This window comes from Mirounga angustirostris, unplaced genomic scaffold, assembly GCF_029215605.1.
Source record: "Mirounga angustirostris isolate CCGP_5_RB_7025 unplaced genomic scaffold, mMirAng1.0.hap1 SCAF_6, whole genome shotgun sequence".
Classification (NCBI taxonomy): Eukaryota; Metazoa; Chordata; class Mammalia; order Carnivora; family Phocidae; genus Mirounga; species Mirounga angustirostris.
Window position 1 is genome coordinate 56571140 of NW_026991714.1, and position 121896 is coordinate 56693035.

At 40.4% G+C, this 121896-nt stretch overlaps 2 protein-coding genes across 10 annotated transcripts; both read left to right on the top strand.

Moving 5' to 3' along the window:
- Nucleotides 1–8534: 8534 nt before the first annotated feature.
- On the top strand, nt 8535–45690 carry SELP (selectin P). Of its 8 annotated transcripts, none has more exons than XM_045877500.3 (17): nt 8535–8801; nt 16907–16997; nt 18642–19028; nt 22612–22719; nt 23392–23577; nt 24111–24296; nt 24899–25084; nt 26528–26713; nt 29268–29453; nt 31479–31664; nt 37312–37497; nt 38743–38955; nt 39983–40168; nt 41142–41258; nt 43322–43352; nt 44399–44454; nt 45040–45690. In XM_045877500.3, the coding sequence occupies exons 1-16, from the start codon at nt 8799–8801 to the stop codon at nt 44451–44453; spliced, it is 2493 nt and encodes an 830-aa protein (XP_045733456.1). In that variant the 5' UTR covers nt 8535–8798; the 3' UTR covers nt 44454; nt 45040–45690. The 8 variants fall into 8 exon arrangements, with proteins under 8 accessions (XP_045733456.1, XP_045733454.1, XP_045733455.1 ...); XM_045877498.3 differs by having other exon boundaries at nt 8536–8801; nt 41139–41258; XM_045877499.3 differs by having other exon boundaries at nt 8536–8801; nt 38746–38955; nt 41139–41258.
- A 2435-nt stretch (nt 45691–48125) lies between these two features.
- Nucleotides 48126–121411, top strand: F5 (coagulation factor V). Of its 2 annotated transcripts, XM_064594351.1 has the most exons (26): nt 48126–48409; nt 51080–51162; nt 58320–58442; nt 68239–68451; nt 70326–70469; nt 73427–73648; nt 75234–75399; nt 84088–84265; nt 85988–86087; nt 86452–86663; nt 87757–87907; nt 89786–89998; nt 91174–94816; nt 97495–97657; nt 98436–98672; nt 99512–99725; nt 101611–101790; nt 103690–103806; nt 104726–104797; nt 105756–105859; nt 106286–106441; nt 108628–108772; nt 110525–110676; nt 113425–113607; nt 117413–117463; nt 121176–121411. In XM_064594351.1, exons 1-25 carry the CDS (start codon nt 48252–48254, stop codon nt 117431–117433), a joined length of 7350 nt encoding a protein of 2449 aa, XP_064450421.1. In that variant the 5' UTR covers nt 48126–48251; the 3' UTR covers nt 117434–117463; nt 121176–121411. The 2 variants fall into 2 exon arrangements, with proteins under 2 accessions (XP_064450421.1, XP_064450420.1); XM_064594350.1 differs by lacking the exons at nt 117413–117463; nt 121176–121411 and adding an exon at nt 115296–115586.
- Nucleotides 121412–121896: the final 485 nt, after the last annotated feature.

A 121896-nucleotide genomic window follows, 5' to 3' on the forward strand; every position in this document is an offset into this window, starting at 1 on the left:
AAATACATCTATATTCTGTGAATTATCCTAAAAGTTTTAAAAAGAATGACCTCATAGTTCTTTTTTTTTTTTTTTTAGATTTTGTTTATTCATTTGACACATAGAGAGAGAGTGAGAGAGAGCACAGCAGGGGGAGTGGGAGAGGGAGAAGCAGACTCCCCACTGAGCAGGGAGCCCGATGTGGGGCTCAATCCCTGGACCCTGGGATTAGGACCTGAGCCGAAGGCAGACACTTAACTGACTGAGCCACCCAGGTGGCCCCACCCTGTAATTTTTTTAAATAAAAGGTCAATTATAGTAAACAAACAAACAAAAACAAATAACAAGATTTTCATTGGTATGGGATATTTTAAATAAGTTATGCTGCATTATAAAATAGAATATTATGCAACCCTTATAAAGGCTGCTGTAGAACTATGTTAATGTGAAAAGATGTCTTTAATATACAGTTTAGTTTTGAAAACTAATATACAAAAATAAAGCTTCAATCTATTTCTGCTGAAAATTTATTTGTGAATATATGAATTTAAAAGTGCTGAAAGCCTACCAACATGTTAACAGCAGTTGTCTTTGGTGGATATGATGGATGGCTTTTGCTTCTTCTTTTTGCCTTTCTGTATGGCATGGATCTCTTATAAGAGAATATATTACTTTTATGTTTTCATTTTAGCAAAAGACTATTTTCTTATGGAGATTTATTTTTATTAATTACATTGACAGACGAGCTACAAAATCTTAGTTTTATTGTCATAACAAAGAGTGAAACAACAAACTAGCCATCAAAAGAGATTATTAAGCATAGCTTAAGTACAAAAAATGGTCACCCAAATCACAATCTCAAATGATGCCTTTTCCTGTCTCTTAATTGTTAAAAGGAAAGCAAATCCCTAAGTGGCTATTATACCTTTTGTTAGACAATTCCCTTTTATCAGGAGCCAGAATCATAGAATTATTTGAGGATTAAAACTTTGGACTTGATTTGATTACTTCCAGCCAAGCCACTTTACACAGCTGGTATTTTTCCGATTCTTTACTTTATTCTAATTTAATTGTTTAATGTCATAGCTGGAGTTTACATGTGTTTCAATAAATTACCCATTTTGATAACCAAGATATTTACAAGAAAAGGAACTAATTTGTAGGTAAATACATCAATTTTGAAACAGTTCAAAATTACCTATCCACTTGCAGGACTCATGCCTGCGAGAGGTGCAATTAAAGTTGCCCTTGTGTTCAAGCCTGGAGAATCTGCATCCTCTGAGTAAGTATCCCCTTGGTCCAACTGCACAAACAAACTTCTCAGTCCCAACTTCAGGACAGAAATAATGCTCAGGAAGCCATTCCAAAAGTACACCTCCAGATCAATCTGAAAAAAAAAAATCTAGTATTTCTTCAGTTCTATTATGTTTTTGTTTAAACAGAAAGTTGTGTAATGGGTAAGGCAGTGGGGGTGGGAGAGGACCGGCTCAGATGCAGGGAATCTGATATGACTTGCATTAATTTTTAGTGAGTATACTGAGAGTCAGAGGACACAAAAACAACTAAAGCATGGTTCCTGCACTAGAGAAGCTTACGGGTCAAGGACTTCAAGGACTCGAAGAGCCCCCACCCTAAACCCTTTGCTAAATTTTCCTTTCAGAATGAAGTAGATGCAGGACGCCTGGGTGGCTCAGTCAGTTAAGCATCTGCCTTCAGTTCAAGTCATGATCCCGGGGTCCTGGGATCCAGCCCCGCATCTGGCCCCCTACTGGTCTGGAGTCTCCCTCTCCCCCTACTCCTCCCCCCGGCTTGTGCTCTCTCTCTCTCAAATAAATAAATAAAATCTAAAAAACAGAAAGAAAGAATGAAGTAGTTGGTGTTTTTCTTTTCTGATATTCATCCTGACCCTCCTATGTGGTAAGCCAGGCCGACCAAGAAAGAGTATAGGCTCTCCTCCGGTGTCCCAGCCTGTCCTCCCACTGTCCAGTGGCTTCCTCTCCCTTTCAAAGCCCATCCTCTCTTACTCTTTGCCTTGACCTTGGCTGTGGCTTCAGGGTTTTGGCTCTCAGATCTCCTTAAGGTCCAGACCTGCCCATCTGACTCCTCCCAGGGCCTCCCTCATTTAGTTCCTAGACTCCACCTTAAGCTTTAACTGGCCCAGACGCTGCCCCGTTATAGAGTTTGGACCCTTCCTGCCAGTATGTGGCAAGGATCTCAAAGGAGGTCATACATTTTTGACTCTGAATTTAGGAATTTAGGGGACAATATCAAAGAAGAGGGGGAAAAAGTTTTACATTCACCAGACTCATGAGAAATGTATTATAGTTGAAAATAATACTTAAAAAAAAAAGTATATGTGCAGTGTGTGTCTGTGTTGGGAGGAATGGTAGAATACTTAATCTGAAATCGCTCAACTTCTTTCTTTTTTTTTTTGAGACAGAGTGAGTGAGCACGAGCAGGGGGAAGGAGCTGAGGAAGAGGGGGATAGCCAAACCCAAGCAGGCTCCACACTAAGTGCTCTGTGCTCAGCCTGATGAGGGACTCAATCCCATGACCCCAAGATCATGACCTGAGCTGAAATCAAGAGTTGGATGCTTAACTGATTGAGCCACCCAGGGACCCCTGAAATTTCTCAATTTCTAAAACCTAATAAATATTAGCATTTTCAGAAATAATAGAATTGGCTATGTAGGAAGATTCATAGCTATACGGGATGCTGTGAGAAGCTGACGTCCTCTAGACTGGTGTGGTTGGGGCAGAAAGCACAAGATGCACCTCCTGTCTAGCCCGGGTTCTCAGCTAGCTCACTGCCTCACTGCACTCTGGCCACCTCCTTGCCTGTATGAACATGCATACTCTCATGTCATCATCTCTCCTTTCTTTGCATGTGGCTTACAACTCCAATTGGACTGACAACTCCTAGAGGCAGCATTCTGTGCAGACTCAGCAAACTGACTTTAATATCTGTGTCAAGTCCCAAGTCCTAGAACAATGTCCCACTCCTAAAAGCCAGTCAGTAAATTGTTGATGATAATGTTGTTACATAGATAAATGCCTGACTGAGAGGTCTTATTGTATAATTCTCTTAGTTCTCAATTGAAAAAAATTTAACTGGAGGAGCACTTTTCTGAACCACAGGAGGTGCCTCTGAATGCCAAATTAGTATTTTTAATTCTATATTTGGTTGTCCTGCCTCTAGAATGCTGGAGGTGTTGGTAACTGTGAGGTTTTTATTAGTCTCAATAGCAGTTCGGGTCATCAAACCAGCTTTACTGGATAAAATTTTGTAATGAAAATATATTATGTGTATTTCTCCCAGTTTGGTATCTATTTGCCATTTCAGAGATGTATCTCCCCAAAAATGAATGACTTCAGAGAGCAGGCATAATTGCCATTACAGGTAACACTCCCTGCATGTATCAAAAGAAAGCAAGTTATGTGATGCAAAGATCAGCAGCTCTTTAATCTTTTATTATACTTGATCTTAGGAAAAAGCAAAGCAGGTCAACTAGGAACACTGCAGGAAACTGTAGGAACTCTGAACTGCATAATCTTAGTCTAAATGATTGGATGGAGGCTCATCTGTTCTCCAATGTTTTTGACAGCAGTGCCCACAATAGCCAAACTATGGAAAGAGCCTAGATGTCCATCGACAGATGAATGGATAAAGAAGATGTGGTGTATATATACAATGGAATATTACTCAGCCATCAAAATGAAATCTTGCCATTTGCAATGATGTGTATGGAACTAGAGGGTATTATGCTAAGCAAAATAAGTCAGTCAGAGAAAAATAAATACCATATGATTTCACTCATATGTGGAATTTAGGAAACAAAACAAATGAACATAGGGGACGGGAAGAAAAATAAAATAAGATAAAAACAGAGAGGGAGGTAAACCATAAGAGACTCTTAACTATAGGAAACAAATAGGGTTGCTGGAGGGGTGGGGGTGGGGGGATTGGGTAACTGAGTGACGGACATTAAGGAGGGCACGTGATGTAATGAGCACTGGGTGTTATATGTGGCTGATGAACCACTAAGTTCTACCTCTGAAACTAATAATACACTATATGTTAATTAATTGAATTTAAATAAAAATTTAAAAAAAGAAATTAGCCTGTTCTACTTCCCACCCAATCTTGCCATTTTTCCTCTGAATTGAATTGGAGCATTTTTATGTTTGCCTCACATTTCCAGACAAAAAATACATTCCCCAGCAAATTGGCAACAACTTCCCTTTGTGATCAAGGCAATTTTAACCCAAGCAGGCTCAGTAACAGCAGACCCTGACCTGAGACGTGACCTCGTGTCCTGACACGGAAGTGAGAAGTAGTTTGATTCAGTTTCACTCTTGATCCATCTTTCAGTACCAGAGATTTTGAGCATAGAATACCCACCAGACTGCCAAGAGGAGAGGGTCAGAAGAACCTCTTCTTGCCTCCCCAGGAAGCACTTTATACTGAGTTTAATTTTTAAAAAAACAAAAACAAAAACAAAAAACCCCCACCACACTAGAGTTTAGTGTAGTATTATTTCACTACTGGACTTGAATTTGAATCTCATCCTTTTCTTTTGTCAGCTCTGTAATCTTGAGCAAGGCATTTAACCCTCCAAGTCTCAATTTCCTTTTCAATAAAATGCCAATCATAATAATCTCTGAGTAGATGGACCAACTATGTAGATGGAATCTGCCTCATAAAGCCGTTGTGAGGATTAAGTGAGATACAGAAATTTAAATGCTTCTCATAATGTCTGGACTAAGAATAAGTGTTCAGCAATCTTAGCTCATAAATCTAACAATATCTCTGCTTCATTTCCTCAGTGACTTTTAAATATTCTATTCATGGTGTTCACTTATAGACAGGTCACCGTTTGATTATGATTCTAGTGTTCTTATGTGGGTGATAACCTCTCTGTGGTTATCACAGCCTTCTGGTAATCAAAGGGCCCCAGAAACAATATGCTTTTGGGAGAATAAAAATGCTTTTAACGTGAGATACCACTTCATAATTCATCTGCTGAGTTTAGAGTATTTTCTGTGTGTACATGTCCAGCCGCTGAGCTTGCACAAAAGAATCTCACTTCTTCCACTCACCTGAAGAGACGTAGGCTCCAAGCACCTCTTCTAACCACTCTCCCTTGCCCCCAGCAGGTCCTTCGTTAGTTAGCTGTCCTCTCAGGTGGCTCCTGCAGGAATGGGTGCATATGCTGGCTCCCCCACTGTGTTTATAATGATCTGTTTCTGTGCCTGTCTGTCAGTTGGTCTTTGAGCTCCTTCAGGATGGGGACTGTGTCTTATTCACTTAGATGATAGTGCAGCGCACATCTTCATGAAAATATATAAGATGAATAAATGAACCCCCAGGGTGGGGCTGAGAGGGCATAAACATGGTAATGTGGAATTTGTCCTGAGAATCCAATTGCTATTTAAGGTTATGTGTGTGGACATGTTTACTGTCTGAAACCTTTGCCCAGATGACTGATTTCACTGCCTTTCCTTCCCTTTCAAAAACTGGAGAGCAAAGATAGAGAAAAGAAATGCTTAATCATAACACCACAGACCAATTTAAATAGAGTTTCAAGCAGAAGATTTAGAAGCTCGAGAGACTTGTGTGTGATATCTTCCGAAAGCTGTATGGGAAGGGTTGACATCTTTGTTCATGACTGTGTCAGCCAAGAGGGGAGGGTCAGACACTTCAGGAGAATAAGCCACAAGGGATCCCTTTATCTGGTAAGTTGTTTTTCTTCTCCCATTTCCCCCTTTCTGGGAAGTTTTGATAAAGTCCATTTAAGCCATCGGAAGAGTTAACTTTATCTTTCATTGTTCATCTTTATGTTGTATGTGTATCTCTACTTAGATGTACTTATATATTGCAGGGGTAATTGTAACTACAGCAGAAATATATTTTAAAGCATCACAAAGGTTTATGATATATCATCAAACAAAACAAAAAAAAGCATGGTACTGAGTGTATAATGGGATTCTAATTCCATTCCAATTCCACAGTATTAGGGGAGATCTTTTTCCCCTTCTCTGTGCCTTTCTGAATTTTCTTGTCTTTTTCTTTCTTTTCTAATTAACAATGAACATATTATATTAACAATAAGGGGGAGGAGCTATATGTTCTTTTTAAAGTTCTAGCCTTTCATTTTCCAGCCTGTTATGTAGAAAGTTCCCTAGTGTTCTCTGAGTAGATGTACCAGCTGTACAGGAGTAATTAACTGCCTTCTATTTCACAGGATGACAGGTGGTGCACGTGCTGACAGCCATAACGTGGCTTGAGCCTGGGCACGGTCCAGGTGCTCCCTATCTGTCCAGCCTCCTTTACCACCCTCCAGCCACTGTGACAGTCCAGAGGCTCCCAGGCTGCTCTAAGCTTTGACTGACCTAGAATGTTCTCCCTACCTGATGTAGTAATGCTTATTCGAAGTATGACCTCAGCTCTGAAGTCACTGTCCCTGGGAGCCTTCCTCAGGTCGATTTCCCATCATATCTTTTCACTGTAACACATTTTTTTCTTTCTGCATTTAGTCGTGTGATTTTTATTTAATATCTAATGACTCTTCCCTAAAATAAATAAATAAATAAGTGTGAGGTCCACTAGGGTTTTCCCAAATCTCCAGTGCTAGCATGCTGCCTGGAACATTGAAGGGATGCAAATAATTGTTGCATGTGTGAATGCATCTATGATGTAATAGGATAAGTAGAAATCCAAGTGGAGAAGGGAGGGAGCATTTTCATCGTGTTGCCCAGAGTCATCAATCTAACTAATGAATCACAGGTATTTGTTGAGTGTCTATTTGCCCTCTGCTAGACACAATAGGAGAGGAAGACTAACATAGCAGAGGGGCCCATAGACTATGAAGAGATGAGAAAACATATGGAACAGATAAATCACACTACCTATTAAACTACATTGGCATTATATTGTATTTTTAATGGCCACATAAATAGAAACAATCCAAATTTTCTACATAGACGATATCCATTCAAGCAAATGGTATTCAGGTTTTCAGCCTGAACAGCCTTTCGACAAAGTCAAGTGTTTTCCCACCATGTTTCTTCCCAGAAATCCTTCTCTACTTCCCTCAGACTCCCTAAAACTTAACATTATCCAACTTAAAACACGTTATCAATAAGGACCTACAGTCTACAGAGCACCTTCCCTCATACCCATCTGAGAAATGTTTTTAAAAGGAGGCAATGGCAAGAGGGTATGGAGAGTGAAAATAAGCACAGAGGAAAAGGAGGCAAGTCTCAGGAAAACAAAAGCCCCCATGCACATGCACTCTCTGTGTGCCAGGTACGCTCCAAGCCCCTCCCATATAAATCCATTAATAGTCCTAACACTTCCACGCAGTGACTGTTATCTTTGTTTATTATTGAGATAGCTGAAGGAACTGCATCCCAAGGAGGATAGTAAGTTGCCTAGCGCACACCGCCGGTGGCTGGCAGAGCCCAGCAGTCCAGCTCCAGGGCTGGGGCTCCCAACCACTGCATCACTCGAGCTGCCCCCCTCTTCTCCCCTCTCAGTATCTGTGTTCCCCTCCTGTTACTCCTTCATTGCCACCTCCCTGCTCAGGCTTTCTACCTCTACATAATTAATCCCTTCCTCTTGGGCCCAAATTCCTCAGTGCAAATGCAGCCCCAAACTCCTTAAATCATGGTTATCTTTGGACTTCTCTCCAGATCCTTCCATCTTATTCCATTTTTAATCTACCACAAGATGCCTATTTACAAGCTGTAACACTCATGGAGAGAATGAAGAATAACACCCAACACTGCACAACTAGCACCCCAAGAAGATAAACGGGAGGTAGCGTTTTCTGACTTGACGCTGAGTACGCGACACTTGATTTGAGGCTGGCTGATAACTCTGAGAAGTAAAAACAATGGCTTACTTCGGGTGAGTGCCCACTGTGGGCCAGATATGGTTTCAAGCACTCTCCACGTATTAACTCATTCAACCACACAACAACCTGTCAGGTGAGTTCTGTCACTGTCATTCTGTTTCACAGTTGGAAAAAAGAGGCATAGCGAGTTTAGGTCATTTGCCTAATGGTGAGACACACGTGCGGCCAACATGGGACTCAGGCGGCTCAGCCACAGAGCCCAGGCTGAAGAGCACTGAGCCAACACCTCCTACTCCCACACACGAAACTTCCAGTTTACTTTTTTTTTTTCTGATACAAGAAGCAGAAGCTCTTTTCTAATAATGACCCATGTCTGTTATATTTCATTTCAAAACTGTTTCCAGCAATCACACCTCCCCCCACCATCCCCCGGCCAGGATTTTCTCAGTGGCTTTTTCCTTTCCTACCTTATTATTTTGTATTATTATTTTTGCTCCCTTGCCTCAGAAGGCTGCTGGAATTGTTAACATTCACTGAGATTTCACAATAACTGGAAAATTTACACTGGGGCATTATGATTAAGACAGCATATTTTCCAAACGTACGACCTTAAATTGGGGCTCATATCATAATCAGAGGAAACTTGAACCCTGGGGGTGTGGGCACTATTCCTGCACTGCTCAGCCCAGGATGTCCAGGAGTGATTCACACTTGCCCCTGTCTCCAGACCATCCTCCATGGAAGTAGGTAACCTCCTACCCCCCGGTTACCACTGCTACTAAGTATTATCAACTGCTCCTGTATTATCAACATCCAAATTCATGGGAAGGGCTGTGGTGAATTTCTGGAACTTGAATAGGAAGTTGCTTTTCTAAACAGCTTGACACTGAGGGGAGGCAGCAAGACTATAAGAAGTCTGGGTTGGGCAGACGGCAGAGAGGAAGCCAAGGCGCAGAGGAGATGGTAAGTTCCTTTCTCTGTACTCTGGGAACTGGATGAGATGGTGGCGTAGAGGCTGAGTCCGGCAGGTAAAGTGAGGAAGAGCAGTAGTCCTGGCTCTTTATGTTGAATAGCCCTTTGAAGTGTGAGCATGTCCAAACCTGCGGTCCATTTTGACCCTCTAACATCCTTGGGGGTTGACGTTGCTATTTCCATGTGATGAATGAAGCCCCTGAGTCTTATGGAGACCAGGAGTTTCACCTACGGCCGCACTGCTAGGCTTGATGTTGTCTGGATCTGGACTTCTGTCCCTTGGCTCCCCTGCTGCTGTTTTTCCTTCTGGAGCTTACAGAAACTCTCATGGTGCAGATCTTGGTAAACCCTTGGCCACCTTCTCCAGGACTGCTCTTCTTTCTGGCTTGAAGGCGAGGCTGAGCAGGTGTCCTGGGACAACCTGTGATTGAATGTGGTCTCGTCCCAGCCCTCCTAGTTCCCTCTCTGAGCCCTAGGAGTCTGCTGGGACTTATGTGGAGTATCCCCATGGTTTCCATTTCTGCCTTAAGTCTCCATCCTGTTAGTGATTCGGTTTCTTCATCTGTAAAATAAGTAAGTTCTAGCACTTTACTTTATAGTGTCATTGTGAAGATTAAATAAGATTGCACTGAAAAACATTTAAATCAGAGGCTGGCACATGGTAGCTGATTAGTAAATGTCAGCTATTATTGTTGTGAAAAAGAAAAATTTGTGGAGTTTGGGATCCAGGAAAGATACAAGGAAAACTAGGCATTTTTGAACTCGTTAACAGATAAGACACACGGTTTTACTTCTGACTTACCAGGAGTATCTCCCACAGTCCCAGGGTCCAAAATCCTGCAATCTGTGGCTAGCAAGGAATCAGCTCTCTCTGTTTTTGAGCCATTTTCCATGGGATGCCAGAAGAAAGCAGCATTCATACATGATTCACCTCACCTCTTTACTTTACTATGGTACACTTCTCAAATATTTGCAATGGGGATTTTCTGTACTGGGGAGAATAGAGAAGAAGACTGAAGAGAACAGGAATGAGTTTGAGTCTGTCCTGAGTTTGAACTCCAATGACATGAGAATGTGGATTGATTTTGTCTCATCTTTTGCATATCATACATCCTCTGTGTTGGTCAACTTACATGGATAAGGAGTTAGTCATCTCTTCCTTTTATTCAGTTTGGGATCCTCCTCTATATCAGAAGTATGTTAACACATTGGATCGTGGGATTCCTTGAGGTTCTAGTGAAAATACAACTCTTCATCCCAGATGAAAATGCAAACATCCACATAAGCACCAAGCTTTCTGGACAAGTACAGTGGGTTCCCCAACCCGCACATGGGTCTTAGGTTAAGAACCCCACTCTATTGCCTCCTGTGCTTTATGCTTAGAAGCTCCTCCATTAGCCTCTTGAAACTGGGCTGGAACTCTGCAATCTAGTGCTGAGGACTCCAGCTCTAGAACGGTTTTTAGTATTCCAAAAGTAAGACCTTTTCCTTTGCCCCTGGGCACATTTGGCTCTTGGGATTCAGGAACCTCAACCCTCTGCGTGTAAATTTGGCTTCAAGTTCAGAGTAGCTTCAATTAACCTCTAGGACCTGAGGAAAGAGGCTAAGGTTTATCTGGTGGAGTGTTTTCAATGAGATGAATCTCGGAGAGGGGAGCTCTTGATTGGGAACTTGCAATTAAATTATGCTGATGCTAGTCAGAGTTCTAGTGGTTTAGGGAACAGGTCTGGATGTTCTTCCATTTATACCTTAACCTTCTTAGGTCTGAGGCTTTTAGTTCTTACTCTTTCATTACCTGTTTTTCAAAATGAAGCTACCTGGTTCACCTTCTCCGGGGCTGGCCACTGGCTCTTAGACTATGTAGCTTCAGAATCCTGTAAGTGGAAGCTTACTAATCAAATTTTCAAAAATCAGAATGACCTGCTGCATAATGGGCAATACTGAGAAAAAACCCTGGACCAATCCTAGAGAGTAGGCACATGGTGGTTTCATGAGTGACATTTATTCCATTATCTTTTAGGTGTCTCACTTCTTTGATTGAAAAGCAGACAGAAACTTCATAAAGTCAAATACAAAATGATTCCTTTATATTTGTAGGGATATAGCTCAGTCATGCTCCAATGGACTTTTTAAAAATTAGGTATGCTACTTTATTTTTAATGCTAGTATTTCAACCTAAATAATGGTGATTGGTAGTCTAATTTAAATATGCGCTTTGATTCTCAGTGTTAATGTCCTGGGTTCCTGCCTGTCTTTATTTCTAGTTTGCTATTGGCCTAGAGACCTCTTTTTTTTTTTTTTTCCACTGTGTTTCATTTTCTACCTTTAAGCTGCTGGGGCTACAAACATCAGTGCTCTGCCACCACCAGTACCGTCCAGAAACTTCAGGGAAGTATTGTGCAGTTGTGATGCCTTGTGAAACCTGGACTCTGCCACCAGCAATTTGTATAGTTCTGCCTCCTCCATGACTCTCACATCTACCTCCCTGCTTTGCATTCCCATTGCCCACAGCCCAAGCCAGACCCCCTTTTACTCCCACTGGGACTAGTACAGTAGCCTCCCCTTTGCACAGCACAACCTCTCTGCAGCTAATTCATCAAAACCGCCATAATCAGGTGCATCTGCTCAGGACGCTTCTCTGTTCAGAGCCCTGGCAATTAGATCCCTTCTGCGCACTATTACATCAGACTCACAAGATCTAGTCCCAACCTGATGTGATTTGGAGGGGGGGTGGTTCGGAGCCGGCAGCCACAAAAGAATTCTTGAGACTTTTTCAGTGCAAAAAGAGTGTTTTTATTATAGCATGAGGACAGGACCCATGGGCAGAAAGAGCTGCACTGGGATTGTGAGGAGTGACTGGTGATATAAGATTTTCTATCCTATGGAAGGGAGGGTGATGTTAGGGTTCCAGGAAATTGAGTCTATAGCTTTCTGGAGATTGCTCTTTTATTGTAAATCATTAAGACAGTTGCAAACTGATGGAGACTCCTGTCCTGCATGACTGTGAGCTCTATCAGTTAGCCCTTTGTTTTTCCCTTTCCTTTGTTCTTGGACAGCCAGCAGTGCCTGTGGAATTTCACACATATCCCACCTGGGAGGGGGGTGGGTTGCAGGGAGTTAGCTTGTGCTGTGCCCTCAGCTCCCTTTTTGCTCCCTCATCAAAACTACCTTTTCAATTAACCTCTAGGACCTCCCAGTTTTCGACATCAATCAGACCACATCATTGCCTCTATTAAAACACCCCAGCCTCTGATTCCTCTGCATTTAGAACAAAATCTCATCCCCTTGTTTAAGTTCCTAAAGCCCCGGAGTGATCTGTCACCGGCTTCATGTCATGCTCTTCCACTGCTCATTCCATTCCAGCCACACTGATGCTTCATGTTCTGTGAACACTCCACTTGCTGCCACTCAATACCTTCACATCAACTTTTCCTTCTGTCTTTAATTCTCTTCTTCCTGATTCTCCCTGGCTGGCTTCTTCTGGCCCTTCTGCTTTCAATTAAAAATGACCTTCTTAGAGAGATCTGCCCTGAGCTCCCTGCCTAAGGGAACCACCCAGCCCCTCTACCACATAACTCCACTTTAATTCCCTACCTAGCGCTTATCACTAGTTTCCAGGTTTCGTGTTTATTTGTTAGGAACTGCTGTGTATTTATTGGCATTTCATTGTCTGTCTTCCTCAATAGATTGTATATTCCACAGGACAGGAATGGTATCTGTTTTTACCATTTTAAGGCCAGTGCCTTGAAGGGTACCTGACACATTGTAGGCATTTGATAAATTAATAGCTACTGAAATAAACAATGGGAAAGAACAGGGAGTAACAGGGAGCGCCTATCTTGGTGGGGGCGGTGGGGGGGAGGGGAGGATTGGTGATAGAGAAGTCTCCTTCCAGGAGGAGATTTTTGGATTTAGAGCTAGGCACACAGAGAAGGAGAGGGTTCTCTGGGCAATAAGGAGAACATAGGGCACATACAGGGCATTCTAGAAACTACAAGATGGTTCGTTATAAATGCATTGTAGAATTGTGTGGGGTGAATAAACTGAAAGTTAATGGCAGGAGATGAGACTAGACAAAAAGAAGAGGCCACATTTCGAAGGGTCTTACATGTGTCATCCTGAAGAGTTTGTGTTTATTGCTCAAGGAGTAGGAACAGCTGATGGACTTTAAATAGTAAAGTGATATGATCAGGTTTTTGTGTTAGGAATATCTTCTGACTTCATTATAGAGAAATAATTGAACATGGGTAACTTGAAGATAGTAACTTGAGGAGAGACCAATTAGAAGATGTGCAGAAAGGAAAGAATTATATACCTTAATGGTAAGTGGAAATCTGGAGAATGACTAAGTATCTGGTCAGAAGGTAAAGTCAATAGGATTTGATGACAGGTTGATGTGAAGGGTTTGGACAAAGGAGAAAGATCCTTGGTCTTTGAACCTTCATGGTCCACCTGATGAAGGACTTCAGGGTCTCAGGCCTCAGGTCAGTGAGACTGTTTGCTAGTAGGAACCTATGCCTCTTATATGAGTCCCCTTTGGTGCTAGAGGCTTTCTGAGAGTCACACTCACTCCAGAGGGTTAGATTGAAATTTGCTTTCTCGTTCCCAACTTCTAAGAGCTGCTGCTACTTGATGCCCCTCCAGGCTTTCCTGAAACACACCACCCATTATAAAAATCCTCAATTTCCCCACTTCTCCACATATCCTTCTATCTTACCTGTACGGTGTTAAGAGAGTGAGTCCTACTCATTTGTTCCCTCACACAGGATGTGAGCCATCACGCCCCTTGCTTCTCTCATACGCAAATAGAATGAGACAAAGTACCAAGATCATTTTTTTGGTAAAACTTTCTTACACTCTTCTGCTTAATCATAACGGACTTTTAAATTTGATACAATTACTGCTGTAGCCCTTAAATACTGAGTTATAATCATCACATATTTTTTCAGTATTTTCCTACTCAGCACCCACTTCTTACTTTCAGTCATTCCTGTGCCATTGTTCTTATTTATTTGCTCATTCATTCATAAAATATTTATTAAACATGAAGCGTCTGCTCTCTACTATAGCCGAGATTCAGACCTAAGTCATCTTGGCCTTGAGAAGCCTCGGCCAGCAGCATTCTCCAACTGTACACTCATATGCTTGCTTTGCATTTGGGTTGCAGATGTCATGCTCAGGAGGGAAGTCAGGGTTGGAGATGCTGCCTGGGGGCCATTTGGCACACAGATGACCAGAAGAAGACCTCAGGAAAGCAGATGAGTGATAAGAGAATAGGGTCATGGAGGCAGGACCCCAGGGTACTCTCTATCTCTACAAGTGCAAGCAGAGGGTTGAGATAGACTCAGAGGAAGACTCATCAAAATTGCTCAAGATGTCAGATAAGAGTCAAAAGAAGAACCAACAGAAACATTTTAAATAAAAGGAAGTATTCAGTAGTATTTATTGCTGCAGAAAGGTCAAGGAAGATAAGAAGGGAGAGTGTTCACTGGGTTTGTTAATTAGTTTTGCAGTGGTAAAGTTAGCAAGAGCAGTTTCGTGGGCTGGTGGTTGGAGGAGGCTGGAGAATAAAGGGAAACAAGGAAGTTAAAGAACCTGAACCAAAGCGGAAGGAGAGAAATCAGTATTAGGGCAGAAGGCAAACAGTCCAGGGAGGGACATTGTCAATTCTTCCTCTGAAAGCACAAAGCTGTGGTCTACAACACAGGAGGAAATAATCGCTTTCCATGGTACCATTTCTGCCAACTTTGATACCGGCAGCCATCGGACTCCTGCTAGCATCGAGTACCTCCTCCTAAGCAAAGTGAGGGCAAGGGAAAAAACATTTGGTCTTGCACTTTCTCTCTGCCCCTCTCTTCACCCCATTTTTTCAGTTCTTAGGAAAAGTAAAATTAAAGAGAACCACAGTGTGAAGCAGCTTTAATGAAGGTTTACCCAGGCACAGGATGTGATTTTAATGACCCAGTCACAGACTGTTTCCCAGTGACTTCTAGTTTGAAGTTGACTGCCAGAGAACATTAAAGGAAAGATTAGCAGAGCACGTAGCCATTTCTCTTAGAGACATTTCCTCTTGTTTCAACACTTAAGTGGCTTGGTAACACAGGGAACAGTCCTTAAATCTCTAGGATCTTAGAGTTGAAGATGACACTGTGGAACAGGAACAGATGTGAGAAAGCCTGCCCACCCCAAGGAAATTTCAGAGGAAAATGGCCACTCAAAGGAAGATTCTTAGGCATCACCCATTCTCCAGGCTCACACACAAAACCCTTGTCCATTGCCAGTGACTTACTCTGTTGCCTTGAATTTCACAGAGATTTGAACTTGTGGTCCATTAAACACAGACAGACTTAGTGAGTCCATGAACCAACTGAAATTGTCTAAAAAAACCCTGCAACTGAGCATTTTTTTAAGAATCCTGACTGTAGCTCTTATCAGACTTTCAAAGGAATTCAAAAGTCCTGCAAGAATAAGAATCATTATGGTAACCCAACATCCACCTTGAAAACCTTAAAATTTTAAAAACTCTCTCTCTCTCTCAATTCTGTTTAAACCACATTTCAAAGTTTAAACAAACTAGTTAAAATGTGAAACAGCTCTTTTGGGATAGTGGCTGGAGTTGGGCACTGATAGGGAAGCAGGAGCCTCCCTTGACCAACCTCCCACACACTTCCTTGAACTTTCCCTAAAGCCAGAGAAACCCCTAGAAATGCTCTACGGAGAAATGTACAGGGAGACCAACACTTCCAAAGGGCACACGGAGAGCACCACTAGATTGCAAACACTATATTTCTCCTCTAGTCTACTGGAGAAGAAATCCAGCGCATGTTCAAAGGTAAATATTGGGGTCTCCTTCATGAGATCTACATTATTGTGTTCTTCAGCTGTAATACTTTTGCTGCTTGTGCCTCTGAAAGACTTTTGGAATATTGTACAAGCTCTCACACCTTTCTAAGGGGAAAGCTAACTTTTTTGTCAGAAGTTTTAAAACTAATAAAAGATGGGATGTCCAATACATTGTAAAGAATAGCCTTTTACAATAAATGTCACATCATTTCTTAATATTCATTCCAGTGGAATTAAATGCTATAGTGATCTAATAACCCTCATCACTTAAAAAAAAAAAAACATAACTAAGTTCCGGATAATAGGAAATTTTATATTATTTGTTTTCTCTCCTTTAATACCTATTTCTATTCCACTTCCTCTGCAGAATTGTAACCTAATATAATAAAATTTTAAGCTTAAAGTCTTTACTTGATCACTACATCTTACTTCTTTACAAAAAAGGTAATAAATCAAAATTTAAAAGATTGAATTTCCTGAAAGCACATGTGATTTTAGACTCCCCAACCTTCAGTTCTTTCATGTGTGACAGGAAGGAGTTGCACAAGATGAGTATTCCTGGAATTTATTTGCCTAAAACATTTTTAAAATGTTAACAGATTTGATGAAATCCCAACAGAAGGGAACTCATTAGAAATAATACTTGCTATTGATCCAAAGGGAATAAGTTTATTATATGTATTAAAATATATATGTACTTTGCATATATATTAAATATTGAATAATATTGTGGACATAGGCTGAAATTGTCAAGCAAGAAGATAAAACATAGATCAATAATACAGAGTAGATGGCATAGCACAGGACAATTCACTGATGCCCAGTGCATCAAAGTATAGGTCAGTCAGAGAGTTTGCATGCAACTTCCTAGTATTCGGGGGTATGGCATACTAGTTCTTAAAGGGAGATTATTGCATAATAATAATGACAATATTTTTCTTATGTGTTTATTACAAAGTGTTTCATAAACAAAAAATATTAGTTGCACAAAGTAGTTACTTGACAAATATTTGTCGAATGAAAGAAGAAACAAATTCTGTCCTCGGTAAGAAACAAATTCTGTCCTCGGTGTTGGTTCAGGGTACAACTCAGAACAGAGCAGTGAGAAATAAGAATGAAGCAGAGGGCTTGAACCTCCATACTGATGGAAACAGGGAGGATTATGACTCAATATAATGATGATTAACAAGAGTTTTTTTGGCCCCATTGATTTCACATCAATGCTAAAAAGAAGTTTTCTTTTCTTGTTTCAGGCCAGGTGCCTAAAAGCCATCTGGAACTGGAGATTTCAGAGAGTGATCTTCAGAACTGTCCAACTCCTTTGCTTCAGTGCCCTGATCTTTGGTAAAATTTATGTTAACCCTTCATCTGGGCCTGAGTAATGAGGGGACCTTCTCCAAGTAGGAGAATTTAAGGATGGTAGTCAGTTGTTATGAGGCATGGGAATACTCTCCCCACCCAAATGCCTGGAAAAAAAAAATGCACCCAACACCATCACATTGCTGGAAAACTCTGGACAAACTGAAACGGACATCTCCAGGACCAATTATCTATTAGACACAGCGGGCACTGGTCCACAGTACCGTTACGGACCCACAAAAATGTCTTAGCATACTATATATATATATAGTAAATTGTAAAATTTATTAGCAATTGTAAAATATAGTTTTGAATATTTTATTATGGAGGAAGAGGCAGATTAAGGCAAAACTGCCTCAACTCCATGGAGGTCAATAATGCAGCCCTGGTGACTCCAGAATAAAGTTTTAGGGCAAAGCAATTCAATAGAGGTGTCAGTGAGGGAGAGACAAACATAAATGACCCTCATGTGGGCAGTAGAGGTCAGGGTTGAATAGGAAAAAGACTCTATAAACAGGAAAGAGAGCCACTTCCAGGTCTGATTGCTTGCATTGTACACTTCTTCACATGGGATCTGGCCTCTTCTGGCCCGGGTGAGTTCCCACTGGCTACAAAAACAGTATCTTCCATCAGAGTGCGCCTTACACTTTTGAAGGGCACATACTTTATTTCATTTAATATCACAAACATGTCTTCAAAAGGCTTGTTTTAACAAGTGAGTGAGCGGAAATGGAGGACACAGCGTAATTTAACAAAGAGAAATAGTCAAGAGGTGGAATGAGTGTAAGATTGCAGATCAGGAGATTTGATTTGTAACCTGTCTCCGCCACAAACATGTTGTCTTTCGCTCAACAAGTATTTACTGAACACCTGTTAAGTGCCAAGCTCTGTGTTTGGTGTGAAGGACCCAGAGATAAAAACAGACCACTATCAGGATTCACAATCTAGCATCTTACCATGTCACAGGAAGAGACATTCCAATACCCAGTGATAAGGGAGGTGGAAGCAGAGATGAGGTGCAGTGGGAGCCTGGAGAAAGGAGCGGCAAGCCTACCTGGGCAAGTCATGAAAAGTAGGGTGAAGAAAATTTACAAGGCATATGTGGGGAGGGCAGCCAGAATAGCAGGAAGAGCATTGCAAAGATACAAAGTGGGAGTCTGTTTTGCTAAGAAGGTAAATATGGTGGGTGATGAGGCTGGGCCAGCAGCTAGACTCCAGATCATAGAGCATCTTATTTTCCATGTGAAGAGGCAGAACCTGTAGATTCAAAGCAGCCACCAAGACATTTTATGTGTCATTTAAATTGGGCGAATTAATTAATATGTCTCTTCCATTTATAAAAGGAGGAGAAGATTAGACGACCCAACTCTGTTACCATTATGATTTCAAATCTCTAATACTAAGGATCCTCAGAGTACAATTTCCTATTCTGACTTCACATATATATTTTTAGGTGAAAGATGGAAACTACTCTTCTTCCTTAAAACAACTAGATTAGACATAAAAGAGTCATGTTTTAAGTATTTGTTTTCCAGTCAGAAGCTCATCTGACTATATAGAAGTGTATTTATGCTCACAGAATCCTTCTGGTTAGGGATGCTAACCTGGCATTCACTCTCCTTTACTCAGAATTAATAAAGCAGAAAGAAGTGGCAGCATGGACCTATAATTACAGCACGAAAGCATATTCATGGAACCATTCCCGGGTATTCTGCCAGAAGCACTACACGGATTTAGTGGCCATCCAGAATAAAAAAGAAATTGCTTACCTTAATGATGTCATACCTTACTACAGCTCTTACTACTGGATTGGGATCCGGAAGATCAATGATAAATGGACCTGGGTGGGAACCAAAAAGCCTCTCACCGAAGAGGCTGAGAACTGGGCTGACAATGAGCCCAACAACAAGAAGAACAACCAGGACTGTGTGGAGATCTACATCAAGAGTGTGTTGGCCCCTGGCAAGTGGAATGATGAGCCCTGCGGGAAAAGGAAGCGGGCACTATGCTATACAGGTAGGATCTTCTCTACTCTGAAGATTGTCTGTTTAAAACAAATAACTTCCCTGGTTCATTAATATAGCCACTGTGTCGGTAACGTTGAGTCACAAAGTCAGGGATGTGAGAACAAAGAATAAACTACAATCAAGCAGTGTTACTGAGCACCTTGAAGAATATAAGATCAGGATTAGAGAAAACTGGATTTTTGAAACCAGAATTTTACAATAATTTTACGATCATCTGACCCATCTTCTTCATTTCATAACTGATGATGTAGATGCTCAGAAAGTTTTGGTTTCCTAAAATTTATGTCCAGAGCTTTTTTGCACCACTCTGCCCTAGTAGAAGTTGAAAGGTAGCTTGACCCTGCCCCCAGGAGACACAGCTGTAACTAATACTTACTGCTCGTCAGTATGGTGCAGGCATTGCTGTTAGTTCGTGGGTCAGGAGTCTATTTCGTATCAGTTTCGTCTAGTCCTTGGGAGAACCTCATCAACTGGGTCCTCTAGTACTCTCATCTCACTGATGAGACAAAGGCTCAGGCTAGTAAGGGATCTGCTCAAGATTCTAAGCTACTTGATGGTGGAGTTGGTTTCAAACTCATGATCCAAAGTTGGTGTTTTTTAGCCACAAATGCTACTGTACTCTCTGCTCTACATTCTCATGAGACACCATGAGAACATGACCAAGAATCACAAATGCTTTAGATTCCCTTCAACAACAACCTGTGTTGAGGTGTGATGGACTTTGGGAGAGGTTCGGGGTGTGAGGAAAGGGAAGAGGTAACTGGGAGGGTATTTGCTTCTCAATGAAGCAAGCAGTTCCCAAGTAAGCAGACATGCATGGAAGCTTGGTCTTCCTGTACTCATGTGCTTGTTCCATCTTTCTGATGCCGCTTCTCACATAGAGGAGCCCCTCCTGCCCCATGTAGTGCACAAACACTGTGGCTAGAGAGAGACTTGACGGCCCTGGGCAAGACAGTCCTGAGTACTCTGAAGCTTCTTCTTTCATAAATCATCTTACAGATGCCACACTCTGCTATGTATGTTCTAAAATCAACATGGATGGAACTGGAGGGGATTATGCTAAGTGAAATAAGTCAAACAGAGAAAGACAATTATCATATGGTTTCACTCCTTATGTGGAGCATAAGGAATAGCACAGAGGACCACAGGGGAAGGGAGGGAAAACTGAATGGGAAGAAATCAGAGGGGGAGACAAACCATGAGAGACTCTGGACTCTGGGAACCAAACTGAGGGTTACAGAAGGGAGAGGGTGGGGGGATGGGCTAACTAGGTGATGGCTATTAAGGAGGGCATGTGTGGTGATGAACACTGTGTGTTTTACCCAACTAATGAATCGTTAAACACTACATCAAAAACTAACGATGTACTATATGCTGGCTATTTGAACATAAAAAACAAAATAAAGTAAAAAATAAATAAATAAATTCTTTAAATTATATAAACACCTCCCCTCAGAGCTCTTCCTCCACTTTCCTCTACTTTCTCTCTCTCTCCTCACTCAAGCCTCCTATCTGAGAGAAAACATATCCATAAATGCATTGTCATGTATTCGGGTCTCATTTTATAAATAATTTATAAATAAACAAACAAATTCATTAATTTAAAAAATCAGGACCTGTTCTTTGTAGGCCAGGATGGACATTACCAGAATATTAGTGCATCCTGCTGCCCTCCCCGTCAAATCCCGACACTCCCTGGGTTATGCCTCCCTGGAACGGTCCCTGGAAGATTATCTTGGTTGCCAGTCGATGTTTCCAGTATGCCACTGCTTCCCCTCCCTGCCCAACCTTCAACATCCATATCTGCAAGACCGTTTTCCCCAATAAAACTTGCAAAACGTCACAAGGAAGAAAAGGGATTACTCCTGGCATGCACGACGCTGATGCCACTCCTCTAACCTGCAACAATAGTGGACATCGTTAATTGTTGCAATTTCACTGGAGCACAGTCAGTTCTCATGTCCACCAACGCAACACCCTTGGCAGCCACTATCACTGAGTGGCATTTTGCCACCCAAGATGTAAAGGGTGTAGGGAACCATCAACTCTCTGTGGGAGATGGATGAGAAATAGATATGTGGACTACAACAAGAAATTAAGTGGGACCAATTCTCTAAATGTCAGGATTTGTTAGACCTCGGAACAGTCTAGCCAAAAAAAAAAAAAAAAAAGATTCATTCAGTGAATCAACATTATGTCCTTTCCTGGGGATTCAAAGGTATAGACAAGTTACTAACCTGCTTGAAACCCTAAAGTGGAGACTGTAGACTTTGACTGTTTTTTCATGTCTAACATTCTGAGATCCTGAGGAAGCTACAATCAGAACAAAATGCATATGCTCTGAAAGCATAGGGCAGACAGGTATCGCTGGTGGAAGACACTGGTGGGGTCAAGGTGATAGGATGGAAGACGTGGACCAAAGTCTATCTCTAGGCTACTGCTCCTTCTGCATCTTCCCATTACTTGAAACCCTTCCCAGTAGCCCCATGCAGCTTCACCAAACTTGCTGGCTGCCTCAAGAACGTCCTCCTGCAGAATCTGCATGACTTTTAGATTGTAGCATCTCAGAGTTGAGAGGGAATGTAGAGGTCATCTAATATAACCCTCTATGTAACATATGAATTTCCTCTTATAATGGACCCCAAAGTGGACCATGTGTGGCCAGGGCTTAGTGCAGAGGAAACACTACCAGAAAATAGTCTAGCCTCAGACCTTACCCCCAGCTATGACCTCATCAGTAAAAATGTTCTCAGTGCTTTCAATATTATCAATTCTAATGCTAACCCTCCATCAGGTGCATAGTGCACAGATCCATCTCCAAAAAGTCTCTTGCAGGAAAGAAACCCCAGCCCCTCTCCATTCAGACTTACTGAGAAGGGCCTGGCTGGCCATCATGCTCTCCACAACTAAGCCTGGCATATTTGGACCTGCGAAACACCTCTTCATGAGACTGTCCTGTACCATGGGGAAGTCTTAAGCATCTCATTTGGTTCCTCTGCTCCTCCACCATGTGGTGTTGGGTACAGATTTGAAATGAACAAAAGGTGGAAGGGCTTTGGCCCTGATCTTGGGCAGGTTGGCCTCAGAGAAGTAACTTGTCTGAGGTCCCATAATAGTAGGCAGGAGAGCCATGATTCTGATCACATATGTGTGACCGCCCACATCTGATTCCTAATCTTTATGCTCTACTCTCTGTCATAGGGGCTTCTGTAATAATAGAACTCTAGAACATTCTGGGTTAAAAGTCACAACCTATTTTGTGCCACATAGAGGAGTTTCTCTGTCTCACATCCATTGGTGACTCTTTGTCTCTCTGTGCCACACATAGCAATCCCTCCTTAGGCAACACTCAACTCAGCCTAAGGTGGAAGCCATGCAACACTCTGGTGGGGCTCCTACAATGTCCTTCATGGGGACCAGGCTGGCACCCCAAGAGGACATGGTCATTTTCTGTTGTTTGGCTGGCTCAATCTTATCTGAGTGGGGCTGAGTCTGTGGCTTGGGGAAGAATCCAGCTTTTCTTCCCACCTCCCGGGAATGCCCATGATTCTGATCCTTCTGTATGCATGCAGCCTCCTGCCAGGACACATCCTGTAGCACGCAAGGAGAGTGCATTGAGACCATCGGGAACTACACCTGCTCCTGCTTCCCTGGATTCTATGGACCAGAATGTGAATATGGTGAGGCCATTATTTTGTGGTTATTGTTGTGGCCATTGGTCTTGTGCTGGAGGTGGTGTCAGGAAGCAAATCATGTTGAAGACTCTCCAGTGAGTAAAGGCTAGCCCTGGCCCTCTCCATGGTCTGTCAGTCTGCCCCACTCCAACTGTCCCAAGACACACGCTCTGGGTAAAACATTTCATTCTTGGAACATTTGTTCATAAAATCCAAAGAACATAAACGAAGCAAAACAAAAGCTGATTTTGCTCATTTGAAATAAAAACCAGTGAAAGATTGATCATTTCCCAAGATGTAGCTAATACAAAGGCAGCAAGTAAAGATGACCAGGTTGGGTTAGCAGCCCAGAAAGACAGGGTTAGGGCGCCTGGGTGGCTCAGATGGTTAAGCGTCTGCCTTCGGCTCAGGTCATGATCCCAGGGTCCTGGGATCGAGTCCCACATCGGGCTCCCGGCTCAGCGGGGAGCCTGCTTCTCCCTCTGACCCTCGCCCCTCTCATGCTGTTTCTCTCTCGCTCGCTCTCTAAAAAATAAATAAAATCTTAAAAAAAAAAATAAAAAAAGAAAAAGAAAGACAGGGTTAAGAGGGTTATACAAATAGCTTCCAACTTCTAGCAAAACTGACATGGTCTTTAAATCTGCAATGAAAAGAAAAATCAATATTTTGTCCCCACAGTCAGAGAGTGTGGGGGTTTTGATCTCCCTCAGCATATATTCATGAACTGCAGCCACCCTCTGGGAAGCTTCTCTTTCAATTCAGAGTGCAGTTTCCACTGCTCTGAAGGGTACGAATTGAATGGACCCAGCAAGCTGGAATGCTTGGCTTCTGGAACCTGGACGAATGAGCCACCACAATGTATAGGTATGAAACCCTATTCTTTCTATCCTCACTGACAACTACGGTTTCAGAGGGGGAAAACAACCTTTCTCCATTAAAACACATGAGAAAGCATGAGGATCCACATTAGATGGGGAATTCTGATTTTTACTATTACCCATCAATGAGAGTAACGCTAATTTTGCTTTTCATGATGTTTTCTATCTATAGAGTGAGGTAATCAGCGTAGTTCTTGATTCTCAGGCAAAAGCATCACAAAGGGAGACAGGTCCTTTCTCCCTTTATTAATTGCAAAGCAAGCAGAGTATAATAATAAGGACTTAGGGCTGAGTATTGTTAATTTGATCATTTTACCTTGCTTCTTTAAAAAGTAAATGAACAATGAGGATGTTTGGATCTTTTGAACCCGCTACTGAAAAGTGCCATCTAACCAACCAGGTGTATCACCTTGCCCATCACTTAGGGAAGGTTATCGATAGCTGCTATAGCATCCTGAGGTTTCCCAGGTGCTGGGCATAACCCACGGGCTCACACCATTGCTCTGTGGTTGTTTGTAGCTGTCCAGTGCCCACCCCTGAGGACTCCTGAGCGAGGAAGCGTGACCTGCCCACACTCTGCTGAAGCATTCCAGTATGGGTCCAGCTGCCGCTTTAGCTGTGAAGAGGGGTTTGCATTAGTTGGGTCAGAGGTGGTGCAGTGCACGGCCTCGGGGCTGTGGACAGCCGCAGCCCCAGTGTGTGAAGGTGAGTTTCCGGGGGGTTGGAGATGCATAATGTCCACTGTGCCCAGTTCTTGCTGTGAGTACAGATGACTGGCCAGCTATGGAGAAGTTGGCCTGAACCACCACAACGTGACCCCCCTTCCACCTGACACCCAGTACATTGGGTACATCTGGGATAGGAAAAGAATGTCAGGCGCCAGGAAAACAAGAGGCTGATTTCACTACAGACTAAATTTAGAAGTCCTCCCTTCTCCCAAACTCACATCCTTGAACAGTTTGAGAATGGGCCCCATTCATAAATTTCACACAAGAAGGAAACAATGGCATCTATGTCTGTAAGTAGAAGACCTACCAGGACAGGTTTATGGAGGTAAAGGGAAGAGAGGATATTACAAAAACCTTGGAAGACTCCTTTTTTTTTTTTTTTTTTTTTTTTTAAGATTAAGGTCACCCTGTGGACTGGTCCTCCAAGTCTGGACAAACATCATGAGGGTCTCTGACCCTTACAGATTCCTAGCTCCACCTGGATTTCCTGAGGTGGTTTTATCAGTGCCTTCTGGCCATGGGCCTGGTTTTCTCCTTCGTCAGTATCTTTCTCTCTCTCTCCTTGGTTGTTCTCTCCAGCTGTGCAGTGTCCGCTCCTGGAAGCCCCTGGCAAGGGATCCATGGACTGTGTTCATCCCCTCGCTGTGTTTGCTTATGGCTCCAGCTGCAAATTTGAATGCGAACCTGGCTATCAAGTGAGGGGCTGGGCCTCACTCCGCTGCACTGGCTCTGGCCAATGGACCGCACCCTCACCAGCCTGTGAGGGTAGGAGTTTCCTTTAGTTGCTCCCTTCCACCCAGGAAGGGTCATGGCACCGTGGAAAGATCAGGGGCTCTTCACCTCAGGATGGCCTCCTCCAGACTCTGACACTGGAACAGGTTATCCAACCTCCAGGAGGCACGGTTTCCTCACCCATGAAATGAGCTAAGAATTCCCAGGTCCTTTTGTGAGAATGAAGGATATAAAAAGTACACAATGAAATTGCATGTGTAAAGTAGCTAGCATTGGACTGGGCATTCAGTTTCTATCTCTTTTTTTCCCTTCCTGCCTCACTGGCAATAAAAGCTGTGGGACAAGTCCTCTACTTGAGAGGAAGTCAGAACGGTGGCGATTAGGACAAGGAGGGGGATTCCCCATTGTAGTCTTTGGAGGTGACTCTGACGGTTGCACAAGAGCACAAAGCTGAATTCTGTGCAGTTGCCTCATACCCTCAGCTTATTAGGCAGAAAGGGGGATCGGGGAGCCAGGAAATTGAAGATTGGATCAGCGAGTGCCCAGGAGATTTGATCACAAGCCTAGCTCTGCTACTGTCCAGATATAAGACCTTGGGGAAGTAACAACATTTCTGAACCTCACTTTTCTCATCTGTAAAGGAAGAGAGAACAAGCACTAGAGGATCTTTGGTTCTTAGAGGTCCCGATTCTGTAAAAACCAGAGGTCTAAGCCCAGGGTATAACGGGAGGTCTTTATACTCTGAAAAAAAAAAAAAAAAAAACCACCAGGAATAGTCTGGAGACGAAATGCTTTATCAAGGAAGTGCATGAGGAAACCAGACTTCATCAGAACTGAGGTCACTCAGGGATTAATTTTGTGCAGGAATTCTCCTTGGGCTGCACTCACTTGGCAAGTGAAGTCTGATGACAATGACATCCTGTGTTTCAGAGATATGGCCCATTCAGGATCATTTTATAAGCCTAGGTAACAGTGTGTCAATGATAAGCTGTATTAGTCCAGCCTTTTCCTTAAAAGTCCAGCCTATTCTATATCAATTCTTTCCAGATCCAATTCCACAAATATTACCAGTAAATATTTAATACCAATCACTGCCAGGCCCTGGGATACAACTAGGAATGACTGAGCCCAACCTCAAGGAGACTGTGGTCCAAGGGGCAGTGCTACAATAGTGTCTGCAGGTGCCGGGGGGATGGGGAGCACACTAAAGGAGTCCCTACGCCTGAGCTGCGGTGGGCAGGGAAGGCTTCCTAAGGACAGTGACGTCTAAGCTGAAGTCCAAGGGCAGGTGAATGATCCAGGCAAAAAGGGCATAGGAAGATGTTCTGGGCAGATTCCATTTTGGAAAAGGGAGGATTCAGTGTTCTGAACATGCTGATAATATGGCTAGGAAAGATGCATCTCTTGAGAGGCTCTTCTGAGAAGGAACTGAGCCCTTCCATTACCCAGTTTCAGATGACAATTGTCTCCATTTAGCCATTGCCTGTGGGCCGCTGGAGAGTCCTGTTCATGGAAGCATGGATTGTTCCCCATCCTCGAGAGCATTTCAGGACAACACCAGCTGTAGCTTCCGTTGTGCTGAGGGTTTCAGGCTGGAAGGAGCTGACCTAGTCCAGTGTACTGACCTGGGACGGTGGACAGCGCCAGCCCCAGTGTGTCAAGGTACTGTGACATTGGAACGTTCCTTCTGTGTCTCTCAGTTTATTAAAGGCATCACACCTGCATTTAGAAGTAAGTCATTTATTCATCAGACATTCACTAAGAACCACTAGTGCCAGGCCCTTTGTGCTGGCCCTAGGGATGAAATGGTGAGCAGAGCACACATCCATTACAGCATATTAGAACTCAAGATGAAGATCGCCCTGATTGATGGAGTGGGTTGGCGTGAAGGAGACAGGGGTTGGGAGGAAGGAATGATGCATGAGGAACAATGTGGGATGGTAGAAGAGTAATGGGCAAGGCATTTAGTCTATTTCTGTCATTTCCTGGCAACAAGCTTTTGGTCTCTCTGAAGTTCAGTGTCTCCTGTAAAATGGAAGTATTATTATCTGCCTTGCCTACGGGCCTCATTCGTGGTTGTGAATTAATGTGTGTAAAAGCGAGCTTAAAACTGCTACGAGTTTTACAAACATATGTAAAACATGGGGCGCCTGAGTGGCTCAGTCGTTAAGCATCTGCCTTCAGGTCAGATCATGATCCCAGAGTCCTGGGATTGAGGCCCACATTGGGCTCCCTGCTCAGTGGGAAGCCTGCTTCTCCCTCTCCCACTCCCCCTGCTGTGTTCCCTCTCTTACTGTGTCTCTCTCTGTCAAATAAATAAAATCTTTAAAAAAAAAAACAAATGTATGTAAAAATGTATTATAACATTACCTTATAAATCCTATGTCTGTGATCTGATTTTACAAAGTAATCTTCTTTTAATAGTTCATGTTTTCCATATTTTGCTCTTACAGAAGAACAAAGGCATAGGGAAGTCACTAGGATTATTATTTTTACAAGGGGTACCCCACACAGAAGTCATGTCCCAGAGATGGAACATTGACATTTCATGTTGCTATTTACTGGGATCCCCGGGCAAGTTATGAGAATCCCCTGGATCTAAGTATACCCCGATTTAAAAATGAGGCAGTAATTTGAAAGCAGGGTTGCAAGGAGGGAAAAAGATTTGTACACCCATGTCCATAGCAGCATTATTTATAATAGTTAAAATGTGGAAGCAACCCAAGTGTCCCTCAGTGGATGAACGGATAAGCCAAATGTGGTTGATATATACAATGGAATATTATTTCACCTTAAAAAAAGAAGGAGATTCTAACATGTTACAACATGGATGAACCTCAGGGACATTATGCTAAGTGAAACAAGCCAGTCGTAAAAGACGGATAAGGATAAGGGATGAGTGCACTCATATGAGGTCCCTAGCGTAGTCAAAATCATAGAGACAGAAAGTAGAATGGAGGTTGCAAAGGGCTGGGAGGAGGAGGATGTGGAGTTCCTGTTTAAGGAGTATAGAGTTTCAGTGTGAGACGATGACAGATGTTCTACCGCTGGTTGGTGGTGATGGCTGCACAGCAAGATGAGTGTACTTTATGTCGGTGAACTGTGCACTTAAAAATAGTCAAGTGGTAAATGGTAAATTTTATACTGTGTGTACTCTACCACAGTTAAAAAAATGGAAAAATCAACCCAAAAATGAGGCAGTGAGGGAGTAGATGACCATGCACCATGATGGTGAGGGTAATGGGATGTGTTGTGAATTTATGGTCTGAGAGGAGACAGACACAAAAGAGCCCTTTGCTGTGCTCAAAGGGAGGGAGGGATCTTAAGAGACCACTGGGGCCATTCTTGTCTTCAGGCACGTAAATGTCTTATCACACCCCAGAGATAATTGGGTACTCTCTTAAGCTTCCCCGGATATGGCCTCAGTAAGTCCCTTGCCAGGCTTCCCAGGTGTTTTCTGCTGTGACGGTGAGATCAGGGTCTGCAACTCATGCGTACTTTTAATAGTATTACCACTATCTGCCACCACTAGAACTGCTGCTGCTTTCACCAGCAGATACTATTTATTGAACACTTTATAGTCTAACTCCATAAGGTAATCACAATTACTGTTCACATTTTTAAGATGAGAAAAGACTTAACATATCAGAATGCACCTGTCCTCTCTCTATGACCATCTATTTTATATGATTGAGATCATAGCATATATATAATTTTTAGTCTGCTTTTTCACCGAACATTGTACATTGAGACACCTCCCATATCTTTTCAAGGTGAAATATATCATTTTTAGTGACCTTTAGTGTTCCTTTCATTGATCCACCATAATTTATTTTCAGCCTCTGATTAGTGGCATTTGTATTTATTTTCAATATTTTGCTCTTACAAATAATGTCTTCATAAAAAAAAATCTCTGAATTGATTTTTTGATAAGCATCGTGATTACATTCTTAGCATACATTCTTGGGTCTAACAATATGATCTTGAAAAATTATTCATGCATATTGTCAAAATGTTTAACAATGGCTTAGAATTTTCCTTATAAAATTCTTCATGTGCTATTGTGATGGATGCTTTTCTCATCCCCCAGTTTAAACATGCCCCATTCAGAAATGCCTGTTCTTGGCACTAGAAAGGGTTGAGGGGTCAAAATTAATGAGTACTTGTGTGTTACTCTGTCCTCACTCCCTTACTTCTTTACTTCCTCACCTCTTAGCTCTGCAGTGCCATGATCTTCCAGCTCCAAACAAGGCCCAGGTGAACTGCTCCCACCCATTTGGTGCCTTTAGGTACCAATCAACCTGCAGCTTCACCTGCAATGAAGGCTTACACCTGGTGGGAGCAAGCGTGCTGCAGTGCTTGGGTTCCGGCAACTGGAGCGCTCCTCCTCCAGAATGCCAAGGTAAAGTGAATTCTTTCCAGTCATCTTTGAAATCCATTGTAGGCTCTATTTTAAAAGGCTATATGCTAGTGGTGGTGACTGTCTAGGGGCCAGAAGCTTGAAATGGACTGGAAATTAATAAACACTTTCATCCTGTAACCCATTGATTCCCAATGCAGGTGCTGGGGTTGAATATACCTTCCAGGCAAGGTCTGGAAAGACCAGAGTGAGGCTTGCAACCTTGCCTTCTCAGCTTTAATCCTGGCTACACAGGAGCCTGGAGATATTACAAAGTTCATGCAGTTTTGGGGAAAAACTCAGAATCCTTGAGGAGGCTTATCACAGTGACTAGAATTCTTCCACAGAATTCTATCACAGTAATCAGTTATAGTTCACTGCCCTATACTGTCCTGCCTGTGGGTGTCTCACTACAAGGAGGTCAGTACTCACCACGACTTCCTGTGACCTTCCAGTTCCCTTCTGCTTTTAGCTCTTTGTTTACTCTGACTGAACTTTCTCCTCTTGTTGCTGGGTGAGCATCAAGTGAAATACCCAAATGTGGGCTGAGCAGGAAGGTGCCGAGAGGCTTGCAACCCGCTCGCTGTTGTAAGACTTCTGAGAGGGTGTTATCAGACAATTTCCCTCTTCAATGTCCTCTTTGCCTTGTTGCCTTCTGATATGCAGCTATCATAACCCCAGCTATCAGAAGGCAAGACCACAAAAGAGCTGGAAACGCATTCCATGGCACCAAGACCCTCCCAATTTGTCCTTACAGGTTACAGGCTTCTTGACTTGTCTCCTCTCCTCTTTCCCACCACACACACATACACACTACAGAAAGATGTTTCAGGTGGGAGAAAATGACTAGGTCTTTGGAGAAGTTGATCAGGTTGAGGGGAACATAGATGGAGAGGGGAGGGGGTAAAGGGAATAGAAAGGTATAAGAAATACTCTTGGAACCTCAAGCAGTTGAGGTCAGTGGCTAAAGAATGGCCCTGGGTTCAGCCCTACTGTCACTGACTCTGGTCTGAAGCCATACACTAGTCAGTCAAACCAAACAGTGAAGAAGAAACCCCTAAACCATGCATTCTCATAGTCTTCACTTTTTAATGTCAACATGTTGAATCTGGGCATTATAGTTTCATTAAATGGCAGAGGGACATCTCAACAGCTATTAACACTTACATACAGAGTGTTTTTGCTTTTGACTCTTGTAAAAATTTTGGGAGCTATGCAATGCCATTCTCCACATTTTAAAAGTGAAGATATTGAGGCTCCGAGAAGTTAAGTGACTTGTCCCACGTCTCAGAGCATGATCTCCAACCCAAGTAAGTCCCCTAGCATCTCAAACTCTGTATGTATAAACTGTGGTAAAGAACCATGAGATCTAATTTACCTTTTCTATAAGTGAAGAAGTAGAGTCGTTGGGGCTGGTCACCATAGGATGACATTGATGGGAAGAGCATTTGCAGATGGCCAGTTACGTTACGTGCCTACCACATGTCCATGATTTTTTAAATATTTTTAAATTTAATTTTTACATATTATTTAACTTATTATTTTATATAACTGAGGATCCCTGCTAAGCAAGGAGTGTTATCTTTCCCATTTCATACATGAAGCAACTGAAGTTCAGAAAGGTCTAGAGACACATTGCTGGTAAGGAACACATTTGTCACTGTTTTCTGGCAAGGTCATTAAGTCTGTTTCTGAAGGTGTCAAGGAAGCAGCCACTTCCATGCCTGTCCAGGGACACCTGAAATGCTATCTTTCCAAAGCACCAGCTCCCTTTTAAAATGACCTTTAAAGCTCTTTGTGGGTGAAGGTTTCAGGATGCCAATCAACTGTTAGTTGCTGCTATTGTATATATCCGTGACCTCTAACTGGTGAGAAAGCAGCATGAAATTCAAAGGACCACTTCTAACCAAATGCTGCCCTTATGGATTAAGCATGTGTGTGCACGCATGCATGCACACACACACTGATTTCAGGTTGCTGTGTTCTAGAATGACCCCATCTCTCCTCTCTCTACCATGCCCATTGTAGCCATTCCCTGCACACCTCTGCTAAGCCCTTGGAATGGAACAATGACTTGTGTCCAGCCTCTTGGGAATTCCGGTTATAAGTCCACATGCCAATTCGCCTGTGATGAAGGATTCTCTTTATCTGGACCACAAATATTGGATTGTACTCCATCTGGACATTGGACAGGTTCCCCACCAATATGTGAAGGTAGGATTGTGGGTCTGTCCTTTCTTACGGCTTCTCAGATAATATGAAAGAAGGAAGGATCACCAGGGATTCATGTAAAACTGTTCCTAAGCTAAAGGAAACACACTCTCCACAAAGCATGGTAATTTCTGTCTTGCTTTCTGCATATTCCTATAACTTTAAACATTTCACAATTTCATAAAGTGCTTTAATATCACTGTGACATTTGATGTTTGCCACCATTCTGAAATAATGGGGAAAGGCAATGTCATGTCCATTTCCCAGATGAGAAAGCAGAGGCTCAGGGAGGTTAAGTAACCTGTTGCAATTCACACCCTTAGTAAGTGATGAAGCTCAGCTATGTCACTGGGACTTTAACTTCTTTAAAGTGTTTTTCCACTGGCTCTTTATTCCTTCCTACATTTACCTTCACTGAGCACTGCTAAACCCCAGGCTCTGAGCTAATGCGGGGATGGATGTGATATCACCTCCACCCCTCGAGGACCTCGTAAGCTACTCGGGCATGTCTCTCCTGGCTCTGCTTCCCATGTGGACTAGGAGGTCTTCCAGGGCAGGAGCCATGCCTTCTTCATCTTTGTATCCCCTGCAGCAACTAGATGGAAGTGGCTGTGTGACAAATACTTGCTCAGCTGCAGCGTACCATTTACTGGTTAAATTTACTCAAGCACAAACCCTGGTGACCATGAATTGCAGGACCCTCAAAGGCAGGAGCCGGATCCTATCTATCTTTGTCTCCCCCAAACATCTGGCTAACATAACACAGTCCCTCCTGTTTAGTGTGCTCTAAAATAGTTTACTGAAGTAATTAATTCATAGCTCACATTTACTTTCAAAAGGCACCATCGGTCCAATTTATTGTTCAGTGTACTCAGTAATAAGAAGACCAGCACTAACAACGAATGTTTATGGCTTGTGTGATAAGTACCAGCTATTTCGTAGACAGAATCTCATCCTATCCACACGACAACCATGAACATGGTTATGATCCCCTTTATTTTTTTTATTTCCCCCATTTTATTTTTTATTTTATTTTATTTTTTATATTTATTTCAATAAAATTTATTTTTTAATTTTATTTTATTATGTTATGTTATGATCCCATTTTAAAGACGAGGAAATGGAGGCTTTGAGAGGATCCATAGCAGGCAAAGGCCAAATAGCTGGGAAGTGTGGAGCTGGACTCCAACCCGGGTCTTGGGTCTCACCTGATTCTAGGCTAGTGTTGTCACCATGACACTGCATTGCCACCCAGCGGCGGTGTCCCTAAATCCCCAGTCTGTAATTGTGCTCTCTTCCACTGGCCAGGGGGCCAGGCTGCCGTTCTAAGGGCTGAAATGAACTTCAGAAATGGCAATGCCTGATGGTCAGACGAGAGAATGTGTTGATAGAAATCTATTAGTGTTGTATGAAAAAAAAGCTGAAATATTGTTTGTTCCTTCTTGGGGAGTGAGTGCTAGATTACTACTGAGAGACCTGTATTGCTCTTCCCCAAAGTCCTGGGCCATCTAAGTCACATCACACCGTGTGGGCTTCAGTTTTCTAGATTTCAAAAGGAGAGGAGTGGACGTGCTCATGTCTGAGCTCTCTCTTCTGGTCAAGAATTCTGAGGTTGAAGACGTAGAATGCTGCCATCTGCTGTCCGAAAGCTATACTACAGGCACCTGAGAAATTTAGAACACTATGGGGAATAACACCAAGGGCTCATGCTTCCCCACTTATTTCTCATTCACTCGTTCATTTATTCCAGCGACATTTACCATAAGCTCTGTTTTCCCACATTCTGAATTAAGGCTAAAGAATAAAAAATGCCTAAGAATTATCTCACTAAAATTTTAAATCACGTATGCAACGAATATGGTTGTTACACCTGTGATCTCCAAAACCCGTTTCCCCTCACCCCCTGCCAGGCCCCTCTTCTCCACAAGAGGAGGCATTTGCCTCCCACGGTGCAGGCCAGCCCCGCCCAGGGCCTAGAACCAGTCCCGTCGGTGGGTGGCAGCTTTAGCCAACTGCAGGCCTCAGTACCGGCAGCCTTGTCTGAGCCTGATCTTGAGCTCTGGTTTTTGTGTCATGCTTTCCCCTTCACCCTCCAAATTTATTCTCTGGATTTAGGCAAATCGTTCCTTTTCTTTTCTACATGCTTGAGTCCATAAAGTTTTAACCTTCAGCATTGACCCCAGAACCCTGATTTTTGCATAGAGTTTTGTGGAGTCTAGGCTACGTATCAGAGGGGCTTGAGGGCCACTGAGTTAGCCAGACAGCATGGCAGATGGAGCACTCGGTCTCCCACTTCAGAGTGCAATGAGAGATCTCATTTTTGTGTGGTTCCACAGATATTTCCTTTTTAGTTAGAACACACCAGTCCCGGGCGCCTGGGTGGCTCAGATGGTTAAGCGTCTGCCTTCGGCTCAGGTCATGATCCCAGCATCCTGGGATCGAGTCCTGCATCGGGCTCCCTGCTCCTTGGGAGCCTGCTTCTCCCTCTGCCTCTCTCTCTCTCTCTCTGTCTCTCATGAATAAATAAATAAAATCTTAAAAAAAAATTATTAGAACACACCAGTCCCTGGGCCCTTTGGGACTTGGGCGCTTCCTGATATCCCAGTCTCCTCACTGCCTTTCTCCTCCAGGACCTGAAGTCCTTTCCTGAATTACTTATCTCTGCTTGCTATGACCTTTATGCCCCCAACTGTTGGGCCACTATCTTGACTGATATTACTGCTCCCCTAATCACTTTGTTATTGACATCCTGGAGACCACATTTGGCCACTGGACCCAATTCCTAGTGACCAGCCTCATGTTAGTGGGGTAAGGAGGGTCCTTGTTCCAAGTCCCAGTCTTAGCTCTGCTCTTCTGCCATGTCCCTGCTCATCCAAGTCCTGTAAGATAGCACACTCTTACCCTCTAAACTCTGGCCTGGCTCACATCTCTGTTTTTTTCCTCCACTCCTCCAACATTTCTCTGACTCCATGGGAGGACCTAGTCTTTATTTCTAAAGTTTGAGTTTAGAAATTTATTATTTATACTGTATTTTCTTTCCAAAAGTTTCTTGACAAAAATTATATCTAACTTAAGTAAAAAGATAATACAAAGATATAGGGAAGAATTTACTAAATCTATTTAAAATAATATAAACCAATCTGCTGTCAGCTGATGACAGACTGCCAGGGAACCCAACGATTCATGAATTTACATGCAATCATACACACTTACTTCATGGATTACAGAAAAACATCAATGAAGGTCATTATGATAGACAGCACTGCCTTGGAAGCCCACAAACATAGTACTAAGCATGTGATAAAAGCAATTCTTACTAGTTTTCTATTCTTGTAATTAATTACTCAGGTTTTGGTGAAGTTTTACAGTAGGCTTAAGAATATGAGTATTTTTCAAGTTACCCAAGAGGTCACTCCCTGGTAAAAATCTTTTCCTCTACGTCTGCCCTAGTCCTGTCCATTCCAGCAGCTTCCTCAGCAAGCTCACAAATGTAATTCAGCCATGTCCGCTGAGCACCCACCATATGCCAGATTGGGGTTAGGCTTCTGTGTACCTCATCAAGGCTGCCTCTCAGGCAGGAAAACATACTTTCTTACTTGGTTCAAAGTCAAATCCTTAAAGTTATACAGAGACCTTTGTTTGGATAAGGTTAATTCTTACCTAAGAGGGTTCAGAGAATTTCATATACAAAATAAAACAAAACAAAACAAAAACCTGTGTCTATAATCTTGGCAGAACAAGACTGACAAAATTGAGATCAAAGCAATAGCCCCCAAGAGGATTTAATGCTGCAGTAATTCTTTTTATACTAAAGGTCACATGGGTCAGTTTTTTCAAACAGTAATTTCTCTTATTTCTTTTCAGACATAAACACACTCATTAGAATGCATCTAAATTAAATTGTGCTCACTAACTTGTTCGTTCATTTGACAAACATTTTAGAACCTCTACTAGGTGCCAGGCCCTATTCCCTGGGATGTAGTGTTGGGAAGAGCTGACAAGGTCCCCACTGTCCTGCAGCTGACATACATTTTCTTGGGCTTAAATATAAAATCCTGAGAGATTCTAAAAAAGTTGTTTTAGTGAAAATGTTCACAGAGGATTTAATGTCTAAGATTTACACTGATAGACATATTTAATAAATGTTTGGTAAGTGAAATTTATCTGCCAGAGTTAGATTTATTATTAATTACTCAAAAATTTGAGCATTCTAAACTGAAATTCAGTATGTTACTTTGGTTATTTGAATGGATTCATGCAATAAGGAGCCACAATCTCTTCACAAATAGCCTGTCACTGAAAAACACTTGGGCCAATATGTAAGGGCCAGAAATATCACTTTTCCATGAGGTACCACATAAGACCAAGAGGTCCTGTTTTGTTTTGTTTTAAAGGCAAAATTGCTAAGCAAAATGAGCCTGACTTGACCAAGGCATTCAAGAGCTTGGGCTTAAAGAAAGAATAGTTACTCAGTTTGTCAAATATTTGATGATAAATAATAGTCTTATATCAGAGAATTTAATGGAGACAACGATAGGATCCTAACAGAAATAAATAACTGCAATAATTTCTAAAAATTTTTGAGGTAAATGGTTGATTAAATTAAAAATTCATTTATTCACCCACTTATCAAATGATTGCTGAGTACCACTTCTTGAGACCCGGCAGTGTGAACTGTGAAAGACACAAAGCTTTATGGCTCTTGGGATTTTTTAGGGTATTTTTTTTAATGTAAGTAATCTCTATGCCCCGTGTGGGTCCCGAACTCATAACCCCAAGATCAAAAGCCACATGGTCTTCCAACTGAGCCAGCCAGGCACCCTTGGCTATTGGATTTTAGAAGCATTCCATCCAGTAGGTGAGGGAAAATATGGCAGGTGGTAAGACAGCGTATGAGTTCAAACAAAAAACTGATGTGTTCAGAGGAGAAGCCTTCGGGCTGCAGTGATCAGCAGAGGCTCTACAAAGGCTGTGTTCAGTTAGATCCAATGGGATGGGTAGGATTTTTTTCAGTGAAAACAGAAAGAAATTCAGGGCAGCATGGGCCAAGAACCAGAGGCAAGTACACATGAAGTCAGTTCAGGGAATTTCCAGGGACTAATCTAGCTTGACCAGGAGGTTTTCAGCTTTCCTGTGCTGGGGAACTGTGGCATTAAAAAAAAGCCCAGGGATCCAAATGGAGGAAATAGTTTAGAACAGAAGATGGTCATTGCATTTTTAGATGTGTTGAGTTTGAGGAGATGGCAGGCTATCTAAGAGGAAGTAGTTGTAGGCAGGAGGAAGGGCGGAAGTGGAATCCTGGACCACACCCATCCAGACAGGAGAGCGAGAGCCATGGAGGTGTGGTGTCTGAAGCACAGGTACATAGAGAAGAGGATGAAATTGTGGGTTCTCAAGTATGACTGCTTAAATCCTTGACTTCTTCATTTTTGTAACTTCTACCTATGCTTTCATCTGTGAGCCCACCAACCTTTCCCCTGCCACTGTAGGAGATGATCTTATTTATTGTGGAATACCTGCTGCCTAGCAAAATACCTGACATAGTAGGTGCTCAATAAATAATTGTTGGATCCATGAATGAATGATTTCAGTGTAAACCTGGCTTCTGAATAAACCTGAAGATTGTGATATAATTTCTTTGACTCTCCAGCCATCCAGTGCCCAGAATTATTTGCTCCAGAGTGGGGAAGCCTGGCTTGTTCTGACACCCATAAGGAATTCAGGGTTGGCTCCACCTGTCATTTCTCCTGTAACAAGGGCTTTAAGCTGGAGGGACCCAATAATGTTGAATGCACAGCTTCTGGAAAATGGACAGCACCTCCACCAACCTGCGAAGGTATAATCGTATACACTCACTGAGACAGCTCTTCTCCCGGAAATGTCCTCAAAAATAACAAACACTTATATAAGCTCTTACTATGTGACAGGTATGCATTATAATGTTATTACTGTGAAAGCTCTCTCTCTTATTTTAAAATGGGTTCTCTATTGGAATCTAGGAAACACAGCCTATGGATTTAAAAATTTATAAGGAGTGACAGGACTTATTTTTGTGAATAAAAAATATATTAACTCTTTTAAGATTTTATTTATGAGAGAGAGAGAGAGCACGAGTGGGGAGAGGGGCAGAGGAAGAGGGAGAAGCCGGCTTCCCCCTGAGCAGAGAGCCCGACTCAGAGCTCAATCCCAGGACCCCCGGATCATGACCTGAGCCGAAGGCAGACGATTTACTGAGCCACCCAGGTGCCCCAAGATATAGTGATTCTTAAGCAGAAACTTTCTTTCATAATTTTGGCCTCTTTTTCTCAGAGACCTTTACTGGGTTGATTAAATGGTCTCCATTGCTTCATTGCCAGGAGAAGTACAAAGGGTGGAGTCACTGATCCAGTTTCTCAAATCAAGGAACTGAGGTTTTAGAAAGGTCAATGAGCATCTTTCTGCTACATGGGAAGTTAGTGACAAAGCCAGTGCCATCATGCACACCTTGCATTTCATGCTGACCAGCAAACCAGCAAGGGCAAGCAATTGACCTATGCATATTTTGCTTTCTACTGAATTTCTTACATTTCTGCACCGACTCTTAAATTTCTGTTTTGTTTTGTTTTGTTTTTAAATATTGGTAACATTGACATCATGCCCCACTCCCCATTCTTCCTCTGGTCTAGAGAATTATCTCTCCAAGGATATATTTTTTTTAAGGGAGAGAGAGACGAAAAAAAGTGCATGAGCAGGGTGGTAGAAGGGGCAGAGGGAGAGGGAGAGAGAGAATCTTAAGCAGGCTCCACGCCCAGCATGGAGCTCATCGTGGGGCTCGATCTCATGACCTGAGCTGAAATCAACAGTCAGATGCTTAACTGACTGAGCCACCCAGGCACCCCTCTCCAACGATATTTTTAAGTACTTCTTTTTCTCATCTGGTTTTCCATACCTGAGATTAATAATTTTCCTTAACTTCCTTGAGAGGCTATTTCTAGAGCCTCCCTTATTACAAGAAGAGTGGAAGGCAGTTATTCCATGTCAGTCTTAACTCCATTATGCTCCTTTTATTGGGAGCTCTCTAAATGGAAACACGTTTTCACAGCAGGCATAGTACCAGCTCGTACTTCAGAGGTTCGATGCCCAGCCCTCATCACTCCAGGGCAAGGAACAGTGTCCTGTAGGCATCCTCTGGGAACCTTTGGTTTGAATACCACTTGTTACTTTGGATGCAAAGCTGGATTCACACTCATGGGAGACAGTGCTCTCAAATGCAGACCTTCAGGACAATGGACAGCAGGAACTCCGGCATGCAGAGGTAATGTGAAAGGAACAGGCAGTTCTGATGCTATCTTCCACCTGGCCCCCACGCTCACGGTTGTACCTGCCTGTTGAAATCCCATGCAACCCCAGTGACTTCTTCACATGTCAGCTCCCCATGAAATCTACACCAATCCCAGTTAGAAGTAATGTGCCACAGGCATGTCACTTCTCCCCCTGCTATGTCACAAGAGAACTCCCTGGTCTCAAAGACATAAAGAAGGAAACATTTGCAAATGTCCAAATGTGTGAAAAAACAAGCATGCCAAACATAAAACCAACTATAAGAATTGTGAAATACAAGTTGCAATTCCATTAATTATGTGATAGTGTAAACATCCCATATTTTCATAATGGAAACCTAACTAAAAAGATACGCCATGCATGATACCTCTGGAAGGGCTATCACCCCATACATGAAGTACTATGTCTCTTCCATCTTTGTATTCCCCATGAAGACCAGAGCAGTGCTTTGCAAATGTCGCTATTGCTCAATAATATTTATTTGAGTTAGTTTCCCGAGCTTTAGTTTCCTATCTGCAAATTAGGGACAATAACCTAAAGTTCCCCGAAGGAAAGTTTAAAGAGGGTGGCAGTCTCTACTTCCTTCAAACTTCCAGAAGCAGTTATGCTGAACAATTATTAAGTATTTTAATAAATACGTGCTGACATGCCAGCTATTTACCAGTGGTAGTCATAATAACACTTAGAACAGTAATATTTTTGAGAAGTGAAATTTTGAAAACAGTATTTTTATAGGTAAGATTGATCAAGCCATTAGTAGGTCTCTTTTGAATGTTGCTCTGTGCCCCTCCTAGTTCTTTGGCTAATGTTCTTTGAGTGGACATCGTAGTATGTGCAATGTTGGAGGAGTTGGTGTGAATGTCAGAAGTGGCTCATCTCCTTTCTGATGTTTTACATTCTACCTCATCTGCTGGCAATGCTAGCCAGGTTACAAATGAAACCATAATCTCTGTCACTTTCATTCTACATGTCTAGTTTTCCTGCATTCTTTTTTTCTGCAGTGGTCAAATGCTCAGAGCTGCATGTTATTGAGCCAGGCATGATGAACTGCTCCAACCCCTGGGGAAATTTCAGCTATGGATCAACCTGTAGCTTCCATTGTCCAGAGGGCCAGTTACTTAATGGTTCAGCGAGAACAGCATGCCAAGAGAACGGCCAGTGGTCAACTCCCATGCCAGCCTGCCAAGGTATATTTTCAATATGGGTTAGGAAGTCACTTTTATAAGGAATGTAACTGGGGCGCCTGGGTGGCTCAGTCGTTAAGCGTCTGCCTTTGGCTCAGGTCATGATTCCAGGGTCCTGGGATTGAACCCCGCATCAGGTTCCCTGCTCCGTGGGAAGCCTGCTTCTCCTTCTCCCACTCCCCCTGCTTGTGTTCCCTCTCTCGCTGTGTCTCTCTGTCAAATAAATAAATAAAATCTTTAAAAAAAAAAAAGGAATGTAACAAAATCAGTGTTTCCTTTTTGTGTATTTCTGACAGTGGTCTCGCTTTCCATCACTGGGTTTCCCTGTGTTAATAAATGTTTCATGATAAATCCTTGCCTTCCACCGAGCAGTGGGAATTAAATTCAGTGACTCTGTGTAGGGAATCATCCCTCCTTTATGAGAGCTCAGATGTGTCAAATGAGAACATTTTTAACCGGAGGTTATTTCACAGATTCCTAATTTATTATCTCAGAAGAATTTTGTTTACCACATACCTCTAAAAACACATAGATCTTTTTAAATTAAGCTTCATCTCTTTGTAAGGTTTATTTCATCCACCTTCCTTTTACTTTTCGTTGTTTTCTCTATAGCTTGTCATGACTACATTTTGTTGTATAACTGAATCTTTGATTGCCCCCCCCAAAATTAATCATTATTTGCTTAAACTTCCACTTCTTCAATCATTTTATTTACTTTATTATGTCCTTCCCCTGACGCCTTTGGGCACTGTGTTTGATATTTAAGCGTTAGGAATAAAATCAGACCCTGCTTTCCATGCTGTTGCTGTAGTTTTATGGCTTCCAGGTCTCTCCTGCCCGGTTGTCACCCCTGCTGGGACCTTTGATGATCCTGTGCGATCTCACATCTCACAATCCTTGGGACGCTTCTGGAAGAATGATGGCCTTTTGCGCAACACATTTCTTACGCCCTGCATGTGTGTTTGTTTTGCAGCAGGGCCGTTGACAATCCAGCAAGCCCTGACTTACTTTGGGGGAGCAGTGGCTTCTGCAATAGGTTTGGTGACGTGTGGGACATTGCTGGCTCTGCTAAGAAAGCGCTTCAGACAAAAAGGTAAATAGGAAAGAGTCTTCTCCTTTTCTTCTTTCTTGTCATTTGGGGAAGTGCCGTGAAACTACAGCGTCAGTAGTTCATGTTTGAAAACATTTGTCTTTAAAGAAAACAAGCCCAAGAGAAGTCATTTTGAGAGCTGACTGCCCATCAGAATCATCTTTATAAAAGTACAGATCCTCGTACAGGGGGATTGGCCTGGAAATCTGAGATTGGTGTGGAAATCTGAATTTCTCAAAACCCTCCCCTCCAAATTCTGATGAGGCCAGTTGGTGCATTGGCATTTGGGGACCTCTGGTCTTGGTAAACTTAGTTATCACTAGGATTAACTGGAAAGTGTCATGCTCTCCTCCTTCATCATTCTCTTATGTGATGATCATTTATTGATCAATGGTGTTAGGTAGTTAGTGCTTCCGAATCAAAAATCAAGTGCTTCTGGAGGACGCGAGAAATGAAGCTAGAGGTGTGAAGAGCAGCTGCTTAGTCATGACCTGGTGTGATACACCAGGACATCTGTACGTTCTCTCAAAATGTGTGGAACTAATCCAGGACTGAAGCAGAAACCTGACCTAATGGAGGAAGACCCTCCATACTAGATTGTTCATCAAAAAAGGAGCTCTGGCCTAAGAGTATAAGAAGGGAACCATCTCTTAAGGGTTAAAACAGTGTTTTTCTTTCTGCTCCAGATGTTCAGCCATGAGCTCAGAAACCTCTTTTTGTAGCTAATGTGTCTCTTCATCATTTCTCATGGAAAGTAACTGGGGGCATCTGAGGGGTCAGGAAGGCTCAAATGCTCCAATACAGGTAACTGAGAATGGCTATTATACCTGATGGAGTTCTCATGGATCTGAGGACTTTCAGCACCCATTCTTAACTGCTCAAGGGCAGAACTACTTGTTCCATAGTTTTAAGCTCTCTCCATTCACAGAGCCACCATTACATTGAGGCTGGCTTTCTAAAGTTCCTTCATATACTCTCTTATGAATGGGTTAGTAGGACGAAGGACAAAGCATAACACTCTTCTTAAAAACTAAAGAGCTACAACCAGTCCTTCCATGTAACATTTGTGTTTATTTAACCAAATCCAGAAGGCAGAGGCAAGAGCTCCTAACCACCTAGACCCTACCCTCCATAACCATGTAGGAATCACACTATTCCTGCATTTCCCCCAAGTTCTTTCTTCAGTTTTGAGACATTGCTAGAGAACTCTCCAGACCATGAAGAGGGAGGAGCAGCCACCCATCCTCCAATATCTTTAATAATAAATACTCATTTGTGAGAATGGGGAATTTTTCCTTGACCTGTCCCAAGGTGATTTTAACCTTTCTAAGATGCTGTGGTCAAATAATAGGAAAATGTTGCATACATGCCCTGCAAATTCAAAATGCACATTCATTACACTTTAAAGGCTCAATAATGCCCTGTAATAAATATACTTGTTCATCTTCACTTGATCTAATATTTTCTAAATTTATTGAGCCATGAGATGATTTTCTCCTTTTATCTATCCATGGGATGATTGACAGGCCTGCTGCCATATTTAAAGTTTCTACTCGCAGTGTCCATTTTTTGGATTAAGATAGGAGGCCCTGGTCACCTATGTTACCAGAGCAGGAAAACAGCCCTTGTTATGTTGGTATGGATTTGTTTATGTGATTAACTTGCCCAATTAGTGGCTGGGGGAGTGTGACACAGGTTGCAATGATAGGGGGCCTCGAGTGCCAAAGTAATGGGTTTCAAGAACCAATGATCTGAATATCAGCAACAACCAAAAATAGCCAAGATGTTGAAGGCAGGGACTAGAGGAAAAAGAAGAGATTGTCACTGAATGGGAAGACAAGAAAGATGAGAAGACTGGATTACGTACTGTCAAATGTTTAATTTAACTTAACATAGGTTCTACCTCTCAGAGAGAGCTTGTTCTCAATACACTCCTAACAATGAACCCATCTGAAAATCAGTACACCTACTTTCTCCAATAACTCCTACCACTGATGATCTTTCTCTTTCTACTAGGTTTTTTGTTTCTTTTCAGCTGATCATTTGTGTCTTCTTGTTTATTGCAGATGATGGGGAAAGCCCCTTGAACCCTCAAAGGTAAGACAGACATGTTTCTTGATTAAGTAAATTTGTCTAGTTTGACTTTTTAATTCACTGTAATATGTCAGAATGATTATACATAATGCCCCCTTTCTGCAACAAATCTTTTGCAATGTCCCCTTTACTAATTCTAAAGTAAAATACACAGATAACATATACTAACCACACATAGTATTTTTAAAAATCAGTACGGGCTCTAATTATAAAGTAAAAGAGAAATAAAAGGGAAAGTGATATATAATAGAAATAAAACACTAAAGCTGAGGCACTACTCTAGTGGATACTATGAGGTCATTAGAGGCTTGCACCTTTTGGTTCACAACCACAAAGACCAACAGTCAGGAATACTGTATCAGTGGCTCAAACAGGATCAGCAGCATTGCCAACACCAGCCTGATTTTTTTTTTTTTAATGATGAATGGCTCTGGTAAAGGGTTGGAAAACCTGTCATAATCTTCCCTCAACTCACATGGCAATTGTATTCTAAAAGATGTAAAAAATATATTATTTATATTTAAAGCACTTAAATTCTAGGCTCAGGGATTATTCACCTACAGGAATACTGAGTAGATATTCTAAAATTGTATTGAGTGTAGGATAATTCTTTTGTGTCCTGTGCCTATTGGGATATCCAGCATCCCTGGCCCTTTCCCACTAAATGTCAGTAGAATTCTTGATCACTATGAAAATTAAAACACACCCATAGGGGGCAGTACTACCATTCTTTGAAAACTGTTGCCAGATGATCAAATATCAAGGCTGGGTATTTTCTAAGGATTTCTTCTCACTAGGAAGAGGCATAGCAGGTATTCAGGTACCTAGAGCATCAACAATAGTTTCGTGTGGGTGTAAGTGCAGTGCAGATTACCCAGAGCAGCTAAGTGGGATCTCAAAAGTCTCTTAGGCATTTATTTTTGTTTCCCTTTTAAAGCAGAATTCCAGGGTGGGGTGGTAATGCAAGGTCTCTGCAGGAAGTATGTGCTGGACTTGTGGTCAAGGACCAAGCACTATATGCAAGTCATCTTTGTATATCTGTTCTTTAGCCACCTAGGAACATACGGAGTTTTTTCAAATGCTGCATTTGACCCAAGCCCTTAAGGTAAGTTGCCTATAAAGATATTTTTGAAGGAAATAGAACAGTAGGGCAAAGAGAACGAATATTAAATCTTGATGTTTCATTATATGGTCATGAGTTAAATTTTAAGCATGTATTAAGTTTTTAAGCCTTGAAGGAAATTGTGTTGGTAGCAGGGGACAAGATATGTCAGTAGAGTGACAATAGAAAGTAAGTTTATATGAGGATTTCCATTTCCTCCAGGCTAGAAATGTTCTAATAAGATATAACTTATTTCAGGATGTATGACATTCCCATTAATGGTTGCTTGGAGGTATTAACAACACCATGGTCTTGCTTGATAACCAGAAGTTATACTACTGGAAAAACTTTACAGACTTTTATGGAGTCAGTCCTCTGTGTGACTTGCTGGGAAAACAAAAATAATCTTATGCTTTCTCTCTTCCCAAAAGCTCAGTGAGTAGTTGAGTATTCTGCCTAGATAGCAGAATATCTGGATCTAGAAAGAGATTATGTTGATCCTCGGGGGACAGATATGCTGAGAGCTAGCTGGCTCGCTTGCTTTTAAAGAAAATATAGTTATTTTCATTTCTTTTATCTCATTTTCAGAGACCTGTCCTGCTGGTCTCTTCCCTCAACCTCCATAGGATCCTATTTTTGAACATCACGCTTCCTGCCAAACTTGACTTCTACTGTAGCATATGTGCGGCAGTTTTCTGGAAATACTTGTTGAAGAAGGACATGGAGTTTCCTGTAGATTAGTTCTGGATGAGAGCAGAAAGATTGTGTCACAAGCCCAAACTCTCCACCCACCACCCCTTCCTGCTCCACCTCTTCCTTAAGCCTCAGAAGCCAGGACTGAATGTCTGCAGTGATCTGTGGGCTTTGCCCAGCTGTCCCTTCTTGAAGACTAATTAACCAGAGACTGAAGCATCTGACTTACCAGAAGACCAGACTGTGGAAAAATAAAAATGCTTCTTTATTTTTGGATTGGAGGAAGGCATACTCTGCTTTGTTGAAAGGCAGGTGGTGTCTGTGACTTGAAGGAATTTCTATAAGATCTTCTGAGGTGTCCAGTGCTTGCTGTTTATGAAGCCTATTATACCCTCGCTGCAAGGCCTCCAGCGAGGCCTCTGGATGGCACCAGAGAGTGCAGAAGACCAAGAATCAAGATAGGAAGGCACATGTCACCTTCCCTCCACTGGTCACTCTCCCCAAAAGAACCTCAAGACCAAAATTCAAATGTGCAATTAAAAAGATTCTTCTCAAATGCCATGCTATATTATTTGATGTTTTGTTCAATAAGATCTGTGTACATCATTTTGTTTACATCAATGTAATGCACAGTTACTGATGTCCCAATTACAACTTGACCCTTCATTCAGTCAGCAAATATATACCATATCACTGCCCCCCCCAAAATCAAAGAAGAAAAAAATCAGAAATCCAAGAAGCAGAAAAAATCCTCATCACCTGAATGCCCTATAAGGAAGAACAGATGTTATTTATTAAATCACATGTTTAATATGTAGATTGTTGAAAGTTACATAGTAGTTATCTGGAACTGAGGCAAAAAAAAAAAAAAGAGCCAAACAATACAGTTGTCTTGAAGACAACTAGAAATAAAAACAATAACAACTGATTATATTTAAATAACAATCCTTTAGGTAGCCTGGAAAATTAACTTTCTAAACCTTAACGAATATACTAGTAGCTCTCTTATTCAATTCAGATCACCATAGACCAAAGCCCTTATAATTGCATAGACACAGAAGTGGGTATATGGGGATCTTTCCAGATAATGAAGGTTCACTATAGAAAGGCGTATATAGCTCTATAGAGATCTTATGTTCCCCCAGATTTGAGGATGATGAAAAAGTTGTCCTCAGTGACTGTCCCGATGTTTTCATGACTCTTCTTCTCCAGGTGCTTCTTACTCTGACCATTCATGAAGAATGAATAACACGTGGGTAAATATGCAAATAAAAATTGTAAAACAGTCTAAGGGTTACAATAATTTTGCAAGAACTTTGGCAGTAAACTTGGGATTTAAGGACACACTGCTTTTTAAAAAGTTTTTCTCATATACTGTTTATCTCTCCTTATCTTGTGCCAATCACTAGGCTGAGTATTATAGGACAATTGTTATCAGCCCTGTGTCTGAGTCAGAATCTACAATTTGTAAAAGCTTCCCCCAGGGAATTCTGATGGTTTGTCAGCTTTCAACTACTGCTATTATAGATACAGAAGAGTAAGGCATTGTTCTGCTTTTGAACAGTTTATAATCTAATTGGGGAAACAATAGATATGCACACAAAGTAATAGAGGGCACTCAATATGAGTATCATACTTGAATAGTGTTGTAGTGCATAAAATGGAAAGAGTCCATTTGAGTCCAGAATTAAGGAGATAGGTAGGATTCTGAACTGAAACAGAGTTCAGCAAAGGGGGAGAGATGAATATTCTAAGTTGACAGAGTAATATCCGTGTAGGAGCAGACAGGACTGTGTGTAGGAGGAGTGAAGTGTGGAGGAGCCTGACATCATAGAGACCTCATGTGAGGGGCCAGATTACAATGTATCAAATCTATTGAGATGAACCATCTTTAAGACAGAAGCTTGGAGAACACCTGGTGGCTCAGCCAGTTAAGCATCTGCCTTTGGCTCAGGTCATGATCCCAGGGTCCTGGGATCGAGTCCCATATCAAGCTCCTTGCTCAGCAGGGAGCCTGCTTCTCCCTCTGTCTGCCTCTTCCCCTGCTTGTGCTCTCTCTGCCAAATAAATAAATAAAATCTATTTTTTTTTAAAAAAGCCAGAAGCTTGGAGGGATGCAGATTCGGGGCATCTCAGACAGTTATAATGATGCTTCAGACAATGTAATTCTCAGATTTTCTATCAATAGCAAAATAAGATCTTAAGGCAGTGTGCAACAGCCAGATCCTCCAAGAAACACAAGGGGCTCCTGAGGCAGGAAAACCATAATCATAGTAATACACATGTGCTCTGTGCTCAACTGCCAGGAATTAGACACCTCACAATAGCCTTTTATCCTCCCGACGGTTGCATCTGGGAAAAGATTCTTATTACCCTCTTGTACAGATGTCAAAACAGAGCTCTAAAGAGATTGAGTCACTTACCCAGCCAGCACAGCTGGTAGGTAGGACTGAGTCCGCTCTGCTGCCCTTGTGGCCACTGGCCCTCATCAAGACAGAACTGTGCACGGGTGGAAATCAGTAAAGTGGTCCAGGCCTGCAGGCCCCGTTCTGGTGCTCATCCCCTTGCTTCCTCGCCTGAAATTACAATGTTTCTGTGCCCCTAACACGGCATAGTCCCCTTTCCCCCAGATACAGGGAAACTGATGCAGTTAAGGGCATGAGGTGAGGGTCTGGCAAATGTAAACTTGGACCTGGCTGTTTTTACCGTGAGTGGTAAGGGGCTACTGCCCCAGTGGCCTCAGCAGGTGCAAGCGCAGGAACAGTTTTGCCTGTGGCTCGCGAATCCCTGGGCACTGCGCCTCCTGCGAGAGCCTCTGATCTCTGCCCTTTCTGCACCTGCGGTAAAACATTCACTAATCTGCTTGCTCTGCCTCGTACCTCCTGTCATGGGGGCGGTGACCTAGCCAACCCCCTTCCTGGAAGGGCTCTAGGAGGGGATGACCGCTGCTGCAGCCTTGGCACACGCGGGAGCCGAAGGGAAAGAGGACACCGCCACCCGCAGCCTCCCGGAGCTCATTGCAGCCGGGACGCCGAACAACCCTGCAGCGCGGAGCGCGGACGGTGGCAGATGTGAGCCGCCCCGGGCCCGGGAGCAGGAAAGGAACCATGGCCCCAGGCTGCCCGCGCCTCTGGGTCCTGGCGGTCCTGGGCGCCAGCTGCGCAGGCTGGGGGAGCTGGGGGGCCGAAGCGGCGCGGCTAAGGCAGTTCTACGTGGCTGCTCAGGGCATCAGCTGGAACTACCGCCCTGAGCCCACCAATCTGAGGTGAGGCAGGTCTGGTGTCCCGGTGGGCTTCTCTAGGGAAAACTATTTCTTTTTAGGACGCTTTCCTTTTGCAATTCTATGGCTTAAAAAAAAAAAAAAGAACTTATCGCTCATTTTTAAACAAAACTGCTATTTTTGTTTCTAATAATACAGTGTGTTAGATATTCCGTTTGACGCTGTTTGAAGAATTTGTTAATATAGTTTTGTTAGTGTGATTGATTGTTGGTTTAATATATTGGTTGATTCAAAAGCACCAGGCACTAGCCCCCTCATTAGCCCTTCCTGCAAAGTCCCATTCCAGAGTTTTAGTAGCCTAGTATTTTTATAGAACTTCCGTACGTATTATTTATTCTGTCCTCCACATAACTTCATCTTCTAAAATTAAAGATGTACACATCGTCCTTTGTTTAAGCATATTGTTCAATACCAATTGCCAAATTGTTGTAGTCTTACAAATGACTTTCAAACTATCATCAGTCCATAAACATGCAACATTTTTGTTCTTTTACCTTTTCTTCCACTTCATGTGACTCCTCATTTTTTTCACATTTTTAGTCCCTGGGATATAGTCTACCCTGGCTAGTTTGGAAGGGTCACTATGTAACTAAAAGGTGGCTTAAATAATAAAACTTTATTTTGAACTACAAATTATTTTTCTTAATTGAAAGGCTAAAAATAAGACTTCCCAGAAATTAAACAAATTATAGGACCTACTCACTATTTCCAATTAGTTATATTTTTATATTTTTTATTAGTAAACCTCTCAGTGTGACTCAGTTTTTTTTTTAACTTAACATCGCAGTTTAAATGATTGTGAAAGACAAGTTCCTCTTTTATGATTACAAAACCAAAGCAATCTCCCAAGAAATAATGTAATATTTTAAGAGTCTGGTAGTGTATAACATTAAACCCCTTAAAGAATTGCTTTGTAACTGGGTTATTTTGGAGTGTATTATATACTGTCTTGGTCTTGTAACAATAAGAAATCTTTTTAAAAGTTTTTTAAATATTTTATTTATTTATTTGAGATAGAGAGAGAGGGAGAGAGCACACAAGCAGGGGGAGCAGCAAAAGGAGAGGGAGAAGCAGACTCCCCGCTGAGCAGGGAGCCGATGCGAGACTTGATCCCAGGACCCTGGGATCATGACCTGAGCTGAAGGCAGACACTTAACCGACTGAGCCACTCAGGTGCCCCAAGAAATCCTTTTTTAAAAAAATCATTTTAAATATTGTCTTTTCGAGTTGATGATCTAGATCACATCCACACCCTTAGGGAACTGCCAAAACCCCAAAGAAAATCATAGGCTTTCCAACTTTAATTTCTCTTGCTCATGGGCAGACATTAACATGCTTGCTATCTTTGCTGAGATACTCTATGCTTATGCTTGCGAGTTTGTCCTTTCTTCTGTAGTTAACTCTGAAAAATAACAAGCAGGATACTGGAAGCAGAACCACATAGGGCAAAAGCCTGACTCACATGGTGGGGGAGTCTAAAGGGAACCATGTCTGCTGATCTGATCCCCTCATCCTGTGGTTGAGTTTCCAGAATTCTGGTAAGAGTCATGCCTCTGGTGTCAATTATTGAGCCAAAATCATACAATGACAACCTAGACAAACTGTCAATATTTTTGAATCTCAAATCATGTCATTTTCCTCTGGTACTTTCTTGTGAAAAATCTAACCTGTATATCTAGCTGTTTAAGCTAAGAACTTATACTAAGTGTCTTGCACCTACAGCTGAATGATACTTACTGTAAGGAGATCAACATACAGCACTGCATTCTTTGCCAAAATATATTTTAGCACAAAGCAAAGACCTTTCCTCTTACTTCATCTAATATTAGCAGGAGAATGCCTTTTAGAGGTGGAATATATCTATTATTCTTGTCTGAAGTCTGAAGTAAATGTTTTGGAAACTTCCCTAAAGAAACTTGTTCAGTCATTTACAGGTATGTGGTAATAGATATTGAAAATAAAAACATATATTTTTTCCCCCTCTAGAGTTTGAGGGTCCCACTCTCCCTGCCTCCCTTTCTGGGAATTCTTTACCATGAATATAATGGCTTCACCTCTTTGAGTCTTGGTTCTTCCATTTATCCATTGTTTCTCCTCTGGACAAGTGACTTAGATTTTCCAAGACTTGCCTTTTTCATTTGGTTTGTTCATTTTCAGTACGAATGCCCAGGGCTTTAACTCCATTAGTCATCTCCAACTTCTCAACCTGAAATAGGGTCCACCAAATCAATGGTTCTCTATAATGTTCCCCAGTAATTTAAATCTGTATATGATTCATCAGTTAAAAAATACCCCATGTATTTATTCATAAAGAACTTGGTTATATTTTTAGTCATTTAAAATCTAAGCATAAAGTTTGGGTTCATACAATGATCTTGGGTTCTTTTTTAGAAAATGGATTCTAAGTAAGAGGATTAGTTAAGGCAGACTAAATGTGGGAAAGAACAGTTACCACAACAGAATATTCTTGAAGAGATCAATAATTATTTACCCCATGTATTATTCATATTTATAAAACCTTGCACTTCTGAAATACAATTAAAATACTATTATTCCTACTACATATCCGAGGACGTGAGAAATCCATTTGTTTTGTGATGTGAGATGTAGATGTCATATATGACTTTCAAATTAATTTCTGTATTTGATTTCTAGTTCGAATCCTTCCTTTAAGAAAATTGTCTACAGAGAGTACGAACCATATTTTCAGAAAGAAAAACCACGATCCAAAACTTCAGGTAAGCCTGAAGTACACCATTTAGTTTTAAAGATAAATCTCTATGATAATTTGATATTCCTGGATATCTAAAGTATCTATTTGGTGACATTTTTTAGAAATGTGTGCTTTTGTCGTTTTTAACCAGTATGGGCTTCATAATTTGTGGAGCCCAGTGAAAAATGAAAATGTGGGGCCTGGGATTCATATTTTTGAGAATTTCAAAACAGTGTCAGCAAAGCATTAAGCCAGAGGGCCCTTCTTGCCCATGAGAGGACATGCTCATGAAGCCAGCTATTTTTAACACCAATCAAAAAGCTCAACAAAACTTTTAAGAGTTTGAATTTTATTCATTCATCGAACAAATTACTGTTGAGCACCTGCTATGGGCTGGGTATTGAAGAAGGCACTATGGATGCCACAGTGGACAATGCAGAACCACATCCTGCCTTCCTGGAGCTTATGGTTTAGTTTATTGAGTGCAGATGAACCCTAGCAAATGATCTTTGCTTCCATCCAGCTCCCTAGACTCATTCAAAGGAACCATATATGGCTGGTTCTTTTGCATCTGTTTTTCCCATCTCTTCTCCTGATTTATTTAGTGTGTGGTATACAACAGCTGTCATTTTCAAAGAAAAATCTTTTTCCTCATCTTTTTTTTTTTAAGATTTTATTTGTTTATTTGAGAGAGTGGGGGGAGGGGTGGGGAGGGTGAGGGAGAGGAGCAGAGGAAGAGGGAGAAGAAGGCTCCCTGCTGAACTCAAAGCCACCTGAAGCCTGATATGGGGCTTGATGTGGGGCTTGATCCCAGGACTCTGAGATTATGACTGAGCTCAAGTCAGATGCTTAACAGACTGAGTCACCCAGGTTCCCCTTTCCTCATCTCTTCTTTAATCAAAGAAAGTAGGTTGAATGGGTTTTGGGGTTCTTAAATATGGTACCATATTTCACAGGAATGATAGAGGCCATTAAGAAAGAACTTCTTCCCTTGGGTCCCCTGGTCAATAATTCTCTCATCCTTTCATACTAACCAAGTGAAGACCAGTCAGCTTTCCCACACTCATCCTTCTAACTCTCTGTGCAAATTGTTTTGTCCTGCCTCCTCTGATCTCCTTTTATCTTCAGTCTTCCTTTGGCTAGAGCCTTCCCTTCAGTCAAAACTCAACAACAATAAAACAAAGCACGACTGTGTTCAGGTCAAACCTTATCGAGAAGAAAATCTCCCCTTGACTCTGCTGTTTCCTTCAGTGCCGTTTTCTATACGAGTCGTCCACTCCATTCTCTGTTAACATTGTTTCCTCCCTAATCCTCTCTAATATAAGTCCACTAAAATGACTCTCAGAAAAGGGCACCCATGACTCCGAGATGCCAGAACCAATGGTTTCTTTCCAGTTCTTTTCCCACTTGACATTGCGAGGACATTTAGTGATCTCCCTCTTGAAACTGCCTTTACTGCTTTCCCCAGCGCCACTTCCCTTGGGAATGGATGTGAAGGAGGAAAATGAGAGCAGGAGGAACTTATAGACAACTCTTTCCTGAAACTTGGCTCCACATGCGAGGAGAGACAGGGTAGTTCTGGAAGGGAATGAGGGGCTTAAGTATATTCTGGACTTTTACAAACAAGAATACAGTGACTTAAAATATCCAGTAGAAAAGGGGAGGGTAATAACATCTGAGGGAGAATAACGGCTGGAGCCAGACTCAGAAGAAATAGGAAGTGATGCGATTCAAAGCTTGGGCTGAACTGGCTTGAGGTAGAAGAAGTACTACCTTCACAGAGGCCGGCAAGGCAACAGACCATAACGTTACTCCTAAAATTGAGTTTGTAGTTGTGCGCAGGAAGTTGAAGGATCTCCTGTCCTCTGTCACAGAGTCTCTTTGTTTTCATAGCTCTGGCTCCAAGCTTAGTATATACATCAGACACTTAAGAAATACTTAATTAAATTAAACTGTAGGTGGGTAAAGGGAAAATGAGCTGGGAAACATATTCACTGGGCCTGGAAAAAAAGAGGAATTGGATAGGTGTTTAGAGCCTTACCTTTGTGATTTTTGCCAAGTTAACTGAATTTAAATGTCTGGACCCTGTAGCCCACTATGCTGAGTACCATAAGTGTTAGAAAGGCCAGGGCCAGGCTGGAGACTATCTTCTGAGCAGGAAGGAGTCACTGGTAGTTTTTGGAGAGGAGAGTACTGTGATCAAAATCCTTTGAGATGGGGCACCTGGGTGGCTCCGTCGATTAAGCGGCTGCCTTCGGTTCAGGTCATGATCCCCTGGGATCATCCTGCTGAGCAGGGAGCCTGCTTCTCCCTTTCCCTCTGCTACTTACCCTGCCTGTGCTCTCTCTCTATCAAATAAATTAATAAAATCTTTTTAAAAAAATCCTTTGAGATGATTAACTTTTGTAGAAATTTCCTGATTCAACCTCATTAATAAGAAGTAGACCTTGATCATTAATTTATGTTTAAGCCCTGTGCACTTAAAACATCATCTTTCTGTTGACCCCTGTGTATCTCATAACACATTTGTTTCATGTGAACTCTGAGGCATTTTAACACCATTTTTAAGCAGCTTCTTCCTGAATTCTCGAAGTTACTTAACTATAAATCCCTGGAAGGCAAAGGTAGTATTTTATTCATCTTTGTATCCCTGTAGTAGCTGATACAGTGAGGCAAATCTGGGGTAAAGCCTATGAAGCTCTGAGTGTAAACACTGCCATTGACTATGTGACCTGCCCCATTCCCAGCCTGGTCCTAGGTCATTGGCACCTTTCCCCTATTTCCCGCTCTGCCCATCTGGCGGGTGTGATTCTAGCTGAACCCTGAACAAATGAGTCGTATGACACTTCTGCCTCGTGAGCCCAGAAGTCACTGTAATTGTGGGTGGGGCGAGGCTGTAGGACTGGGGGTCTGAAGGTGTCCATCCAGCGAGGTTTGCAGACATGTGGACAGGTGGAGGTGCTGGGCTCATTTTCAGGAATCCTGCCTGGGGCTTTAAAATGGCTAGTGTTGACTCTGAATTTTTTCAAGGAAGGTTATGAAATGTTTGCTCCTGAAGGGGTTTTAAGCTAGCTGCAACAATGGGCTTCCCTATTTTCTGTAATTTATTATTCACCTGAGTGCAGGGGATTGGATTAGCTGACTTCATGATGTCCCTTCCAACTCCAAAACTGCATGAAATTGGGTACATGCTGTGCTACCTTCCTGGGGCCACAAGATAGGCGACTCCTTCCCCCACTTCAGTGGCTGGGTCCCAGACTATGTGGCTGACGGAGGAGCTAACCAGAAGCTCAGGCAACATTCAGGCATGTGTTTGCCCACATGCAGGAAGGTATTTGGTTTGCATTTATGAAAACATCCCTTTGTTTTGCCTTAATTCCGAAGAAACAGAAAGGGAGGCAAATAAATACTCCAGACCATTCATTGCAGCAAGAGGTCTTATTAGGTTAAATAACTTAGGAGACTTATCCTGGGCACTGGGCATTTGTAGCCATGTGATGCCAACAAACAAATCACCCGAGCAAGGCAACCATGGCAACAAAATGCAGTGCACACTGTAACAACACAGTCGACACTCTTGGGCTCCTGGGCATTCCCGGCAGGTGGGAGTAGCCAGTGGGGGCTTCCATCAGGAGCTAGGACTGAGGGCGGCAGCCAGAAGAGAGAGGTCAGCTAGTGCAGCCACATGTGGTCAGGAGTCAAAAATGGTGTAGACATTGGAACTATTTCAGGAAAGGGGGTGGTTCTGAACCTTCGCTGTGCAAGGTAGTAGAGAAAGCTTTGGTTCAAGAGTCCAGAGACCTAAGTTCTAACCCCAGCAGTGCCACCCAATGATTGACTGACCTTGAGCAAGCCATCCTCCCTGCCCCCACATCCCAGGCTTTGTAAGTATCTCTAAAATGAGGATGGAACAATGTGACCTCCACAGTCCTGTGTGAAGCTAACACACAAGCAAACAAAAAGCTTCAGGCACAAGATCGGCATAAACTCTAGTACTGGGAATTCAGTGAAAGCAATAAGAAAACTGCAGGTAGAAAGATAGAAGTAGGGGAAGAGGGCTTCTGACTCAGAGATCCTGTTTTCCCATTGCCAATAGGTAACAAATTGCTGCAAACGGTAGCTTAGAACAACACAAATTTATTATCTTATAGTTCTTGAGGTCAGAAGTCCAAAATAAGTTTCACTGGGTTAAAATCAAGGCACTGACAGAGCTCTCCTCCTCTGGGGGAGAATCGTCTCCTTGCCTTTTCCAGTTACTAGAAGCAGCCTGCATTTGTGAATTCATGGCCCTTTCCTCCCTCTTCAAATCCAGCAGGGTTGCGTCTTCCAATTCTGAATTCAGCTTCTCCTGCATCCCATTTATAAGGACCCTTGATTACATTGGGCCCTCCTGGATAATAATCTAGGAAACTCTCCCATTTCAAAATCCTTACCTTTGTCACACCTGCAGAGCCCCTTTGGCCATCCCAGGGAGCGTATTACAGGTCCCAGGAGTTAAGATGTGGACGTCTCTGGGGGGCCATTATTCTGCCTACCATATCTACCAAACAAAACCCTCCCGCAGTGTCCTCATTTCAGAGAATGGTACCCCTGTGCACCCAGGCCCCCACCCTGCCACCCAGCCAGAACGTCACCAGCTAGCCACGGCAAATTGGTCTCCCTCACCCTCCACCTGTATCCCATCCATCAAGTCCTGAGAGTTCGATCTCCTAATAGCTCGCTAGTTTGTTCTCATCTCCACAACTATCACCTTACACTAAGTCACCAACATCACTGCCCTGGAGCTTTCTATCTGTTCTCTCAGCGTCCACTCTGAGTTCTCCCCAGCTCATCCTCCACCAATGCACCCAGAGATTTAAAACCCAAAATCTGGTCCATGTCTCACCCCTGCTAAAAACTCTTTATTGGCTTCCAGGTACACTCAGAGGCAAAACTCTAAAAGATGTAGAAGGCTGGGGCGCCTGGGTGGCTCAGTTGGTTAAGCGACTGCCTTCGGCTCAGGTCATGATCCTGGAGTCCCGGGATCGAGTCCCACATCGGGCTCCCTGCTCGGCAGGGAGTCTGCTTCTCCCTCTGACCCTCCTCCCTCTCATGCTCTCTGTCTCTCATTCTCTCTCTCGCAAATAAATAAAATCTTAAAAAAAAAAAAAAGATGTAGAAGGCTGTACATGACGGGGCCTCTGATCATGCCTTCAGCCTCACGTTCTGCCTCTCTCTTTTACCTTTTAAACTTTACCTTCACTGTGGCCATCTGTCAGTTCTCTGAATAGGCCAAGTTTTCTGGTGCCACAGGCCCTTTGTGCATGCTCATCCCACTCCCTGAAATGCCCCTGCCCATGCCTTTGCCTCTTTGCCTTTGGACTTCAATTAAAGCATTGCTTCCTCAAGGAAGTATTTCCCAACCCTAATCCCCTCCCTGCCTCCAAGATTAGACAAGATCCCTCTGTCAAATGCTTTCCAGAGTATCCTGTGCTTTTCTTTCATAATACTTTCCACAGTTTGTAATTTAATGTTTGTGTGATTATTTGTTAAAATCTGTCTCTCCTACTTTTTTTGTAAGCTCTGTGAAGGCATCTATTTTACTCACCATTACAATTCTGTAAGTGGAGGCCTTATAAACATGATCATCACCCCTGCAAACAAATACTGGTTGAATTCCATGACTGCTGTACCTTTCTTCTCAAGCTCCTGTGATCCCTGCTGGGTGGAAGCCAACCCCACAGAGTTTACAGATGGCTGGGAAGTGAGAGCAGTCAACTCTTGTCACTTGTCTGAAATAGGACTTCTGGTGACAGGTTCTCAAGCTTGAAAAGACATCAGAATCGCTCAGGAGCACATGTTAAAAGTGTGCTCCCAAACTCCACCTCCAGAGGCTTGATTTTGGGGGGCTGAGATAGGAATCTGCCTTTCAGTTAGACCCCATGAGATTCTCATGCAGAGAATCCAAGGACTACATTTTGGGAAATTCTCATTTATGATTCTTCCAAAGTCCGATTCAGATATCACCTCCTCCCCTAACTCCTCAGACAGAACTGGTCCTTCCTCCCCTCTACTCCTAGAGTACTTTGCCCACATCTCAGCGGTAGCTCCTACCATATGTTTATCCCCAAACTAGCTTGAGAACTCTTTGAGCACAGGGAGGGTGTCTTATTTACCCATGTGGCCCCAGGACTCAGCACGCCTGTCATGTAGTACATGAAACCTCACTCTTGATATCTGCACCTATAACCTGTCATCCCACTGTGTCCCACATTGAAGGAAGTGATAACATTGTTTACCCAGTTGCGCAGGTAAAAAACCTCAGGGTCATTCTTGACTTCCCTCGCTCACATTGCCACCTCCGACCCATCAGCAAATCCAGCTGGCTCTACCTTCAAATGTCCGGAATCCAACCCCTTCTCACCACTTCCCTGCCACGCATGCCGGCTGGTCTGTACCATCTGCTCTCGTTTCCACTCCCGTCACTGCACAGATTGTTCTCTACACAGCAGCAAGGAAATACTTTTTTTTTTTTTTTTCAGAATGCACTTTTAAAACCATGCCTGTCTGCTGCACAAAGCCCCAGTGATTTCCCATTTCATTCAGAAGATAATCCAAAGTCCTTACCGAGACCCGTAAAGCCTCACATGATCCGCCCCCTCCGTCATCTCCTCTCGCTCTGCCTGCACTGTTTTTCTTACTGTTCTTTGGACACATCAAGCTCACTCCTGCCTCAGGGACTCTGTACGTGCCTTAGGACCAGAGTACCCTGTGATTTTCTCCCTCGCTTCATTGGGGTCTCTGAGATCTCCCACCACAGGGAGATCTAACAGAGCCAGTCACCTTCCCTCAAATCACCCTGCATAACTGAAAATGAACACCTTTCTTTTCTCGACCAAAGACAGTAATCTCCAAAAATGATAGTGGTCAGAATGGGGTAGACATGGTCAGAACTATTCCTTCTCTCTCTTGACTTGCCTGGGGCCCAAGACAAGCATTTCTACCTTCCTGTTCTGACCTGACTGCATGCCATGTAGAGACAATGTGCTGGCAAAACCTTCTAGATTGAAGACAAGCAAGCCAGCCTCAGGACCGGAGGAATGACAGCCATCACTCATGGGGTTCTCTGCATGTCTCCATGCTTAGCAGTTCTGTCTTTGGTAGTCCTGAACATAGATATATTATAAATCCTTGTTTCCATAGGACTTCTTGGGCCTACTTTATATGCTGAAGTTGGAGACATGGTGAAAGTTCACTTTAAGAATAAGGCAGACAAGCCTGTAAGCATCCATCCTCAAGGAATTAAATACAGTAAATCCTCAGAAGGTAAGAGTAATTTAATATCCCCAGTATCAGACATTTAAAACCATATTTTTAATCACATGTTAGAGAAATCTGCTTTCCTTCAACTGGTAATTATGAAAGTTTTTGCCTTTGTAAGTTTCAGAGAGAAAAATGAACAAATTCTGGAGTCATCTAGACCTCAGGTTTTCACTAGGTTCTTGCTCTTTAACAGCTGGATGGGCAAATTACCTAATCTTTCTGATCCAATTTATTCATCTGTAAAATGAGAACAGTAATACATACACATTGCAAAATGGTTTAAAGCAAGGGGTCCACAAACTTCTCTGTGAGAAGCCAGATAGTAAGTATGATTGGCTTTGGGATCTCTGTTGTAACTAGTCAACTCTACCTTTTAGTACAAACACCATCACAGACAATGTGTAAGTGAATGAGTATGGCTGTGTCCCAGTAAAACTTTATTTACAAAAACAGACAGCTGGCTGTATGTGGCCCACGAACCGTAGTTTGAAATAGTGACATAAGACTAACCTGACACATAAAGCTCACTTAATAAGTGGTATTTGGTGGTGGTGGTAGTAGAAGTGTTATTAAAATTTTGGACAAAGTGAAATGGTTAAGAACATAAGCTTTGAAGGCAGACTTAGGTTCAAATTCCAGTTGCATCACCTCTGGTTCTATGAACTTAACATCTCTGAGCTTCAGTCTTCATCTATAAAATGTGAAGTTATACCCACCCTGTAAGATTGCTTTGAGGATTAAAATGAGACCATTTAGGTAGTGTATAAAATATGATTCCTAGAACATGGTAAGCCCTCAATAAATCACAACGATGATGATGACAACAATGGCAAAGTTCACGAAGATGAAGGTGACAAAAGTGACCACATCAGCCACGTGGGAGTAAGTACCTGTTGTTGACCTTGTTCTGATTATTTCCATTATGCTGATGTTCAGACCACAACAAGAATAGTGGAGTTCTCTCAGGAGCTGATATAAGGAGATTGTATCCATATTGTAATAGATACTAGTATAATAATAGTTTTAAATAACTTCAGACCTTTCATGACTCACAGATCTTCTTTTTCCCATGTGTTACAGCCATCATACCTTTGAAGGGGGCAATTGTGGTTTACAGTTCAGGTTCTGGAAGTAGACTGCTTGGTGCAAATCCTGGCTTACACTTATTAGCTGTGTGACTTTTGAAAAGTTACCTAACCTCTCTGTGCCTCATCTCTCTCATCTGTACAATGAGACTAAGAATCATATCTACCTCATATGAGTTTGTTGTCATGAAATCTTTGGATAATGCCCAGCATATAATAAACTCTTGATAGATATTAGACATGATGGTGAAGTTGATTCTTCAATCAAAATGTGTTCCAGTTATGTTTAAAATTTTTAAGTGTATTCAGATAATTTCATATTTACCTGATAATTTATGGATTACAAAGTGACTTTTACATTTATTATTTTTTGTGTAAATTAGTAGTCAAACTCATTCCAACTAAGGTATATATGACTGATAATAAGTTAATGAACTACCTTTCCAGGAATATTTGCATTAGCACTTAATCTTTGGCTTGAGGAAAAACAATGAAGCATTAACTGAAATTTCAGGCATCTTAAAGGGCCAATTTGGCAAGACTCTGAGTAGCATGCATAGGCGTCTCTCCTATGTCCCTAAAATCATACAGTAGCATAGCAAACAACCATTTAACCTACTTCCAAGGCTTCCAGGCAACTGCATCAAGAATTCAGCAATGTAATGCCAGAGGGAAGAAACCCCAAAATGTCACATCCAGGTTCCATTTCAAATATGGGAGGAGGTAAGTTTAGTGGACTTTGTATTCCAGCTGGACTGTTTGCATGGGGAATGAATCTTGCAACATTATCCCCCTTTCTTTACTCTTTATTTGTTCCTGCACTCCCCCACAGCCAGTCATCTATGAGAAACTGTTTAAGATGCTCCTACCGCTTCCACTAGTCACCTAAATCTGAGAACGGTAGATACAGATTGGTGGGAAGTGAAATTTTATTTTGGAAATGAGATGCAAACCCTATCTATTTAAGATCGAGTACCCTATGGTAAAAGAGAAGTCTTCTGTTCATTTTAGTGTGCCCTCTGTGTTAAAATAAGACATCTTCTTCTTGCCTGACACTCACCCTGGCCCACAGCCATCCTCTATGGTTTGAACTATTTGGGGCAGTGTGGAAATCAATTAACCACATACTGAGGCCAGCTACATGAGAATCCAGATTCCTTTTTTTGCAGAGGTAGGTGTTTGAGAGATGGATGGTGGGAGACTGAGAAAATATACTAGGCCTAAGGCAGGACTCAATCCTTGCCCCTATGGCTATTTGATCTAACCAGTCAATGATCCTTGACAGCAATCCTACTTCTCTGGGAATTAATCCTTGAGCCCCAGCAGGGATGTGGAGACCTACTCTCATCAGCTAGAAGGAAAAGATAGCCATGGGAAGAATGCTGGCTTTAGAGCCAGAATGAGCTGGCTTTAAATTTGGGCAATTTGGGGCAATTTTCTTTACCACTAACCTTTAGTTTTACATCTGTGATATGGACATAGCAATTCCTGCCATCGAAGGCTATTACGGGGATGAGTCATAATATGTGTAAAGTTCTTGGCACATAGTTGGTACACAACAATGTTAGTTGCTGTTGGTGTGGTTATTTCATGGCTCTTCATGGTGCAGGCGTTGAAATTTGTTTTCAGTAGCTTAGATTGAAGGAAGTCCTTGGCCTTGAATAGTGCTCATCATTTTATTTGTACTCGAATGAAATAAAACTCTCCCATAGAATTTGGATGTCGAAATGAAATAAAATTGCACAGAAAACCTCAGTTATCCAGAGCACAGAGGGATGAATCATTTTGAATTATTACATTTTCCAGATAGTTTGGGGTTTACTTCTTTAAGTGTCTGAGATATATTTTAATCACTCCGGATATATGTTATATTTCCCCAGACTCTTTAAAACGGAGGATGAGAAGTAAAATTCTAACTCTAAAACTCTCTTCCTAAGCCATTACTTCTACTCTGTGAGATTGTACAAATGTTAGAATTATATGCAGTCTAAGTAAATGACTTGAAACGAAGGTCTATATTATTGTCTATGGTATTGTCTATGGGTAAAACCCTGAGCTTTCATTCGTGTTTTTTTGTTTTTTTTTTAATATCTATTTTGCTTGCCCAGAAGTCTTGTTGCTTTTTTAAATTCTTGACTATGCTTTAGTTAGTTGATGGTTGGAAATCTGAGTTCTGGCCAGGATAGATGCTACTGAGTGTAGAAGTCTCATGCTGGCCTTTCATCCATAAATTGGCAGCACCCGGCATAAATGCCAAGTTGTAGCTTGGTGTTGCCAAACCACTCCCACCTGCACCCCTCCCCAGGCATGCCTGGGAGAAGCCTCACTAGTGCACAGGGCGAGGATGAGTAACCCATTTGACAGGTTGGACAAATCACGATTTGTAAAAATACAAGAACATTTCCTTTAGGCATGTATTTGATAGGAATACATTTTTAAACCAGGAAATAAAATATCTGCAGCTGTACCTAATCACTTAAACACTTTCTATCACTAAGCATGTCAATTTGAGACTAAAATTTCAGAAACTGTAGCTTGCTTGCACTGAACTGTTTGTAATGATGCACCTTTGAGCAAATTTTGTTCTTCAGTAAGTTTTCTGTAGCTGTTTTGGTCAATTAACTTTTGAGAACTTCTAAAGGCAATGGAAAGAATGCCACTTTCCACTATAGGAATTTCCTATGATGTTTTGACAGCTGGAACAATGGAAGCATCATGTCCAGGAACATCATTTTCTAACTTCATGAGGCCAAGAATCAGGAAGCATTGAATAAGGGCCATCATACTTGATTCAAGATAGCTCTAGTCAACAACTTGCCATGCCAGGTCCAGCCAATAGACAAGGTTTGACCTGCGAGGGCAACTCTCCTTATCAGACCTGTTTGTTCTTTGCTTCCAAAGCTATTTTGTAACTTTCCAGAGACAATTCTTCCTGTTTATTAGCAGAGGCTCTTCCTTATAAACTCTTTCTTTCTTTTTGATTTAGACTGAAATAATATTATTACTCTCAGGAAATTGTTCAAGCTTTTAACATTTCTCAACTCCTTATTATTCAGATTATAATATTCAGATCCTTTTCATCAACAGAGTGAAAGTTCAGCCTATGGTCGATATCGATTATCCATGTCAAACTATCTTTGAGGGGAAGAAAAGATACAATGGAATCCCATGTTAAGATTTTCACTAGCACAACAGTCACAACTCAGATGCCTATAGCAGTCAGGAGGCTAATTCAATGAAAAAATATGTCCTTTAGGGACTGGGGGCCACAGAGTCACTGTCCTAACTAAAGGAGGTAGCCAGGATTCAGGATAGGCAAATTCTATGCAGGAATTTTATCCAGTGTCACAAGAACAACATTTTAGTTGTTATTGTTGTTGTTGTTGTTGAAGACAGCAACTCAGATTCTTAGATAGTATCTCCATAATGTTAATGTTGGCATTTAATTTGTTGTGATACCATGCAATCTTAAACACCTGTGAGCTAAGACTTGATAACCTTGATTTTAGCCCACAGGGTCTTAAATCTTAGGAATTCAATACACTCTCAGTGAGCACCTTCTCCATGCTAGGCACTGTGCAAAGTACCAGAGATATTAACACAGATATAATCCAGCACCTGCCTTTGAGTTGCTCACATTCTGGTGACAGTAATGTGTGTGATACAAATAGTTATTATCTAGTTGGAGAAAATGAAATAAATCATACAGTGCCATACCTGTTTAATTATAAATCATGATGGGTGCTGTAAAAGAAAAATACGTAGCACAATTAGAGATCAGGAAAGGAGTAAGCTTACATTTAAGGTGACATCTAAAGGATGAGCACACATTTATCCAAAGGAAGACAAAGAGGTGGAACACTCTAAGCAGAGGAAGTGGTATCTGTAAAGACCCTGAGGTAAGATGGAATTTGGCTTGTTTGGGGAACTAAAAGTTGGCCCAAGAGAGGGATACATAGTAAACAAGGGGAAAAGTCACACACAATGAGAGTGTAGAGAGAAGTAGGGTGGTCCATATTAAGAATTTTGTGAAAGAAGAAACTATTTTTAGGATTTTAAGCAGGAATATGACAAAGTAAGATGTGGAGTTTCAAGGGATTATTCTGTATACAAGTTGGGAAATGGATTGGGAGGGTACTCTTGTACCAGAATCCCAGTGACCAGTTAATAGGCTAATTCTGGAGTCTAGTTTTATCCTAGGGTGATGGCATTAGAGACACAGAGAAGAGTGCAAACTTGGGATATATATTTTGGGGGTAGTTGGTTGCTGTTGGAGTACAAAGTGTGCACAGCTTAGAGGGTATGGAGGGAGATGACACTGGATAGGTAGACTGGAAAAACTCATGAATGACTTCAGCCACCATGATAACAAACTTGGACTTTATCCTAGGCTCTTGAAAGTTTTGCAGAATGAGTTAACACAGTTGGATTTGTGTTGAGCAAATAGTAAGCTGATTCACTCTCCTGTCAAGACTTTATGGTCCCGCTGTAACTAGTCTTTTCCATATACCATCACTGTAATCACCATCAATAAATTGTCAGCTTCTAAGAGCATTAAAATCCATCTTCGTTTCCTATCTGTAAGGCTGATATCATGACTATCATATTATTTCAAGTTTGTTTGTATTCTTTCCCATACATATAAAGATGATGCTCTGTCCTATGGAGATATGTCAGTAAATCTAGATATCTCTACCAACTCTTCTATCTCATGGCTTCCATGCTCAGAACCTCATGTGGTATAGTAATGCATGTTGCTGCCATGCCTGAATGCCTCATTGATGATGGATGCATGTGCCTTATTTCACACTCCTATCTGGAGAGCCCAAACATATGTTGATGCTGTGCAAGCTCACATGAGTGTGAGTGGAATTGATTTTCCTGATGATGTGCAATTAGACAACAGTAGCTAACATTGTTGCAATATAAAATATTCTACTTAGAAATTTAGCATCTCAGACTTTGACTCCTGGAAATGAGGGATCAGATTTACCCTTTTGCTTAACAACTAGACAGACAGACAGACAAAATACATGAGACAGCAGTTGTCAGACACTGAACAACAGACAATACAAGAGAATGCTCCATGGGAGAAGAATAACAAGTGAGGTGGGTCCTATGTGTACCCAAGCTCACTGCATAGAGAGGGTTTCAAGGGCATAGCATAATGAGGGTGAACCCAAGCAGAGCTCAATAGTCCTTTGAGTTAAGAAAACACAGTTTAGACTTTTGGTAGGCCAAAGTGTCTGGATTTGCAGGACAGAATCCTGAAGAGGATGGTACAGACACAGAGAATGAGTTCTTGAGAATCTATGCAGAGGTCTTGTCAAAGTCTTTAACTAAGTGCTGATCTGCACATGCATGTGAGGAAAATATTAAAAGTAAGGAAAATACCACCAGAAAGTAACAGGCAGAATAGTCCCTGGACCACACACATAAAAATAGTTTATGTTCCCATCATCAAACATGGAAAGACCTCCTAACAAATGGGCACTGAGTAGAGATAGAAGCAACAGAAGGTACAGGAGTCGGATAAAAATAGTCTAGACTGCAGACTACTCAGAAGGTGACAAAGCCTTAAAAACAAGACTTGAAAGTATCAAATCAATTCCATGTCTCTTAACTGTTTGCCAACATAAAATACTATTTACAAAAATGGAACAAAATCCAGCAAGCAACATGTAAAACTCACAATGCTAATAAAAATTAATAAGCATTAAAATAAGCAGGAAAAGTACTACCCATAACCAAGAAAAAACTTAATCAATAGAAACAGATCCAGAAATAAAAGAAATGATAGAACTGGCAGGCAAAGTCATTAAGACAGCTATTATAAATATTCTTCATATGCTCCAGAGCATGATGAGGAGAGAAATAGAAGACATAAAAACGCATAAATGGAAACTTCACAGATGAATATAATAGCTGAAGTGGGAAGTACACCACCAGATGAGATTAACAGCCTTGTAAAAGAAAATATTAGAGAATATTATATATAGCAATAGAAACTATCCAAATGAATCATGAAGATAAAAAAGACTGAACAAAATTAACAAAGCATCAGTAATCTATAGGACAATATCAAGTGATGTCACATATGCGCAATTAGAATCCTAGAATGGGGAGAAACAGAAGAAATATTTGAAGAAATCAAGGCTGAAAAATTTCCAAATGTGATGACAGCTATAAACCAACAAAGGCTTGACAAAACCAAGAAGAAGAAAAATGAAGAAAACCATACCAAGGCACATCATAATCAAGTTACTAAAGACCTGTGATGAAGAGAAAATGTTAAAAGTAGTCAGAACAACAACAAGACACAGAAACAAAAATAAGAATGACAGCAGACGTCAGTAGAAACAATGCAAGCCAGAAGACAGTTAGGGATATCTTTAAAGTACTGGTGTGGAGTGGGGGAGGGCAATTTGTCCACTTAGTATTCTATACCAAGCAAAAATATCTATTTAAAATGAAGAAAAAATAAAGGCTGTCTTAAGCATAGAAATAAGAAATAATTTCTCACTAGCAGACCAGAAAAACATGTTAAAGGAAGTCTTTTAGTCAGAAAAAAAATGATATTAAAAGGATATTTGGATCCACAATAATGAATAAAAAGCTTCAGAAATGGGTAATATAGAGAAAATTTTTCCTCATTTTTAATCTGTTGAAAAAATAATCATCTAAACTTTAAATTTATTTACTACAATTAAATATGATTTATTACAGGGTATAGTATATATGCAGAAGTAATATGCATACTAAACGATAGCACAAAGGCTAGGAGGGAGGAAATGGGAATTTACTATTGCAAGTGTCTTATAAGCGAAATGGTATAAGATTATTTGAAGGTAGACTCTTAAAGTCTTATCTTGTAAACTGAAGAGCACCAGTAATAAAACAAAGCAAGGTTAATAAAATAATAGGGGAGATAAAAAGAAATATTCAATTAATCTAAAAGAAAGCAAGAAAAAGAAAAAGGAATAAAGACCAGATGGATAAATAGAAAATAAGAGCAAGATGGTAGATTTAAACTCAACCATATCAATAATTATATTATAAGCAAATGGGAAGAACACTACAACTAAGAGACAGATTCTAAGACTGGATAAAAAGAAATACCTTACTATATGCTGAATTTGAGAAATCCACCTTAAAGACAAAGACAAGAAAAAGTAAAAGATGGAAAAAGATATACCATACTAACTAACACTAACAAACACAAGAGGGTATATAATGTATTATTCCACTTATATGACCTTAGAGGCAAGAAGAATATAGTGACAGAAAGCACATCAGTAGCTGCTGGGCCCAGCAGGTAGGGGAATATACTGACTGGAAATGGCACAAGGCAATTTCTCAGAGTGATAAAACTGTTCTGTACCTTCATTGTGATGGTAGCTATACAACTGTACACATCTGTCAAAATTCAGCAAACATTATACTTAAAATTGGTGGATTTTATTGTATGCAATTTCAGTAAAGATGATTAAAGGAAGAGAGGGAAGGAGGCAGAAAAAGAGAGAGGAAGGAAAGGAGGAAGGGAGGAATAAAGAGAAGAAAAGGAACAGGAAAAGAGAATGGGCGGAAAGAAAATAATCATTTGTTTTCAAAAAGCACAATCACTTCAGTAAGAATAGTTTGCATGAACCCTTCACCCCATTGTGTAAAACATTTGATCCCTTTTTTCTGATCCTGATTGCCTGCCTGTGTCTCCACTCTGATGGTCTCCCTTTCGATGTCAAATTTATCAAGCTGTTGTACCAAACAAAGGTAAATGCATCCCAAGAGAAATTCCTGCACCAGCTGATGATAGTGAAACTCACCTAATTAAATGAGGCATGGCTCACACATTTGGCTGTCCATAACACTGACTTCCCCTTCCTGACCTCACTTGCTCCATCTCTAACCACATCTTTTTATTGTTGAAATTCCACCCAAGACTCTGCACTTCTTTTAACCAACAGCATCTCAGTTCCCTCTCTTCAATAAGAAAGACCAACTTGTACATCCTCCTCTCCCACCAGTCAGGCCCAGAGTAGATATGGAGGTGTTAATGGTGGGTCTTCGGATACACAAAGGGCAGGAGTAAGACATCTAAACTTCAGATGGTAGACACATTTCATAACCACAACAGCAACTAGACGGCATAGAGGAGCTGGACTCCAAGGCTCTTGGGACAGCTGGGATGTTCAGAAGATGGAGGTATGATAAAGCAATAAAATAGGGCTGAGGGTGGCAGAGGTGGGGAAGAAGATGTGAAATACAGAAGAAAAACAAAACAACATAGAAACAGCTCTCAGTGTACTCACATCCCATGCTAACAGGCGGTTAAATGGAAGATATCTTGTCAAGCACTATAGAGAAAATAGAAACAAAACCCATCTCATATCCTGAGATGATTTACTGATCAAAGGTGATTCAGCTCTCTGATTATATTTAAGTAACAATCCTTTAGGTAGCCTGGAAAATTAACTTTCTAAACCTTAACGAATATACTAGTAGCTCTCTTATTCAATTCAGATCACCATAGACCAAAGCCCTTATAATTGCATAGACACAGAAGTGGGTATATGGGGATCTTTCCAGATAATGAAGGTTCACTATAGAAAGGCGTATATAGCTCTATAGAGATCTTATGTTCCCCCAGATTTGAGGATGATGAAAAAGTTGTCCTCAGTGACTGTCCCGATGTTTTCATGACTCTTCTTCTCCAGGTGCTTCTTACTCTGACCATACATTCCCTGTAGAGAAGATGGATGATGCCATAGCTCCAGGCCAGGAATATACCTATGAGTGGAAGATCAGTGAGGACAGCGGGCCCACACACAATGACCCACCATGCCTTACACACATCTATTATTCCTATGAAAATTTGATACAGGACTTCAACTCTGGGCTAATTGGACCTCTGCTTATTTGTAAGAAAGGTAAAAAAAAAAAAAAGAGCAACAACTAAGATTGAAATGGTAAGATGTACTATAATGGAATGAGGCTTGGGAGAATCTTGGAACCTTTTTGTAAATCAAACAAAAGGAGAAGCACAGAAACCAGATCCTTGCTTGACACTGGTATTGGAGGGTTAGAATCTTCCGGTTTCTTTGAATCCTTCCTTTGTCTCAGTCCTGGGAGACTCTCCCAAGTAAATCCCTGTCTGAGAGTATGTTCTGATACCAGGCCCATATGATGTATAACATTTACCTCAAGGCCAAGTCTTTTTGAAAGTATACAACAGCCTATACATTGCTGAGAGTACTTGGAAAGAACTTTGACTAACATAATTGAGGTTTAGGTTGGTAATATGGTATACAAACATTCAAAACTCCAGCTTCCTTTCTTATAAACAAGCTGGACACTTCAGGTGGCAGATTTTAAACATTCAATTGACTTTATAAAAAAATGTCATTGGCTGGGCTTAGGAGCAAGCATGAATTTTCATTTACCCCCAAATAATTCAACCATCTTTCATTAAAACAATAAACAACCACAAGAAACTACACTGTGGGAAATAATATGATAGATTCACCCTCTGTCTATACATACACACATACATTCATAACTCACTTATTCACTACACAAATACACATTTTCATTGCCTGATATAAAAGATACTGTGATGGCACTGAAAAAAATTCAAATTTATAAAAAGCTCTTATTTCATTTTACTTTCATTTACTGTCAACTGCCTTTCTCAGCTGTGAGAATGGATTAATCTTGACCTCAACAAATTCTCAAATGCCTCATTACATGTACAAGCAAGATGGCTGTATGAAACTTGGAGTGTACTTTGCTAACTGAGCTAAAGTACATCTTTATTGGCCTGTTGACACTAGAGGAAATGAGTACTTTCACTAAAGCCTTGACAGTCACCAGATGTTTTTTCTTTGTGCCTGATCAAGTTTACCTTTAAATCCCCATTCCTCAAGGCTATGAGGTGTCAGAGAAAATACTTACTGTGGCACCAGGATTTTAATAAGCCCCCAGTCATTATTACTGGATAAAGATGGTATTTTTTTTTAAGATTTTAATTATTTATTTGACAGAGAGAGACACAGCAAGAGAGGGAACACAAGCAGGGTGAGTGAGAGAGGGAGAAGCAGGCTTCCTGCGGAGCAGGGAGCCCGACAAGGTGCTTGATCCCAGGAGCCTAGGATCATGCCCTGAGCGGAAGGCAGACGCTTAACGACTGATCCACCCAGGCACCCCAAAGATGTTATTTTTTAAAGATTTATTTATCGGGGGTGCCTGGGTGGCTCAGTCAGTTAAGCATCTGCCTCTGGCTCAAGGCGTGATCCCAGGGTCCTGGGATCGAGCCCCACATCAGACTCCCTGCTCAGCGGGGAGCCTGCTTCTCCCTCTCCCACGCCCCCTGCCTGTGTTCTCTCTCTGTGTCTGTCAAATAAATAAATAAAATCTTTAAAATAAATAAATAAAGATTTATAAATAAATAAATAAAGATTTATTTATTTATTTCAGAGAATGAGAGTGTGCAAGTTGGGGGAGGGGCAGAGGGAGAGAGAATCACAAGCAGATTCCATGCTGAGTGTGGAGCCCGATGCGGGGCTCGATTGCAGGACCTGAGATCAGGACCTGAGCCGAAGTCAAGAGTCAGCTGCCCAACTGACTGAGTCACCCAGGGGCCCCAAGATGCTATTTTTTAAAATAAGAACTTCTTAACGTTATCATTATGATTGACTGCTTGCCTTAATTTTTTTTTTTTTTTTTTTTTTTTTGCTATCTAGGAATACCTAGTGAGAGTCTTCTGTCTGGGATGCTATTAAAAAGTATGTCTTTTCTTTCATAGGCACCCTTACTGAGGATGGGATGCAGAAGATGTTTGACAAACAACATGTGCTGATGTTTGCTGTGTTTGATGAAAGCAAGAGCGGGAGCCAGTCATCATCTTTAATGTACACAGTCAATGGCTATGTGAACGGGACGATGCCAGGTGACGCATGGGCTGCATGCTATCCAACCACAGCAGAAACATCAGTGCCTCTGGTCCCATTGCTTTCCTCAAAGCCATATGGAAGTTGACCAAATTCATACTCACTATTTTTCAACTCCTAATCAAAAAGATAATGTAATCCACCTCAGTGGTTGTCAAGATTCCATCATCTGTTTTTTGGTTGTTTTTTTTAATGTTAATACTATTTTATTTAAACTGATATATCCAAAATGTTATCATTTTAACATGGGATCAATATAAGCAATTATTAGTGAGATAGTTTACATTCTTTCTCTTTATAGTAAATCTCTGAAATTCAGCATACCTTTTACCCTCATAGCACAACTCATTCCATGTTCAAGAAGTGACAACCATCTTGGACATGCAGCTCTACACTTTGAACTAACGGTGTCATAAAGGGTTAAAACCGCCCCCCAGGGGGGTGACTTAGGTATTTCAAGGGTCAAATACATAGATGGTACATGTGCACAAATGCTGCCATACTTGGACTCTTGATTCATGAGAAGCCTTGAGAAGAGATCCAAGAAAGCATTTCTAGAACATTCTTCAGAAGAGTGTATTGTTATCATTTGCCAAATTCATGGCTGTTCACTTGTCAAAATATTTTTTTGAGAAAAGATGCATATGTGGAGAATTTTTTTCTTTCTTTTTTTTAACTTTTATTTGAATTCAATTAACATATTATATATTATTGATTTCAGAGGTAGGGGTCAGTGATTCATCAGTCTTCTATAGAAAAAGAGCGTGCAGCTTAATATATTGGATGTAGGGATCCAAGTAGGTTTCACCTTGCCCTGTGCCTCCAGGAAGATCTCCAAAATACTAGCTCACTCTCCTTCAGTGAGTTCTGTGGTCCCTGCTGCATGGTCCATGCCTTCTTCCACAGAGGAAGCCCTACGAAATACAAATTCGAGGTTAATCCCTAGCAGGAAGGATCAACAGAAAGAATTCAAGGAAGACACTTACAGTGAAGATGAATAGATTAGGAGAAATACCCCACATACAAAAACACTCTGAGCATTTCAAAAGGTGATGGATTAGTAATATCCAGTGGCATGTAGGATGTTCTCTCTTTCCATTTGCATGGAGACTATTGTGGAAAAGCAAAATCATAGCAACAATTAAGAGAAAGAAAAACAATAAATCTGACTCCCATCCAGACTTCTTCCATCTCTCTGATAGAAATGACTTAGAACCAAAGATCCTGAGGAAAAAGAATGGAAAAATGAAAACATTATTTTATTAAATAATTCCATATATCAGAACACTAAGCTTCTCAGAAGTCATTCTCTGTACTAAAAATCACAAGTGGCTTTACTTACTAAAAACAAAACTTGTCAAAAGTTGAGATCTGGACATTGTTTTTAAATTGTATTCTATTTCATTTGGCTCTATCTTCCCACCTGGGTTATTACAGATGTACTCAGATGACTCTGGTTTTGATTCAGAGTTCCAAACTTAGTCAGTTGACCTCTGTCTTAGGAGATCTGAGTTCAAGCCTTGCTCATATCTCCAGCTTAGTGTGGTCCTTGGAAGTTTATTGTCTCAATGTGCCTATTTACAAAAATGGATTAACCATTTATCCTGGTGCAGAGGGTGTTTAGGAATTTTTTTACATATAAAATAGCCTTGCCGCTGCTATAATCCTTAGAGGGGAGTGATTAAAGAGACATTGTATCTGTGTTCTAGCAGGTGAATCATTCCTGTATATTTATAGAAGGCAAACAAAAGCAATTCATATGCAAAAAATTAATAACTTGGTCAGTGCATAGAGCCTATGAATTTAAAGTCAAAAAAGAGTAGTTGGGGCTTAAGAGAGGCAGGATAGGGGGCTGTCGTTAATAGAAACAGAAAAGTTAAAGCTGTACAATTGTCTTATGGAGCAGGGTAAATTAAATAAATATGATAAATGCTAATATAGATATATTAAATGCTTAATTCAGCATAAGCATTTCTTTGGGGTAGATAAATACTTTCATCAAAACCTCCTACCTTCTAGGTTCTTGTTCGCAGGTTCTAGCTTCTTGTTCTCACTGATGATCTAGGAATCCCTGCCAGGTTACAAGGGTCTCCTAAAAAATATAAGCCCCTCAGCCTCTCTGTGGGTAAGGGACTGATTCTCAGCCCCATAATTGTAGTATCTAGTGATTATGGATCTGAAATTTAAAACCCAAACCAAGGATGGAAGCCAGGGTTTGAATCTCCTGCAGAGCAAATTAGCATTTTCCTAGTTACTGTGAGCACAAAGGAGGAAAACTCAGCTTTTATTCTGTTTTCATTACTTCATCCATGAAATGCTCCTAGTGGCCTAGCATAATGAACACTTGTCCATTGCATTTAAGGAGAGCCTATATCCCACAGAGTAATTCATTGCCTCGTCATTTAAACAATCAACAAGGGGTTAAAGAAGCAATCAAAAACTCTTAAAGCATCTTCACATCTTTCCCTTAGGCAGAGCTTTGACATCTATCCAGCTGAGAGGATTAGACCCCTGAACTCAGCCTTATTGGAGGCTCTGGTGACTCCTTCCAGCTGAGCCCAAATTGATTCTAGATTTCATATGGCTTTCCCAGTTTTAACACTGAAAGTCCTGCCTCCTGAGAAACTCCTCAGTCCCTGGTAGACCAGGATGGTTGATGACCTACTTGGTTCCCTCCTTGGCCTAACCCTTTAGCAATCCTTGTGTTTCTGAACTAACTTTCCTCATCTTTGGGCTCTATTCTTACCTCTAGAGCACCACTCATTGCAATGAGTTGTGACTGCTTGTTTGCCCATCGCTTAGACATCTGCTTTGCTCGGGCAGGAACCACAGTTGGAGTGTCTCTACACCCAGAAACAATGCTTGATGCATAGCAGGTGCTCAGTACATATCTGGTGAGTGAATTTTTTATTACAGAGGCTGACTGCCTGTTTCACTTCCCATCTCTCTCTCTCAGATATCACAGTTTGTGCCCATGACCACATTAGCTGGCATCTGATCGGAATGAGCTCTGGGCCAGAATTGTTCTCCATTCATTTCAATGGCCAGGTCTTGGAGCAGAATCATCATAAGATCTCAGCTATTACCCTAGTCAGTGCTACATCCACTACTGCAAACATGACTATGAGCCCACAGGGAAAGTGGATCATATCTTCTCTCATCCCAAAACATTTTCAAGGTAAGAAATTCTTCCAATAGTTTTGCTTGTGAATACAGGATCTTTTCTTCCCAAGCACTAATTCCCTCATTCTCCTTTGCGCTTTCAAGCCACACATGCTCCAGACATACATGCCTTTGTCCTGAGAACAGAATTTCGTTTTTCTGCCCTTAGACTTATAACACATTAGTTGGGATAGAGGAAGTGGAGAAATTGACAAAGTTTTTTTTTTTTTTTAATGAAGCAAAAGCTGGAAAAAGGTCTACTTCCTCAAAAGGAGAAAAAGGGAAGGAAGTAAATGCATACATAGAGATATTCTTCTTTGGGCTTCTTAGTATTCAGCCAAAGAAAAAACCTAAGTGCTAGAACAAATCAAACATCTGCAAATTTATGGAAGCACTAAGTTATAGAAAGCACAAAAGATTTAACATGAAAAGATTATCTTTTATAACAAGATGAACACAAAACCTGGCACAAAGAGGAACCCAGTGGATGATGTTGAATAGAAAAAGCATAGTATTTAGCTAAGGAGTGAACTTTAAAGAATATCGTAAGTTTTGGTAGGAAAAGAAAGTCAGCCCAGGTTGTTATGTGGTATCATATAAACAAAATAACAATTGTTCTATTATACATTGTTGCTGTAAAACTGTTGGGAATACCCCTGAAACAAATAATACATTATATGCTAATAATAAATAGGGGCGCCTGGGTGGCTCAGTTGGTTAAGCGACTGCCTTCAGCTCAGGTCATGATCCTGGAGTCCCAGGATCGAGTCCCGCATCGGGCTCCCTGCTCGACAGGGAGTCTGCTTCTCCCTCTGACCCTCCTCCCTCTCATGCTCTCTGTCTTTCATTCTCTCTGTCTCAAATAAATAAATAAATAAAAATCTTTTATATGCAAATAAATAAATAAATAAATAAATAAATAAAAATAAAACTGTTGGGAAGAGCGTCTGCGTAAATAGAGACCAAAATGGAAGTAAATGATATCCCTATAGGAAATTATTTTCTTACCAAAACAATGTATATAAAAGCCAGACACATAAGAAAGAGACATTTTGATGAGACCGTTTGTTTCCTGTTCACACTGAGCAACCAAAATTATATTTGAAATCATGAAATTGTCACAATACCCTTGGAAGATAGAGTCCCCAATAATAATAAAACAACAGCAACAAAACTAACATTGACATTAAGCACTATGTATATTAACTTATTTAATTTTTAACAACAATTTTATACAGTATGTACTATTATTATCTCCATTTTACAAATAAAGGGACAGATAACAGGAAAAATAAGAAATCAACAAGACTTAAGTCATAAGATTTTAAGGATCTAGAAATTACATTTTTTTCCTCTGAAAGAAACAAAGGAAATCTTTTCATGTTTTTTCCCTAACCCATCCTCTCTTTCCTTTGCTTTTAATTCTTGCCCTTTCTCTATGACACTAAAATAGCTGCAAACCAAAATGTTCAGAAGTTTCCTGAGCAGTACTTTTACTGTTATTATTTAAACCTTCCACAAATTTATTTAAAAGATAGGCATTTTGATCAGCTGTAATTTCTTCTCTCAAATTCTTTCATTGCCTTTGTGTTCTAATTCAGCTGGGATGCAGGCTTACATAGACATTAAAAACTGTGCAAAGAAAACCAGGAATCCTAAGAAACTAACTCGTGATCAGAGGCGGCACATGAAGAGGTGGGAATACTTCATTGCTGCAGAGGAAGTCATTTGGGACTATGCACCAATAATACCAGCGAATATGGACAAGTGAGTTTTGGGGTGCTTACCACTATGTGAAGGCTCAGGGGTCTTAGATGCATGGGGTGAAATGCCATGAGTTGACAGCTCTCAAGGGTATACATGTATTGCGTTCAGGTCTTGTTGTCCAAATCAACCTGGAATTACTCTAAACTCACCATGGGAACTCAGCAGCATAAGAGTAGTAATAGTAGTAGTAGTAGTAGTAGTAGTAGTAATAGTAGTAGCAGCAATAATATTACTAGTAATAGCGGCTACCACTTGTTGGATGCTTGTTATTGCTAAGCACTGTGTGAAACATTTCCTATGAGTTTTACTTTAACTTTCCATGTTAGAAACAGCTTTTAATTAATATTAAAAGCTGAGGAAAAGATGTCAGAGAGAGTAAGAATTTTGGAAATTCAAATATCTCTTAACACTTGAAAAATACTCAAGCTCACTCACAATAAGAGAAGTGCAAACTGAACTCCACTGAGATACTATTTTCCACCTCACAGACTCACAAGTCCAGATGACATGATCTGTTGGCAAGGCTGTAGAAAACAACCACTATCATACATTATTAGTGGAAGAGTAATTTGATACAGCCATTCAAGAGCATGATTTGACAATATGCATCACAATTATAAATGCATATGCTCACAATTATAAATGCATATATCCTCTGACCCAGCAATCTTACTATATAGATATACTTGTTCACATATGAAATGATGTTATGTACTGGATATCCACTGCTGCACTGTGAGTAGTAGCAAAGGTTTGGAAACAACCCAAAATGTCCATCAATAGGATATTAGTTTAATAAATTATGGCATATCCATATGATGGAATACTATACATCTGTTTTCAAAAGAGGATGTAAACACTCTCTATGTACTAGTATAAAAAGTTCTCCAAGTGTTGTTAGATTAAGAAGTCAAGGGAGGAAACAATGGCAGAATAGGAGGTCCCCTGCTCATATCCCTCCACAGCAATAGTAATTTGACAGCTATCCACAAACAAAAGTACTTCTGTGAGAGCTTTGGGATCCAGGTAGGAATTTGAGAAATTCCAAGATCTTGCAATGGAAGCCAAGACCAAGGAGGGATATTTTGAGAAGGCACATCATGCTCAGGTAGTAGATTCACTGACAGTGCTCCCAGGTACAAACCTGGCTACAGCCTTGTCCCATTATGGACTGAGCTACAGCCCCACTTGGCCTTGGTCTTGACACCAGCATCATTTGCCAAAGGACCCGGAAGAAGTCACACCTGTCCATAACCCTGGAGGGTGGCCTACAGACCTTGGTCTGAGTATGGATCTTAAAGTGGCCCTGTAACCAGCTCCAGCCTTGGAATAGTCCTGCCAGCTCAGGGACTTTCAGAGAGTCACGCCCATCCATGCCCCAGGAGGCTGGTCTGCAGACCTCAGTTCCTCCGAAGATCTTGAAGCATCACTGTAACCCAGCTCTGACTCTCCCAATTGTAGTCTTGCCCACCCAGGGACTACCCAGTCACCTGGTGGGAACATTCTCAAGGACCAGATGGGAGCTATACCCATCAAAAAACCTAATAACAGCCCTGCCATTTACAGACTCAACTTTAGATCTTGAAATAAGCCACTAACCCAGCATTAGCTCTACTGACCAAGGTCCTAGAGGCAGTCGCATCTTCCCAGAGACCAGACAGGATCCATGCCTACTGAGCCCCTGGCAAAAGGCCCACTAACCACAGATATTGCTACAGGCTCAAAAGCAGCCACAGGAACTTGTTCCAACTTCACTCATCACAGAGGCAATCCCAGCAGCCCAGAGACTTGACAGGAGAAGGTCTTTACCTGACAAAATCACTCAGTAAAGACTGGAAGAGGGTGTTTGCTCCTTCAAATGTACATGAACACAAGGCTGCATGAATCACAAAAAATTAGGCAAATATGACACCACCAAAGGAAACTAATAAAGCTCAAATAACCTATGTGAAAGAAATAGAGATCTACAAATTGTCTGACAAAAAATTCAAAATAATCTTAAGGAAGCTCAGTGAGGTGCAAGAGGACAGATAGGCAATGAAATGAAATCAGGAAAACAACGCATGAATAAAATAAGTGTAAGAAATAAATAAAAACCACAAAAAATAACCAAACAGAGAACCTGGAACTGAAGGATATAATGACAGAACTAAAAAATTCAATAGAGAACTTCAATAGCAGACTTGATCATGCAGAAGAAAGATTCTGCAAACTCAAAGATAGCTAATTTGAAATTATTCAGTTACAGAGACAAAAAAGGAAAAAAAAAGAATGGAAATGAGTGAAGAAAGCTTACAATACCTATATTCACCATCAAAAGAATTAATATATACATTATGAGAGTCCCAAAAGGAGAAGAAATGAATGGGCAGAATGCTTATATAAAGATAATGACTAAAATCTTCCTGAATCTTGGGAGGTTATAGATATACAGATTCATGAAGCTCAAAGTACTCCAAGCAAGATCTACCCAAAGATTATCCTGAGATACATGATAATCAAATTGTCAAAAGTCATAGACAAAGAGAGAATCCTGAAAGTAGCAAGAGATAAGCAACTTGTCATATAAAAGGGGATCCCCATAAGACTATCCACAGATTTCTTAGAAGAAACATTGTAGGCTAGGAGAGTGTGGGATGATATACTCAAGGTGCTGCAAGGAAAAAAAAAAAACCCTCTGCCAACAAAGAATAGTATACTATACTAAGCAAAGCTTTTCTTCAGAAGTGAAGAGATTTCTTCAGAAGTGAAGAGACATTCCAAGACAAAGAAAAGCTGAGGGAGTTCAACATCACTAGGCATGCCTTACAAGAAATGCTAAAGAGAGTTCTTCAAGTTGAAAGGACACTAAGTAACAACATGAAAATATGAAAGTATAAAAGTTTCTGGTAAAGGTAAATATATAGTCAAATTCAGAATATTTTAATACTGTAATGGTGGTACATAATGACTTTTAACTCTAGTTAAAATTAAAAAAAAAAAACTTTAAAATAAAAGTCTAAAGACAAAAGTATTAAAATCACCAGGCTAAAATACTTTGTTAATGGATATACAATATAAAAAGATGTAAAGTGTGACATCACAAATTGGGAGGGAGTAGTAATAGTGTAGAAATTTTTATGCAATTGAATTTAAGCTGTCATCACCTTAAAATAAACTGTTAGAACTATAAGATGTTTTATGTAAGCCCCATGGTAACCACAAGCAAAAACTTCTACCTCTAGTAGATACACAAAAGATAAAGGAATTAAAACCTGCAAATACAAAAAATCAACAAATCACAAGGAAAATAGCAACAAAGGAAGAAAGGAACAAAAGAACTACAAAAAAGTCAGAAAACAATAAAATAGCAATAGTAAGTCCTTACCTATCAATGCTTATTCTAAATGTAAATGAATTAATTCTCCAATCAAAAGATAACAGAGTAGCCAGATGGATAAAAAAACTAAGATCTAACAATGTACTGTCTACAAGAGACTTACTTTAGCTTTAAGCACACACATTGGTTAAAAGTAAAGGGATAAAAAGATTTTCCATGCAAATGGTAACCAAAGAACAGGAGTGGCTATACTTATATAAGACAAAATAGACTTTAAGTCAAACTGTCATAAGAGACAAGGTCACTATATGATAAAGGGGTTAATTTATCAAGAGGCTATAACAATTATAAATATATATGCCCCTAACATTGAACCACCTAAATATATGAAGTAGATATTAACAGAACTGAATGGAGAAATAGACAATACAATAATAGTGGGGGATTTAAATACCTCACTGTAAACAATAGATAAATCATTCAGACATAAAATCAGTAAGGAAACTGAAATTGAATAACACTATAGACCAAGTGGACCTAATAGACATGTAAAGAACAATCCATCCAACAGCAGCAGAATACATATTCTTCTCAAGTGCACATGAAATATTCTCTAAGATACGTCATATGTTAGGCCACAAAATAAGTCTTAACAAAATAATATCAAGTGTCTTTTCTGACCACAGTGGTATGAAACTAAAAATCAATAACAGAACAAAAATTGGAAAATTCACAAATATTTGGAAATTAAACACACTTTCTAGAATGGTCAAAAAGAAATCTAATGGGAAATCAAAAAAATATCATGAGACAAGTGAAAATGGAAACACAACATACAAAAACTTTGGAATACAACAAAAACAGTTATGAGAGTTTATAGAAGTAAATGCCTACATTAGAAAACAAAAAAAGTTCTAAAATAAACAACCTAACTTTATACCTCAGGGAGCTGGGGTGGGGGGGATGAGCAAATTAAACCCAAAGTTAGCAGAGGGAATGAAATGAAGATTAGAGGAAAGATAAATGAGGTAGACACTGGAAAAACAATAGAAAAGATCAACATAACCAAGAGCTGATTTTTTGAAAAGATAAACCAAACTGACAAACCTTTAGCTAAACTAACCAAGGGAAGAGGACTCAAATAGTTAAAATTATAACTGAAAGAGGAGACACTACAATTAATATCACAGAAATGCAAAGGATCCTGAGAGACTACTATAAATGATGATATGCCAACAGATTGTATAGTCTAGAATAAATGGACAATTTCCTAGAAATATACACCCTACCAAGACTGAATCATAAAGAAATAGAACATCCGAACAGACTAGTAACAAGTAAGAAGATTGAATCAGTAATCAAAAATCTCTGAACAAAGAAAAGCCCAAAATCACGTGGCTTCACAGATGAATTATACCAAACATTTAAAGAAGAACTAACACTAATCTTCAAATTCTTCCAAAATATTGAAGAGGAGAGAACACTTCCAAACTTATTTTACAAGGCCAGCATTATCCTCACACCAAAGCCAGATAAGGACAATACAAGAAAAGAAAATGATGGCTCAATATCCTTGTTGAATACAGATGCAAAAAGCCTCACCAGAATATTAGCAAACCAAATACACAGCACATTAAAATGATCATACACCATGATCAAGTGCGATTATCCTTGGGATGCACGGATTTTTCACCATGCACAAATCAATAAATGTGATCTACTACATCAACAAAATGAAGGATAAAAGTCATAATAACAACCCAGTTGATGCAGAAGAAGCAACTGACAAAATTCAACATCTTTTCATGATAAAAACTCTCAACAAGTTAGGTGTAGAAGAAATGTACCTCAACATAATAAAAGCCATATACGACAAACCCAGAGCTAACACATACTCAAAGAAAGCTGTTTCTCTAAGATCAGGAACAAGACAAGAGTGCCTACCATTTTTAATCAAGATAGTGCTAGAAATCCTAACCAGAGCAATTGGGCAAGAAAAAGAAATAAAAGATATCCAAATTGGTAAGGAAAAAGTAAAATTATCTCTCTTTGCAGATGATATGATTTTACATATAGAAAATCCTTAACACTCCACCAAAAATCTATTAAAACTAATAAAAGAATGCAGTATGTCGCAGGGTATGAAATCAACATATAAAAATTAGCTGCACTTATTCTTTTTAAATATTGTATTTTTTGAGCAAGTGAGAGAGAGAGAGCATGAGCAGGGGGCGGGGCAGAGGGAGAGGGGGAAGCAGACTCCCCGCTGAGCAGGGAGCTCAATCCCAGGACTCTGAGATCATGACCCGAGCTGAAGTCAGATGCTTAATTGACTGAGCCACCGAGGTGCCCCTAGCTGCACTTATTAAACTAAAAACAATCTATCCAAAACAGAAATGAAGAAAACAATCCCATTTCAAAGAAATAAAAATAATAAAATGCTTAAGGAATAAATTTAACCAAAGAGGTGAAAGATCTATACACCAAAAACTGTAAGATACTGATGAAAGAAACTGAAGAAGAGACAACCAAATAGAAAGATGTTCTATGTTAATGGATTGGAAGAATTAATTTTGTTAAACTGTTCATATTAATCAAAGCAATCTACAGATTCAATATAATCTCTATCAAAATTCCAATGGCATTTTTCATGAAAATAGAAAAAACAATTCTAAAATTCATATGGAACCACAAAAGATTCAAAATAACCAAAACAATCTCGAACAAGAAGAGCAAAGCTGAAGGCATCACACTTTTAATTTCAAACTATATTACAAAGCTATAGCAATCAAACAGTATAATAATGGCATAAAAACAGACACTTAGACCAATGAAGGCAAATAGAGAGCCCAGAAGTAAACACATACATATATAGTCAACTAATCTTTGACAAGAGCACTAGAAATACACAATCGGGAAAATATAGTCTCTTCAATAATTAATGTTGGAAAAACTGGATATCCACATGCAAAAGAATGAAATTGGACCCTTAGCTCTATACACAAAAATTAACTCAAAATAGATTAAATATTTAAACATAAGACCTGAAACCATAAAACTTCTAGGAGAAAAGGTAGGAAGAAAACTCTTTGACATGGGTCTTCCCAATGATTTTTTGGGGAAAACACAAAAAGCATAGGCAACAAAAACAAAAATAAACAAGTGGGCCTACATCAAACTAAAACGTTTCTGTACAGCAAAAGAAACAATAAAACAAAAAAGCAATCTATGAAATGAGAGAAAATATTTGCAAACCATATCTCTAATAAGGTGTTGAAACCTAAAATATATCAAAAAAACTCAATGGCAAAAAATTTTTTAAAAAACCACCTGATTTAAAAATGGGGAAAGGTGGGCCTGACTGGCTCAGTCAGTGGAGCATGGGACTCTTGATCTTGGTGTTGTGAGTTCAAACCCCATGTTGGGTGTAGAGATTACTTAAAAATAAAATCTTTAAAAAATAATAAAATAAATTTTTAAAAAATGAGCAAAGGACCTTCCAAAGAAGATATATAAATGGCAAATAGATATAGGAAAAGGTGTTCAACATCCCTAGTCATTAGGGAAATACAAATCATATCCACAATGAGATTATGACCTCATACCTGTGAGGATGGCTATTACAAAAAAGAGGTAACCAGGGTTGGTGAGGGTATGAAGAAAATGAACTCTGTACACTGTTGGCGAGAATATAAATTGGTACAGCCATTATGGAAAATAGTAAGAAGGCTCCTTCAAAAATTAAAAATAGGAGTACCATATGATCCAGCAATTCCACTTCTGAATAAATATCCAAAGGAAATGAAATCAATATCCTAAAGAGATATCTGCATTCCCATGTCCATTGAAGCATTAGTCACAATAGCTAAGATATGGAAACAATCTGAGTGTCTGTTGATGGATGAATGGATAAAGAATATCACACACACACACACACACACACACACACACTGGAATATTACTCAGCCTTAAAAAAGAAGGAAAGAAGGAAAGCCTGCCATTTAAAACAATGTGGATGAACCTGCAAAACATCATGCTAAGACTCATTCCAGACACAAAACGACAAATACTGCATGATCTCACTTATATGTGGACCTAATTAAGCAGTATGGTGACTATAGTTAATATTTTATACTTGAAATTTGTTAAGACAGTAGATCTTAAGTGTTTTCACCACAAAAAAGAAAATAATAACTAGGTGAGGTGACGGAAGTGTTAATTAGCTTACTTGTGGTAATCACGTATATACATATATAAATCATCATGTTGTACTTCTCAAATATATACAATTTTTATTTGTCAAAATCACCTCAGTAAAGCTGGGAAAATGCAAAAAGAAAAAGTCAAGGTGCCTTTTGTTAAAAGAATAAGAGTATAAGAATATTTATATTTGCAGTCATATTTGCTTACTTATGCCTTATGCATAAAGATGCTCTGGAATTATACATATGAAATTAATGCAAGTGAATATGTAGAAAATATTTAGAAAATGCGGGGAAGGTCAGGGAGGTGGGGTTGATGGGAAAAAAAGTGTGAGTGAGAGCTCTCTATTGTAATCAAAATCATTTGAATGTATTTGCTATTCAAAAAAATTTGAGAAAAAGAGCTAAAAAGGAACTTGCTCAAGATTATGTAATAATAATTGATGGAACTGAGATACGATTCCAGGATTCTGGCAATAGTGTGTGCTTTTTATTGTGCAAAATAAATGCAGAAAATGAGTAAATTCTGTCATGGAACTTCTGTTTTTGCAACCTAAGGCAATAAAGAGGACCAAGAGGAAAAGTGGTTCTTGTTGCTGCCCCAACTCTTGTATCGAGGTAGCTACAGAAGATGGGTGGAGGTGGTTGCTTTTTAGTTGGCACTAGGATTGGGTGGATGGTAGGAGGGTGAGCCCAACAGCACAAAACTATGACTAATAAAGATAGTCAAAGCTTCCTAGTGTGGGAACATAACTTTTAGAGATTGAGACACATCTGGGAAGTCAATAAAGTTACCATAAATTAAGTGATAACGAAGACTTGAGAAAAAATTCACAGTATGTCCTCTCCTTTCTTTTGGATAGACATTTTCCCAGAGATATCTAAGATCTATTCTAGTGACCAGAGTGACAGGAAGTTCTAAGTAGCTGTTTCTAACCATGTCTACAACTTTATCAGTGATGGGAGAGACAAAGGTTTCCAGTTTTCCAACTAGAGAGGAGATATTGGGACTTTGCAAACCACATTAAGAATTTTTTTTTTTTTTTAGAAAACTAGCATTTTAGCTAATCCAAGAGCAGAACTTCTAAGCACAAAGATTTCCTCATCCTACAGGGTCTTTACTTGAGCAAACGGTTTAATTTTTTAAAAAATTCATTTCACTTTAAGAAAATACAGATCTCTGCATTTGGATAATTTCTCAAACCAAATTGGAAAACATTATAAGAAGGTTGTCTATACACAGTACCAAGATGAGTCTTTCACCAAACGTTTGGAGAATACGAATATCAAAGAAGATGGGATCTTGGGCCCTATTATCAGAGCCCAGGTCAGAGACACACTCAAAGTAAGTAACAGAAATAGAGTACCATGGGAGAAATTAAATAGGAAAGACAGTTTATAAGTACTGGTTATTTGTTTGTACTAAAAAGAAATATATGTCCATGTAGTTTTTAATTCAAATGCAACTTTAGTTTTTATGTATTTGCTCTGATTTATAGCCTACCTTATCTGAGACAATTTATCAAATTATAAAGGAATAAAACAAAGAGCCGATGTAATTGAGGTGAAGGATAATATGGGGACAAAGAAAATAAAGCCATGGATAAGTATAATGAAACACATGCCTTATGCTCCTATAAGGTTGCCTACAAATTTTGTCCAAAGCTTTCTAGCATCCGAGTAAAATATGTCAGGGCAAGATTCACAGTAGTCATAAAGAAAACATAATTCCCCTTGACACTGAGGCCAATTTATCCCATGGATCCTTAAAAAGAGGATGCTGTATAATACAGTGGATGGAATCCTTGATAGAATCCCTACAATTGATATAATAAATAAGTTGCTGGGGCGCCTGGGTGTCTCAGTCAGTTAAGTGTCCAACTCTTGATTTTGGCTCAGGTCATGATTTCAGGGTCCTGAGATGGAGCCCACATCAGGCTCCACGCTCAGCGTGGAGAATCTCTGCTTGAGATTCTCTCTCTCCCTCTGCCCCTCCTGCACCACGCGTGCACTTTCTCTCTCAAACAAATAAATAAATCTTGAATGAATGAATGAATAAGTCACATAGCTTTGTAAAATAATGTTTGTCATTATGGCTGAGAACATAACAGTAAATACAATTGACTATAAACAAGTCATCATTGTGCTCTAGGTATGTAGTTCTCCCATGACTGGTCTCTGAGGGAGGTAAATTTAGATATGATTCAAGAACACTGAGTGTTCTTCAGACAGCTTTCCTTAAATAGATGTCACGTCATCGAGCTTCTGATAGGAACTGGGCAGCAGAGAAGTAAATGTTGCAAACTTCGGCAGGATTCTAGAATGTGGGTAATCTACAGATTAAGGATGATCCAAATGCTTTGGCAATCAACCAACAGCAGATAAGATTAAGGTTTTCTTTTGAAGATTAAGAAGCCTAACTAGGACTCCCGTGTAAATAATGCTCCTCCCTTCACCCCTTTGTGGGGGTGAACTAACATATCTGCACACAAGGACAATTCTGTTCATTTAAAAATAACGAAAGGATAGAAAGCAGCCTTTCTCTGTTCTTCTTTCCCTTCCCTCATTTCTGATTTCCCCCATCCCTTTTAGGTGATTTTTAGCAAGTGTAAATATACCTCACTGGAAATTCAGGATCTGGCTATTTGTGTGCCCCTCAGAAGATGACACCAAGGACAGTGTCCTAGGAGATCTGCCAGGCTGGGGAAGGAGATCATGGTCTAAAGAGAAGGAACAGATCTGAAGGCAGATGTGGTCCAAGCTGAGAGGAGAGGGGAAGGGGAATGGGGATCGAGTGATATACTTGGAAAAAGTGATATATTGTGAGGAAAATGTCACTTCTAAGGGCAGACTTCTCTTTCCATTTTCCATCTTACCATGTGAGTGAAACTGTCTCAAAAGTATCTGCCAGGTTACGGGGAGAGGTTGCTGCTCAGAGAAACAGAACTAGTTTGCGTGCATGCACACACGCACCCTCCAACAAGTGAATTTGCAAAGCTAACATCCTATATTAATTCTCACAATTGAACTTAAGTCCTGAAATAATGAATTTGAGTTAACTTTGTAGATCGTGTTCAAAAATATGGCCAGCCGCGTCTACAGCATTTACCCTCATGGAGTGACCTTCTCCCCTTATGAAGATGATGTCAACTCTTCCTACACTTCAGGTTTGAATCAGAGTCTGCTGAACGAAACTATTCACCTCTGAGAGGCTGCCATATTTTCCTAGTGTCCTCGTTGCTCAGTAATATAACTTGTCCAGTCAGGTAGTATACAAGTAGGGTATCCTAAAAGTCGGAACCAAACCCTTCTCACTTAGGGATTTTGTTTACCCTAGTGCTTACCAAATTTGTTGGTGCCATAGCGGCCTCTAGTGGAGCAATCTCTAATGGCGACATGTAATCCAAGGTTAAGTGGAACTTGATAGAAAAATATTCCTTTCCTAATATTAATTGGTTCTAATGAGAACTCACTGTTTGTTTAATGTAATAATTTTGAAAATGAAACAATATTGACTCTATTTTCTTCCAGACAATTACACCATGATCAGAGCAGTTCAACCAGGGGAAACCTATACTTATAAGTGGAACATCCTAGAGTCTGATGAACCCACAGAAAATGATGCACAGTGCTTAACAAGACCATACTACAGTAATGTGGATGTCACAAGGGACATTGCCTCTGGGTTGATCGGGCTACTTCTAATTTGTAAGAGTAGATCCCTGGATAAGCGAGGCATACAGGTATTCTGTCCACAAACTAAACTTTTAGAAATTCCAGGAACTGCTTCAGGCTGGAACAGATTAGGTCTCCTTGCTAAATAATGGGGCCTCTCCTTCTAGAGAACAGAAAATATTATGTTATCTTCTTTAGAGCAAATGTGACATTTATTCCTTTGTGGGTTTTTTTTTTTTTTTTTTCTTGTCTATTTTCATCTAGATTCTTACTCTGGAAGGCCGTTCTATAGTGTGACACCATATTTTGTTTTAGTTTGAAGTTCCAGGTCTTCTGCTATGTCATCAGCAAGCCACCTAGCCTCTCTTAATTTCTTCCTTTTATCAAATGGGTAATATCCTCCTAAAAAATTTTTACAGGGTTTTTTGGGGCTCAGCAAGATACCACCTTGTAAAAGTGTAAAACTCTCTACCAGTCCTTGTTATTTTTAGAGACCTGCACTGGGAGAGATAAGAGAGATAATAGTTTGGAGACATAGAATCTGGTGAAGTTGGACCCAGACAATGGTCCATCTCTAGTGAGACTAAATTATAGAGAAAAAAGTGAACAAAGAGACAGATCTTCATTGGAGAATAATAGTCTCATATTATTAACTTAAAATTCCCAATCAGGCTAAGCTATAATCAAAGAAGTTCATCCTAAGGCATACAAAATAAATATATGCCTAGAAAAATCAGAAATGGACATTTGGAAGACCTTAATTTATTGAGCTATGAAAGGAAACAGGAAGGGAGAAGTAGAAAGCTTTCCTATTGCAACCTTCTGTTTTATCCTTTGCAACTATTTGGAGCATGTCTAGTCAATCATTCAGGTTGAAAGGTGTCTACTTACAGAAATAAAACACAATTACAGCTGCCATGTGGAGATGGAATTTTTCTATTAGGATGTTTTAGTCTCTGAATTTTCTGATCTGCTTTGTTTGTCCTTGCATATTACCTTTGGCTCTAACAAGGGCTTTGTACAAAATGGGCTCTCATAAATGCCTGAATTTATGGCTGCAGTGGCCCCTAGACTGTGCCTCTTTGGTTTCTGAGAAGAACTCAGTGTTGTGGGTAATCAGCTGGAACATTAATCACTGAACACTGAACTTTTATCCTCCAGAGGGCAGCAGACATTGAGCAGCAGGCTGTGTTTGCTGTGTTTGATGAGAACAAGAGCTGGTACATTGAGGACAATATCAACAAGTTCTGTGAAAATCCTGAGAAGGTGAAACGTGATGACCCCAAGTTTTATGAATCAAACATCATGAGCAGTAAGTCAAACCACTGTTTTTGTCCATCAGTTTTTCACTCCTGTGCTTAAAGTATGACTGTGCATAAAGGCAGAGACATGGATTAGAATCCACTCACCTCTTATCCTCACTTGCAATCCAGGGATTTGATGATGAAGTTACTGGGGGATACTATAGCAATCTTTTTACAGCAAGAGGCCAAAAGCTTGTTCTCCTTAAGAAGTCTTCTTGGTCTCGTGCTCCAGATGTGCATGTACGTTTATGCACATGCTTTGGGCACCTCCACTCTGGAGGAACAGGCTGAGGGGTGGGAGTGGTGAAGAAAGGGACTACAGGCCTTGGTCAGTGGTATATGGGGATTTTAGACTGGGTGCAAGGTGAACAGTCTTTATAGGCAGGGCAGAAACAAGGTAAGTAATCCAAAGCTGGAAGGTCAAATCAAATGAAGGCAAAAGGCAGATGGGGAGCCAAGAATCATAAAAAGCCAATCCATGAAGAGGTTTGAAGTGAGCAGTGAGAATCTTGTTCAGAATAGAAGGAATTCCCTAAGCCAAAGTTCAGGCATTTGCTGTAGTTTTCAATTTCAGCACCTAAAGCCACTGCTATGAGAAGTCTAAGAGAAATTTCAATAAGCCAGTTAGAAGCAAACTTTGCCACGGTGGTCAGGGTCCCCACCACTATTCCTCAGAGTCAAGAGCCATTATGATCACCTTCTCTGATAGGTAATCATAGACATGAGGATGACTTCTCCATGGTCTGTTCACATAGTTTCAGATGAATTATTGGAATTCTCAGAACTGGCAGATGCCCTGAAAATAATTCCAAACCGGGAGTTACTCAGCTTTCTTTGCATAATTTCATTTTTGGCAGTGAATCTGTCATAGGTTTGGGTTAGTGAGAAATTATGTATGAGCTACATATATCATTTAAAATTTTCTAGTAGCCATATGAAAAATTAAAGAGAAATATATCCCAAATATTATCATTTCAACACACAACCAATATAAAAATTGATGAGATTTGCTTTCTTTATTTCGTACTAGGTCTCTGAAATCTGGTGTGTCTTTTGCACTTAACAGCACATCTCAATCCAGATTATCCACACTTCAAGTACTCAATAGCCACTGTATTTAGTGGCCACTGTATTAGACAGTACAGCTATAGACCATTTAGAAGAGCCTCCTGAATGAAATACAAACTAAAAACATATTGTCATTTAAGTGTTCACTAGTGCCAGGCATCATACTAGTATCAGGGCTAGAGTGGGAACGCAGGTAGAGGTGGGCCCTGTCCTCATAGAAATCAAACCTGTGATTTTATTACCATGCCTAGAACCTAAGTAAATAAATATACTGCCAAAAGCTGTGTCCCTTTGAAAGATAGTGAAAATGTGTGAACTCGATACTTGAACAAAAACTATGGACTATCTCAATGATAAGAGGGAGCAATAAAAATTGCCAAATGTGCTAAATATGCATGCCTTTTAGGGACATTACTTCTTATTCACCAGCTAATGTGTCAAGATGAATTTCTTATATTATGCTTTTCTTCCAGGTAGAATTATTCTAGATAATATTGTAAGTTGAGGTTTAGACTATTTTAAAAGCAGAATGTGGAAAACAAAGCATTTGATACACACTGGACAAATGAATGAATAAGTCAACGAGAATGAAAGGCTTTGTCTTTCTCCTGATATTTCTCCATTGGCTAACTTAGGAAAATAAGTTCTCATTTGGGAAGTCTGAGTTTGATCTAGTCACTAGGTAGACCTGGTGAAGCTTATCATAATCACTGCTTTGACACAACCAAATTAATATTGGGACGTTAATCTTAGGTATAATTAGCCACACGCCCCTTTGTCGGCAGAGGCTTGCATGTTAACAGATTTTACTCTTTCAGCGATCAATGGCTATGTGCCTGAGAGTATACCCACACTCGGATTCTGCTTTGATGACACTGTCCAGTGGCACTTCTGCAGTGTAGGGACCCAGGATGACATTTTGACCATTCACTTCACTGGGCACTCATTCATCTATGGAAAGAGACATGAGGACACCTTGACCCTCTTCCCCATGTGTGGGGAATCTGTGACTGTCACAATGGATAATGTTGGTAAGAGCCTGGACACTTGGAGAGGAACCTCTGATCTATAAAGTTCTGCTGCAGCTTCCCAAACTATCACAGTTCCTGAGTTTATCTTTCTGATCCCTTACAGGCTTTCCTTTCAATACTTCTCGTGATTTCTGTTTGGAGAATTAATTACTTAAATGGGTCTAGTCCTTTAATGTGGGTTCCATTTTTCCTTCTCTGGGCTAAGTGAGAAGGAAAGACACAACAGCAAAAAGATAAGGTATGACTTTGAGGAGGAAGCATGAACATTCAGCCACAAAAGAGCATTTCTTTTATCAAAATGGCCTTTTCAGTTTTTAAAGCTAGCCATGACACTGTGGGTTAGTTAGTGATCATCAGATACAGTACCTCGGAGTCTGGCCTCAGAGATGCAGTGGAAAGCATGGAAAGCACATGGGCTTTGGAGTTCCTCCAATGTGCTCTGGCACTCAGTATCTTTGTAACCTTGGACATGTTATTCAACCTCACTGAGCTTCCTTGTATTCATCTCAAAAACACAATCACACTTTACAGGGTTGCTTTGACCATTTATTGTCTTATATACCAAGTGCCTAGCACTCAGCAGACACTCAACAAGTGGTAACGATTGGAGACTCCCCAGGAAATCTGTATGCCAGAAAATAATACCATTTCAAAGAGATTCAAAATTGCCCTGGGCCCACCTGAATCACCTACTGCTTAGAAATATCTAGATGTTTCTTACATCATCCTCCCCCTCACTTCAGTTTTCAAACAAGATGTGCAGCCAACAAGATGTTTATGATATTCAAAGCCCACTTGATTCTTAATTCATCCCTTTTCAAATATATTCTAAAACAGTGACTCTTAAACTATCTGTGCTAAGAGTTTTCTCCTAATCTCCATTGATCAATACTTTCAGTCTATATTCTGTTATATGAGATAAGTGCACTGATCACATGCTTGGATGCACAGCAATGTCAGATTGCTAAGCAGTTTTATAACACCTTACACCCGGTTTCTCTCCATATGTCACTATAGGAGATAATTAACAGTTCCCAGGTCAGCAGTGACCCACAGACCACACTTGTTATCCCTAGCTGAAGTTCCTTGAAAATTATCTGCCACAATGGATCCTAGGGTTTTTATATCTTTTTCTGGGCTTAGAGCTCTCTGTTTTCTCTGTCTCTCTTCTGTAGGTACTTGGATGTTAACTACAATGAATTCCAATTCAAGAAACAAAAACCTAAGGCTGAGATTCAGGGATGTTAAGTGTATCCGGGATGATTATGAAGACTCATATGAGATTATATATGAACCTCCAGCATCTACAGTCATGACTACACGGAAAATGCGTGATTCTTCAGAAAACAGGGGTGAAGAGGATGATGCTGACTATGATTACCAGAACAACCTGGCTTCATGGTTAGGAATTAGGTCATTCAGAAATTCATCACTGAATCAGAAGGAAGATGAGTTTAATCTTACTGCCCTAGCTCTGGAGAACAATTCTGAATTCATTCCTCCTAGTACCAATACAGCTGTTAATTCAAATTCCTCTTCCCTAAGTAACATTAGCAGGCTTATTGTCTATAACTTTGCAAAGCCTCAAAAAACTCTTCCTCACCCAGCAGCCACCATAGCTGGTCCCCCTCTGGGACACATTGGCTTAGACAAGAACTCAGCTCTCAACCGTTCAAAAGCAGAGCATTCCAGCCCTTATTCTGAAGACTCTATGGAGGATCCTCTACAGTCAGATATCACAGGGATAAGTCTACTTCCACTTGATGCAGAAGGATTCAGGAGTCAAGAACATACTAAGCATAAGGAATCCAAGAAAGGAAGAGAGCACACAGCAAAGCATAGGTTCTCCCAAGTGGGATTTTCAGCACATAAAACTGGGCGACATTTAAGCCAAGGCAACTCTTCTCCTTCCAGAATGGGACCCTGGGAAGACCTTCCCAATGATCTGTTACTCTTAAAACAAAAGAATCCATCCAAGATTTTGAATGGGAAATGGCATTTGGTGTCTGAGAAAGGTAGTTATGAAATAGTCCCAGAGGCTGATGAAGACATGGCTGTTGATAAGCTGCTGGACAGCCCCCAGAATGCCTCAAGGACTTGGGGAGAAAACATCCCTCTCACAAACAAGCACAGAAAGAAGAATGGCCACCCAAAATTTTCTGGAATTAGAAAGAAATCTCTACAAGTAAAACAGGATGGAGGAAACAGTGGATTGAAGAAAATCCATTTTTTCATTAAAACACGAAGAAAGAAAAAAGAGAGGCTTGCACACCATATTCCTCTATCTCCAAGGGGCTTCCACCCTCTAAGAGGAAAGGCCAATACCACATTTTCAGATAGGAGACTTGATCATTCATTGTTACCCCATAAATCCAATGAAACATCTTTTCCCACAGACCTCAATCAGACATTCCTCTCTGTGAATCTTAGCTTGTTAGACTCACTTCCTTACCATAATCACAATCCCTCAAATGACACCAGTCAGACAAGCTCCCTTTTAGATCTTTATCAGACAATACCCCCAGAAGAATATTATCAAACATTCTCTAGTCAAGACTCTGGTCAAATGCACTCCACTACAGACTCTAGCCACACATCTCCTCCAGAGCTTGGCCAGATGCTCGACTATGACCTAAGAAACAAGCCATTCCCTACTGACATTGGTCAAATGTTCCCTTCCTTGGAACCTGAAGCCTGGCAGGCAACCATTTCTGCAGATCTCAGTCAACCAAACCTTTCTCCTGATCTCGACGATACAACCCTTTCTCCAGACCTCAGCCAGACAACATTTCCTCCAGACCTCGACCAGATAACATTTTCTCCAGATCTCGATCAGACAACCTTTTCTCCAGACCTTGACCAGACAACCTTTTCTCCAGACCTTGACCAGACAACCTTTTCTCCAGACCTGGACCAGAAAACCCTTTCCCCAGACCTTGGCCAGACAACCTTTTCTCCAGACCTTGACCAGACAACCTTTTCTCCAGACCTTGACCAGACAACCTTGTCTCCAGACCTTGACCAGAAAACCCTTTCCCCAGACCTTGGCCAGACAACCTTTTCTCCAGACCTCAGCCAGACAACCCTTTCCCCAGACCTCACCCAGACAACCTTTTCTCTAGACCTTGACCAGACAACCTTTTCTCTAGATCTTGATCAGAAAAGCTTTTCTCCAGACCTCAGCCAGACATTTTCTCCAGACCTCGACCAGACAACCTTTTCTCCAGACCTTGACCAGACAACCTTTTCTCCAGACCTGGACCAGAAAACCCTTTCCCCAGACCTTGGCCAGACAACCTTTTCTCCAGACCTCAGCCAGACAACCTTTTCTCTAGATCTTGACCAGACAAGCTTTTCTCCAGACCTCAGCCAGACAACCCTTTCCCCAGACCTCACCCAGACAACCTTTTCTCTAGACCTTGACCAGACAACCTTTTCTCTAGATCTTGATCAGAAAAGCTTTTCTCCAGACCTCAGCCAGACATTTTCTCCAGACCTCGACCAGACAACCTTTTCTCCAGACCTTGACCAGACAACCTTTTCTCCAGACCTTGACCAGAAAACCCTTTCCCCAGACCTTGGCCAGACAACCTTTTCTCCAGACCTCAGCCAGACAACCTTTTCTCTAGATCTTGACCAGACAAGCTTTTCTCCAGACCTCAGCCAGACAACCCTTTCCCCAGACCTCACCCAGACAACCTTTTCTCTAGACCTTGACCAGACAACCTTTTCTCTAGATCTTGATCAGAAAAGCTTTTCTCCAGACCTCAGCCAGACATTTTCTCCAGACCTCGACCAGACAACCTTTTCTCCAGACCTTGACCAGACAACCTTTTCTCCAGACCTTGACCAGAAAACCCTTTCCTCAGACCTTGGCCAGACAACCTTTTCTCCAGACCTCAGCCAGACAACCTTTTCTCTAGACCTTGACCAGACAACCTTTTCTCTAGATCTTGATCAGAAAAGCTTTTCTCCAGACCTCAGCCAGACAACCTTTTCTCCAGACCTTGATCAGACAACCTTTTCTCCAGACCTTGGGCAGATAACCCTTTCCCCAGACCTTGGCCAGACAACCTTTTCTCCAGACCTCAGCCAGACAACTTCTTCTCCAGACCTTGACCAGACAACCCTTTCCCCAGACCTTGGCCAGACAACCCTTTCCCCAGACCTCACCCAGACAACCTTTTCTCTAGACCTTGACCAGACAACCTTTTCTCCAGACCTCAGCCAGACAACCCTTTCCTCAGACCTCAGCCAGGAGACTCTCTCATCAGACATCAGCCAGATGACTCTTTCTCCAGACCTCAATCAGATGCTCCCTTCCCCAGACCTCAACCAGGCAACTCTCTCTCCAGACATTAGCGAAACGGCCCTTCTTCCTGATCTAGAGACATCACCTCCTCAGACATCCTACACCTCTGAATCTAGTCAGTCAGTGCTTCTTCCAGAATTTGGTCAGACTTTCCCTTATCCAGACCTAGATGAGGTGCCATCTCTCCCACCATCTCCTACCCTAAAGAACACTTTTATGCCAAGAGAACTTAATCCACCCATTGTAGTAGGCCTCAGTGCAAATGATGGAGATTATATTGAGATTATTCCAAGGCAGAAGGAAGAGAGCAGTGAAGAATACATTGCTGAAATTGATTACGTGGCCTATGACAACCCTTACCAAACTGATACTAGGACAGACATTAACTCCTCCAGAAATCCTGACAACATTGCAGCATGGTACCTCCGCAGCAACAATGGAAACAGAAAACATTATTACATTGCTGCTGAAGAAGTATTCTGGGATTATTCAAAATTTGCTCAAAGGTTTGGCCAAATTTTCTCTTTTTACATTCTCATTTTTCCACTACTGCTAAAAAGATTGTTAAAGTCCAAGGAAATAATTCTGGGCAAATTATACTAAGTATAATTTAGGTCCCCTATTGCCACTTGCCCTATACAATTTCCTTTGTCAATTCCAAGGTTAGCTTCTCTACATTAGGGGACATTTGGATAATATAAGAACAATCACTGTAAGAAATCTATGATATTCTATAAAGAAGCCCCCTCTTCTCTCTTCCGCTCTCACCACACATGTTCCTACCCCCTTTCCTTGCCTCGGCGCAGAGCCCAACCTATCCATAGCTATCTGCTAATCAACATGATTTCATTGAAGTTGGCTTCAAATCCAAATTTGTAATGTAGAAATCTCCTTTTGCACTTGGTTATCAAAAAATATTTTTAAATTGTTTACTGATCAATGTAAAGTATACAGCATCTTGGTGACGTCTGATTCAAATTACATGAGATTCCAGTAGCAGAGGCCAAGGATATAAACCAGTTTAGAAAGAAAAAGCAAGTTTATACCTTCAACTGAGGCAGTCATTCAATGATGATTTACCTTGATTTAAACTTGAGTTTTAACTTGGCTTATAGAATCACTCATTTAATAACTTCATTTTTTAAATGAAGGTGTTACACCAAATGGCCCCCAAGATCCTCTTCGGATTTAACATTTCAGGGTTCCAGCCACTCTTAACCGTAGAGTTGAAGGAGTTCATGCAATTTTGTAAGTGGTCTAACTTACAGCAGAGAGTTTCCAAGGGATCTATAGACATTTTTAAAAGAGTTTTCAATTCAATTCTGCTTAAGGATGGAAAGCCATAATGGGCTGGACTCTGTATTCTGGGATGACAATATAGGGAAAGAAGAGAGGGAGGGACAAGGAGCAAGGCTTAGTCAGCTACAGATTCTCAGGACACAGCATGGTGACCATGCTTAAACTGTCTAAATATAATACACAACTTTTACCAAAGCTAACAGTTACACTAAAAATCAAAAACCAGGGGCACCTGGGTGGCTCAGTTGGTTAAGCGACTGCCTTCGGCTCAGGTCATGATCCTGGAGTCCCGGGATCGAGTCCCGCATCGGGCTCCCTGCTCGGCAGGGAGTCTGCTTCTCCCTCTGACCCTCCCCCCTCTCATGCTCTCTCTCTCTCATTCTCTCTCTCAAATAAATAAATAAAATCTTTTAAAAATCAAAAACCAAAGTGTAATTAGAGTAAGCAAACGCAATGCATGGTATGGCTTACAGACAAAAAAAAAAAATTTTCATTAATCTGATGTCTGCCATTTCCATATTAGAACTCTGTTAATTTAAAACACATTTTCAGGACATGTGGGTGGCTCAGTTGGTTAAACTTAACAACTCCTGATTTCGGCTCAAGTCATGATCTCAGGGTTGTGAGGTTGAGACCCACGTCAGGCTCCATGCTGGGCATGGAACCTGCTTAAGATTCTCTCTCTCTCCCTCTGCTCTTCCTCCCACCCCCTCCCCCCAAAAATAATTAAAAAACACATTTTCCTATGACTTCCTATTTAAATGTAGCACCCATTGCTATATAAGAATAAATAGTTTATCTAGGGATTTCTAAGAGAGGCCCTGAAGGAGTAAGATTTAGGGCCTTTCCAAAGTCGAAAGGGATGGAACCAGTTCCTTCAAAATCTTATATACCATTACAGATATGCAACCCATGTTTATGGCAGTCAAAGTTGCTTTACTTGTCCCCATGTGTTCTGTGAAACTATGTTATGCTTAGTGTCTGGAAGGATGGGGTCAGTAGGGTAGGAACACTGGAAAGAAGGCAGAATGGGTTTCTCTGTTGATGGCTCATGGTGCATAACAAATACCATGAGACTGATGGATGAGCTTTTGGCCTATTTCCATAGGCTTGGGAAATTTAGGAGTCGGTGAGAAAATATGATGTGCTCTGGCCCCAGACTGAACTGGTGAATTACACAAGGAATAATGTCATTTTAAAAAAAGAAATGAGAGAAGAATGGCTACTTTCAGAGTATAAAACCCCCAGCCATCTAGTGGCCTTCACAGGGGTGACCATTGATACCTGACAGCCCCAAGCCCTGGCACTATCCAATTGCCTGGCTTTGTCTGCGTCTGATATTAAAAATCTGCTATGTGATATATGATTGTATTTGTTCATTAATGCATTAAACAAAAATCTATCAAGTGCCTACTATGTGCCAGATAACTGGCTAGGTACTAAAAATAAAAGAATGAGCAAATTAGGCATGATCCCTGACCTCATGGGGTTTTCACTCTAATATTAGAGTCAGATTCGAATAGATAACCTCACAAATAAATGACATATAATTTACTATATATACTAGAGAAATATAAGAATACTACAGGAATATACTGTATATACTATAGCAACACTATGGAAACTTAAGAAATAATATAGAGAGATTTGACATATAAAGGTTTATAGGAGGACTTACCTAAGAAATGATATGTGAGCTCGGATCTGAAGGATATTTACTGGCTTAAGTTTTTACTTATTCATATTTTCATTCATTTGTTCTCCAAGTACCAATTAAATATTCATGCTAGATACTATACTCAGAAACAGGGATAATTCCCCCAATTTCTTTGAGTGGTCTTTCATTTGTTCTTTTAAACAAATAGTATTCTTATTATTATTTCAGCGAAGACATTGATGATGTTCCAGAAAATACCATATACAAGAAAGTAGTCTTTCGAAAGTACCTTGATAGCACTTTTACCAAACGTGATCCTTTGGGGGAGTATGAAGAGCATCTCGGCATTCTTGGTCCTATTATTAGAGCTGAAGTGGATGATGTCATCCAAGTAAGTCATTTTTTGAGCATTGCTAAGATCATCAGAGGAATTTCCACAAGCACCAGAGGGCTGTAACAGTGAAAGGGGCAGGAGGGATACAGGTAATTTATTTTCCAAAATTAACAAATAATTATACTTCTTTTCAGAGACTGCTTGCCAAGTAATTAGATAATCTTCAAAAAAAAATGATCTCAAAAGAGAAGAAAAGAAAAGACAAAAACGATCTCATGAATTTATTTCTTCCTCTCCTGAGCTCCTGTTCATTCCATAAGGGCCAATTCTGTTTTCCCCAAGAGACGTTCTTTACTACCCCAACCTCTCCTGCACATTCAACTGAATTGCTCCTTTCAGGCATTCCCATCTAACCCCATTCATACTTTGTTTATGTACTTTTGGTCTCCAGGTTTTTAACTTGAATCCACATGTGCAGGTGTCTCTTCATCAGGAGGTTGGAAACTTATTGTGAGCAAGACCCAAAGCTCATTCAATCTTCAAATCTGCAGCACCTGCTGTGATCATTTCCTTTGTGCCTAATGTCAATACTTTTGCTTTGAGCCTAAGAACAAACATGTTTTGGTGTTTCTAGGGTAAACTACTTGGGCCCTAGCTCACAGGATGTTGTAAAAATTCAATGAAATAATATACATGTTACTTTGTACTTGTATGCAATTAATATATCCCACTGTATATATATCTAGGTCTCATTTAATAATTAACCATCTACTTTGGCGTATAATTTGGATTTTTGTTGGACTTAAGTACATTTGTGGATCATTCTTTTTTCTAGGTTCGTTTTAAAAATTTAGCATCCAGACCATATTCTCTTCATGCCCATGGGCTTTCCTACGAAAAATCGTCAGAGGGAAAGACTTATGAAGATGACTCTCCTGAATGGTTTAAGGAAGATAATGCTGTTCAGCCAAACAGCAGTTATACATATGTATGGCACGCCACCACTCGATCTGGGCCGGAAAATCCTGGTTCTGCCTGCCGGGCTTGGGCCTACTACTCAGCTGTGAACCCGGTGGGTACACCCATTGAAAGTTTTTGTCATTCCCCTAACCTCATAACCTGAGTCCACCAGACGGAAGGGTCAAGATGATTTCTCGTTAAATGTCTTGCTTTCCATGAGGAATGTGTAAGGATTATGGTCAACAGTCTATAGCGACTTGCCTTCAGATGACCGTGAGAGAGAAACATGTGCTCAGTGGCGAGGAATGAGGGGTACTGAAATGGTTGACCCCAGTCAGAGTGACTACCTTTGCAGAGGAAGACATTTTTTTCTATTTCCTTGAGCAAGTATTAGCTTTCTTTTGCTCTTTATGAGAGAGCCGCAAAGTCAAGATGCCTTCGTTTTGGGCGTGGTAGAGAGAGAGCACAGACTTCGATTTCAATCACTATCCTGTCACTTACTGTGTGGGCCTGGGAAAGTTACTTGACCTCTCTCAGCCTCAGTTTCTAAAGTTAAAAATGAGAAAACAGTAGGTACTTGGTAATATTTGTTTAATAAGTGAGCTTATTTTTATTATACAAGATTGTTGTCTGAATTAAAGAAGATATTACCAGCAAAATATTTACTATAATAGTAGATGCTCAATAAATAGTAATTATAATAGTATTGATATTGTCATTAACATTATCATTACTGCCATGCTGAGATAAAGGACTAATCAGAGGAAGGGATGATGAGTGCCACAGAATCAGATGATCAGATGATACCCAGGCTTAGTAACCTCTTCATTTATAATCTTCAAATTCAGAGCTCCTGAGGTTTCCTTTTCCATATCATCAGTGATTGTCAGAAGAGCAAAGGAAATCCTGAGAAAGAGAAAATCTGTGCATTTTGCTCCTACTGTCTTCCAGGAAAAAGATATCCATTCTGGCTTGATAGGTCCCCTTCTGATCTGTCAAAAAGGAGTACTTGATAAGAGCAACACACCGGTGGATATGAGAGAATTCATCTTACTTTTCATGGTCTTTGATGAAAAGAAGAGCTGGTATTATGAAAAGAAGGCCCAGTCCCCAAGGCCTTGGAGACTTGCATCCTCAGAAGTAAAAAACTCCCATGAGTTTCATGGTATTTTCCTCTCACTTTGATCTAATCTCTGAACTAAATCACATGGGGTGACCATGATTCTTGCCCTAGGTCTTCATAAGATTAGACAGGAGGTGCTTCTGAAGAATCAGGAGCTACAACCCATACCAGGTCCTTAAATGTCTGAGGGCTGATGTCGCCCAGCAGGTGGTGCTGCACATATAGGAGCTAGAGAAGGTCTGAAAGAGAGCACAGGAGCCTGCTGCAGAACAAACGCAACCAACCAACCAACCAACAAAAAGCCAGTGTGCAGCAGCTGGTAGCATGAGTCAAAAAGGAATTGGCATTACTCTGCAATATAAACAGTTAATAAACCTGTTCCTTGATCACTAAAGGAATGATTGTTTGTCTAGAAGAACTGATCATCCCTGTGTACTTTCTAAAGAAAAATGATGGTGGCAGTTCCAGCTGTCAGCAGTTCTCAGGTGGCATCCGAAGCATCTAGAACAAAACAAGATAGGACACTGGGTAGTTGGGTGATAGGAGAATCGTGGCAAGGGAGCATCTTTTGGGGGGGAGGGGGGCGAAACATATGTACTCTGAACTCCTTTTCTAGGCTTTTCAGCCCAGGGCACTTGGTCTCAGGCGTGGGAAGCACACTCTTCTGAAAACCTTCCAACCTAGTGAGAAAGCATAGCCCCAGAATCAGATAGGCTTGTCTCTTGGCTATCCCATTACTTCTGAGTACCCTCGAGCCACTGCTTCCCAATTCCTCAAAGAAAGAGTAAAATTCACCGGATATAGCTTAGTTTTAAATATATTGTAGTTGAAGTCTCTGTAATTAGGTAATCCCCATGGTGTAGTATTTATCAGGGTACCTGCTGAGCAGACCACCTGAGTTCCCAGCCTCAAACTCAGCACCTGGCCTTTGCAGTATGTGTTCAGTAATTGTGTGTTGAATTACTGAATAAATGGATGAATTCTATCATTCAGTTTAATTTATCAAATGTTTGCTGAGCACCTGCTATGTTGAAGTCTTCATTCCATATCCTAATGAGTTAGCAATGTTGACCTAAGAATCACTTGAGATCTATTTCCTGCCCAGATGAGGGAGTAAGGACTGGTGTTAGGAGTGGGAAGACAGGTGCTCTCATACCTAATGTAACCTTAAGGGTGCGAAGATGATCTCAACTCCCTCCCTCCCCAAATTCACTTGCTCAGTTCCTGAAACTCCATAGTAGTTCTTTTAACTTTAGAATAACATTACTAATAAAAACTTCACTCACTTCAATCTCAATTAAATGCATGGTAGCCCAAAGCTGTATCATTAACATTTTTTATTATTTTTTAAGGTGATTAAGTTTGTCAGGTGATTTAAACACACACACACACACACACACACACGTTTCACTGAGTGGAGAGTGGATGAAGCCTGAGAACCCTAGACATTTAAGCTGGGAAGGGGACAGAGGAGCTATATCATAGAGAGAATAAACATGAACCTCAGTCGTCTGCCTTCCTAATTTTGCCTAGAACTATCTCTGAATTTAGGAGGCCTCTGGGTGATGTGCTGTGTATCCCCTCACTCTCTTTCCTCTAACCACTGGAGTTCACTTATCTGGCTCATATCAGTCTTTCTGTTTCTGTAGCACAGGAAAATCCATACTGTAAATATCAAGGATAAGTGAGTGAAGCAGAGAGCAGGGGGAGTGTGAGGTGCAGGGTGGAGAATGGTAAATTCTGTGGGAAACTTCTGTAGGCTGGCATGAGGTTTAGCCTCTCACTGATATCAGAACACCCTGGGGTCCTTACTATATGCCTGGGCAGGCGGAGCGATAGGAAGATGGGTGGTAAGGTGGGATGCCTCAGACCTCTTTAGCAGCCTCTCTGCAGATTTCTAATTGATTGCAACTCTCTGTCCTTTCAGCCATTAATGGAATGATCTACAACTTGCCTGGCCTGAGAATGTATGAGCAAGAATGGGTGAGGTTGCATCTGCTGAACATGGGCAGCTCCAGAGACATTCATGTGGTTCACTTCCATGGCCAGACCTTGCTGGAAAATGGCACTCAACAGCACCAGCTCGGGGTCTGGCCCCTGCTGCCTGGTAAAGATCTGCACAATGAAAAGAGATCCCTGATGAAAAATGGCTAGAGAAGGCAATCTGGGCAACTATCACTGTCCCTCATTCCCTCCTATGCATTTACTTCCTAAGGGTCAGACATGGTTTCTGGCATAGATCCTGGGCAGAGACATATCCCCAAACTGCATACAGAGTACAGAAAAGTCAGCTAATATATACACTCTTTGTGGCACCACACAGACTATATGTGGGGCTCAACTCAGTTCTACAGAGATGCTATGTGTAATGCAGTTTTTCCCAAGCCACTGTGTGTCACGTAGGCCAGGTCTTAAACAGATTATAAAAATGAATCCCACAGGGCTCAGGCAGCTAAAGCTTTCTGTTGGGAAGGAGATTAAAAACTTACTAGGGTTTTGGGATTCTTGAATTCTTGAATTCTATTCCTCACACTCTCACTTTGATACCTTTGGGCAAGTGACTACAGGAATCTTAAACTGACTCAGGATGCTATTTGAAGGGGAAAAAAGTTTTTTTTTTTTTTTAATGATTATAAACGCTAAAGGATAAGAGGGGTATTTAGAACTTTTCATGTACAAAATAACGAAAAGGTTTAAACAAACCAGCCATCACAAAGGATTTTTATGTGCCAGCAAGTTGTTTGTAGGTGTATCTGTGTGGTAGGTGTGTGGGTAGGGTTATGAGTGCTAGGTGCTGCTGAGTCTCAAACTGTAACGGGCATAGTAAAATTCTAGGAAGCTGGTTAAAATGCAAAGGCTAAAGCAGAGATTTTGCTTTCGGAGACTTTGATCTGATAGATCTTGGGATCTTGGGCAGGTGCCAGGGACTCTGCATTTTTAACAAGCAGCCTACCTTCCACAAACGCTCTGAGAAGCTAGTGAAGGCAGTCAATCCCTCGCCACTTTGGATGGAGAAGTTGCTATGTGAGTCAGCCTTAGAAGGGCACAGCAGTCCAAATGGGACTGGTTTGGTTAAGAAGGAGGACAGGGTGTTCTTGTTTGTTTATTCAGGCCTGTGGCTCATTAATAAAGCTATAAAGAGTCACTCTCTTAAAATCAGAGACAAGAGGGGATTAGGTAAACTTACTCCTTACTTTTCACCGAATGTAAATTGCCAGATCAGTCCTCCTTTCCATGAGCCTGTGGGAAACACTGAGAAGCTGGAATTGGCTGGCCCATCCAAATCTTCGAATCTAAATTACCTGTATTGGAGGGAGTGGAAGGCTGCAATCTTTTTAGTGTGCTAAAGGAGGATGACCATCGGCTATTAATTTTCACTCACAATCTGGAAAATAGACATGAATTACGGCCAGCAGAATTTAAGTATTATCTGGCAATGGGTAGCATTAAATATCAGAATGGATAATCAGAAGTTTCAGAAATGTCATTTTCAGTGATTTTCTGAAACAATTTAGGTGCATCTCTATCCAAATATGTAGACTTAATAGAAAATTTGAAAACATGGGAGAAGGATGTTTGATTTTAATTTTCTTATTAAAAAAAAGAAAAGCCAAAGAAATGGGAGAGAAAGGAAACTTGTACGGTATTCTTGAGGCCCAGTGATGAGTCATTCAAGGTCATTTTCATCCTTAGGACTCAGAAGCTGTGCTGTGTATGGGTTAGCTTGTAACATTATATATAGATAACTGAAAGTTTCTTTCTAGTAAGGGGTGTTAGAGATTTTTTTAAGTCCCTGGGCTATTTATTTTTACTAATGTGTATGTATGTCACTGCTTTGTTTTGTTTTTCTGTTTGTTACACCTCTAGTCCTGCCTAAGAGAAATGGATCATTCTTGATTTCTTTTCCAAAGCCTCTTGTGATGCAGGGATTTAGGATTCTTTGATAGCTGTCAATTAATATTGTTAATTTGGGGTGTGTAATGTTGTCCTTCACTCTCTATTTTAGGTTCATTTAAAACTCTTGAAATGAAGCCATCAAAATCTGGCTGGTGGCTCCTTGACACAGAGGTTGGAGAAAACCAGAGAGCAGGGATGCAAACACCATTTCTCATCATAGACAGAGGTACCATCCAAGAGCCATGTGATGTTTTCAGCAGGAGGGTCCCTGCTGGAACATCACTAACTCTTAGATTGGAAATACTGAACTCTGGGAACTCTGCATGACAGAGGGAGAATGTGTACCAGTAACTGCTTTTATTCTGACCCATCGTCAGATTGTGCCACAAACATCAATCTCCTAGGAAACTTAAACCACATATTTCAGCCCAAAGGCATTCTCAGTTGGGGAACCAATATAAAGTGTCTTCCTTCATAATGTGTGATTCGTGGGAAAGTGCAAGAAATTTTCCAGACTCCTTGAGTAGAGGAGGGATAAGATACCAGGAATTCAACAATGACTAGGATAGTCTCTGAACTTGGCATTTCAGTATTTGAGAAATCATTTCCATCTGCCTATCTGCCCAGCCAGCCAGGCAGCATTTATTAAGTACTTGTTGAGTACCAAGCACTGTGTTGACATCCAGATATCTGAGTGGCTGGCATTTTCTTTTGTGATCAGAATGTAAATAACTCTGTAACTTTCAGGTCAACTTTTGGGAACATAGATTTAAAAGGGGTAATACTTAATGTTGTAAAATGTCTTATTTTAAGATACAAGCAGATGGAAATCCATTTAAAACTAATTGAATTCCGGGATTTCCATGGTTTTCCTCTAGGGTATCACTATTTCTGTTAAAGACTAGCACCAGTCTTGCTAGTACATTTACCATTTTATGATCAGACATATTTAAGTCGGTGCCATATAAGGTAGGTGAAGCTATCGAATTGCTGACTCACCAGAGGTATGATCTCTAGCCATGCAGCTTTTGTGTTGTTATATGTATTTTCTAAGCAAAAATTATTCATTGCTGTGTTTGTGTGTGTGTGTTTGGTTTTTGTTTTTTGTTGTTGTTTTGTTTTTGTTTTTGTTTTTTGTTTTTTAGAATGTAAGATGCCAATGGGACTAAGTAATGGTATCATAGCTGATTCACAGATCAAAGCTTCTAAGCATTTGGGTAAGTAATAGCATCATAGCCTTTGGAAGCCATCTCCTACAGTTGTGCAGTATACAGCCTGAAAAACAACCCATGACAACCCTACCTGTTCAATCTATGGATCATTGCTCCTCTCTGGGCTTTTCTCTACCACATGGTAAAGCAGCTCCATCTTGAGGTGCTCATCTGGTAGAGGAAGGAGCAATATGACAGGCGCTAAAACCTGTTGGCATTCCTTTATCACTGCCACCCTCTCTGGTGTATAATGTTCCCAGAGAGTCTGTCCCAGGGAAGACCAAGAGCTAGGGCTTTCTACACAGGCAGTCCAACTTCTCAGCAGGGATTGAGCAAGGAGTGGATTCCTTACTCCTACAACCATGTACCCGTTTCCAAAACTCTCCCCATTCATCCCCATTCCAGGTTTGATCACAAACATAATATTCCAGCCAGATTCACAAGGTCTTATTGGCCAGATACTATTCTCCCAATTAATAGGGCTCTTTGTTGTGCTAACCATTCCTCTATTCAAGAAAGTTTGCTAATCACCCACTGTGTGTCAGGATCTCCTTCTAAATTTCCTCACTCTGCCTCAAAACCCTTCCTAAGACCAAGAGGTCAGTTGCAAGGGATCATGAGGCTCCCATAATCCCTCCCACAACCTCCCCTTAGGCAAGCACACTCAGTAGCAACCACATCAACATAACTGAGAAAAGATAAACGTAACCTGTATGCAAGAAAGGGGGTGGGTGGTGGTTGACAGCTGACCAAGCACTGACCTGAAGCCAAGAAGGTTTCATCATCATGAACTGACTTAGTAGCTGAGGCCCGTGTCAACTGCCTGGTCTCCTAACTTCAACAGAAGCTCCTGCAGAGATCTGGTTTTCCACTGGGACTAAACTTACTTGGGAAATTGCTAGTTATATATTTTTGGTTTGTTTTTTTTAATTCAGAATAAATTTTTTTTCTTTTTTGGATTTAGGTTATTGGGAGCCCAAATTAGCAAGATTAAACAATGGTGGGTCATATAATGCTTGGATCACAGAAAAATCTTCAGCAGACCTTGTTTCTAAACCTTGGATCCAGGTATATCTTATTAACCTGATAATATTTACAGTACCATAATAATAAAATGACAGTGATTTAATTTCTCTTTGTTCTTCTTGCAATGTTCTAGGCACTATCCTAAGTACTTTACTTATTCAAAAATGAACCCTATGAGATTAGTTCTAGTAATAGCCTAGATATCCTTTGTACAGATGATAAAAACTAAGGCACAGAGGGACTAATTGAGTGCCAAAAGTCATGCACAGCTGGTAAGTGGTTGAACCTGGATTCGAGTCCAGGTACTCTGTGCTCACATATGGATTGTATCTAGCCATTTGATTAGCGCTTAGACCTTAGGTGCTGGCTGTTTAGTTCTAAAGAATGCTGGTTACACAGTGAATTAAGGAAGGCAGTGTGTGACTCGTTGACAAGGACAGTCTGTGTAATGGCTTTGCTATATTGCAGGTAGACATGCAGAGGGAAGTCGTATTCACAGGGATCCAGACTCAAGGTGCCAAACAGTATCTGAAGTCCTACTACACCACAGAGTTCTCTGTGGCATACAGCTCTGACCGGACAAACTGGCAGATCTTCAAAGGGAACAGCACAAGGAATGTGATGGTCTGTGTGCCTTGTTTGTTTCTGAGTCTTAAGACTCACCCTAGGCTCGCCAGGTTGCAATGACTATGCCTATCATTACGTCTTTTTAAAAAATACCTTTCTGGGCAGTTGAAATACAAATGGTTTTCTTAGGGCCTTATGAAAGAAAGTTGTACAATGATAGGTCTGTTATTATAAATTAAAGGCATAAGCCTGACTTATGACACTTCAAAACTCTACCAAAAATCACTTTTTGATCAAACTAAATACCCAGACTTCTCTGACTGGCAGATGGTGGACAGCAGAGTCTTGTGTCTTAAGGGGCTCATGCTAAAAACTGGCCTCCAAGAGTTTTGATTATACTAACTTTTACATTTTATTTTGTTCTTTGTTTCAGTGTACCTGAAGGAAATAGCAATGTTAATACCAGTTATGTGCTGGGGCAGTGTGCTTTTCAGACTTTTTTTTTTTTTTTTTTTGCTGCCCTGACTGAGGAGTGACAATCCCCTGCTGGGTCTTTCTGAGACTCAGCCAGGATTATTCCCCAAAACCCATGTGTACCAGCCCTAACTCCTCTTCCTCCCTAATCCCCTTTCCAAAGAGAGCTATCAGAATGTAAGGAGTCAGTCTGCCATTATTACACTGATAACTTTCAATCTGTTTCATTTTTCCTGTAAATTATTTACTATTTTACTAGTGTCTGTATTATATCTCTAGTAATAAATTATTTGCACTATACCTTAGAATAGATCATGAAAATCTCAAATTGTAGCCCTGACTAATCAGTCTTGGAGAGAGAACACAGACTACAGTTAGAGTTCATAGCTTCAAGACTTTTGCACTTATATTCATGAGGAATATTGGTGTGTAGTTTTATTTTTTTGTACTGTCTTTTTCTGGTTTTGATATCAGAGTCATACTGGCTTCATAAAATAATTTAGGAAGCATGCTCTTCTGTTTTCTGGGAGAGATTTTCTAGAATTGGTGTTAAGTCTTTAAATATTTATAGAATTCACCAAACTACATGGGCCTAGAGATTTCTTTTCCAGGAACTTTTAAATTACAAATACAATTTCTTTAATAGTTACTGGCTGTTCACATTATCTATTTCCTATTGGATAAGTTGAGATCGTGTTTTTCTAATCCATTTCCTCTAAGCTGTTAAATTTATGTGCGTAGAGTTGTTTGTAGTATTCTCTTATGCTTTTGATATCTGCAGGGTCTACAGTGATATTAATATTAGTGAATGTGCATCTCTTCTCTTTTTGCTTTGTCATTCTTGCTAGATATTTGCCTTTTTTAAAAATCTTTTCAAAGAACTGGCCCTGTTTCATTGTTTTTATCTATTATTTTTCTAGTTTTCAGTCTTGCTGCTCTTATTTTCTGTTTTAGCTGGCACTTTCTGACACTGGTCTGGCAAGGAAAGGGGCTGGGGCACACCTCATCACTGCCAGGTGGACTTCGAAGTCCAGGTTCCCCACTGAAGGAGGACTGCTCCTCTTTGCTGTTGGGTGGGAATGGGAGAGTCTCCACTGATACTATAGTGGTGGGAGCCTTATTAGGAGCTGGTGGGCATGAAAGTCCTGGGTTCCTATTTGGCCTTCTCTGACACAATCCCAGTGAGGGTGTTGGGGTGCCTTGTTACAGTCTTACAAGCATGGAAGTCTAGGCTCCCCACTTGGCCTTTGCTGTTCTGGGTGGGGCCACGGTGTTTTCTATGATGTTTAGCTAGAAGTAGAGCAATCACTGTCTGAAAGTTTTCTGTCTTGCTAGACTGCCCTTTCCTGGTCCTGTGGCTAGAGAAAGGAAGATTTTGCCAGAGCTTTTTTTTGTGTGTCTGTACCCAGTGGTGTTTCCTGGTTGCTGGCCTCTTCACTTCCCAATCTGGGATATATGAGACAAAAATAAAACCCAGAGAGCCCACTACCATGTTGTTCCTTGGGTCCCAAGAACCCTAACCCGTCTGCCTTCTTCTCTTCATCTTTCAGTGGCTTCCTATGTTTTAGTTGTACTTAGCAGGAGGAACAAGGCAAAGTACATCTACACCATCTTCCTGAAGTGAAAGTATCTCCAGTTATTAAGACCAAGTGATTTAATTCAGGCCACATGAAAACTTAATATGACAATATTAAATTAAACTGAAATTTTATTATAAAATCACTTTATAAAGAATTGTTCCATAACTAAGCTTTCCTCTTTTCCTCTAGTATTTTGGTGGCAATTCGGATGCCTCTACAATAAAAGAGAATCAGTTTGACCCACCTATTGTGGCTAGATATATTAGGATCTCTCCAATTAGATCCTATAATAGACCTGCCCTTCGATTGGAGCTGCAAGGTTGTGAGGTTAACGGTAAGAAACGAAGATGCATTATTGTCCCGCTGCTTCCTAGAGAATCAAGCTTTAGTAGATACGGAAGAATGGGTAGAATTATTAGTTCTCTTCAATCACAGAGGTGCCTAGAAAAACCTTGGTGAAACAGGTTCTGCTCAGGTAAACTATTCATTTACATTGTGACCTGGACCAAGACTGTTCTACCAGCCAGCAGGCAGGCACCATCTCCAAACAGTGCCAGGATGGCATGGATGCTGGCATGACCCTCCAAGGAAAGGCCCTAGCTTCAAATAACCTCCATTGGCCCATTTCAATAAGAACTAAGATTCAGACTAGGCCCGAATCTTCTGAAGTCCAAAAGGTCACACTCAGGCTTTAATGTAACGAACGTATCTAGCAACATTACTGGCATGTATTAGATGTTCAGTGAATGTTTTTGAAATCTAAACTGCTTACCAACTTCCTGAAACTTTTTTTTTAAGATTTATTTATTCATTAGAGAGAGAGAGAGAGCGCTGACGGGGAGGGGCAGAGGGAGAGGGAGAGGGAGAGAGAGAATCTCAAGCAGACTCCCTGCTCAGCACGAAACCCGAGGCAGGGCTCGATCTCACGACCCTGAGCTCGAATCAAGAGTTGGATGCTTAACCAGCTGAGCCACCCAGGCACCCCCCCCCCTCAATTTCCTGAAACTTTGATTGAACTCTGCATTCTGTTTGGCGCTCTATAAAGGTACTCAAGCTTTTTCTATGTAAGCTGCTGTTTTTCAGGGGATATAATGTGACCTATGGTATAAATAAATCCAGGTAATCATAAATGGCCATAATAAAATTCTATTATATAGAACAAAGAGTCACTGTTTTTTTCTTTATATGGTATATGATGTAAATAGTAGTTTGTTCAGATCAGAGTCAAACAATCTAAAATGTGACATTCAACTCTGTTAATCTATTCAAAACATCTATTTTCTATTCAAGAAGCATTGCTTTTTAAAAAATCTCTTCACTTTCTTGATATAATCAGTATTAGCAGTAGGTTTTCTTTTTTTAAATCTTTTTTTCATGGAGAAAGATATCACTTCAAGAAAATGTCAGCATGATTTACCCACAAGAACAAAGCGTCAGATAGATGATGATGATGATGGGCAGTTGGCTGGGCTCACTCACTAGCTATTTTTCTCATATCCACAGACCAGCTTTGAGGACTAACATGCAAGTGCACACCTTGGCAAAATTCTAAATGGTGCATAACATGAATCACCCTCAAAGGGTTGAAAATAAACCGTTGAACGTGACTACCAAGAGTCCACTGTATCTTCTTCTTTGTAGCATTTTTTAGAAAGAGAAATAGAATATATTCTTATATACATAGATAACGTAGGAATATTTTCTACCTCAAAGAAAAGACAGAAGTTTCCATGACTCTCTGAAGGAGGAAAATGCGTTTAAATATTTAGAACATGGTGTTTGGGTATCAGACTTCCTGGGATCCAATTTAGTTTCTGATTCTGCTAGTAGTGTTACTTCAGGCAAATTACTTTTTCTTGCTGTGCTTTTGTTTTCTCACTTGTAAAATAGAGGCAATTAGGAGCATCAGGTAACACAGGTAGAGCCTAAAAACAGGATTTGGCACTTAGGCAATAACATCATTGTTGGCGATGGTTGTTTTTGTTGTTACTTAATAGTGATATTTTTTCTTTTCTCCTCACAGTGCAAACCACCATGCAGGGAATAGTGGTAGTGCATAATTAATCACATAACTTTCTCTTGACAGGATGCTCCACACCGCTGGGTATGGAAAGTGGAAAGATAGAAAACAAGCAAATCACGGCTTCCTCGTTTAAAAAATCTTGGTGGGGAGATTACTGGGAACCCTTCCTTGCCCGTCTTAATGCCCAGGGTCGTGTAAATGCCTGGCAAGCCAAGGTAAAATCCGCCTATGAATGGAATTCTCTCAGCCGTCCAGAAGAAAGCAAAGGCCCTCACTACAGGAACCATGGGGGTCCTGGGAAGTCAGAAAATAATCTCCCGTTTCTGCAGATTATGATCCTAGGTCTGAGAATCTAGGATATCTATTGACTTGATAACTTTAGCTCTGACTTTGGCTCAGAGAGGTTATTTATCATCTCTGTGGTTCTTGGTCTAGTCTTGATTTTTATCAGGGGTGGGCAAATTTCTTCTGCAAAGGACCAGATAATAAATATTTTAGACTTTGTGAGCCATACATTTTCAGTCATAACTACTCAACTCTGCCATTGTAGCAGGAAAACAGTTATAAACAATACATCAATGAGCATGGCTGTGTTCCAATAAAACTTCATTTACAAAAACAGGAAGGGGGCCAAATATGGCCCTTGGGCTATAGTTTGCCAACTCCTAATTAAAACAACATATATTAGTGATAAATGATTCAGATTTGCAGCACTTTCTTTTTTTTTTTCACAATTTAACAATACTTTTCATTTTCTTAATAGCGCTATTTAAATTTTTTTTGTTCCCTTTTTTTGAGAACTTTGTGACATTCCTTTAGACAGTTGGAGGCATGGCAAAATGCTGCAAAACCAGGGTTATAAATCAGTGGCCTAAGTTTAATAAGCATCTTCCAGAGAGTCATATTGCCCCTAATATTAACCCACTGGATAATTCCAGTGACTTAGTTTCAGGATAACAGTTAATAGTTGACTCATTTTTATTTCACTCTTCAACTGACTTGAAAAATCACAATGGCATCAGAAATCAGAATGATTCTGTCAGTCAACTTAACCCTTCCTTATTTTCTATTCTCCTATGTCCCTCCCTTAAGATACCTACATTCCAGTTCCCTGGACTCCATAGAATTCCAGGTCCTATCCGTATGTTAGGCTGTCAGCATAGTAGTGGAGAAAACAGAAGAGCTTGGACCCCAAACAGATAGTCTTGGGAACTGACATCTGTGTCTCGAAACTCATTTCTGGTCCATCACAGACTCACGGAATGTAAGAACAGCAAGGGGTTTAAAAGCGTCCGGTCCAGACTTTTTCTTTTAAGTTTAAACACAAAGGAGATTAAATCATTTTAGCTTAGTTTGGTGGCAGAATCAGGAAGCCCATTCTCCTGATGGTCAGTGATCCTCCCACCATTTGAAGACACTCAGACACCTCATTGTGCAATTTTGCAGAAGGGGAAACAGAGACCTAAAGAAGTTAAAATAATAAAAGTAATGATGTTATAATACATTACATTTATATAATTATATAAATAAAATAATTAAAAAATGAAAGAAAAAGTTAAGGAGAAAGGATGTCATCCAGTTTTTTCCCAGATAACTCTTTAGATCTGCTCATGGTATAACTTTGTCACCCTACCCTGTATTTTACAGCTTTTTGAAAAATTTTGCTCTGTATATAATTTGCTCTTAGTCTTTGTGATATAATAATGGCTTCAAAGATGAAATACTAATTCTAAATTTTAATGCCATCATTTTAAATCTGGAATTCTAGATCAGAACTGTTTCACTTCATCTTCTAGTAGAATCAAATATCTTTATAGGGTCTCTTTAGAGAGGGTAAAAAAATATCAGCCAGACTGAGGCAGGCACACATGCATACTGAGGCATCTCTGCCTCTTTTATACCTATAAAAATTGTTATGTCTTCAAAACCCTCTAGCTCTCTACCTCTGTATCACTGGTACGACATGGATTGGATACTATACAGCTTGAAGATACACTAAGAAACCACCAAATGTCACTAGAGGGTGTTACAAAATTAACAAAAATTAATTAATATAATAATTTTAATTCAATTAATTTGCTTTAAAAATACATATAGTATATGAATTATACATATATCTGTGTATCAATATATACACATACATACATGTACACATAAGTGATGTTAAAGAAATATATCACTATTTATTATTTCATATAGAACTGAATGAGACTATGGGGCATGATAAATCTCCCAAAGGTGAAAATTTGTCTCAGATTACTCCAAAACTCAGTTAGCCCTTCTGATCCTCTTTCTCCAAGTATGATTAGGCACTTCATTAGGCCAGAGACAGGACAGCTACCATACCATACCATATCAAGTCCTAGTCATGGCTTTATTAGGTCTCTCAAGTATTACATTTATTTGAAATATCAGAAAAAAGAAATTGGACTACTCCTCCTGGTTGACATAAGCAAGGGAAAGAAAAGTGGAACTTTTTCTAAAATAAGTTAGAGAGAGGATGCTACCCAATTCTTTCCCAGATAACCCATCAGCAATATCATCATGGCATTTAAACAAATTTGGTTAAGAGAATAATATTTACAGATAATTTAGCAATCTAATATTTTTTCTCAAGTAAGATTCATTTATTTATTCATTCAAAAAATATTTGTTGAACACCAACTGTGTGCCATGCATTGTGCTAAGTACCTGAAAACAAAATACAGTAAATCCGTGCCTTCAAAGAGGGATACAAATAAGTAAGCCATTATTGTACGATATATGAAATACTCTAGTAAAAGTTTATATACGTCTGCGACAGCAAACAAGAAGGAACAGGGAAGTCCTCTAGGAGACAGAGAACCCTAAGGGCTGAGACAGAAAAGAGAGCCTTTGAGGGCTGCGCATTTCTGAGTATCTTGGTCTAAAAAATTGAAGGTTTTAACATCTGCCTTATTCATGTGTCCTCATCATTTTCACAGGCAAACAACAACAAACAGTGGTTACAAATTGATCTGCTCAAAATCAAGAAAATAACTGCGATTGTAACACAGGGTTGCAAGTCTCTGTCCTCTGAAATATATGTGAAGAGCTATACCATCCACTACAGTGACCAGGGAATGGAATGGAAGCCTTACAGGCAGAAATCCTCCATGGTGGACAAGGTACAGGGTGCTGTCATGGCAACAAAGCAACTCACCAACTGTTATGATGAGAGAAATACCTTACATTTGCAAACAGCTCTTTGCATTTGACAAATATGCACTGACATGCACCTCCTCCCTGAGAAGTCTGAACCCTCGCTCAGCAGGTAGCTGCTCTGGGAACAGAGACCATGCAGGTCATCTTTCTGCGGTGGCTGAGCCACCTGTGAAATAGTGAGAACCAAACACCAGGGGGCGGTGGGAGGCTTAATTAGCTCTAATTGAGAAAGATGGTAGCATTGTCTCAGTCGGCTTGCACTGCTCTAACAAATGATCATAGATGGAAGCAACAAACACTTCTTTCTCACAGTTCTGAAGGCTGGAATCCAAGAGTAGGGTGCCAGGATGGTTGGGTTCCTGGTGAGGGCTCTCTTCTTGGTTGTGTCCCCACATGACTTTCCTTGGTGCAGGAAGAGAGAGATTCCATGTCTCCTCTTATTTTTGTAAATGTATTAATCCCATCATGAGGGCCCCACCCTCACAACCTACTCTAATCCTCATTACCTCCCAAAGGCCCCACCTCCTAATACTATCCCCCTGGGGGTTAATGTTTCCATGTATGAATTTGAGGGGGACGCAAACATGTAGTCCATAACAGGGGTCTAGAGAACCTTCCACTGTGAAATAACAGCATATTAACATTATCTTGGGTAAACTTGTTATCTTGACTGATCAAATACCTACGGCCATAAAGCTTTTTGTATCATATTATTAAGCAGGAGACAATTGTTATCCTAACTGATGAGGAAATTAATTTCCTGCAAGACGAACTACCCCATTATAGTCCTTAATTCCCAGTCACATGTTTTTAAAATGCTACTAGGGCAAAACTAAGGAGATGAGCCTAATATTCCAGGAAGGGAAATCAGGCTGGAGCCAGTAAGAGGGGCCACACAGGAGAAGGGGATGACCTTTACCGAATGCTCATCATGGGCTCAGCCCTTATCTCGGTGAATGAATTTGAACCTCTCTCTCTTTGTAGTGAACTCCTGGGTTGTTTGTCTGGTTGGTTGGTTGGTTTGGCTGGTTATATCTGTCACTGTACTAGGATGTCTTTATAGTTGGGTATCATTGTCATAAACAGTGACTCAGCTGCTGCTGTGTTTAAATCTTGGGGAAACTGCTGGGGATGCAAAAAGGAAAACAACCAAGTCATAAAACACAGTTCAATTGAGAATAGAAGGCATCTGCCAAAAAGAATAAGTAAAAACACATGGTTGCATTTTATTTCAAATGTTAGTGACAACTAACCATTATCTGTCGCTTACAGTGCACTTGTCATATGTTTACATACTTAAAAAAATCTTTATAACGACTTCTCTCAGGTAAACTTTTATTACCCCCATTTTGCCAGTGAGCATGTAAGTCAGCTGCCCAGTCACACAGCTACCAAGGGGCTAAGGGCAGAGATGGTTCTGAAGCTGCTTCAGAACACCCTGTCAGCGGTCAGATCCCGGGCAAGCTGGAATCCCTAAAGAGGTCTGCTAGGCATGTGATTTCATAATTGACTGAAGATCATCTCTGATAACATTGTATGTGTTCCTTGATGCCCTCAGCTTGAGCTAAAATTGCAAAAGAAAAAAAATCACCTGTAAGATTTTTATACCCATCCTATCTCTATTAAAGATCTTACCATATTTTGCTTTCAGATTTTCAAAGGAAATAATAATATCAAAGGACACGTGAAGAACTTTTTCAACCCACCAATTATCTCCAGGTTTATCCGCATCATTCCTAAAACATGGAACCAAAGTATTGCGCTTCGCTTGGAACTCTTTGGCTGTGATATTTACTAGAATTGAATATTCAAAGACATAGGAAGGACTCTTAAATAAGATATCAAGCCATTTGGAGCGGGCAATGTATTTTATAGCTATTTTAAATGTTAATTTTCAGTATTTCCTTTTTTTCTATTAGAGAATAAAATTTTATATATGAAACTTTCATAATGTAAACTCCTTGCCACAATTCAGTGAGATGATAACAATTAATTCTTCATTAATCCGAATATAGATGGGAATGTATCAAGAACCAACAAGCAAATGGCTTCTTTCACAATGATTAAAAATGCTACGTAAAGTAATATTTATGTAGTTAGCATGCTTTATTATAGTTCTTTTAAAACCTACACACACTAATAAAAGAGATACTACTTTTTAAAAAGCCATTTATAGACCTGGATAGCTTTCATGCTTACCTTTAAAAAAAAAAAAAAAAAAAAACTGTGATTTAAGAGTAAAGGAAACAAGGTTTTAAATGGTTCATTTTTCTTGACATGGAAAAAAAAAATCATACCATATGAAATAATGAGTGCTTAAAATACCCTGTCTTACCTATATGACAATGATTTTTCTGGCCCTCTATGAGTAAAGATACAGTCGTCCCAACTTGTGAATCTGGCCTGGTCTCCCTTGGGACTGATTTACTTATTGATGTTCTGAGTGAAGGGTCTTTAGACATGGAACACAACCAAAATAACCACGGAAGAAATGAACGTGTAACCTTGGCTTCATTCTAGTTGGCACCACAATGGTATACTGTTTCAAAACATAGGTTCACCTAAGAGAAAGCTAAAACCTGCAAAACAGCATTGGAACCATTGGCCCAAAGGCAACGGTTCCTGCTGGGACTGGCAAGCCTCTGAAGCTCACCTTCAGTGCCCTTCTCTGCATGGCTCCAACCTCCTCTTCTCCCTTCCTCAACAACTTCTCCTTTCCGCACTCCCTTCCCTGGGAACTTGGCATTCAATGATCCCATAGACATTGTGAGACTGGGGAGCTTTCTGGCCTCCTTGAAGTCACGTGGAACAATCACTGGTGAGGCTATCTTCCATAGAACAAACCACTCCAAATCTTTAATGCTTAAAACAAGTTAATTCTCTCTCATGATTCTGTGGGTTAACTGGGCTCAGCTGGGTGGTTTTATGGCTGACTTCATTTGGGGTCCCCAGTGAGGTTATAGTCAGACATGGCTCTAACCAGAGTCATCAGAAGGCTCAACGAGATGTTGAAACAGCTGATTCTCTGTCACACTCCATGTGGTTTCAGGTCCTCTCCTCTTTACATGGCTTCCAAGTGGTCTATCCATTGGATGTCTCCAACAGGGGAGCTGGACTTCTTATAAGGTGATTCAGGCTCTTCAAAGCAAGTGTTCACAATTTAGGAAGCAGAAAGCTAGGCCCAGAACTGGCACAGCCTCACTTTGGTTAACCCAAGTCACAGGTGCATCCCAAGGAGTATAATTCACTGGGAGCATCTTTAGATACTGTCAGAGTTACCTATTGCATCTGTGGGTGGGCTGAGTCCTGTGAATGTATATAGGAGCTTCAAACATCCACAAAACATTGGCTTTCATTATTTCCACCTTTATTGAAATACATGTGACAAGTAAAATCATAATATATTTAAGTGTACAACTTGTTGATTTGGCATATGTATATGTTGTAAAATGTTTCCCATTATCAAGTTAATTAATATGTCATCACCTCACAGTTACTTTTTTGTTTTGTTTTCATCAGAATGCTTAAGACCTACTATCTTAACAAATTTCAAATACACAATACAGTATTAACAACTATAGTCCCTGTGCTATATATTAAATCCTCAGAACTTATTCATCCTATAACTGAAAGTTTGTACACTTTTACTAGCTTCTCCCCATTTCTTCCCCTGGCAACCACCCTTCTATTCTCTGCTTTTATGACTTTGATTTTTTTTTTACTTCCACATACAGTGATACTACACAATATTTGTCTTTCTTTGTCTAGCTTATTTCACTTGGCATATGACCTCCAGGTTCATTCATATTGTCATAAATGGTAAGATTTCCTTCTTTTTTTAAGGCATAATAATATTCCATTGTGTGTATACCATATTTTCTTCTCTTTTCTTTTTTTTTAAGATTTATTTATTTATTCCAAAGAGAGAGAGAGAGAGAAGCAGGGGGGTGGGGCAGAAGGAGAGGGGGAGAGGATCTCCAGCAGACTCCCCGCTAAGTGCAGAGCCCAACTGGGGCTTGATCCCATGACCTTGAGATCATGACCTGAGCCTCTATCAAGAGTCAGATGCTTAACCAGCTGAGCCACCCAGACACCCCTGTATACCACATTTTTTTTTTAAGATTTTCATTTATTTATTTAACAGAGATAGAGAGCACAAGTAGGCAGAGCAGCAGACAGAGGTAAAGGGAGAAGCAGGCTCTCCGCTGAGCAGGGAGCACGATGCGGGGCTCAATCCCAGGACCCTGGGATCATGACCTGAGCTGAAGGCAGTCACTTAACCAACTGAGCCACCCAGGCGCCCCCCACATTTTCTTCATTCATCAATTGGTGTACACTTCGGTTGCTTCCATAGCTTAACTATCGAGAATAATGCTGCAATGAACATGGTAATAGAGATACCTCTTCAAGCTGGTGATTTGGTTTCCTTTGGATGTATGTCTACAAATGGGATTGCTAAATAATATGATAGTTTTATTTTTAATTTCTTGAGGAAGTACCATACTGTTTTCCATGGAGGCTAGTGCCACTCACAGTGTGTATCCTTGTCATTATTTGTTTTCTCTTGTCATTTTGGTAAGTCATTCTAACCAGGTGTGAGGTGATATTTCATGTTTTGTTTTTTTTTTTTAAGATTTTATTTATTTATTTGACAGAGAGAGACAGCGAGAGCAGGAACACAAGCAGGGGGAGTGGGAGAGCGAGAAGCAGGCTTCCTGCCAAGCAGGGAGCCCGATGTGGGACTCGATCCCAGGACCCTGGGATCATGACCTGAGCCGAAGGCAGACGCTTAACGACTGAGCCACCCAGGCGCCCTATTTCATGGTTCTGATTTGCTTTTCCTTGATGATTAGTGATGTTGAGTATCTTTTCATAAATCTGTTGGCCATTTATATGTCTTCTTCGAAAAATGTATATTCAGGGGCGCCTGGGTGGCTCAGTCAGTTAAGCGACTGCTTTTGGCTCAGGTCATGATCTTGGAGTCCCAGGATCGAGTCGTGCATCGGGATCCCTGTTCAGTGGGGAGTCTGCTTCTCCTTCTGACCCTACCCCCTCTCGTGCTCTCTCTCTCTCTCACTCTCTTTCTCAAATAAATAAAATCTTTAAAAAAAGAAAAATGTATATTCAGGTCCTTTGCCCATTTTTTATTTGGGTTATTTTGCTATTGAGTCATATGAGTTCCTTATATATTTTGGATATTAATCCCTTATTGGATATGTGCTTTGCAAATATCTTCTCCCATTCAGTAAGTTGTGTTTTCATTTTGTTGATGGTTTCTTTTTCTGTGGAAACTTTTTAATTTGAACTAGTCCCAATTGTTTATGCTTTTGGTGTCATATCCAAAAAAGTCATTGCCAAGACCAATGTCAAAGAGTTCATTGTTAATGTTCTGGGAGATTTAGAATTTCAGATCTTATGTTTGGGTCTTTAATCCATTTTGACTTGATTTTTTTTTTATAAAAAGATATCAAATTTATTTCAATATCTAGATTTATTTTTAAATTAAAGCTGATGGACAATTTTTTGTAATTTAAAATTCATACTGGGGTGAGGAAGACATTAATAAGCTATTATATACTGACAACGAATAAAATTATTAGACTACTCATTTATAAAAGCCATGTTTAATAGTAAAAAGTTCCAGTTATACTACTTAGCTGAAGGAAATATCTTTTAACTCTTTATTTCTAATTTTAAAATTAAATTAAATTAAATTTAATTTAAATTTAAATGTCTCATTTTGACATAATTTACCTTTTTCCCCCAATTACTAGTATGATGAACAAAATTTTTCCAAACGTTAAACTTTTACCACTTATGAAATAGGACTTAACTATTACTTTTTAAGAGTAATAGTTTTATTTTATTTCTTATCTTACGGATAAGAGAAGTCTGAAATTTTAATTTTCACCATGAACCTGTTTGATCAGAAAGTATAAAACATCACTACTAGATAAATTAAAATGAAGAATGGAATAAAAACACAAAAGTGACATCTATATAATGAGCAAATTATGTAATAAGGTATTTTAACTACTTCACATTTCTACCTAGCACAATAAAGAATAAACTGGTTCCAAGGTACCACAAGGTTTGGCATTTTTACTGCAAGCTTTAAATCATAGTGTTATTCTACTCAACAAGACATCTCTAAGAAAATGGCAGGTTCATAAGTACAAAAATTATTCTATCTGGTAGGTGGTATTCTACATAGCCAATAAGAGAATTCTTTATAAAATGAGATTTTAAAAAGTGCAGAATGTCTGATAATTATCTCAAAGGCTAAAATGAGAAAAATGCAGAACACAGCCATTGGTTAATATGTGGCTTTGAGAAAGCCAGAAATGATTCTATTCCAAGAAATAAGCAATAATGATAAAAGATGTAAATAATATACTATATGCCTTTTTAAGCCAAAGCATACTTTTCACCTCAGGACAGTTTTGTTTTTTACATTCTCAATTCCCTTTATCCAGAACAGGATCCCATTCTAAGCCATTATTTGAATAGAGTTCATAACGTATAGTTATTTTTCTCCACAGGATATTTTCATTTCAGAACATAAGCTGCAAAATGGCAAATGATTAAGTCAATGAAAAAGAATTTATAGCATAATAAATGCCAATTTACAGTAACTGTCAACAGACTTCTACACCAAAACCTGAAAGCTGCTGGAGTAGAGGTCACGACTAACATGATTGTTACATGTGCTCCGACTTCATTTACAACAAATTACTGCCATAAAACCCAGAAAAGAAACCTTAGTGGGTCCTTTCAATACACCTTTGTCAAAATTAATTGACCATATATGGATAGGTTTATTTCTGGACTCTATTCTGTTCATTGATCTACGTCTCTTTTTATGCCAACAGCCTATGTTTTTTATTACTATAGCTTTGTAATGTAGCTTGAAATCAGTAAGTGTGATGCCTCTTCTTTCTTCTTCTTTCCCAAGATTGCTTGGATATTTGGGTCCTTTTGTGGTTCCATATGAATTTTAGGATTTTTTCCCTATTTCTGTGAAAAATATCGTTGGAACTTTGATACGGATTGCACTGAATCTGTAGATCACTTTGGATACTGTGAACATTTTAACAATACAAATTCTTATAATCCATGAGTAGGGAATGTTTATCCATTTATCTATGTCTTCAGTTTCTTTCATCAGTGTTTTATAGTTTTCAGTGTACAGATATTTAATCTTCTTGGTTAAATTTATTCCTAAGTATTTTATTTTGATACTATTGTAAGTGGGATTATTTTCTTAATTTCTCTTTCCAATAGTTCATTGTTAGTATATAGAAATGCAACCGATTTTTGTATATTGATCTTGTATACTACAACTTTACTGAATTTATTAGTTCTAACTATTATAAATATATAAATATATATATATATATATAACATTATAAGAATAGTGTTTTGGTGTAGTCTTTAAGATTTTCTAATATAACATCATGTCATCTGCAAATAGAAACAATTTTACTTCCTCCTTTCTGATTTGGGTTCCTTATTTCTTTTTCTTGCCTAGTTGCCCTGACCAGGACTACCAGTGCTATTTCGAATAAAAGAGGGAAGAATGGGCATGCTTGTCTTGTTCCTGATCTTGTTCCACTGAATATGATGTTTAGCTGTGGGTTTGCCATATATGGTCTTTTTATATTGAGGTATTTTTCTTCTATACCTAACTTGTTGAGAGTTTTTATCATGAAAAGATGATGAATTTTATTAAATGTTTTGACTACATCTATTGAAGTGATATTACAATATAGATTCTTCATTTTGTTAATGTGGTATATCACATTTACTGAATGCATACATTGAAATATCTTCGCATCCCAAGGATAAACCCCACTTGATCATGGTGTTTGAGCCTTAATACCGTATTGTCAAATTCAGTTTGCTAATATTTTGTTGAGGATTCTTGCATCTATATTCATCAGGGATATTGGGTTGTAATTTTCTTTTTTGGCATGTCTTTGGCTTTCACATGAAGGCTCATACTCTGGCATTGGTATGGGCTCATAAAATGAGTATGGGAGAGTATCATCCTGTTTAATTTTTTGTAGGAGTTTCAAAAGGATTGGTATTAATTCTTCCTTAACTGTTTGGTAGAATTCACCCATGAAGCCATGTGGTCCTGGGCTTCCTTTTGTTGGGAGGCTTTTGATTACTGCTTCAATTTCCTTACTCATTATTGTTCTGTTCAGATTTTCTATTTCTTCATGATTCATTGGCAGGTTATATGTTCC

What these genes read in the sequence shown, in the direction of transcription:
- F5 (XM_064594350.1), top strand. Translation starts at nt 48,252, where the DNA reads ATGGCCCCAGGCTGCCCGCGCCTCTGGGTCCTGGCGGTCCTGGGCGCC. An exon ending in ATACCAGCGAATATGGACAA is followed by an intron (nt 75,400 to 84,087) that starts GTGAGTTTTGGG and finishes TTTCACTTTAAG; the next exon opens with AAAATACAGATCTCTGCATT. An exon ending in TATTCAAAATTTGCTCAAAG is followed by an intron (nt 94,817 to 97,494) that starts GTTTGGCCAAAT and finishes TTATTATTTCAG; the next exon opens with CGAAGACATTGATGATGTTC.
- SELP (XM_045877498.3), top strand. An exon ending in ACCCTCACCAGCCTGTGAGG is followed by an intron (nt 25,085 to 26,527) that starts GTAGGAGTTTCC and finishes GTCTCCATTTAG; the next exon opens with CCATTGCCTGTGGGCCGCTG. An exon ending in AGGAACTCCGGCATGCAGAG is followed by an intron (nt 38,956 to 39,982) that starts GTAATGTGAAAG and finishes TTTTTTCTGCAG; the next exon opens with TGGTCAAATGCTCAGAGCTG.